Source organism: Oryza glaberrima, chromosome 3, assembly GCF_000147395.1.
Source record: "Oryza glaberrima chromosome 3, OglaRS2, whole genome shotgun sequence".
Classification (NCBI taxonomy): Eukaryota; Viridiplantae; Streptophyta; class Magnoliopsida; order Poales; family Poaceae; genus Oryza; species Oryza glaberrima.
The window spans coordinates 26,209,848-26,345,443 of NC_068328.1; the positions used below are offsets into that span (position 1 = coordinate 26,209,848).

Below are 135,596 nucleotides of genomic sequence, written 5' to 3' on the forward strand. Positions count from 1 at the left end.
AATAACATCGCATAGAAACATGACACGACTGGCGGGCACCCAAAAAATGGTAATAGCGGTGGGACGACGAAACCATTATTTTATTATATTTGGTTCAAATGAATAGAGAAACAATGTGGAAAAGACAAATGTACCGATGGGGCCAAATGCTTGTAAGACGACTGGGTTTGGTTTCAACAAGAATTAGGCCAATCTTCATCTCTGATCCCCTCTCCAAACCCTATTTTTTAATCAGACCCAGTTAGGTTAGAAGCATATGGCCCTAGAGGCAAAATTGTTTTTTTTCTAAATGTTTCTCTTTTTATTTGGACCAAAAAATAATGATAGCCTCGGTGTCCCATAGCTATTACTACTCCTTCCATTTCAGGTTGTAAGACGTTTTTACTTTGGTCAAAGTCAAACTGCTTTAAGTTTGACTAAGTCTGTAGAAAAAAACATTTTCAACCCAAGATAAATTTATTATGAAAATATATTTAATTATTTATGTAATGAAACTTATTTGGTATTATAAATATTAATATATTTGTCTATAAACTTAGTCAAATTTAAAGTAGTTTAGCTTTGACCAAAGTCAAAACGTCTTATAACCTGAAACGGAGAGAGTAATTTTTTAGGGATGCCTACCAATTGTTTCACGTTTTACGGTGTCTTTTAGCGAAGACTATAAACTTCAGATGTGCTGTAGTAAAATTTGTCTAATCAAAATGATCTCTTTCTATCGATCCTCCCTGTTTATCAACATAGTATAGTATTAAGTATGATTTCCCTATCACCACTCAAAGCAGTTAAACTCGATCCCTTCCATTGTTCCACTGAATGGATTCCACTTGGAGTTTGGAGAAAGAGTGACAAAGCGGCCACAAGGGAAGGGAAGGGGCCGGAGAACCGGACGAGTGTAGAGACCACATAATTGTACCGTGGACGTACAAGGCATAGTGCATGGGCGGACGGGCCCCACAGCCACAGGAGAGAGAGGACGAGGACGGACACTAGCGGCGGTTGGGTGGGGCATCACTTCAGTATCAGCCTTGTGCGACGCAACCGCGCAATCTGCCTCACCGCCGGGCCATTTATTGTGCCCACATGGCCCCCGCCACGCTGGCTGCCACCTGGGCCCCACTTCACACTCCACTCCGCTTCTCCTCACTCTGCTCAGCTACCTCCGCGACGCACACGCATTTTACTCTCGTAGGGCATCCACATTGTTACTTTTTAGCCGGTAATAAACAATACATGCTCTCTTCCTAGCCAGTAGGAAGCATTGTGAGAGTGGCAAAGAGTTAAAACCTGATCATACAGCTACTACCGATGAACAAGAGATAAACAATATTATTTGTACAGTGTTTCTGACATAACTCGCGGGAAGGAGTCACGCAGCAGTCACGGGAATTTTACTATCAGTGATTTTTTTGTTTAGCTGGGCCCACCTTATTTCTCTCCAACACGTATAAACAATATAAAAGGTGTGATGGTTTAATACCGTCTGACCCCTTGGCCCACAGTATTGCTGAAGTCGGCAACTAACATCGCGCTTGCCCGTATAGCTGCTGAGAGATTCATGGCACAAGACAGAGACTGGTGGTAGATGCAAACGTATTTTTCTTTTTTTTTTTCTGTTTGGTTCTCTGAATTTTTCGCAGGGCCGAGCAGCGCAGTGTGCATGTGCACGGCGATGGCGACGGCGACGGCGACGGCGATCGGAGTGGCTCTTGCATTGCCCCCTTCCCCTCTAACTGCCGATTTGTTTTGGCTATGATCGATCTCTCTCAGGTTTCTGTCCTACCAACCTCCTCCTGATCAACAAGAGACAAGCTCGATCGGCCGATTTCAGATTACTTCAGTGAAAGCAAAACCCTGATACCACTCAACTCTCTTAAGTATGTATTCTTCATATTGTACTCCTTACCTGGAGCAACCACGCACGATCTCTTCATCATATTTTAAGTCACGTTTTTTTCTTCCAGTGTGGCGTAATTGTGAGCACTAGTCCACACGTTGTGGCCTACTACTACTTTCTTTGGTCTAATCTTGTGAGAGAATTCTCTAGCTCCTCCCTAGTGGAAATGCGGAATCATTTCAGTTGCATCTTAAACCTTTAGTTAAGCAGCAGTACAAGGGTGCACCTAGTACCAGTCTCCTTAATCTAAGAGCTAATTAGCAGTATATTATGCCATGGGGAGATGCAAAGAAGGTACTGTCAGTGCCAGCAGCATTGGCTGCTTCTTTGACCCCCACTAATTAAGACATCAACTAGTAGCAGCAAAGGGTATCCTATACATGATGCCCTGTCCTTTAGCAGAGGACTTGGCTTTCCCTACAGACAGAGTCTCCATTGGAAGCCACACCTGTTTTCAATGCAGTGCTCAGATTCCAAATGTGCAGTTTAGGGCCCCTTTGAATCGCATGGTATAAAAAACGGAAGAATAGAAAAAACATAGGATTCTGACAGGAATTGAAGTGTAAAACAGAGGATTGCAAAACACAGGAAAAACACAGGAATGGTTGTTTGATTGGAGCGCAGGAAAAACACAGGAATCGGATGAGAGAGATAGACTCAAAGGAAATTTTCCAAGAGGTTGGAGCTCTTGCTAAATTTTCTCTAAAAATCCACATGCAATGTGCCATTCCATAGGAATTTCATAGGATTTGGAAAGCTTCAATCCTTTGAATTAAAGGACCAAATAAGAAAATTTCCTATAGTATTTGAATCCTATGAAATTTCTATATAAATACTTTGATTCAAAGGGGCCCTTAGGTTGTTAGTTTTGTGAAATGGACAAAAACTGATCACTTAATGAAAAAGGCTAAGCTTTGCTTTTATACTATATGTCCATATGTCTATATGTCCATGCAATGCAAAGCTTTGGTCCTGTGACTTTTGAGACCACAGATTTGTCTCCTTCTGGTTACCTGGAATAATGGCGTGTTTCCTGGTGAATTTACAATGAGAGTAAATGGACAGACAAGCCCCACTTTCTTTGTCAAGACAAGCACTCATCTGTAGTGTTCTTGTTCAGAGAGTTTTCAGGCATGTAAAAGTCTACACATCTCTTGATATATTTTTAGTGTCTGTTAGGCCTCTTAACTGCTGCTCTTTTAAGAAAGAATAAAAATCCGTCCTTTTTCAATCCATATACTAATATTTGCCATCATCTAAAGATATATATATAATATTTGCAGAATGAAAAACATGGAGCTCGGGACAACAATGGGACCAAGACTTTGGAGTTAGGGAAAAAAATGAATTCCACATGAACCCTCTCAAATTATACAGATCCTCCATTTTTTTTTAACCACACCCCCCTCTCCTCCTCCTCAGTCCACATACTACTATCTCTCTCTCTCTCTTTTCTGTGGTCAACAAGATGTTGTTGCAGCTGCCAATGTACAGTGTGAAGCAAGCATGTCACAGACGGTTTCTCTCCTGATCTCATCAAAGATTAGGGTCTCTATCCTCGTGCCGATCTCCATGGCTGCCTCGAGCTTGAGCTCGCCCCACTGTTGTATCGACTGGGAGAAGTCCATCTCCACCATTCTCGGGATGTTGGAGATGTCCTCTGCGATCCTCTCCCACGAGGAGATCTGCTGCTCGATGGACTTGCCGGCTCTGGCCATCTCCTCCTCCTCCTCGTCGCCTTCTTCTTCGTCTTCTTCTACCTCCATTGGGATGATCTTGCCATGGATGTTGTAGGTGAAGCATGGTGAGGTGGCGCCGATGAAGCCCTCGGATGGTGGCGAGCTCCCTGAGGTCGAGGGCTTTTCATCCTCCCCTGTGATAATAGAAATGGAGTGTTAAGATGGGAAAGATGAATCTTAAGATGGAGTACTGATAAACATCGGGTTAATGGCAATGGTGACACATTAAATGTGCAGTTAACATGTTAATAAGTAGCATTTGTAGTAAAGGTTAATTTTAACCATTGTTGCTGGAGAGAGAGAGGGGAAAATGTTGATTAAGGTGGTAAGAGTAATAAACATGGGGGGTAAATCGAAATGTTAAGACACATTGAATGCCTAATCAAAAGTACTGACGGGTTGGTAAAATGGTAAAGCGTAGTAGTGCAGAGTGCAGAGGGCACTGTAGAGGTCAGAGAACTTACAGCGGCAGTGCACAGGAGAGTCGCCGTCGTCGGAGTGCAGGTCGAGGACGGAGACCGGGCTGAGCTGCCGCGACGACTCGTCGACGTCCATGTCCATGCCAATGCCGGGCGCCTTCCACCTCCCCGGCGGCCGCTCGTCGTTGCTGTGGCCGCTGAAGTCCATGGCGCGGGGGTCGCACTCGCCGCTGTCGCCGGTGGACCGCCGCAGCCGGCGGAACTCGCGGTCGACGCCGCCGGGGAAGCAGCCAAGGCTGTCCCAGCGGAGCACCCTCCTCACGGCCTTGCCGCACAGCGCCTTGCTCAGCGCCGACCTCAGCCCACTGACGCCGCCCCCGCCGACACCGCCGCCGCCGCCGACGCCGCCGCAGCCTCGCCTCTTCTTGAACCCGTGGTTGCAGAGCCTGAGCAGCCTCCTGCACGCGGCCACGGGGCAGCACGCTCCACCTCCACCTCCACCGCGGCCGCCGCCGCGCCGCAGCCGCCTGATCTTGGCGGCCTCGATGAGGAACGGCTCCTGCTGCTCCTGCAGCAGCTCCGACAGCCTCCTCGCCGCCGCCATTGCCTCCCCTCCTCCTCTCCTTCGCTCGAACACTCTCTCACACGCACACAAGCACAAGGAGAACGCAGCGCAGGCAGCTGACTAATCAGCAATCAAGAAGACGGGAGTGGCGTCCATGGATGGAAGCAGGAGGGGTGGCGAATGGAGGAGGAGGAAGGGTTGTTGTTGTTGGCATGTGAGGAGGAGGGGATGCAAGAAGAAGCCAAGAAGAGGATCATAGTATTCTTCTCCTCATAACACCATGGGTGGGGAGAGGAGAGGGAGGAGGAGGGCGTCTGCTCTGCGGTCGGGGTCCCCAGGGACGGACGATGGCTGTTACTTGTTGGGTAGCGCAGCCATCCATCCGCCCGGAGCGGAGAGGAGTAGCGAGCGTCCGAGTGTGTCCTGTGTCGCGCTCGCCGCATGCGGTGCGGTGCGAGGCGAAGGAGTAAAACCAACGGAGAAGGCACGATGCGTCGCGGTCGCTGGCGTTTTATTGGCTACTGACGGCGCTGTAAACAGAACAAGTTACTCCTTCCGTTCTATAAAAAAACCAACTTAGTATCATCAGATGTTACACATCCTAGTAGGGACGGAGGGAGTAAGGGGCAAGAAGAAGTTACCACGCTGTAAACCATTCGGGGGATCAGGGTTTCTGTACAAATCTTGAAGCAGGTCAGCTGGCATTTGAGAGAAGGGGGATCTCATCGGTCGCCCATATATATTCTCTAGTAGAAAAAAACGGCTTATTGAAAAATAAAAAATAATTTATAGGTAAAATATTTATATGTGTTCTTAACAACTTAAAAATCAAAGCTAGAAAAGAAACCATGTTGAGAATTGAAAATTCAAATTTTAGTTTCAGTTTTGGTTTATTAGGGCAACCAATGGGGCTCGGGAGATTTTGGAAGCAACTGGTTGTTAGTCAACTTTTGAAAATATATAAAATCTGGGTTTCTTTAACTTCTAAATTTTGATTTATGTTTTAGATTGTACAACCATAGCTTCTCAAAATTTGAAAAAAAATTGAACTGTTTAGCAAGATTTTAAGGGGGTGTTTCACCAAAACACCCTCTAATTCTAGGAGAAACCGTAGCTGTGAAACTCTTCAAACATACCTTCAACTTTGGCTGTGTTTAGTTCAGTACAAAGTTTAAATTTTGGTTGAAAGTGAAGATGATGTGACTGGAAAGTTGTGTGTGTAATCTGGTTGATGTGATGGAAAAGGACTGAAATTTGGATCCAAACACAGCCTTTGTTTGATTGGATGGCACCTGAAGACGGATCAGGGGAATCAGCTATAGTGGCAGTGGCAGCGACCGTATAAAGCTGCAGCAAAACACACTCATGGTTAGGCTTAAGACACAGTACGGAACACTGATAGTAGTACTCCGAATGGATAACATTACATCGGAGTACAGCACACGCTGCAATGGTCTACTCGATGCATCAGATAATTTCAAGCTTTCGCGACAGTTCAGAGCAAGGGTGATTTGGTAGAAGCGCTGGTTCCCCTGTTTACTGAACTACTTGAGTAGATTACAAGGAACAGTATAAAAATGTTATCTTCACGGATACTACAGTATAGTACTCCGTAGTAGGCCTAGTAGAGAGTACTGGCAAATACTACTGTAGTATATATGTATCTATGCACGATGCACCTTGCAATATTTTGAGTTCAAAGCTTGACTATAGAGTAGTGGAGGCCCCCCAAAATCTCTCATCACTGCCCCTCTTCAGAGGAACAGCACAAGGGAGCACAGGTGCTATGCTACTGCTACTCCAATTTTCTATGCACAGCCAGCTTCTTGCACAGCACAGGACAAGGTCCTCCATGGCTTCTGCTCCTGCATTTTACATTTTTACTAACCCTGTTAAGGCTTTCGCACCAAACTTCTCTAAAACTCTCAACTTTCATCACATTACATCACATCCAAAACTTTCCTACTCACATAAACTCCCAACTTTTTTTTCCAAACTACCAACTTTCCCTAAACTTCTTCCTAATTTCAGAAACTAAACATAACCCCTTTGAATTGGAGGATAAATAGAGAAAAAGCAAAGGAATTGAAACCCTATACTATTCATGTCTTTGATTTGTAGGAAGAGAAAAGAAAAAACGTAGGAAACTTTCCTATTCCCACGATTCTAGAGGAAAAACGTAGGAAATTTAGCATCCACTCTAACCTCTTGGAAAACTTCCCTTCAATCTATCTCTTTTATCTGATTCTTGTGTTTTTCCTGCTGTCCAATCAAACGATCATTCCTGTATTTTCTTTGTGTTCTCTGTTTTACACTTGTATTCCTATCAGAATTCTATATTTTTTCTATTCCTCTGTTTTTTCAATCATATGATTCAAATAGGCTCTAAACCAATAAACCATAGCACAGCTAGTGGTTTCTGTGTGTTTTGAGAGACAGATACAGGGGGCCACGACCTAACTGTGCAATTAGTCTTTGTTTTCATTTATATTTAATGCTTTATGTATGTGTCCAAAGATTCGATGAGATGTTTTTGGGAAAAACTTTTTAGAAACTAAACTGGGCCCTAGTGCAAGTACCAGTACTGTATAGCTCATGGTCGTGATTCGTGAAGCCTGTGACTGTGAGTGTGAGAGTTGTGCCAGCCTCCAACCAAAACCAAGACGACAGTCCTCTCCTTGCCTCTCGTTGGGGAGGACGGGGCCTTTCCATTTCTTGTTGTGTAAATTTATTGCTAGCTGAAAGTTCCAATGAGAGCCATGGACACACAGCTCAATGGGAGCAGGATAGAACTCAGAGGAGCGGTGTTGTGTGTTTGTGCGTGTGTGTGTGTGTGTTTTGGTCCCTTTGAACGGTGTATCCCTGATTCCCTGACATTCCATTTCTATGAAAAAAAACACACTGATTTCTGAAGCGAATGATGCTGGCACCTGTGGTAACCAGCAAGCCTTTCTTTGACCATACAGGCACAGCATGGGGGGAGTAGTACTAGTACAGTAACAAACTAACAGCAGTAGTAATAGTAACTGAAGTAGTAGAGCTAAACTAATGGCCCATGCTTAGCACAAGGTAGAACAGTAGCATAGAACATGTCAGCAGCAGTGTTGTGGTTGTGCAAAAGCTGCGTCGGCGTGCGTACGCCGGCCCGGGCGAAAGGCGCAAAGGCGCTCATAGTTTTGGGGCGGTGATCTGATGGCTCACGGCGTACAGCAACGGGCACTGAGGTGGTGTTTGGACACAAGGATTAAATTTTAGTCCGTCTCACGTCGGATATTTAACACTAATTTGAAGTATTAAATATAGACTATTAATAAAACTAATTGCATAGATGAGAGCTAATTCGCGAGATGAATTTTTTAAACCCAATTAATTCATAATTAGTAAATGTTTACTGTAGCATCACATAGGCTAATCATGGATTAATTAGGCTCAATAGATTCGTCTCACGAATTAGTCCAAAGTTATAGAATGGGTTTTATAATTAGTCTATGTTTAATACTCCAAATTACTCCATCCACAAAATTTACACATATTACTTTTATCATTACGACCAAGGAGAAATTAAATCATCTTGGATATTACAAACTCAAGGAGTGAATGCAAGCATGCAATCAATAAGTATTTAGATGACTCCTTAGGTTCTAATCAAATATTTAATTTATCTCTCCATTTAAGTTTTGAATGCATAAGAACTATAAATCAACTTATTTAGAAAAAATCAAATGTAAAATTTTTATGGATAAAGAGAGTAGCATCTAAATATCCGATGTGATAGATAGTTATGATAGGTACTTTAAAAAGTCCAACCCCCCCCCCCCCCCCCCCCCCCTCCCCCCCCGGGGGGAATTTGGCCGGCCTCGTTCCTGCTGTCCTCGCCGCCTTCCGCCCGTACTCGTACACCACACCTATCCTTTCTACTCGTACCACCTGGCAATCTCTCCACTGAAACCAAGAAACCAACCTCCGCCTGCTTGTGACTGTCTGCAACTCTGCATCCACGTCAGCTTAACTGCTTACGCTTCCTAAAAAAAAAAAACTCGTACAGTTTAAATTTCATCTTAAAATAGACCGATTTCTATCCTTTTACACATTTTTCAGATTCAAATCCATAACTGTTTTTTAAATGGAGAGAGTACATACCTTTATAAATCGAGAAAATATATCCCTTCCATATACCCAGGTCAGGGGTAGACCTAGGGTAGCTTCATGCCTCTAAAATCTTGACTATATTTTATTAAATCACCATATAAATCTTACAGAAAACTAACTGTTAGGGACATGTCATGAATGTCTTCAACCAACTGTTGGAGGCATGTTGTGAGTACCTTTGACCAGACTACCGAAACACCTGTCAAGTCGCGAAGCCAGACGTTGAAGGGCGAAGCCCGCATAAGTAATGAAGGCAAGCGACTAGTGGCTTAGCGCCCATGGAATAACAGAGCAAAAGACCTTCGCCAAGCATGGAACAAAGGAACACCATATGACGAAGGAGGATGAGCTCTTCGTAGAGGCTTTCGCCCTACGAACCTAATAAACGGCCTAGTGAGGGGCCTTTAGGGCCCATGGGCCTGTAAACTGGGTCAAAAGACAATTATTACCCCTATAAACGTCCCTATCATAAGGGAAGCCAAGTCAATTCCCAAGTAACCAACAACCTTAGGATTATAAACCTAGACTATAAAACTATAAATAGACCCCAATGGATGTGTAATAGGGGATCCAATTATTAAGAAATCAATACATTTACCATTCATATTTTCCAAATATTTGAGTGAATATTGTCTTTCGGCAGACGCTATATATTGTCTAATCGACAACAGCTGGCACCGTCCGTGGGGAATGAACCCACGATCACATGGTACCGCTCTATCCAGCTCTAGTCTTCCATAAATCTTGGCACCACCACTGTCCATATCCCCCATCCACCAATTCTAAATTTCTACTAATAAGGAACGTTTCGATCTTTTCTACTCTTGTTGTTGTCTTGGGATGCTAGCTAGGAGTTTTTTTCTGGGACAACCGGAGTAGCAATCTAGTATTGTATTTTACGCAATCTAATACTATGAATCCAAATATATTATTATACATTTGGATATGGATTAATCTATTTTTAGTATTTTTTTCTTCGCTAGAACAAAATGGAAAGAAAAATCTTCGGGATAAGAGGAGGCGAAATGGATACCAAATGGGCTTGTTTTAATTGGGCCAAACCCATCGAGACAGCGGGTGACTAGGTGGGCCATGCATGTTAGCATCGCAAACCAATAAGGTCTAGGGAGAAAATATGTAGTGGAAATTATTGTAAGATGAAAAAAAATGAATGATAAGAATTGGCTCACGTTAATATGGGTAAAATTTTTACCACAGTAAAACTTATAGTAATGTAGATAAATCACATACGTCTATTATATCTTACGATAATTTTTACTACATACATGATTTTCACTATGCCCCCTGTTTAGTTCCTCTAAAATAGTAAAAGTTTTACTGTTTTGGAGCACCTTTTGTTAAAATGGATCTAAACACTAATAGCAAAAGTCAGCAAAACTCTACCATGTATTTACACACCAACTAGCAAAACTTCAATACCAAATCTTTTTCCACCAAAATTTTTGCCAAAATAATTTGCCACAGCAAATTAATCTAAACAGACCCTGTATATATTTTCTCGGCCAGAGGACATATTCTTTCTTTCGGATTATCTGAAAGGCGTCAATAGTACCGAGTCCTAAAACACGATTTGAGGCAGCAAAGCTTTCGACGTGGCGATAGCAACAGCCCACCCACAGAATAAGTTCCTAATCGCACCCGAAAACGATATTAACGCCCAAAGCAGGCACAGCTTTAAGACGCATTAAGCTCTGCTGGCAAAATTAATCTGGAAAGCATCCTGTCCTCGCTTTTAATCACAGGAATTAAACAACGACGTCCACTTCGATCAGATCATCATATATGCATGCACCAGATCGATCGGTTGACCAATCAAATCTAGCATGAACTAATGGCCAGTTGGCCACCACACGCGTACGAGAGAACGTTCAGTTGTCTGATCAAGATCCATCCACCGGCCGTTGTCCATCCAAAGTGTTTGCCCATTAATTATGGCGTAATAAGTTTTCTTACGGTCTTGGGGTTTTAGTATCACTGTATCAGTTGTACCATCAATTCATTTGCTCATGGTAAGATTTGAAACGTTTGTGACTATAGCATTGCTACATTTTTAACTATTTACTTGCGCCCTTGGGAACAAATGATCCAAATGACAAATGGAGGTTTTTTTTAGGATTTGGGTCCCTGTATAGGACATGGTTGTCCTGAATGGCACTTTGAGAAACGCATAGGGATTTTCCGGCTAGCTCCACAAGGTGGTGGGCTAGACGACCTGGGTTTAAAGCCTCACACATTCTAATTATTTGTTATTAGGTCATTCCCTAATATTTGTATCTAAATGACACTTTGAAACAAAGAATTGGATACCATTAAAATTCTAGCTATGAAATGCTCAACGAATGGAGATCTTTCCAGGATAGTTAGCATAAGGTTCAAACTCTCAAAAAATTTCATTTGGGTCCATCTTTGCCATCTAACCCCTATGTTTTTCCATGTGGTCTATCCAAATGATTGTTTATGTACTACTCCTACCTCCGTTTTTTAATATATCACGTTGTTGACTTTTTTATAAACATTTGACCATTCGTTTTATTCAATTTCTTTTGCAAATATAAAAAAAATAAGTCATGCTTAAAGAACATTTAATGATAAATCAAGTCTCAATAAAATAAATAATAATTATGTATTTTTTTATAAGATGAATGGTCAAATATATCTTTAAAAGTCAACATATCATATATTAAAGAACGGAGAGAGTATACATTTATCTTGAATTTTACGTTCCTCTATTCTAGATAAGCATGTATATAAAAATCCTATTTTTTCCTATTTATATGCTTTTAGCATTCCTACCTCCAAAGAGAACCTAAGTGGTAAAAACTAACAACTGATAGTGATGGGGTGTCCTGCCAGATTAAGGATTTAGAGTGGAAACTTCCATATATACCGAACTTGGGGCGATGGAAGGTTGACAGATAAGTGGTAAAGCAGCAGTGATGCCTCCAAAGCCGTGGTTGGGAGGGATATATAGAAGAAGGGCAGGAAGATAGTGATAGAAGCCAATTGGAAGCTGGATTGATATGTAGTGGTATAGATTCGGTAACAAAAACGATGTAATGAGAAAGATATGTTCTAGTGCTCCTCATCTAGCAAGGAAGAGGAAATATTATTCAGTTGTATGTATAATGTATTAACCATTTCATCGAAAAGAATAATCTAATGAGGAGATCTATATAGGTGGGCCAGCTTAATCTACCTTCTTTGACAAATGCGCCTAATTAACTTGTCGAGCAACTGGCTTAATGATCTTATTCTAATTGTGCACGGGACTTAATTTAAATTTTGTCAATTTGGTTTTGTTGGGGTGACATTGATTTTTTTTTTTAAAAAAAACAAGGTCACCATTTATTGTAGGTGTATGTGTTGGCTATGTTTGTAGCCGACGATGTAACTTTTAGAGGATGATTATATTGGAATCATATTGTTGGAATGGACTGTGTCGAGAGCTTCTATATTGATTTTGTACGTTACTCCCTACGATTAAAAAAGGTGACATTTGAACTGTTTTTTTGTCAGTGCAAATTTGGTCATAATTTTGTACAAAATAAATTTACAAACAAAGGGCATGTTTAGTTCAAGAAATAAAAATTTTTAGATGTCACATAGGACTTTTGACCGGATGTCGGAAGGGGTTTTCGGACACGAATGAAAAAACTAATTTCATAACTCGCCTGGAAACCACGAGATGAATCTTTTGAGCCTAATTAATCCGCCATTAGCATATGTGGGTTGCTGTAGCAATTATAGCTAATCATAGACTAATTAGGCTCAAAAGATTCGTATCGTGATTTCCTCCCTAACTGTCTAATTAGTTTTTCTTTTAATCTACATTTAATATTCCATGTATGTGTCTAAAGATTCGATGTGATGTTTTTGGGAAGAACTTTTTGGGAACTAAATGAGGCCAAATAGTAATCTTTATGAGATTATGAACGATCTTTGTCCAAAACGTCTTTCTGCAGGTGGAGTACTCTCTTCACACGTAGGCTCTCTTAAGACTATCAGATATCGTTTGGAAATTGGAATGCAAAAAACTTAAAAGAGACTTCCATGAAAATCAGTTCAATTCCCGACAAAATCATCAATTCCGAAGAAGGTCAAAAATGAAATCAGTTCTGATGTGTCTCGCCAGTTGACATCAGTGCTAATAATCTGAGAACCTAAGCATAGAAATATCCAACGATCTCAGGAAATACAGGTGGCCAGTAATTAAACATTCTGACCGATTTAGGCTCACAAATTAGTCATGCCATTAATTCTTTCTCATTCTTTTACTTGACGATTTGTATCCAGAGGCTATGCTTGGATTTCAGGATATATTTAAATCCATTTGCCTTTCCATTAATTAACCTGCAGCCAATCAAATCAAGAACGTGCATGCGTGCGTGCATGGCGGCGCGCTACGCGATTAGCGAGGCGATCGTCTGCTCGAACGTCCCGACGCCGCCGCCGGCGGCCGCGGCGGCGGCGCGGTACAGCTGGCCGAGCGCGATCGCGCGGCGCGCCGCCGCGAGCCGGCGGGTGAGGGCGGCGGCCTCGGCGCGGAGCCGCGCGTTGGCGAGGCGGACGAGGCCCGCGCGGCCGCGGGCGGCGTGGCCGCGCGCCGCGAGCTCGCGGTTGCAGCGCCGGAGCCGCTCGGCGCGCGCGCGGAGCTCGTCGAGGTGCCGCTGCTTGCGCGCGCGGGACCGGCGCGCGGACTCCCGGTTGGAGATCTTCCGGCGGAGGCGCCGCTCGTCGGCGTCGGCCTCCCTCTCCGGCGGCTGGTCGGCGGCTGGGTCGTCCTCACGCGGTGGCGCGGCGGCGCCGTCGAACGCGGGCGCGACGCGCGGCGGCGCGACGACGAAGGCTTGCGCTGGTGGGGCCAGGAGGTGCATGAGGGGCATAATGGTAATTAGGAACGTATTAGAGTGGGAGAGACGGGAGTGAGGGAAAAGGGAGGGAAGAAGTGAAGGGCTGGGGTATTTATAGATGGTTTAGGAGGGGTATTATTGGTATTTCTTACTTTTTGGGGTCCATATTCCATAATCCTCATGTTAAAATAAAATATCCCAAAATTCTTGTGAGTGAATTTGTGGTTAAGTTAGCTTTGCATTTGCTATTGATTCCTCGTCCTAGAATATAATGCACGGTCCATACTTGACGGAGTTCTCTAAAACTAATATTTGATTTTTAATTTCTCGTATTATTACAATATTTATTAGTAGCAAAAGATAACCATAAGGAAGCACATCCAAATATGAATACAATAATATAATTTTCATCAAATAAAATTTAATTTATACCAAATTAATTGTTAGCTAAATATTATTAGAGTTGAATCGTTTACGTTTTGTAATTTGGAATATAGGGAATATTGCCACGTGTCAATTGTTATGAATCGGATGTAATATTTCAATGCGCAAAATCTTAATAAAATGATTCGCAAGTATTATGAGTATTCCCAATTAAACAGTATGCCAATGCGCGTGTCTGGTTTGTTCTGTTCCATGTCTTCATTTGACAAGCCAAAGTATGGTTTTGTTTGCTTTTAGACCAAATTTAACAAACCCAAAAATGTTGGCAAGTCCATAATATAGGAACAAAAGTGGTAGGCAAAATTTGAGCCAATAAAACAGTTGTCCAGTTTAAGCTGCCAGTTAATTAACCAATAGGCCCAAAAGACTTTGACATTGCCCCCAGTTTCCGGCATACCGAATTACTGACAAGATACAGGGCCATCAGACAGAGTAACTTCATATCATCATGGGGTGGACTGCTGTGAGATAATTAAATATCTGGGCCGTACGTTTCCTTCGTGATTAAGGTTGAAGATTTTGCCCTTCGGGTCGTCTTCCATCAAAATCACCCCAAACTTGTGCATAGCTCACGCACACTACCATGCTCACTCTGTTTGCACTTCTTTTCTCCGGCCAATCTCTCCTGGACTGGCCAGTTTATTAAGAAAAGAGAGAAAAGGTTTCTTGACTTTCTTCTCTTTCAACTTTAAACAACATATATTCATTTTTGAACTTTAATTGCTCGTCTTTTTCTTTTTCAAAAAATATAAATACTAGAAATGATACAATGTTATTAGAGTGCTGTATGTCCATAGAACATTTGTTCACTTTGATATGCCAATTTTAAGAATAATTAATGGTTAAAGTTTAATTGGAAAAGTTAAAATTGTCAATTATCAACAAATGGAGGGGTACTTCTCAATAACTATAGCATGCACCAAATTTGATACTCTATTTTGAAAATCATTTGCACCTAAGATTTCTAATTCAATTGGCAATTTTCTTTTGACATGCACCTAATATGCCATCTCAGATAAATATACATTATTGTCATCCGGACACCACACTCAACGGGTTAGATTTTTTCCCTTCTCCTTTGTTCTTTGATTAACATGGTAGGAATAACCTGTACGCCTTGAAAACGAATTTGGAGGTCAATTTTCTACTTTTATTTTCGAGTACTATAATTGATAGAACCATACGATATTCTTCTATGTCTTTATCTATCAAAAGATATGTTAGATACAAATTAAAGATTGAACTTTGCGAAAAATAATACTTTTGTGAAGGTGATATGCTAAACCACTGGACAGTGGACAACATGTTCCATTAGTCGATCCCTTGCAGGAAACCCCATAAATATAACAACTTAATGCACACAGAATCTAGCTCTAGTTGCTGCAATGTCACCAATCATTAGGGTCAGGGCGCAAGGAAGAAATAGGCTGCTACTATGATAATCATGAGGGCTAATCCGTGAGACGAATTTTTTAAGCTTAATTAATATATAATTAGTAAATATTTACTATAGCATCACATAGGCTAATCATGGATTAATTAGGCTCAATAGATCCGTCTCGCGAATTAGTCAAAGGTTATGGAATGGGTTTTGTAATTAATCTATGTTTAATATTCTAAATTAACGTCCAAACATCCGATGTCCAACCAAACAGGGCTATATATATTTTGTAACATTAACTGCACTAGGGAAATTTTTATAACCAATCCAAATGGCAAGTGTCTCACTCTCTCTAAAGCTATCCACCTCCTTTCGCCCAAAGCATTCTCCTAAATGGACGCCCACTTCTCTCCAGCATTTGCACCAAGTGGGCTGCATGAGAGATCAATTGAGCCAAAAAAGATGCCCAAGATGCATGCAGGAGTACGCTACCTTAGAATGCATGATTTTTTCGCATAAAACAGTTCATTTCCGGTAGGAACCGAAAGAAATTGCTGTTTTGAATTAAAGGAACCTTAAATTAAAAACCTCCCTTCCGTTGCCGTTGCCCATGATCACCACACTACACACGGACTGCCTCTGTTCTATTTTATTTGTCGTTTTTTATATGGACGCGTTGTTCCCAATACATATATCTTATCACAAAATTACATATTGAGTAAATTACATTCACGGTACATCAGCTTGTATGGTGGGTATAAATAGATACAACAATTTACAACATGCCTAGTCCGTGTGAACCTGGGTCAATACAATCTCTGCAAGCAAAATATGATCTAATGTGGTGCATATTGATGAGTAACTATTATTGCACATCAAATTTTGTATGGACAAAATGTGTAACTATTATTCGCTTGATATTTTTAAGAATTAGATCGACAAAAAGCGAAACAATTAAAAATGCCCAACCATGAAAGTAAGCTTTTAAAAAAACATTTTTTTTGGTGAAATGAGTTTCTGAGCATGAAAATTAAAATGTAATTTTCAGCAGTTACTTGTACAAAGGCATGGCAGAAATTACCCTGGTCCTAAACATATAGGTTAACCTTATATGAGTTATATAGTGAATAAATTTTTTCCAAGACATGAAATAAATTCTGTTATGTACATGAAAAATGAACTTTCACATATTTCTATTTTTCTTTAGATTTCAAATAAGATCTCTAAAACATGGTCATACATGTAAGCTGTCGTGCCATCAGTTTGCAACGTTGCAACAATTTTGTTTGCGTGGATCATTTCATCCCTATTCTCATAGACTAATCATTTTGTAATTTTTTTACCTATTTGCACCTATCACGAAAGTTCATGTACTGTGAGCATAGTTTACTCTTATGTAGTATTTATTAAAAACCATTAAAAGTAAACAATATAAATGTGTTTTTCATGAAAAATCTACAAATGACATTTTCTCATATCAAATCCTAATATTTTTTTATTAACTAATCATACAAGGTTTCGAGGTTTGACTGCACCTATTGACACTTTTCTCGTATCAACTCCTAATATATTTTATAAATTAATTATTTAAGGTTTCGAGGTTTAACTGCACGTATTACATAACGACATCTATTCATCTGTGAGATGAATGTTGATATAAGTGTCACTAGCCACCTATTTAACTAACTAAAAAAAGCTTGTTCTTAGCTAGCAAAACTACAAAAGGAGATGTTTAAGCTGCAACGGACAGGCCATATATGCAAAAGAAAGACTGCAAACTTGCAAAAGGACAGATGGCATCATTCCAAGCCTATATGCCAGAGCTGCCTGTCTATATGCAGAGAGTTAGTTGCATGCATGATGATTGATGGGAGCGTACTGGTCTCCGTAACCTTTATACCTTCCTCCTAAAATAAGTGCAGCCATGAATTTTCGTGCTCAATTTTGATCGTCTGTCTTATTTAATTTTTTTTATAATTAGCATTTTTGTTGTTATGAGATGATAAAACATAAATAGTACTTTACTCGTGACTTATGTTTTTAATTTTTTTTAAAAAAAATTTAAATAAGACGAACGATCAAAGTTGGGTGTGGAAAAGCATGGCTGCACTTACTTTGGGACGGAGGAATTACTTAGTTTATTTTGAAGCAAAAGTTGCACGCAATGTAGCCAAACACATGGGATGCATCGAGATTGTGGGATAAAGGCTGTTGGCTAGCTGCTCCCTGATTGTGCTTTGGGAATTTGATAGTATTTTGAGCTTTCCAGAGGCCTGCATGTGAGAGGTTTTTGGTTGTGTTTGTCAGGCAGACATGGGGGATGCATATGCAGCTTTGATCTTGGGAGATTATTGGGACAGGTGTCCAAGTAAAAGAGCATGCCGATATAGTGTCTTGGGGCCTTTTGGGCACAGCAGCTTTGGTTAGATTGCCTTTCATACTTTTGCTTACTTTGTCTGTTATTAGTTATTTGGTTTCTTGCTCTTCCTTAATTTGTTTATTAGTAAGACTCAAATGATAAGCAAACAATGTGAATGTTATATACAGAGATGTGTGCTAAAGGGACGCACTCGCGTGTATGTGCATGTGTGATGCATTCATGCTTTGTTGAAATCTCTGTCAGTTGAGTTGCACAACTAAAATGGAGATGATGATGGGAATGATCAATGATGGTTGTTAAATGGGTAGTATAGCTGAGAAAGCAAAGCTGGGCTTCAAAATAAGGCAGTGGGTTTACATTGATGGGCCAAACCGAATGCTGGCGAACAGAACAACTTGGTACGTTGCGATAAAGTTATGGGCTTTGTTGGGATGTTAATTTTGCTCCAATTTAGCCTGAGTAACTCATGTCTTTCATGACTTAAATAAGTTTGCTAGAGGGAGTGTTAAGCTTGGCTGTTTGGTTGAGCAATGTGCTTCCGGCAATTGAGCATATTTTGTCCGACATTGTAATATATTTTTCCACCGATTGTAATCTGAGGCTCTGAGCCTATTATTAAAAACATGAAGTAGCACATGTTTTTCTTAAAGAAAATGGAACACTTTCTTCCTTCTCTTATATGCGATCAATGAGAACGAAACTCCTGATGATTAGAAAAAGAAAATCGGAGCACACACGACATTATGTTAGAACGTAGAGCCAGGAAGCATTTGGGTTGAACGCCTAGGTGGATTATAAGAAAATGGGTTACCCCATAAGAAAATGGTTTTTCAATCATGTTCAATTGAAAAAAAAATCCGTAGAGATGCTTTTTGTTGCAGTGAGAACCACCACTGCTTTAGTGTGCACATTAAAAAAAGAGAGGAATGAACTAACAAAATATAGGATGATTGCCCTAAAATTTTTTAACAATCTAACCATATAAAAACATATTATGCCATATAATTGATCTTTACATATAACTTAAAACTTTTCTTGAGAATAGAACAGTGTATCATTTGAGGATGGAAAATACATCTTGAGAACACAATGAAAAGGAAGGGAGAATCAGTGTTTCATTGCCATTGAACTTCAAAAAACCACCTTGAATACAATTTATCATCGATCCATACATCCAAGAAAATATGTATCTTTCACAAGATGAAAGCTAGACATATATATATAAACGTAAATAATCTTGCACAAACTTAACAAGCATCCATCGATCATCATCAAGATCTCGATCATACATAGCAAAAATTATATAGCTGCTAATTAATTATTCACCATAGCTGCCCGCCACAGCCGCCGCCACCTCGCTTGCTCTTCTCGCTCCTCCTGCCCCTCCTCCCGCCGGCGCCGGCGGCGGCGGAGGCAGCGTCTTCGCTGCCGTCGACGACGTCGAACATGATGAGCAGCGCCTCGGAGTCCCTCGTCTCGTCGTCGAGCTCGTCGTGCGTGCGGACGTTCACGCAGGAGCACCGCTCGAGGGAGGCGAAGAACGCGGCGGCGATGCCGCCGCCGACCCACCCGGCCACGCGGTCCAGCGGCCGCCCGCAGCCACCTCCCTGCTGCCGCCGCGCGCGTGGCGCCCCGCCCGCGCCGGCGCCGGAGCGGCCGCAGAAGGGAGCGCACCGCGGGGACGCGAGGCCCTGCATGGGCTAGCAATGGCTACCCGAGCTCAGATGTTGCGCGGCAATGGCGATGGCACGAAGAAGAGGGGGCGCAGCGCGGCGAGAAAGGCCTCCCGTTTCGCCACCTTTTAGCTCTTTGCTTTAGCTGCAATCTTAAAGAAAAAGGAGAAGCAAGCGCGCGCGCGCCGCGCTGCACGAAAGCTTCTTCAGGCTGTGTTTGCTGGGGGAGGTTGGGAACAAATCTTCTTCGCACGGAAAACGGAGCGGTCCATTAACACGTGATTAATTAGAAATTAGCTATTTTTTTAAAAAAATGAATCAATATGATTTTTTTAAGCAATTTTTGTATAGAAACTTTTTGTAAAAAACACACCGTTTAGCAGTTTGAAAAGCGTGCACGCGGAAAACGATGGAGAGGTGTTGGGAACCCTTGGGTCCGAACACACCCTTAATCGGCGCCACTAGTTAAGTTAAAGTTAGCTAGCCTACCAACCGGTAGTTTCCCAATTTGTACTTGATATAAAACTTTAGGGTCCCTTTGATTCAAAGGAAATTTATAGAAATTTTAGAGGATTTTATTTCTATAGGATTTTTTTCTATATAGCCATTTGAATCAAAGGAATGGATCCTATGGAATCCTATGAAATTCCTATGAATTATCCTTCCCCATGTAAGTTTCAGAGTAAATTTAACATGAGGTAGAACCTCATGGAAAGAATACTTTGAGTTTTTTATCTCTCCTCAAATTTCCGTGTTTTTCCTGCGGCCCAATCGAATAGTCATTCTTATGTTTTTTCTGTTTTTTCCAATCATCTGTTTTACAATTGTATTTCTATCAGAATTCTATGTTTTTCTGTTCCTCCGTTTTTTCATTTCTGTGATTCAAAGGGCCCTCAGTGAATTTCAATCTGGATATGAAACTAGTGTCGCATCGTCACTGAGGGTGAGATTAATCAAGACATTAGTGAAAAAAAAACTTTCAGTTTTCTCTCTGCGTCGTCCTCTTCTAGTCTAAAAGGGAAGCCGTTATATTCAATTTGATGGCCACTAATAAAAAGTTTAAGTTTGGTCATAAAACAAGGGAGTTGCTAGCAAAGCAAACTAGAGTTATTTGTTGTCTCTTTTTGTGGGTAGGGTGATGGCATGGGGGCCACATTAGGTACACATAAATTATGTCACGGATGTTAAACTTGGGCTGGACTGATATGATGGTGCCCAAAGGGAAAGGTGCGCTGTATCATGGCATTTTGTGCTTTTGTCGTCTGTGGGCTGCCAGCAGCTGAAAACTCCGGGTTTTGGTAGAGCTCTAGCTAATTTTCAGATTTTTGTTAGAGCTATATATTTTTTTAATATTCTTACATGATATGGAGTGTGTACTAAATTTGGTCTGGTTTGGTATGGTACAGCTCTAAATCCTAGATACACTAAATTTAAAGTTTGTATATTAAGTTATAGTACAGTTTGAAATTTTATAAAATACGAACAAAATGGTTCATCCATATATTATCAATGTAATCCTAAATCCAATCCATGGATTTGTGAAGCTAGGAACACCCAGCTCCAGAAAATGTCAGATCCTGAGCTGTGCCAAACATGACATTTGTAGACTAAAATAAAGTGATTTAAGACACTACCTTGTCTAAAATGTGAACATAATAGCTTTCTCACTTAATCTTACGTCAAGCGTAGAGGAAGACAAATTATTGTGAAAGAACAGCAACCAGTCGCATGAATCATTTCCCAAAACCTTTATCGTCGCCTTCTCCCGGTGCATGAAACCGAAGGCGAAGGTTTCGGAGACCTGCTCTCCCGATCGTTAGTGAATGCCGGCGAGCGGGATGTAGTAGACTACGAGCAATAATGTAGTATAGAGGAGGAGACAAACCCTAGGTTGTTTTGGCATATGTTGTGAGGAGGCGGTGGCTCGGTTTATATAGAGAGAGATATCAAGACGTGTGATCAGGACACCTACACGATCTTCACACCATAAACCCAACCGGATAAGTTGCGCGTAACTTATCCGGACTCGACGCCGCTCCACGCAATGGATTATTCAGCGTGTTTCCTACAATTATGTTTCCGATAACAAACACCAAATTTCACCGCATAACCGAACTGGATAAGTTGTGTGTAACTTATCCAAACTCAATGCCGTTCCACGCAGTTCGGTGTGTTTCCTAAAACTGGTTTCCAAAAATAAATACCGTTTTTGTGACCATTCATGCTCACGCCGCCTCGTCTAGGAGCACGTGCGTTTCTCTAGTCCTCTTCATCTCACATGGCTCAAGTAACTAGAAGAGCAATCTCCTTTTTTTAGGAGGCATCCCTCTCCTATAATAAGTGAGGTGGTACTAAATCTAAGATTTATATGTATACCTTATTATGAGATGGGCTTTTATGATTTTTCAAAGAATTAATCTCCATATAAGTTTTAGCCACGTATTAATTCCAACACATAAATCATTGTTGTCGAGCTCAAGAGCAGCTCTGACTTCCTATGAATAAACAACGGTATGTACAACCAATGACCAAGAAACATATGACAATGTCTTCTAGACAAAGAAGAAATTTACATCCACGACGCAAACAACGTCCATCCGATCATCGCAACAATTGAAGTTAGAGCTAGACAAGAACCATTAAAGGTGGAGCTGTACCAAAATTATTCTCTGAATTGTGTGTGAAATGTTTTACACCTCCAGAACTTAGTATGTGGCAATAGACTGTTATTAGGACTTAGGAGGATATATATTTCATCACAATTAATTAACATAACCGTAAATTAGGGTATTTTGCCAAGGGTATACGTAGAAAAGCTAGCTGGCAGACAGCCGTAGTTGTGTACATACAAACTGTTGATGAGCTCTAAATTAAGAGAATTTAAGGTGTATGCGTGGTACATATGTAAAAGTAAGCACGCCCACGTACATGAAGAAATTAATGCTTTTTTTTTTGTTGATTACTAGTACTTCTAATGTACTGTCCTCTCGCCCTTGAATATCAACCCAATGAAACGGCTGTCAATCAATGGATCAGCAAGTACTGTGTACTAACTCTATGAGCAATGTTGCCAAAAAAAAAATGTTAAGAGTCTTACAGGGTTGGTATGGTATCCCTTTTGAGTGGGCCGGTGTCAGTCTCGTAAGGCAAGATCGACGACAGCACGTATACACCGTACGGGCAGGGCAAGTACTCCCTCCGTCCCAAAAAAAACAAACAAACATTGGGTTTCCGTGTCTAACGTTTGACCGTCCGTCTTATTTGAAAAAAATATATAAAAAAAAAGATAAGTCACGCATAAAGTATTAATCATGTTTTATCATCTAACAATAATAAAAATACTACTCCCTCTATTCCATAATATAAAACACAGCCACTTTTTTGATGGTACATAATATAAGACATGCATGTATTCTCCATTCAATTACCATGACATATTCTCCATTAAATTACTATTCTTTGAGTGAATTTTAGAAAATCCCATTGTTTTGGAGCCAATGTAACACATAACCACAGGTTCTATTTATTTTCTCACATAACCCAATGCACTCTATCCAATTAACACAATACCACAGGTTTAAGTGTGGAAAAGTGCCACAATGGCAAGTGACATGGCAGACCTGCTCCACATCAGCTGGCCCCACCTGCCAGATCAATGCGTGGGCTATTTAGGGCGGGGAAGCACCCATCCTCTGTTCCCGCGCACGCGATGACGCACCCCTCGTCTTCCTCGTGCTCGCTGCGGCAGTTTTCCTCCTCCTACAAGTTCAGAGGGGCAGCTCGTCGTGCACATGCAAAGGCAAGCATCGCCTGTTCTGTTTTGCATCAACTGATCAAACTGTACATATACTTCCTATCTTCTATTACAAAGCTTGTGTGTGTATTTGATTAAACATGGCCAGGACGGCAGGACCTGACAATGTTTCTGCTCGAATTTTTTGTAAGTAGGTCGATCACCAAGGTGCCTGACACTGTGTTCCTATGAAAAAAAATGAAAGGAAAAAACTGACAATTTCTATGCATTAAGCAGAACAATGGAGCAAACGTTATAAAAACATCCCATGTCTGAATAAAAGCACCATAGCAACAGTTAATATGTGACCCATTGCAGATCCAGGGCATAGGAAATTTGCAAAACGAATCCATATCTGAAATATATACATTGTGAAGCAGAGAAAAATACAACCTATTTACCGAGAAAAAAAAAGAGGAAGCCATGTCTGCTCTTTTGTGAAGCAGAAAAAAATGTTACAGGCCTTTAAATGTTAATTGTGGTTAGTTTTATATCTGACTGCAATATAATAGTTGTAATGCAATAGTCTTATACACGGTCCAATCTACATGTTTTTTTTATTTAAAAAATTATGGTCCAATGATGAAAAGCAATTTTGCAATGACAAACAGAAGAACGATTGCATAGTTGTAATGCCCTAACAATAATGGGTTCCCCTAAATTACATTTTACTAGCCCTAATTTCTTGACAAGATAAACATGATCAAAATGGCTAGATTTAATTCCTCGTCAAAGAACCATAAAGCAGAGTGTCCTTGCAAATCACCAACCAGCATGCTTTGGAGTCAATTCATATGATCATCACAAGAAAAGGGATGAATGTTACCTGCTAGGAATGGTACCCAACGAGTTCTCTTCCTCCAGCTAGGTCAACATCACCATCATCACTGGAGGCCATCATGCAAGAGATGGTTGGGGAACGTCGCCACCGCCAGCGTGCGCAAGAAAGACGGGAGGTGCCGCGTCGTGTGCGTAGGAACAGGGAACACGCGCTTCTGTTCTCCCGCGTGATCCCACCCTAATAGGCCATGTATTGACCTAGCAGGTGGGGCCAGCTGATGTGGAGCAGGTTTGCCATGTCACTTGCCCTTGTGGCACTTTCTCTCACTTAAACCTGTGGTATTATGTTAATTGGATTGAATGCACGGGGTTATGTGAGAAAATAAACAAAACCTGTGGTTATGTGTTATATTAGCCTCAAAACATGGGGTTTTCTGAAATTCACTCCTATTCTTTTAAATCCTTCATTCTCACATTCTCTAACTCTATTGGATGCATGCATTACATTTATTAGGATGATTCAATTACAAGATGATAATAACTGTTTCTTGGTCTTTGGGTTAAGGGTGGTTGTGCCTTATATTTAGGAATAGAGGGAGTAATTATAAAAATAATTTATATAAGATGGATAGTCAAATATTAGACACAGAAACTCAGGGTTTGTCTTTTTTTTTTTTACCGAGGGAGTAGAAGAGAAGGGCTGTTGTTGATGCTGCCGGCGATGTGTGGAAAGCTGGGTTGTTGTAGTGTAGATGGAAAGCAATGGATTAAAAAAAGAGTGGAAAAAAGATATGCAAAAACAGGATTAACCATTAGGATATAATTAATTGAATTGTAAATGTTTTAAACTTAAGAATTAAATTAATATGATTTTTCTCAAAACAATAATTTATCTATAGAAAATATATTAAAAACATATTGTTTAGCAGAATAGGAAGGGTGCACACGAAAATCTGAGGGACTTTTCCTTTCTATGATCCTCTCCCAACGAACTACATGAGTACAGGACTACATACAGGTGATGGCGTAATGGGCCTGATACGTCCGAACGATCCACAGCTTCGGAAGTTAAAGCCAACATGGCCAGGCCGGCCCACCAAAGCCGCGATGTCCCGGCACGCACGATCAACGATCCCGGCGCCGCGGCCGCAGATACCCCCGACCCCCCGCCGCCGCAGTTTCGACCACCGCGCACGCACGCACCTCGCGCACACAGATCACACAACACAACAACACAAAGCAACAGTCATAACCCCCCCCCCCCCCCCCCCCCCCGGGGCCCCGCGATGCGCACCCGCGTCGACGTCGCAACCTGCAACCAAATTAAGGTGATCGATCAGTGCCGTCGTTGCCCGCGCGCGCGGTCGATCCATCCATCTATATCTGTATCGATCGCGTACGTTGATGGCTGTGGGATTTTTAGGTGGTTTGGCTCCTGCGACCATGTTTAGTTGCAAATTTTTTCAACAAACTTTTAACTTTTCCATTGCATCAAAACTTTCATACACACGTAAAATTTCAACTTTTATGTCACATCGTTCCGATTTCAACCAAACTTCCAATTTTGATGTGAACTAAACACACTCTGAGTCAGATCCTTTGTCTTTAAAAGCACCATACATTTATCATTGACGGGTGGATGTATGAGAATTTATCGAGCTCACGTGGTAGTGATAAAGACACGTATGTTTTAAGGTAGAGATGCGTACGTACAACGCGGCCACTAGGGCACTGCATGCTCAGCTTCGCTGATCTGTCTGTCGCGCGCGCGCGCGTTGGAACAAATTAGGCTGGTGGTGGGGGCTGTGCACCGGCGGAGTCGGGCCGGCGCCGCCATACACCGCGCGCAGCTGGAATTGTTATGTACGTTATCGTGTTACTGTGGCTAGCCGCTCTCGTTTGGGGCTTTTAACCTGGGAAAACCAGAGTTTGGTTTCCCCAGGTTGTAGGCAATGGGAATCAATTAAAGAACGACCTACTCATCTGTTGGATCGACTTGCCGTCGTCCTTGGTCACCCACTCGATCATCTGTGTCTTCTTCTCGATCGGGCCGGGGGTAATCATCGCGGGGAAAGCGACGTGATCCTCGTCTGCGCATGGACACAGATAGTGACCGGCCCCAGCTTAGAGCAAGTTTAATATTATATTATACCAACTACTAGCTCTAAAACATTTATAGCTAATTTAATACTCCTAATTCATATAATAATTGCTTACTGTATTATTAATACCTAGTTCCACCTATCATATATACATTACGTTTTAAAGTCTGTGCTGTAGCTGGCTACAGATAGACTGTTGCTCCTCTCTTCTCTTTTATTTCTATAAAATATATTTATAACTAGCTAGCTTATAATTTGAGTACCTGCTCTAAATAGGACTATTAAATTAAGCTACTACATCGTTAACTCTTCATGTACGTTTGACTATTTGTTTTATTTAAAAGTAGTATAATATTATTTATTTTGTTACGACTTGTTTTATTATCAAATAAAATATAATCTTAACTTATAATTTTATATATTTATACTAAATCTTTTAATAAGAAGAATATTAAACCTTATGAGAAAAATTAACAACGTTGTACACTTTAAAAATAAGGTGGTAATTAATAAGATTGCAAACTTAACGAAGGATTGCAAAACTTAAAATGAAAGTGATAAGTGAGTAAGTGATTAGTATCTTAGTGCTACTTAATGAAGGATTGCAAAACTTAAAATGAAAGAGGCACTTCAGTTTCGTTTCCGAAAGGTTTCTCTCTCTTCTTTTTGAGAACATTGTGAATGATCTTGATCGGATACTCACATGCACAAGACTATCTAGGTAACGATCGAGGACTGCAATTATATTGACACCGGAATCGCTAGAAAACCTTCGCTAGTTTTTTTCCTCCAAAACTTATAGATTTGTGGTCGTTCTCGATCATCTTGAGATTTCTGTATGAAGAGAAAAAATTGCTATAAAGAAAATTTTACATGTCATGCGTAAGATCCCGGCACTAGCCAATCAAACCATAGTTGAAAATACAAGCTTTACGTAAGTTATATCGTAGTTACAATATAGTTATAATATATTTATATTTGAAAGTGTTTCCTAAAGAAAATGCGACAGTTTTTTTTAGATACTTCCCATTGATGAAGCAACAAATGAGTAAGATTGGAAAGCAATTTATGGTTACAAATATGAAAATATCCAATAGTTAATTTATTTTGAAACAAATAGAGTAAATTAAAAAAATGAATCTAAGATGATTGATGCAACGCACGAATCCATTTGTGAACAAGTTCTAAATGCCTGGAATACTTATATTTATGGACAAGTGGAGTCCATATACACAGTTTTATCATTTGCTTATTGACTTATCAGCTGCAAAAAAAAAATAGTTTGGAACTTATTTTCAAGATAATTTTAAGATTTTTTATCGTAGTTTATTTTTCAATATTAATTTGTAAATAGCTAAGAGCATATATTAATTTTCTTTTTCTTCGTGGATGAACCGGTATAATAAACGACGAGAAGCATCGTCACTTGTCAATTGTCTGAATGCGCACGTCCATAACTAACGAATATACTCCTGTATGTTTTCTTTGTGGCAATTTTTTTTTCAGGAAACCTATCAACTGTACTCTTACTTGCCACCGCAGCAGCATAACTATACCCATACTTGTCTACAGTATATTCCTTTTCTCAAATCGGTTTGAAACAAAAATCCTTGTAAAAGAATTGATACGATTGACACCGTTTCTCCCCTGCTTTGAGTCCTATATAAAGCGTCTGAATGACACCATTGTGTATGCAGGTTCCATGACCTATTCGATACTAGTCCTACACAAACATAACACGCCATGTCACCGAAGGTCATAGCCATTTGCCTTGTAGCACTTCTCCTTCCCATCAGCATAAGCCATGGTGGTAGAATTGGGCCAATTGAACCCAGCAAAGCTTCCAGTAAGGTGAAGGAAAAAAACTGTTTTTCTTTCTTTTAAATTTAGTTTCAGTTGTACATTTGATATCATGTTGCATCACGACATGTTTTCCTTTGATAAATTTGCATGTACGAAGTAGTGTAATTTGATTAATTGAACGTATCTTTAACCGATTTTTTACCATCATGTTGTGGGTATCGTGGCACAGGTTGTGGAGAGGGGAAACTACGATGGTAGAGTGGAAGGTTGCGAAGAAGATGATTGCCTAGTGGAGCGTTTGCTCGTGGCTCATCTGGACTACATCTACACGCAGGGCAAACACAATTAGAAGCAGAGGAGTAGATGCACGTTTGCAATGAGCAATCCATGCAAGAATAAACCGCCGAGCAGAAAAAAGAAAGCGAGCAAGCTTGACGTTAGATGATAATGTGTGTACAACCTATATATCATGGGAAAATAGAGCCGCTGGATATCAGGAAGACAGGAAGGAGCCTGATATCAATAATTATGAAGAAATATGAGCACACTCCGGAAATGGAATCAAGTGCGAGAAGGCGTCCAGCTAAGCTAATAACTGAGCTAGGCGCAGTTCTCTGAGCTACACATTGTGTTTTTTTCTAGAGTGGAGAAAGTATATATAAAGTTTGTATGAAGTTTAAGTGTTTGTATGTGTGTATGAAGTTTGTAAAGGTAATTATGAACTTATGTTGTTCGAAACTTGCAACATTGCCGGTTTTACGCTCACATATCAATCTCTGAAGATGTATGTAGGCTGTAGTGTTCAAAGAACTTTAGGCTGCGTTCAAGCCTAAAGCTTCGGAACCCTTTTTCTCTCTGTCACTAAAACCGGATGGCTCATTAACATATAATTAAAGTATTAGCTAAAACCTTTCTTAAAATAATGATTTTTAAAGCAACTTTATTACATAAATTTTTATTTGCAAGAAACATACTATTAACCGTTTGGAAACGTGCACACAGAAAATGAGAGAGTATAAAATGATAAAAACGAGGGCCGAACACACCCTTTTGTTTATCTTACCACATTCTTGAAGACGATACATAGCTTAAGAATTCTCTTGAAGACGATACATAGCTTAAGAATTCTCTCCTAATGAGGACATCCATTTGAACCGCACGATTCTGTTTCATGTGCGTGAGCAAGAAAAAAGGGTTATTATACTACGATATCCCGTTTGAACGAGATAATACCAAAAAAGTACTAGATTATCGGTATCATACCTCATTATTTTATTACCGGTTGATACCTCATTAGTATCAACCGATATATACCCATCAGGTAACAACTAATACATCGTCGGTACCAGCTCAATGCCTGTCAATATTAGGCTAGTACCCATCAGGTATTGGATTTGAGTTGATGTATGAGAGAAGAAGGGATGGATTAATGAGATGAAATGGGTATTAGATATAAACGGAGAAGAGAGAGAAGAAGGGATGGGGGTCTGAGCTGAGAGAGGAAGAAGAAGGGATGGAGATGATTACTGGAGTGACGACAGTAGCGCTCATCACCCTACTTCGGCACAATGGTTGCGGCGACGATGACTGTGGTGCTTCCCATCCTCCATCGACCACTCCTCTAGACCAAAACCTCCCCATCCCCTCTCTTCGAGTCAAGAAGCTTCCATAGCTCAGCCTTCACCACCCACGCAAGGGTATGGCAACCCAGGGGAAACAGTCGGCTGCCACTGCCACCACCACTCACACGGTTTGTCACCAGGCCTATCCAAGCTACAACAGGAGTGCCAAGATGCCATCGGTGCCACAGTGGTGGATGATCAACGATGACCGGGCCACCATGATGACGCTAGCAACAGGTCAAGCTGGCTGTATGTCTAGAACAATCTTCGTGGCTTCGATGGACGGGCACTACCTTTCCCTTGGGTGTGAGGAGAATGGTCAACATGAAGTACCGCCTGCCCAGTAAGCTCTTATCCATGGATAGTAGTAGTAATTAAGATGAGGAGGCGAGATCAATGAAGAGTAGGATCTACAAACCTGGTCACCTATGTGCACGAAATTTGACATTTTGACCCTTTCCAAAAACTAATTCCGCAAATGAATCGCGGCCAAAACTTATTTCAAAAATGACTTTTTTTGTTCAACGTCAAATCGTATGGTGCTGAACTTAGATATATCAGCGCCAAATAGCACGGCGTTGAATGCACGTTGTCATGCCAACTCATCCTCCCATACGCGGTGCACAGCATTTAGCGGCAGTTGACGTGGCACTGAGGTGTCTAAATTCAGCGCCATACAATTTGGCGCTGAAAAAAAGTCAATTTTGAAATAAGTTTTAGCCACGGTTTATTTGCAAAATTAATTTTTAGAAAGGGTCAAATTGTCAAATTTTGTGTACATATGGGCACGCTAGCAAAGCGGATGAGAGGATCACACTCGAGAAACCAACTATAGCATACATTGTGCGCACATGGAGGGGATCCCATCCGAAATGGGAGGACGGGAGCCTGGAAAATATTATTTTCTAAAAAAACAAATATTTTCTTTTAGAATCAAACAATACAGAAACTTAGCTCCAGTGCTCCATAATACTATAAAAATCGTGAAAAATGCTTCGATGTAAATTTCAAACCGTCCGATATAGAATAACCCAGGGCCATCTTGATCGGACGGCGCAGGAGGCGATCGATACTTCTCTCCCCTTTCTTGGAGGGGTTCTCTCTTCTGTCTCAGCTTCGCCGTCTCTGACCGGAGAAATCGTGGGGAAAAAATAGCGAGGGCCAAGAAACAGAAGAACCCGCGGGGAGAAGGCGAGAGGGGGGATCAGGAATTCAGGATGCGGCTCTCCTTCCCCCTGGTGGCCGGCGCCGTCGTGTGAGTTTCTCCAACCCTCTCTCTCCGATCCTCTCGCCTCTCCGCACCATCGGTCTGATGCTCAGATCTACTGCCGCGGCGGCTGCGGCGGCGGCGGCGGCGGCGGCTGCTGTTTCCTAGTACCAGTCTTGATGCTAACCAGATTCACTCCGCGTTGATTCGGGGCTCCTGATGTTGTGCGTTCCGATCATGATGGGACCTCTAATATGAAGTTCCATCTGGTTCTTGCTATCTCATATTACTATTCTAGTAGGTGGCACGCTTGATTCTCGCCCAGGCGGCCAAGCCAACGATTGTGAAGTACTCCCTCCGTCCCTAAATATTTGACGCAATTGACGCAATAAAAAGTTTTTGAATAAGACGAACGGTCAAATATGTTTAAAAAAGTCAATGATGTCAAATATTTAGGGACGGAGGGAGTACTTGTTAGTGTTTCAAGGGAAAGAGTAATGGGTGTCTCGGTAGTAATTTGATATGGAGCAAAATTACGCTGGACAAATTATCTCCACCGATATCAAAGATGGGGTGAATTTGGAAGGCTTGTTCTCGAATCCTGCCGTTTCATGTCATAGTAAAAACAGTGTTTCTTGAAGCTCTGCTACTAGTAGTAGTATTTTGCAAGTAAAACCATGTATGATGGAATGCGATACCTTTTTTTTTTTTTGTGGGGGGAAAATACAATGGTGCCTTGTTCTTATGTGAATAAGCATCCTTGTGTTTCATTAGAAAAGATATTGGATGTATTCCTGTTTTCTTGGCAATTGCATTAGGGATTCTGCATATATGTGGAACAACTGCATATACATTTCTGTACTCTGATTAAAAATGTTAGGGCTGACTGGCTGAGATAATTCATGGTAATCGGCACTTGTAACCGTGACTTCAATCTTAAGCAAATAAAAAGTGACATATTTTATTGTTATGAACGTACCTTCATTGTATCTAAACTATTGTATGAAATTGACATCCTTGTTCAGCTTAAAGTCACTAACATGCTACAGTACGCTTTAATATGAGATATGATAGTTGCATGCCTGAAAAGATCTACACTAAAGTAGGCGCCAACTTGTACATCACATTATGTCCAACTATAGGCTTGTTTCCCACTTTCCCCTGTAATGCATTAAATTGTTTGTTTATGTCATTTTGACTGTTAATATCCTGGTATTTTTGAAAATGCTCATCTACATCTGTCTACACTGTAATAAAGATAATCATAGTCCTGAAATTTACCTGGCAGGAATGGGGCAAACTTTCCCTGTTCCAAACAGTGTGGCGAAAGAAATTACCTTAGCATCCTTTGATCACATCTTATTAGGACTGGCCATATCCTACAGATGATTGCCTGTAGCTATTGTGGCTCAGTGGCTATTTGGAATCCTCTCTGAATTTTTTAATTGATTTTGCTCTCAGCTAGTGCTGTTTCGTTGTAGCGCTTTGTTTGCTATCTTAACCATTGAATAACTGCTTCATTGCATTATAAGCAGATGTCTTGTTATTGTCAAGCTTATTTTGATATTCATGGTCATTCTGTCTTACAAACAATTACAGGATTGGAGTGATCTCTGGGAATGTTATATTTGGGCCACCTCTTCAGAAGTACTGGGCAGAGAAGCAGCAGCAGCAGCAGCAGCAGCAGCAAGAGGGAGCAAAAGAGGGGCAAACTGGAACGACATAATTAAACACAAGTGAAGCCAGTTTTGCTGATTCAACTTCTGCCAAGCTTACAAGAAGTCCCAATATCAGAACGCTGAAGCTACAACATTGTGAAAACTATTCCATTAGTATGCTCTAGCTCTAGCCTTTGTTAGAACAGTTTCAGGTAGCTGTATCTGTATGCCCTAGTTGTTGAAAGGAACATTGCAACATCCACAGATGAAAGGAACATTCCAAACCATCATTTTGGGCACACCATTGTGATATTGAGTTTTGTGTTTTGTAAATAGCTCCAAATTAGTTTCATACCCAACTACCCAAGAGTTCAGTAGTATTGATTAAGCCTAGTTTGAATCTGGAATTTGGTTTAGCACACGTATGATTAATTGAGTATTAATTATTACAATTTTTAAAAATGAGTTTATTTGATTTTTTTTAAAAAAAACTTTTATATAAAAGTTCTTTTTAATAAATGTAACATTTAACAATTTGATTTTGGGGTTTTTTTCCTCGATTTTTTTCACAAATTATTTTTTGTTTGCAAATAATTTGTTCATGGAATAAGCCAAATGATAGGGTCATGAGGAAAAAGTATACTTTGACTCCGTCAACTATCGTCCAAGTATAATTCATGTCCTCCAACCACAGAACCGAGTATATCGACTCCTCCAACTATCAAAACCGGTGAAAACAATGTCCCTTGTGGTTTTGGAGATGGTTTTGGCTGATGTGTCGCCTACGTAGCGGTCTTGACCAAGTCTTTATCCTACGTGACGTTTAGATGGCATTAGAATAAAAACAAAAATAAAAAAATATGTGGGACCCATATGTCATTCACATAACAAAAAAAGTATTGTGGGATTCCTGGTGCGCTTGGTCGCCGGTGGTGTCGATGGTGCTGTGGAACACAACGTAGTCCATGTCGGTGAGCGTGCAGACGACATCGAGGAGCAGCTTGGGGCGGTAGCGGCATTGCACGGTGACCACCGAGTAGCCACGCTCCACGCAGCTCTGAACGGACACGGCGGGTCTCGGGGATGTCGTCGCGCGCTCCTCCTGGTCACGGTCAGGCGACATGAGCTGGTGGAGGCGGCGCTCGGCGTGCGCGACGCTAGCGGCGGGGACAGTGGCCACGGCACTGCCGCCGACGCTGCTGGAGTCACCGCGGAGGAGGTGTCCAAGGTGGGCCTCGATGCGCGCCATCCTCTCGGTGTCGGCCTCCTCGTTGCGGAGGAAGACGTGGCAACCGAGGGGTGGCCCTAACTAGCGACTGGTCGCGCGGGAGCGTGGGCGCGCGACCAGTCTGCTCTTACTGCTGCTTCTAGTACTAGTCTACTACTCCTACTGCTACTACTACCGGTGCTACTACTGCTGGTGCTGCTACTACTATTGCTTCTGCTGGCGCACTACTACTACTAACTACTCCTACTACCAGTAGTAGTAGTACTACTACAACAGTACTAGTGTACTACTGTACTACTACGTGTATATATACTTATGTATATACTTGGTATACATATTTATAAACTTTGTATTTATCAATACAAAACACAAAGTTTATTTATGTGTATATAAAGTATATACATACTTATATATAATTTTTATATGTACCAAAAAGTTGACGTATAAAAAAATACATGTATACAAACTTTGCATGCGCGTATACAAATTTTACATACGCGTATACAAACTTTGCATGCGCGTATATAAACTTTGTATAGGTACGTTCATATTATAAAAAAATCAAAAAAGAGAAAAAAATTACGTATACAAAGTTTGTATACACATATACAAAGTATATACATGCGTATATAAAGTTTGTATACGTATATGAAAACCAGAAAAAACAAAGAAAGAAAAAAAAACAAGGAAAACCGAGACTCAAAAAACCGGGAAAAAACCCACGTGGGCCCCCCTGCACACGGCCGCCGCGCCCCCTCCCCCTACTACGTGCGCCACGCGTCCATCCGCGCGGGGGGAAGGGCGCGCGACCAGTCGCTGAATAGCGATTTCGGCAACCGAGGCGGCCGCGGTGCGTCCACGCGTGGGGCTCCTCGTCCTCGAGCACCGCCGGCCGCGCCGGCCTGTTCCACGTCCCCAGAGACTGCAAAGAAGCCATCTATGCCATCAAAAAACCTCAACTCCGTCGAACACTTGAGCCAGAATCAAGAAAGGAATAAGTCTAAATTGCCTCCCTCAACTCTTGCCCCTGATTGAATCACCTCCCTCAACCGCAATACCAGATATAACGCCTCCTCCATCTTTGAAAACCAGAGCAAATTTGGTCCTTCGGCTGTTTGGATAGCGGTTTCGTCCTACGTGGCACTTAGGGGACCCACAGGTCAGTGAGAAAAAAATAATAACCCCCACATGTCCTACGTTACACTTATTTGTTTTTCTTTTTCCTCACCTCTCTATTCCTCCTCTCTCTCTCTCTCCACCTCCGGTGTCCAGTGACGACTCGCTTGCTCGCTCGGTCGCTTCTTCCTCGACGGGCACCACAAGCTCAGTTGTTCGGTCATCGCTGCCTCGCCGCCTTCTGCCGCGGGAGTTGGGTGGACCGTGGACGCCACTCTTGTCCCCACTGCATTGCGTGTGCGTGCGGCGTCCATCTCCGCCGCTAGCCGGTCAGTCACCGGGATGGCCGGGTGTGACATCACGCCGTCCTGCTTGCATGTAGCCCCACACAATCTTGACTAGCCAACACCAAGCGACAAGAACCGGGACGCACCGGCGGGGACCTCGTCGCCGAAGAGGCCAATGGTGAATTTCCCTGCTGACTTGCTGGCGAGACAAGAGGTGAGTGATGAGAGCTAAATCGCATCTCAAGAATGGCGATTTGGCATATGCGTTGCCGCTTGACTGAATCGTGTCGCAAGGATGGCGTGAGCACTTCTTGCCACCTCTTGCCGGCGTTAGTGCCTTCTCGTAGACTTCTTGTCGCAAGCACTCCTCCACTCTCTTCTTGCTCGAAGCACTCCTAGCGGCGAGGGAGCACGGGACATGTGCCGCCGGGTGGCGGAGGGGCGCGACACTACCGGATTTGCCTCCCTCGGCCTTGTCACGCACAAATCCAGTGGGCATGGTGCCTTGGGCGGCGTCGGTGACCAAGACGGCAAGGTCAACAGGCTAGACGAGGCCGTCCGTGTGCTTGTCCCTCGCCCGGGGCACTGTCATGACCTTCGTAGGAGCCTGCTCCGGCATAGGGCTACAGGGGTGGCGGCGGGCGAACAACTGAACTGCTGGCTCCAGCCGAGGAAGGAGCGGACACACAGGCGGGTGGGTCATCGTCGCCTCGTCGGAGATCGAGAGAGAGGGGAGAGAGAGAGGTGAGGGAAAAGAAAAATAATTAAGATTAGAATGGTTGACATATAGGATTATTTTTTTATTTTTCTCACTGACATGTGGGTCCTATAAGTGCCACGTAGGACGAAACCACTGTCCAAACAGCCAAGGGAGCCAATATTGCGGGTGAGGGAGATGATTCAAACAATGGCAAGAGTTGAGGGAGGCAATATGGACTTATTCCATCAAGAAACCACCACGAAAACCCACCAACCTGCTCAAATGTAGGTAATGACGTTGTCGTTGGTGAGCTTGCAACCGAGGCGGTTGGTGACATGGAAGACATCCATGAACCACCTCCCATCCGACGAGATGGAGGACGGCATGCTCGGGGAGCAGCTCGTGCTTCGGCTGCTCCCGACCGCCGCCGCCTCGTCCCCACCGCCACCGCTGCCATTCCCGACCGCCGCCGCCACCGCCATTGCCGCTCCTGACTGCCGCCGCCGCCGCTCTCACTGCCACAGCCGCCGCAGCTCCCCGCCGTCATCGTCCCCACCGCCACCGCCGCTGCTTCCGACCGCCCCGTCCTCACCGCCGCCGCCGCCGCTCCCCACTGCCGTCCCCGCCGCCGCTCTGGCCAAGATGAAGAGAAAGGCGGGAGGTTGAGAGAGAGATAAGGGAGAGAGAGGGGAGGAAGAAGGGAATAAGAGGGAGGATGACATGTGGGTTCACAATGCTTTTTTTTTGTGTGTGTGAATGACATATGGGTCGCACATATTTTTTTTATTTTTGTTTTTATTCTAATACTACGTAAGCGCTACGTAGGATAAAGACTTGGTCAAGACCACCACGTAAGCGCCACGTAGGACAAAGACTTAGTCAAGACCACCACGTAGGCGCTACGTCAGCCAAAACCGCCTCCAAAACCACCGAGGGACATTGTTTGCACCGGTTTTGATAATTGGAGGAGTCGATATACCCGGTTTTGTGGTTGGAGGATATGAATCATACTCGGGCGATAGTTGAGGGAGTCAAAGTATACCACCGAGGGACATTGTTTGCACCGGTTTTGATAATTGGAGGAGTCGATATACCCGGTTTTGTGGTTGGAGAATATGAATCATACTCGGGCGATAGTTGAGGGAGTCAAAGTATACCACCGAGGGACATTGTTTGCACCGGTTTTGATAATTGGAGGAGTCTATATACCCGGTTTTGTGGTTGGAGGATATGAATCATACTCGGGCGATAGTTGAGGGAGTCAAAGTATACTTTTTCCTTGCCAGTTTGAAGTTGAAAAAGTCCGTCCTGTCTATCTATCTTGTTGGGCCTTCCCATAATGGGCCTATCTGGACAAAGCCCGCTTATAGATAGCCCGGCCCAGCTCATACCAAGGTGCATCTTTCTACTACGTTTTGGGAGCAGGAGAGGCAGCGGGAGTGGGAAGACGATGGTGAGATTGGGAATTCCCCGCGCAACCACAAGCCCTAGCCGCCCAATTTCCCGCCAAAACAACCCGCCTCGCCTCACCCCGGCGATCGCCGGAGCTCCGAATCCACGCGGGATGGCGAAGAAAGCAGCACCCAAGTCCGCCGCCGCCGCCGCCGGCAACTGCAAGTACTGGCTGCTCAAGACGGAGCCGGGGGAGTGGTCGTGGTCCGACCAGGCGCGCGCCCCCGGCGGCGGCGTCGCGCCGTGGGACGGCGTCCGCAACCGCCAGGCCGTCAACGGCCTCCGCGCCATGCGGGTGGGCGACCGCTGCCTCTTCTACCACTCCGGCGCCGGCGCCGCCTCCCGCCGCGTCGTCGGCGTCGTGGAGGTCGCCAGGGAGTGGTACGAGGGGGAGGGGGAGGCAGCGAGCGGCGGCGCGGTGGACGTCCGCGCGGTGGGGGAGTTCCGGCGGCCGGTGGCGCTCGGGGAGATCAAGAAGGCGGCGGGCGGCGGCCGCGGCGAGGTGGAGGGGATGAGGGAGTTCGCGCTGCTCCGGCAGCCTCGGCTGTCGGTGATGCCCGTGCCGGCGAAGGTCTGGGACTGGATTTGCGAGATGGGAGGGGGTTTTGTGCAAGATGGGGAGGATGAAGATGATTCCTGATGCTATCAAGGTAAACATGCTTTTTTTTTTCCTCCCCTTCTGCAAATTCGTAATGCAACTAAAGCCCTTCTTTGTGTGTGTGTTATACATTTATCTCAGTAAATATTCTGCTAGTTTTGTAGTTCTACAGATGATGCCATGCTGAGGAATTTAGCCAGGAGGGTGGGAATTTTGTGGTGTTTTTTGGCCTGCAGAAGATGGCAATTGGGAAGAACACAACAGAGGTTCTTTGATCCTGTTTCCATCTCCCCACAACAATAGTTATTAGTACTACTCAGTTAATTAGTTATGTTACCTGAGCCTTGACAAATTGTATCTAGTCTACTAGTTACTCTTCTATGTAAATTCAGTGGTGAAAAAAGGCACTTAGGCCGCCATTGTGGTTGCTTTTGGCTTTTGGTTAGCCTGTGACTTGCAATTTCCAACTCATGAGTTTATCTACTTGCCCCCTGCTTTCGGTGCGACGACATGATGTTATTGTTAGCGATTCCTGAGTGGTGTTCATTACGTGTATAGACTATAGAGGAGTAGTACAATAGTAGCTCATATTGGATAGGAATACTATAAAACAGAGTGGCTTAGCTTAGATCACAGATATATGAACAGAGGATGGAGATTGCCGATTTCCTATCCATCCATTATCTAAGAAAGTTAGATATGAGAGTTATACAGATATATTTGCAGAAAGCATGGTCGAGTGGGTCCTCCTTAGAATGACTCATCTAGCTGTTTTCTCCCAATGGAATGCAGCTTGCTGTTTGTGTGGCCTATCTGCAGGATGATGCAGAGGCATGGCAAATGAGTTAGGACAGTAATTTGGTTGGTCAGCCGAGCAGATACAGCAATTTATAGCAGAAAACATCCACCGCCGCTGGATGCAGGCAACTGGTTTGGTCTGCAGCAAGTGAGTTCCGAGAACGAGACTCTTGCAGTAAATTGTTTTGAGTTGGTTTGCACTTTCATACAAGGAACTTAAAAGCTTGATCTAGAGTAGGGCATCTACAATATAAGCCACTTCTAAAGTGCCCTCACTAACTGAGGGTACTCACCTCTACAATGCAGGCCACATCTGAGTAGTCCAATGAGTGTTCCAACCAAAAAAAACTCCTTTATCCTCTTCCTCTATTTCGTTCCAACCAAAAAAAACTCCTCTATCCTCTTCCTCTATTTCCAATTCTACCCCGCTCTTCCCCCCCCCTCTCTCTCTCTTTCTCCCTTTGTACGCGCGTTCCTCTCTCCCTCTGCCTGTCGTTCCTCTCGCCGTCTGCTTCCCTCTCTCTCGCCGCCGTCTGCCGCCTCCGCTCGCCTCCCTCTCCCTCTCTCTCTCTCCCGCCGCCTCCACCGTCTCCCGCCGCTGCCTCCGAATCAAGGGCACGGGGTGGAGGCGGCAGTCGTCGTCGTCGTCCGGTGGCCGGAGGCGGCAGATCCGGCCTCTCTCTCTCTCTCTCTCTCTCTCTCTCTCTCTCTCTCTCTCTCTCTCTCTCTCTCTCGTGGAAGGTGGCGGTGGCGACCCTGGAGGCGGCAGATCCGGCGCCGCCGTGGCCGGATCTGGCCCCCCGGCGGATGGAGCGGCGCCGGCCGCGCTGCTTCGAGGAGACGGTGGCCACATCGACGATGGCGCCGTCGCCTTCTTCACCGCGCTCGCCGCCGCCACCTCCCTCCTCGCCCTCCCTTCTTCTCTCCGACGGCGAGCGGCTACATCGAGGAGACGGTGGTGGTGCCGGCGGTGGCCGCATCGACGATGGCGCCGTTGCCTTCTTCACCGCGCTCGCCGGCGCCGCCTCCCTCCTCGCCCTCCCTTCTTCGCTCCGGCGGCGAGCGGCGCCTCAGCCTCGCCCTTAACGCACGGGCCGGGGACAAAAGGGAGAGGGGTGGAAGAGGAAATCGAAGCTCTGGGGTGCGTCGCCTCAAGAACCTACCCACGCAATGGGTTGCTTCACCCCGAGCGCCTGCGCGAGAACGAGCTGGGGGCGCGTCCCCCAGTGAGGCGTCGCGCAGTCCTGCGAGGGGACGCCTCGTTTGCTTTTCCGTTTGGAACAAGACGACGTCGGCTAGGGGCACGACCTGGGGATACCGATTGTAGATGGCCTTACGGGCCTGTTTGGGGGAGCTTGAGATTCTGAGAAACAGTTGGTTGGTAGCTAGCTTCTCAGAATATGGAAAAGCTGGGTTTCCCAGCTTCTGGCTTCTAGTTCATTTCCTGGATTCTACAACTACAGCTTCTCAGAATCTGGATCAAAAGCTGTACCGTTTAGGGAAGCTTCTAATTCTGGGAGAAGCTGCAACAGTTAGAAGCTCCCCCAAACAGGCCCTACAACTCCTACTCCAACCTTAGGCTGTGTTTAATTCCACGCTAAAATTAGAAGCTTGACTAAAATTGAAAGTTTGAAGAAAAAAGTTAAAAGTTTATGTGTGTAGAAAAGTTTTGATGTGATGAAAAAATTGAAAGTTTGAAGAAAAAGTTAGGAACTAAACTCGGCCTTACAATGTGGATGGTTCAGAAATGATCTGGAATTCGGGTGTTCCGTTCTCCAATCTGGAAACAGCCTCAGCACTGTCCAGGTTCAGATAAAAAGCCTCATAAATGTTCACCCCCAAATGACCTGAAAGTCTGAACGAATTGAAACACAGGAGCAGCGCCGGTGCCAGAAAGTGAGCTGTATGATGCCGCAGCATCAGCCGCCGTCTCCCTCGCCTTCAATTCCTCCCACGTTCACTGTCGGCGACTTGCTTGATCGCTCCACCGGATGCCTTTTACACCGTTGCACACCACACGTACTACGTGCCATGCATCCGATTCAAGTGTGACGAAACAGCGTGCACGACTGGGATGTTAATCCATTGAGGCCCTGGTTAGTTTCCAAAATTTTTTTCTCAAAAACATCATATCGAATCTTTGAACATATGCATGAAGTACTAAATATAGATAAATTAAAAAAAACTAATTGCGCAGTTAGGGGGAAAATCGCGAGACGAATCTTTTGAGCCTAATTAGTCCATGATTAGCCATAAATGCTATAGTAACCCACATGTGTTAATGATAGATTAATTAGGCTCAAAAGATTCGTCTCGCGGTTTTCAGGCGAGTTATGAAATTAGTTTTTTCATTCGTGTCCGAAAACCTCTTCCGATATCCGGTCAAACGTCTGATGTGACACCCAAAAATTTTCTTTTCGCGAACTAAACAGGCCCTGAGTTGCAGACTTGTATGTGGGAAGGACTTATTCTCAACGAAAAGAACTGCTCTCTATGAACATGAAAGTTGTTTTCCATCATATGGCTGTTCACGTAACTCCAGTCTCAGCTTGGATTATATCCATTTGGTCTGTTCCCGGCCATTCCACACGCTGCCTAGCAGAGACGTGGTTGTGAAGTGGATTCTCTATTTTATAGTAGATGTCGAACCTGCTGCTAAGTGGGTGGGCAATCGGATTAGCTACATACCTAAATCCATAGAGAAAGAGAAACATATGTTCCTTGTGAAAAATAGAGGGATTACCTATATATATAATTTGATAGAAAATTAGGTTCAAATCTGGCAATTTTTGGACCATACAATTGTAATCCAACGGTTGAGATCTTACCCCTTATTCCTATACATAGGAGTGGGAAAAAAAGACCGAACCGAAAAGACCGAGACAGAGACCAAGAAATTCGGTCATCAATTCGGTCCTAGGTAGTGAAAGACCGAATTTTGTTCGGTCAATTCGGTTAGTCTCCTCGGGTAACGGAATAGACCGAATTATCAAAAAAATGCATAAATACAACCTACAATCCACTATATTTAATAGGATTAAACTCTAATTTTCACATTCCTACTTCTTTTAGGCATGTAACATAATAAGAGTCTTTACTCATAAGTGCTTACGATTTTTTTTTGTGATTTTTGTGTTGAAAATTTCCATTATTTCTTTGCATATATGAAAATGTTGTTGAATTTCGGTCAGGACCGAGACCGAAACCGAATTTGTCGGTCCTGACATTTTTTCACTGAAATTTGGTCTTTACTTTTCAAAGACCGAAGACCGAGACCGAAATTTTCGGTTAGACCGAATGCCCACCCCTACCTATACACCCCCATCCTCCGCATCTCCACCATGGACGGCCGGACATTGACGCCTCCCTTCCACCACACATTCATGCTTTGGTGAGGTGCCCCTACCTAGCCTTCCTCATCCGTCTCTTATAGTTGATTTGCCCCACCCTTCTCCACCTTTGGTGAGCGGATCTATTAGCACCTCCCTTCGCCTCCTAACATCTCCATTCTACTTTGCTCCCGCTGCTGACCTCACAACTCGAGCGATACCGTCGTTGCGCCCCATCTCCATGGTCCAACTTTAGGCCATTGCATCTCCTAGTATCTCTCTAAGATGAGAAACTTCCCAACTCTTCCCCTCCCCCTTCCTTCCCTTCTCAATCAACTTACCAAGCATTGTTCCTTGCAAGAGTCTCCTTTCAATCAGCACCGATTTGAAAATCGCTCGCACCACCGCGTTGTTACCACTTCGTATGGTTGGTTGCTCTGAAGCGATGTTGGATGATGGACATATTGTGCATCAGGGGTTTGCCGCACCCTAGCCAATGTGTTCTTTGCGCTCAACATGATGCAAGCATCGATCGCATTCTGGTTACATGTCCTAAATCGAGACAGCTCTGGTGGCTGATGCTCAGGACAATCGATCACCCAAAATGCTCGCTAATGAATAAAGGATCCTTACATGGTTGGTTGTGCGACAACAGGAAAAAATTGCCAAATCCAAACACCAAGGATTCGACACTATCGCTGCTCCTACGTCTTGGTCAATTTGGAAAGAGCGAAATAATCATGTATTTAATCAATAACAGAAAAACTGGAGGAGGTTGGGAAGGCAATGGCAAAAGAGATGGTGATATGGCAGCTCCAACGCCGACAACGCGAGGACAGTTAGGTCGCAAAATGTTCCGTGAGAGTAGCCTTTAGTCCTTTTCTCATGTATTCTTTCTCCTCCTCATTCTTGGTTTTGCAACACCTGTAAATACTTTTACTCTTCTTAATAAAAAATATTCTTCTTTTATTATCCCAAAAAAAAAACAACAGGTGTAGCACAACGTTCGCGGGCGTGTCAAGTACGGACGTTCACGTGAGTCGCGTTATTGGCCGGCGACCAAACGAAAAATCGTAATGTATCCTTCATTGATGATGATGATGACATGGAAGATTTGGGAGTCAAAAGGTAGAGCACCGCCGGTGGCGAGCCGGACCAAAACTTCAAACTTCAAAGAGAGGCCATAACTCCACTCCACTGACATTGCACTGCTGGTGATGCGCTGCGCCTGTGGCCTCCCCAACCTCCTCCATATCTTGCCACCTTTATTGCCCACCTTGCCTTTTTTTATATCCAAAAAATTTTAGCCAAAAACATCACATCAAATATTTAAATATATACGTATGATATTAAATATAGGAAAAAATCAACTTCACAATTTACATATAAATTACGATTTACATATAAATTACGAGACGGATCTTTTAAGTCTAATTACACCATAATTTAACCATGTGATACTAATAATGTATTAATTAAACTTAATAAATTTATCTCGCAGTTTATAGGTAAAATAAATAATATGTTTTATTAGTTTACGTTTAATACTTCATACACTTGGTCCATATATTTCAAAAACTTAACACTACTTAACACACCCTCACTCTTCCTTCCCTACTTAACTCCACGAGATCGACGAGGGAGCTCACTCTAGCTCTAGCTAAAGCTTAGCCATGGCCAGCACCGCCCGCGTCGCCGCCGCGCTGTTCCTCCTCCTGCTCGGGCTCTCCGCCACCGCCCCCCTCGCCGCCCGCGACCTCATGTCCGCCGCGCCATCCGCCAAGAAGCAGCCGGCGGGGAGGAAGCCGTCCGTGCAGCCGGGTTACCCGGGCACCAATCCCGGCGGCGGCGGTGGCGGCGGCATCCCGACCATCCCGGGGTTCGGGAGCATCCCGGGGATGGGCGGCGGCATGGGCGGGTTCAACGTGCCCGGGATGGGCGGCGGGTGGGGCGGAGGGTACGGCACGCCGAGCGGCGGGTACTCGCGCGGCGGCGTGGTGGTGCCCACGGTGGTGTGCTCCGACAAGGGCCCGTGCTACAGGAAGAAGGTGACGTGCCCCAAGAAGTGCTTCTCGTCCTACAGCAGCTCCGGCAAGGGCTACGGCGGCGGGGGCGGCGGCGGCGGCTGCACCATCGACTGCAAGACCAAGTGCACCGCCTACTGCTGAATCTCCCAAACGCCGAGTTCGATATATCGGCGCCGGCACCACGGATTCACTGGGTTCTGTGAAGAGTACAAGTAGGGTGTGTGATGAAGAGGATATATATATATATGTGCGGTTAAAAGTTTGAGGTGATGCTTTCTGGTGTTTAATTAATTAGCTATAATCAGATCAGATGCATGCAGTGTGTTCTTGTTTAAGTTCCTTTCTCTGTTTTTTAGCTGGTTGTGGTACGTGTGTGTGGTATAGTACATCGCCATGAATCAATAAAGAGAACTAGCTATGTGTAAACATCTTTGCTAGTCAGGTGATTGGGAAAACAGCAGAGAATCTAGTTCCCATTGTGGAACCGGATTCTAATCACTGGAGTGATGTCCCTCGTGCATCTTTTTCTTTTCTTCTGAATTAAATACAAACAGTTATACAAAACAATTGATGATGTAGAGTACACCGACATCTATCACTCTACCAAAACAAGTTCAAATTCAACTACACATACAGAAAAAGACATATTCAATCTATGAATAATCCTTTTTTTTATCTTATTGTGTTAGTTGAGTTCAAAATTAAGATTTTATATTAATTTTTTAGAATAAATAGTTCAACAAACTAGAGGGGACATACCCAGGATCAAAACGACTTCCCTTCCTTGCGTGAGATTTGTGCGCTGGTCATCATCCTAAGCTTGCCTGTGCCCAGTGGTAGAGAACACCCAAAATTTAGGTGGGTCAGGAGAGAAGAAAAGCATTACTCCTCTGCTTCTAGCTCTTGGCTTGTTCTCTTACTGATGCTGCAATGCTGCTACACTACTTGTCAATGGGGTAATTTGTAGTTGCTAATGAGTAATGGTTTTCAAATTAAATAAGGTCATCAATTACCTCTTTGTGATCATTTCCTCTTTTTTCCTAATTGGAGCAGTGTTGTGAAAACGATGTTAACGGCCGTTAATACGTCCGATAATACGGATACGGAGATCAGTCCGTCACGTCACGCCGATGCGGTCATCATTAGTCGGTAACGAACGCATAAATCCAATTATTACTGATTAAATCGTCCGTCTCCATCTAATCAGCCGTATAATCGGCGTGGTGACAAAGGTCGATTCCACAATCCAACTCATTAGCTGTGCCCTTTACTACTATTGACTAGAAGTTTGCTCTTCCAAAATTCTCACAAGGCAGAAAGATGTAAAATGACAAGGAACTGACTTCCTCTAAAGTTTGAACCTGAGTTCCTTGATTTTGACGATGATCACGTTATTGGAGTTTGTATTTGATGGAGCCGATACATATGTTATTTGGAACCTTGATTACGGTCATTTATGCTATGTACTACATTCTCTTGATAATTCATTTCATGCATTATGAACAAAACCCATCACTACGTGAGAATTGAGATATACAGTAACAGCTATCCATTATGAACTTATTTAAATATCATATATGGTTATTCTATGTAAGGATATATAGAAGGGAAAACTATTATCAACTATGTACATATATTTTCAAAACGTTATATTTCCGCCAAATTCCGATTAATCGTCCGCATTCCGATTAATCGTTTAGCGGTACCCTCTCCGTCCGATATCCGTATACCGTCTTCCACAACACTGAATTGGAGTCGCTGCTGTCACTGCTGAACTGCTGTGCCGGCCATGGCCTCGGCGCCCTGCCAGGGATGCTGCACCGTCCACTTGTGGGGACGGCTGATACGCGATCAGCTGCGCGGGGAGGCGCGCGCGCGATCAGTCGCCCCCTTCCTCTAGTCTCTCTATCCAATCTACTATTTCTATACGTATGTATATACTATATATACACACGTATGTGTATATAGTAAGTACATACGTATATATATATAAATATATTTTTAATGTATAAAAAATATATACACATATACAAAGTTTTTATATATATATATATATATATATATATATATATATATATATATATATATATATATATATATATATGTGACGTATACAAAGTTTATATAGGACATATACAAACTTTGTATACGATAAATACAAACTTTATATACATACGTATTAAAAAATAAAAAAACTAAAAAAATACACAACATATACAAAATTTATATGCGCGTATACAAACTTTGCATACGCATATATAAACTTTGCATACGCGTATACAAACTTTGTATACATACAAATACAAACTTGGTATACATACGAATACAAACTTTGTATTCATAAAATTTAAAAAAACCGGGAAAAAACAGAAGAGAAACCGGAAAAAAAAAAAGACAAACCAACCGAATCGGAAAAAACAAATGAAAACTAACCGAACAGAAACGGAAAAAATGTAAAAAAAACAAAAAAAAGAGGGAAAACTCGCTCTTCCTCACCCGCGCGGCGCGTCGCCGCCCCCTCTCCACGCGCGACATGTGTCCAGTCACGCAGGGAGGGGGGCGTGCGGCTTATCGCCAACTAGCTTTCTCGTCCACTTGTGGCCTTGTCTCTACGGATCTCCCTCCTCCCTCAGGCCCAGCTCACGGCCCAGCAGTCACAGTAGACACTGTCACAGGCCTTGAAGGTTGACGCCTTGTGGGGGTGGTTTCTGCACATAATAAGTTCGCTTGCAACCCCTCATGTTTACATCAAGTTTAATCGGTATTTTTAAACCGTAATAGTAGAAATATTGAACTCCTAACTTATAAAACTGCGTTAAATTAAGTCCTCCGGTAGTATAGATAACTGGTTTTACTGATATGCCAAGTTAACACTGCTACAAAACATCACATAGAGACCGGTATTATAGATGCCGGTTTACCAAAAAAGGACACCCATGAAGCTTTTTATTTTTCACTTTTTTCAAGTATAAAATTAATTTCACCTTTTTCAAGTATAAAATTAATAAATCGGTACCTATAATCACTCGGTACAAGTTTGTAAAAAAAAACCGGCATATATAAGTGTGATGTCATAGGTATCGATTTTTATCATGAATCAGTATATATATGCATCACATATGTGCTGGTTCTTCCGGTTTATAATTAAAAAGACACCTATGATGACACCAACTCATATATGTGTATTTTTTATCTAACATTTTCATATAAAGTCGGATGAAGATAAATTTTATATCAAATTTGTAGAGCTTGATGAGACCTACAATTTTATAGTAGACGACTTTTTGATTGAAGGTCGTTTGGATATCCGAAACTGTGTTTTAATGTCTCGGATCTATTTACATAAATGAATATTTAAATTTTCTAAACAATCTCAGATGAAGATAAAACCTATATGAAAGTTGTAGATATAGACGAGATATACAATTTTGGAGTGGACAAATTTTTCATTTAAGCTCATCTATGATGTTAAATGTTAATTATAAGTTTGGATGACAATAGTCTCAAAACAATAGCATTTTTAATCTCATCTCATGCAAGCATGACTCGTATAAGTATGCCAAATCATTTTGATCACATTATTTCCACAAATATTTTAATATATATCCATCCATTATTTTATAATATTTAACACCAATTCATCTATATATGCATTTCGCAGTAAAGCTCGGATCTCACCTAGTATATAGAAAAATATAGTTTCTTTCAATTTCCTTGGTTGTTCATCAAACTTGTACCGAGACTTTAGGAATTCACCAATGGATCAGCATGAGAAAGTTACCGTGGCATTATTATTCAGGGGACATGGTTCCCTGAGATCTTTCGTAAGAATTCGAGTCTCACCGGCTGATTTATAACCTATTAACCAAGAAAAACAAACAAATAATTTTTAATTAAGGTAAACCTTTATATTTCTACTATTAGCAATCCAAAAATTATTTTTTAGGGGGAGGGATAAATCAACAGAAAAAGAAACTCTAGCTAGAGTTTCTTTTTTAGGGGGAGGGATAAATTAACCTATAGGTTAATTATAAAATTCAAATATAACTGAGTCTATGTGATCACTTCCTCGTGCCATCAACCGCAGCCCGTTCAAGCGATGAATTGAACGTGTCGGCGAATTTTCACTCTAATCTAGATAAGTACTTCATTCGTCCCATAATATAAGGGATTTTGGGTGGATATGTCACTCTAATCTAGATAAGTACTCCCTTCGTCCCATAATATAAGGGATTTTGGGTGGATATGGCATATTATAGTACAATGAATCTGGACACACATCCACCCACCCAAAATCCCTTATATTATAGGACGGAGGTAGTAGACAACGATAACCCTAACGATAAGATATTGTTGATGACAATTTATCCTTTATGTTGTCCATCGAAAGTAAAATCAGGTGAAATATATCCCTACTCAACTACTATCTCCTACCTCCGTCTTAAAATATACGACACTGTTTAACTTTTTTTTCACGACGTTTGACTATTCATATTGTTAAAAATATAAATATTATTTATTTATGCTGTGACGTTTAAATCATAAAAAATAATTTTAACTTATACTTTTATATATTTATGTTGATTTTTTAAATAAGATAAACGTTATATTATTTTTTGGAGCGGAGGATGGAGTACTCAACTTGGTCCGGTTAGTCAAGCATCCCCTGAACGCCCATAATGAAATGAAGCAACTGCATGCCATTACCTTTGTCTGTGAGCGTACATTACTTAATACAAGAAGATGCGAAATTTGATAAGCCGAATTCTCACATGCTAAATTTGAGCCATCTAGATAACAAAAGTTTCAACGTTGACAACGATAGCTTAATTAAGTTCTATTAACCACAGCCGCCTAGGCCTAGCTAACGATGAACCCAAGATAACCAGGGAATAATTTACACGTCAGCAATAGTCAAACCAAAGAGGGTAGTCACATCATTAAACACTGAAAATTGTGTTCCTTATGCCGCCGAGAACTAATTCATGTGTTTATTCATCGAATTCTTTGAATTTGTTGTTTTTGAAGAAACTAATACAAGCGTTCTACGACAGGAAGAAGAAGCGATCGAACTGCAAAATTTGGCTCGATCTTACAAGGACAGCGACTATACTAAAACTACAGTAAAGCACCATGTCCATGGTGGAGCTGGCCGTCGTAGCCGGCGGCCGGCATGGAGGCCGGGCTGAGCAGCGGCACGGAGAACCACGACGCGTAGTCGAACATGTCCGCCGCCGCCGCCGCGTCGCTCTGCCCGTGCGCCGGGACACCCGCGTAAGGCGGCGGGGGCGCAGGCACAGCCTGGCTCGCGCCCATGGCCACCGCCGGCGCCGCGGTGCCGGCTCCGGTGAGCCTCTGCACGAGCTCCCGGAAGTCCCTGGGCGCCACGCGGTACACCTTGGGCGGCGCCGCCCCCGCGGCACCCGCCGATCCCCCCGCGCCTCCTCCTCCTCCTCCGCCGCGCCACGGCTTCGCCGCCGGCCTCTGCACCGCCCTCAGCGCCGCCTCGTAGGCGCCGGCGCTCCTCCTCTCGTCGCCGCCATGATCCATCGGCTCTCGCGCGCGCGCTTGAATTGGAAGTTGGAATGCTCAGGTTGGGGGGGAAGGGAAACGATCGAGCTCGTGCTGAGACACGGCGGCGTACGTGCGGGGGAGCAGCGTATTTGTAGCGGGCGCGGGCGCGCGCGTGCGCCCGTGCGGGCGGGTTTCGCAGCAGTCAGCTGGTCAGAGTCCGCGAGAGTGGATGGATGTGTGGGGGCTCGGCGGCGGCTGGGGGCTCGCACGGACGCGGCGCCAAGCGATTTGTAGAAGAAACACGTGGAAAACAAAGGGGAACTGCGGGTCAACGACTCAACGCAACGGTGGGTGGAGACGGAACCGATCAGTAAGAGCAGACTCTAAGGAGATGAAAAGTAGATTTATAGCCATAAATATATTTTAAAGAGATAAAAAGAAAAGAGAAGAGTCGTGTGCTATAAATTTATAGCCAGCTGTAGCACGAACTTTATGACAGGTGGGATCAGAAATTAATAGTGTAGCATATATTTATTATATTTATAGATAACTATTGTATAAATTGATTATTAATTTGACTATAAATATCCTATTAAAAAAATTTGACTATAAATAATTTAAAGGTAATAGATGGCTATAAAATTAAACTTCTCTAACGGATCGAGCGGCAAGAGCAGGCGCGCGTGCGTGACGCGGACGTCGGACGGGACGGGCGGGCGGGGCGGTATCCTGGGTTTCTTTTTTGTCGCCGTCGGCGTCTTCCCTTGGATGGTTCGGAGTCGCGCGACCGTAAAACCGAGCCGTGCCGATCGATGGTTGTGCTGTTCGATGGTAGTACTCGCGTGGCGTGGGTACATAACGATCGACCGGCGAGACAGCGTCTTGCGTGGGCGAGGTGACGTCGCACGGACAGTGATTTTTTCCTGTCGCGCGTGCTTCTCAATGTTCTCGTGTCTGTGGAGAGATCGCCCGGGGGGGGGGGGGGGGGGGGGGGGGATGGATGATTAGTAGGACCGACCGACGATGTGTGGTCTTTCTTATTTGCAGATGGGAAAGATTAGGATGGGGCTTTTGCTTGCGACAAGGGGTTCTAGAAGGCGTCAGGATTTTATTTTAATCTGGAGGGCGGATTACCGGCTATCGCCAAACTTCAGTCGATCGGGTAGAAGCTTCGTCGTGCTGCCGGATTTGGCATCTGTGTGTTGTCAGCTGTGCGCTTTATCTTCTGCTCTGGACCTCTGGCTCTCTGGTCACTGATGAGCTCGTTGTTTTCCTCTCCCCTCTCCTTCGATGTATTCTTGTAAAGTTATCAACGGCCTTAAGCAACGTTGTTGTCAGTGGGCCCACATACCGCAGTGAAAGCTCAAGTGGCAATTCCAAAGGCCCAATTCATATGGGATCGATCTCTCTGGATTAAGTCCAATTTACCACCATCAACTATGGTTGAGTTTGATTCGTGCCCCTCAACAAAAAAAAAAAAAAAAACCAGTCAATCTACCTCCCGAGTGATTTTGACACTGGTTTGCTTTGACGTTGGCGCCACATAGCCTTGACTAGAACCACAAGTCAGTGAAAGCCATCCCTTTCTTCCACTCTCCCAAATTGCACGGATGATAGCACTGTGCAGGGCGGTGGTACTACAAGCAACGACAACATTGAGGAGAGGTTGCTGCCAACAGAGAAGATGCCTAGGTAGTGGTGGATGTGCGCCGGCCGACGTCTCCTCCATCCTCCTCCTTGGCTCCTCGTCATTGGCAACAGCAGCAGAGGTCGTTCCCCTCCTGCGGAAGAGTGGAGGAAAGGGAAGGGGTGATGGGGGTCAGAGATTGGCTCTGCCTCTACCTCGGCCCAACCATCACCTGATCGTAGCTCCAACCTTGACCTCTCCTCGTCCAATGACCACGACAGCACCGACGCTTGCACCGACCCTACCGCCACTCCTCCTGTTGGCGCGACGCACCTACCCCCGATCTCGTCGTTGCACACCGCGCCTACCCTCACCACCATCGCCACTCCTCTAGTTGGTGCACAACACACTCGACACCACGCCGCTCAAAATCTGCACCACCTTGGGGCCGTCCACAGGTACAATGTCCATGGCCGCCATGATGAGAAGAGGAAAGTACAGCCGTTGCCAGATGAAAAAAAAGCAACACCAGCCGCAGGTTTGGAGTTGGGGGTTACTTCGTGATGTTCTCATCCCCTTTGATGATGCCCTCACTGCTCGGCTCCGATGGTCTTCGTTAGCCACTAGCCTCGGAACGAGGCTCCGATGCCACCCATCTTTGCGTGACTGTGTCCAGCCAAGGGAGAGAGAACAAAGATATTTTTTAGAGAAGGATTTTTTTTACCCAACATCTACATCCAACCGAATGTATGAAACCTTCTTAATTTTGGAACTTAGCCCCTCAAACAACCAAATCTGAAATTCGCTGCTATAGAGATATGAACTCAGGAGCTTAGGGTGCTACTCAGATCATTACAACCACTAGGCTACATGCAAAGATAAAGATAATGGAGCACTTAATGGTAGGTGGGACCCATCGGCAAAACCACAATAAAAACCGTCCGATAGACAAATTGATCCGGTTTAATAGTTGAGGGGATTACATATCTGATTTTACTGCGTCCATAGTTAACGGAGCAAAATAGACTTTGTCCATCCTCCCTCAATCCCCGAAGGCCCAATTCACATAGGATCCTCGCCCAATCTAGAAAGTAATAAGTTCATCTGAGGTCTCTTAACTTGTGAACGAATCCGATTTTCGTCCTTCAACCAAAAAACCAGATACAACAGGTCCCTTAACTGTTAAAACCGTTGCAATATAGGTTCCATGGCTGTTTGGACGACGGTTTTCGCTAACGTGGCGCCCATGTGGCTATTTTGACTCGGTCTTCACATGACGTGGAAATGATGTGGCGCTTACGTGGCAATTTTATTTAGAAAATATTAAAAATTGTGGACCCACATGTCAGTTTAAAAAAAAAGATAAAAAATGATGGGACCCACATGGGTCCCACATGTCATTCTCACCCTCTTCTTGTTCCTCCTATCTACCCATCTCCCCTGTATTCACTCTCTCTCTCTCTCCCCTTTCCTCTGTCCTCTCCGCCGGGTGAGGAGGGGCGGCGGCCGGGCAAGTAGGGAGGCTGCGCGCGGCGGCCGGGCGAGGAGGGGCAGAGAGAATATTGTGCAGACGAATCAGAGGGCAGGCACATATCTCTTCGCCGCCTGCTTGCCTGCCATGGCAGCGCGGCGAGGACCCCACCGATGGCGCCAGTGATGGCAGCGGAGCGCGACCCGTTGGCGGCGCGGAAGAGCGCGCCAGTGCCGAGCCCCGCGGTGACGCTGTTGATCCAGTCGTCACGGTCGCGCACGGCGACCATGCCACTCTCGATCCCGGGCTCCCGGCATAGAGCAGGCCGATGTCCCTGAGCGTGTTCCCCATGCAGTGGCCGTTGCTGCCGCATGAGTTGAGGACGCGGTTCGCCTGGATCTTAGCGGTGTCCCGGGCTCGGCGTTGCGGGCGGCGTCGCGGAGGTCGACGGCGGCGCCCGAGAGTTAGCCTATGCTAGTGTAGTAGGTGAGGTTCTCACCCCATGAGCAGCGCTGGGCGAGCGACTCCTGGAAGAGGAACTCCAGGGAGGTGGGGAGGTCATAGAGCTGCTTGTAGGGGATATTGAGGTCCTGGTAGGGGTTGTTCAGCTGCCCGCCCCTCCTTGCCCGGCTGCCGCGCGCCGCCTCCCTCTTCGGCCGTCGGAGAGGACAGAGGAGAGGGGAGAGAGAGAGTGAATACAGGGGAGTTGGGTAGAGAGGAGGAAGAAGAGGAGGGTGAGAACCCACCATTTTTAATCTATTTTTTTTGTGTAAACTGACATGTGGGTTTGCAATTTTTAATATTTTTCAAATCAAATTGTCACGTAAGCGCCATGTCATTGCCACGTCATGTGAAGACTGAGTCAAAATAGTCACGTCGGCGTCACGTCAGCGAAAACCGCCGTCCAAACTGTCATGGGACCTATATTACACTGGTTTTAACAGTTGAGAGATACATTGTATCTGGTTTTTTTTTGAAGGATAAAAATTAGATTCGTTGACAAGTTAAGAGATCTTAGATGAACTTATTTCATCCAGAAAGCTCAAATCAGTTTACCGGGATTTGGGTTTCCTTTGGGTTTCGTCCAGGTTCTCTCGGTAAAGTTTACGGTGCGGTGCTATGGGCCTTGCTTGCTTTTTCGTTGGGCTCCATGCCAGAGCCTCCCATATTCCGATCCATTATAGCCTCGACCTGTCGTCCGTCCGCTCGCGCGGTGCGTGCGCGGCGATCAGTAGCGAATGGTCGCTGCGAATAAGTGATGGGCGTGCCATGCCCATGCCGCCGAGACTCGAGGGCGTTACTGGTTGGCGCGCGCCAGCTGCTCCTTGCTCAGAAAAGCCTATGAGCTCATTTTTTTTCTTTTTTTCGCGATTTGTTTTTTCACGGTTTTTTTTTTGCGATTTTTTTCTTTTCTTTTTATTTTTTTCTGATTATTTTTTTAAGTCTTTAGCACACTTATTTTTTTTAAAATATTTTTTACAAAGTTTTTAAATCTTAACTTGAAAATTTTTTAATCTGATTTGAAAGTATTCAAACCTCGAGTTAAAAGTTTTTAAATATGAGTTGAAAGTTTTCAAATCTCGAGTCAAAAGTTTTCGAATCGGAGTCGAAAGTTTTTAAATCTGGAGTTGAAAGTTTTTTAAATCTGAGTCGAAAGTTTTCATATTTTTTCAAATATTAACTTAAAAATTTTCAAATCTGTACTTGAAAGATTTTTAAATCTCGAGTTGAAAGTTTTCTAGATTTGTCTTATACATTTAAATTTCGAGCTGAAAATTTTCAAATTGAGTTTTGAAAGTTTTTAAAATTCGACTTCTAAAGTTTTCAAATCAAACTTGAAAATTTTCAATCGGTTAGTAGAAAAAATCTTCCGAAAAAAAATCATATCTTAATTACCATTATTATCTACTAGTAACTTACTTAGTTAGGCTAAACTATCTGGAAACGCTGGCCGCCAACCCGCACGCGCGCTAGCTTTTCCGGAGACCCGACCTCTTCGACAAACCGAGACCTGGCGCTGGCGCGGCGTCGCGGAGGGCTGCGAGACTGTTTTTAGCGATTTCGTGCGAGACTCGACAGCAAGCAGGCAAAGCAGCATGGCGCAAGTGCCATGACTTCTACGTGCGCACAGATCCATCAGGTCGAGGTATGCACGGTCCTACATGTCACACTGTTATACGTATTTCAAACTTAATTTTAAATACTCTATCTGTTCTAAAATATTTAATCCAAAAATACAATAACTTTTCTACCTATATTCTGTTTTCATCCAATCAAACACACCATTGTAATTCCTTACATATCTCCTTTTCTCAACCAATTATAAACAACTTGCTAAATCTCACCAACTTTTCTTAATAGATGCATACTTGCCTTGAACATGCAATCCACTATAAAATTTTAGGAACGTATTGCCCAAGTATTTGAACATTTGAGCTATTAAAATGATAAGCAAATCTTCTATCCATATGTTGATTCAGAACGATAACCTCTACAGGGACAAATCCAAGGATTAAAAGACATCTAAAACAGTACCCCTCATTCTTATTTTCATCACCAATCACCGCTACAAAACAATTGCCAAGACCATATCAAAACAACCATAAAAACTAGAAATATGCTGCTAAACACTATGGTGCTATTCTATTTATTTTTAATAACTTTTAAAATTTAATGTTAGCAAAAATAATATTTTTCTATTATATCTACAATTGAGCTCTAATTCAATTCATATTGTATATCAAATATATTTCACATAAAATACACACAAAGTACAGTAATATGATATTGTTTTGGCACAATAAATCTTGACCAGAATTAATTGTATATAATCACTTCAGTATACAATATATGAAGGCGGTATATGTTTAAAAAATATGTTAAAAATATAGAGCTATTTTATTAATTTGTTGTGGGTGTAAACAAGTAAAAAATAAAGCATTCTATACATATGTAGAATATACTCTGCATGAAAATAACTACCGTAACATTTAGCATTTATAATACAGTCAAGAAAATCTCGTGGGCCGCTAGAAATGTTGCTTTCACACTTATTTTGTTGGTATATTAGTAGATGTAGCAACAATGGTAGCCTTAGCTTGTCACCATCCTACACATACATTTATTTACAATATAATATAATATAATATTATATTATAAATGATCAATGCTAGTCGGGACTGACCTTAAAAGCTAGCAAAATATAGTGGTTCATTTCTCCAAGCACGCACGAAGAGATATAGAAGACAACCTGACAAGTTCCTAAGAATTTGAATTGTTACGCCGTGTTTAGTTCCAAAATAATTCTTCAAACTTCCAACTTTTCCAGCACATCAAAATTTTCCTACACACAAAAACTTTCAACTTTTCCGTTACATTGTTCCAATTTTAACCAAAATTTCAATTTTGATGTAAACTAAACCCTTGCATTAGCTAGACAAATAAATTTATTGGTTCGAACGAGTTTCTTGAAAAACACTTACGTGTCCAGAACCGGATTTGTGACTATTATTTGGTCCCATAAGTTGATATCCTCATTCTACCTAGATCTAGGGCATGCCATCAGCAATTTATTATCTTGTAGATTATATTTTTGAATTAATTTTAATCATGCGAACCTACCTTTGATTACCCATAAATATCATCTTTATATGCGATATTCTTAGTACTCTTTCCTGTGGGGTCTACTTATTTCTTTGGCTTGGCCATTAGTTATTATTGAGAGGGATTCGATTGCATAATTGTCTGTAAATTGCTTTAAAAATAAAAGGTGGACATACTTATTCCTACATATATATTACTCTATTATTAATACCTGTTTGGCTTATTTTCACAAGCTGCTACGTTAGGACGATCACTTGTAAAATTAATTTTTGTAAGCTGTTACTAACCTGCAGGGACCCCCAGTTGTATTTTCACTGGCGTTTTTTTATTTTTTTTTTTGCTTGAGAAAAAATAAGTAACACCAGGAAAAAATGTTTTTTTTTATAGGGAGGCCTTGTTTAGTTGGGAAATTTTTTTAGGTTTGGTTGTCACATCGGATATACGGACACACATTTGAAGTATTAAACATAGTCTAATAATAAAACAAATTACATATTCCGTCAGGAAACTGCGAGATGAATTTATTAAGCCTAATTAATCTGTCATTAGCAAATGTTTACTGTAGCACCACATTGTCAAATCATAGCATAATTAGGCTTGAAAGATTTGTCTCGCAATTTACACGTAATCTGTGTATTAGTTATTTTTTTTATATTTAATACTCCATACATGTGTCCAAACATTCGATATGACATGGTGAAAATTTTTTCCAGCAGGTCTAAACAGGGCCTAAGGGTAGCAATTAGCAAAGCTAGTGCAATGTCCATTGTTCCATCATCTGTACATTGCTGACCTAGCATTAATTTCAGCAGAAACCTAATGTTTTGTCATGCTTCGATTCCCACGTTATCAGATAAGGTTAGGGGATGTTTAGATTGAAGGGTGTAAAGTTTTGGCGTGTCACATCGGATATATGGACACACATTTGAAGTATTAAACATAAATTAATACTACCTCCGTCCCAAATTAGTAGTCGTTTTGATTTTTTTCTTGTAACGTTTAACCATTCGTCTTATTTGAAAAATTAGTGCAAATATAAAAACGGAGAAGTCATACTAAAATACTTTTGATAATAAAAGCAAATCACAGAAAAAAATAAATAATAATTCCATAGTTTTCTGAATAAGACGAAAGATCAAAAATTATGAACAAAAACTCAAAGCGACAAGTATTCTAGGACGGAGGTAGTAACAAAACAAATTACAGATTCCGCTTGTAAACCGCGAGACGAATTTATTAAGCCTAATTAATTCATCATTAGCAAATGGTTACTATAGCACCACATTGTCAAACTATGGACTAATTAGGCTTAAAAAATTTGTCTCGCAATTTATCTTTAAACTACGTAATTAGTTTGCGTATAAATACTCTATATATGTATCCAACGTTTGATATGACATGTTGTAAAAATTTTTGCCAGCGAACTAATGTTGTCCCACATTGTATGCATGTAAATATCATGCCTTGCCTATTCTTAAACGAGATCATGCAAATGACACTATACAACGGCAGCCCAACAACAATAATTGCTTGACTACTTAAAGGTAAACTGTTTTCCTTGTATGCCGGTGCATTCTCCCCACAAATTGAATCTTCTCTGTTCCTCAGTCCAACCTTGCATAGCCACAAGCTAGCACAATCCTCTCTCTTCTCAACGCTTCTCAACGAGCATCAATGGCACATATCAACATGATTGTTATGATTAAGGTGGTGGTTATCACGTGCCTTGTTTCTCCCGTGAGATCGTCATTGCAGCCAAATGAACTCTTTCAGAGGTATGCATAAAGGCATTTCTTGTGGTTGCATTTGATATTCTAATTTAGTTCTTGTGTCTCTTGTCTGTCCTATGAGCTCATATAATTCTCCTTTCTCGTTTTCAGTATTTGGTGGCCTCCCTTCGAAATTTTGCAGCATGACTTCTTTAGGGGCTCTTACTGCTCCATCCTTACAAACACTTCTTGCATCAACCATTCGCACCTCAAGTGGACTACATGTTGATTATACATATATTCTTGGCCGACAGAGGTTGTATCGTCCACCGGCATCGATGAAGATGACAAATCTAACTGGAAGAGGGGATGACATCACGATGCTGGCAATACGAGCTGATAACCTTAATGTTATCGCATTTGCAAACAGGAGTGGGAATTGGCATGCATTTGAAAAGTATGCTGATCTAATCCCTGAACCTGTGACACGTTTGACCATCGGTGATAATTATGCTTCCCTATTAGGTAACGGTGGCATTACTAATCTACCCAACCTAAATCTCGGGCGCCATGCTGCGTTAGACGCTATCCATGTTTTATCCAACTACAGCCCATCCGTAGATAATAGAGTTCTTGGGAGTTGCACTAGCAACTATGATTGTTACGCTACCGGAAGCGATACGACTTAGAAATATCCGTAACCGACAGCTCAAAGGATGGTTCACAGGAACCCGTCTTACCCTTGATGAGGCAAAGGAAGTACTTGAATGGCGAACAATGACATGTGGAGTCCTTATTTGCCACAAGAATGGGAGGTGGGGCAACAGTACACCAAGAGATGAGGCCGTGGAATTGTTCAATGCTTTACAGATTGTAAGCAATAATGGTGCGTTTGAATGCCTCGGTGTAATGGTTTGGCCTAGCTACCATAGATGCTCAGAGCCATGGATGACAAACAAATCCTCAAAATCAAGGAGGATATGAACAGGATGGCGCAAAGGAGGGGGTGATCCATATTTTAGTTTTCTATATTTACCATTTCAGAGTGGTATCTCTATATATGTAATAACTAGATTTGCTCTTCATAATTTAATAAAAGATTGTTCATTCTGTTCATTCTGTTGTACATCCGCACCTTCCCCTCACTAAATCGTCTTAATTTGTTCCTTTTGTGATGATGTTACAGTTTTTAATTTTTTTCCCTTTCCTTTGTACTATATACTTGTATGCAGTGCAATAACGCTTGTCCATGATTACTAGCCTTTTATATTTAATTAACTAGATGTCGTCATTAAACAAGAGAATAAGCCCTTGTTACAATTATTATTTTTTGAATAAATTAAGCGATTGGAATGAGGGGATGCTTGTTGTCTAAATATAGAGAAGGGTAGACACACCTACACCTTATACTACCTACATCCTTCAATATATGGTGCTAGTTAGTTCAAAATTAAACTAACCAACGGCATAATAAAATCAGAGGGAGTACATACTATAGAAACACATTGCACATGGCCCTGTACGTATATGTCTTTTTCTCCTATAAAAAGAGCATTGGTGGAAAGGAGAGCAACATCTCTTTCCAAGTCCACCGCAAAATGAATTGGAAAAATGTGTTTTGTGTTGGCTCTAGGAGTCCAAGCATAAAAAGGAGAGGATCAAGATAACACGGAATATGTTTTCTAGGTGACTGGTAGGAATAGGAGGCATGTTGAATCCTATCGGAAGGAAGAATGCAATATTCGTGTAGGAAACTCCAAGTCCTCGCCTAGCAATCTAGCATGAAGGAAGAATTTGCATTATTCTTGTCGACCATCGCAGATTAGCAGAGAGGGCTGCGTGTAGGGGCCCTAGTTTGCATTACTTTTGTTGAAGAAAAACAGATTGGATGCAGTAGGAATAAACGACAGATCGCATAGGCTACCCACTTAGGCCCCTAACTAATATAAGTGCCAATGAGCAAGCCATGAAGCACTAGGACAATTTATCGAGCATCAGTTGTTCATTCATTTTATCTACATAAGTTTTATATTGAAATTGCCAATTGATTAAAAATTATAGTAGTACTAATCCTGATTTTAGGAAATTTAGGAGCTCTGTTCAATCGCGGCCTCTGGCTGCACCCGTTAATCTACACTTAATTAAAAAAAATGTAAAGCTCCCGGTTAGAATTTTCGTCCGTCAACGAAAAATTCTTTCTTGTGTGTGCGATCGATCCCGCTTCAATCCGTCTCCGATGGCAAAAGAAAAAAAAAGAAAAAAATCTTCGCGGTGACAACCTTGCTTCTGGCCCTGCCCCTGTGCGCCTTGATTCGAGTCCGCGTAAAATTTGGACCTAAATCCTAGAGAAAACTACTAAAAAACACAATAACAGATTTCAACAACAACAATAACACAAGAATATCAATCACAAGGACACCAAGAAAACGCCGACGTTGGAAGAGGAGGGTGCCGCCGTCGCCGCCGAACAGCCACAGGGACGCCAGGTCGCCACCGGCTCCCCTCCCGCTGGATTCGGCGGAGGGGAGGGGTGCCACCATCGCTGGGACGTCAGGCTGCCACCTTCTCCCCTCCCCTCCTGTTGGATCCGAGATGTCGTACCGCCGCCGCCTCCCCTCCCGCTGGATCCGGCGAAGGAGAGGGCGTCGTCCCTGCCCGCCGCCTCCCCTCCGGCCAGACGGGAGGGCGCCGCTGCCTGCCGCCGCCCGCCACCGTCAAGCCGTCCCGCGGCCCCATGGCGAGAGAGAGGAGGCGAGGGGCGGAGAGGCGCAGCCGCCGTCGCCGCCTGCTGCCGTCACCGAGGAGTAGCTCGCGGGTAGAGGGAGAGGGAGAGAGGAGGCGGAGAGAATGGGAGAGGAGAGGAGAGGAGAGTAGAGGATAAGGGAGAGTAGCTCGTGGGCGGAGGGGCGCCAGTGGCAGCTCGTCTGGTGCTGCATCTCGGCGCCGACGACAGCGGCACCGGACGAGCGCGCAGGGGCGACGGTGGCAGCTCGTGGGTGGAGGGCCGCCGGCGACGGGCGGAGCGGCTGCCGCATCCCCAAGCCTAGCGGCAGCATCGGGTGAGCGCGGAGGAGCAACGATAGCAGCTCGCAGGTGGAGGGGCGACGACGACGAAGCGGGCGCGTATCGTGGAGCCCGTCAGCAACATTGGGCAGGAGCTTCCAGATCTGGTACATCCCTCTCTCTCAAACCTCTCCACCGCCGTTGAGGACTCACTTTCGCCGGCGGCCAGCGACGATGACGATGGGCGGAGGTCGTTCCGAAACTCCGGATGGGGGCGGGAGCTCGACCCAGAGTGGCGGTTGCGATTTGGCGTGAGGAGAGAGGAATGCCAAAATCCTGTTTTAGCGATCCACTACTTTTGGCGTAGCCGATGGAGTATCCGCTGGAGGCCGATTTTTCACTCCCATCCGCTATTTCTCAGATTTTAAATGCTGGGGATGCTCCTAGTCTCTTTTAGCCACCCTAGTTGGAGTAGTTTATTCGTTTTTATGTTCCCATTAATATGCCTGTTTTTTGTGCTCACAAGCTGGATTCTCCTTCAAAGAGGGAGTTGTAGTAGAAAACCGAAAACGTGGACTCAATGATGACTCATCGTGAAGGCATGTTTGATACACAAAATACATACTTCCTCCGTTTTATAATGTAAGACTTTTTAACATTGTTCACATTTATAAAGATGTGAATTAATGTAAAAATTCATATGTCTAAATTAATTAACTAGGAAGTTCTGCATTGTGAAACGGATGAAGTAGTATATACGTACCTGGTGTATCTATATGGCTCCCCTGGCGGCCTGGCCTCTGAGAGTGTATGGCCTTCGTGCAATCGTGCTACTCTTTGCGCCGGTCTTCTTGCACTGTTGGATCAAAAACCAACGGCCGACATAACTCCACGTGTCCATGGATCGCCGTACAATTAAATCATCTCTGCACCAAATTCTCGTCTTGGGCCCAAATTGGCATGGGTGGAAATTTCCAACGGATAGAAATCCATCAGTTTGCCTCGCCGGAGGCACGACGATAAGATCGCTTTCATTCGTACAGTGTGGACCTCATACCGTTCAATCAATTAACAAAAGAAGAAAATAGAAAAGAAATCAATGTAGTGCAAATCCTATATACCTATGCAAATCATCCCCACTACTAGAAATTCTCTGCTTCCTGGTGCTTCCACGTCACCCTATTTTATCCCCACCGTTCGATCTCAATCAAGCGATCGATCTTCCACCTGGCTTTCCCCCATCCCGCATCGCACATCTCCTCTCCCGCATCTCGTTGCTTCGCCAGCCCCACACGCATCGACCCCTCTCTCCCGCATCGCTCCTCTCCTCTCCCGCGTCTCGCTCCGCCGCTTCCCACCACATCTCTTTGCCGCACCACGTTGACCCGAGCCCCCACCACCACATCTCTCTTAGCACCGGGTTCCGCTTCGCCTCCTCCTCCTAGCACCACTCTGCGCGCCGGTTCCGCTTTGCCTCCCCCTTCTACCGCTATCGATTCCCTCCTGGCTCCTGCCACATCTCCGGTCGTCTTTGCCGAAAATTAATTTGTTTCCCACGGTTTCTTCCTCCCCTCGAACCGTCGGCCTCCTAGCCTCCTCCACTTCAAGAAATTAGAAGGGCATTCGCCTGCTTGATCGGCTCCAAATGGGAAATAGCACGCTAAAATCGACCCGTTCGTCTACGCCCACGTCCAAATCACCTCCTGCAGCCGCAGGTAATGTCCACGTCCAATTCTCCTCCCACAGCCGCAGGTATGGTTCTTCCTGGTCTAGAACCAGATAGGTCTTCATCTGCTCATTTTTTCTTCTTATTCAGAAAAGTATTAGTCACACAATTTTGTTTGCTACTTACACTCACAGTGACACAATATCAAGTGATAGATTTGGTTTCGGTATTCTCCAGCCTATTGCGAAAGGAATTTTGGTTCCCTCTATTTGGTCAGGTATTGAAATTTACTTAATTTGTTTACTTCCTTGAATTTTTTACGAGGACTCGAAGATCAAATGTATGTAAACCTAATTACTCTAAGACTAGGTGTATTACTCTAAGCTGCACTGAACCTATCATTTGTTTTGCTTTGCCTTCAGATTGCAAGTCATTACCCTCGGCAGATTATGTACCAACACTGTAGAATCTAAGGGCTTCGGACTATGTTCACAGGATTTGCAGAAATATAATATCTATGTCCATCATAAGATACAAGCTTCATAAGAGGTAAGGCAATTTCTTTCGTAGTTCAAGTTTCTTCTCACGTGAATTATGACAATTAAGCTCAAAGGTCACACTGTGATTAGTTCAGTTACAAACTTATAAGGTATATATTCTTCTCTATTTTCCATTGTACATTCAGTCTTATAAGCTACAGTTTAGTGATTGATGTTACTTCATTCTTCAGGTCGGTGTTCTTTTGGATTGGACTATGATGGATGCTCTTTGTGATTGCAGCATTCTTCTATATTCACTCAAATTTTAGATCTAAAGGTTAGTGCAGCTACTTATCTTCGGTTGTACAGATTTTTCATTCCAAAATACTTAAAGTGGTTTCATTTTTATTAATACACACTTTGCACCCCGGATGAATGATTAAATTTCTTATCAGCCGGACTTGGATTATCAATACAATGTAGTGAAAATTAAGATGGGTAGGTATGTTAATAGCATATAGATTTGGTGCTAGCGGCAAGCACATCATGTTTTTTTTTGTCAGAGCACAAAAGAAGACCATTTACAAATAAACAGGGAGTCAAGGACATTGTTTAGGTATTTCACATTGCCCATTTGCAAATCTATTTCCATAATATTTCTGCATATTTCAAGATATTCAACCTCATCATCTTTTGTCTTTTCAGGACATGTATGTAACTACTTTGTGTGCAGGACCTCTTCAAACAAGGGAAAAATGTTATTAGAGTTATACAGCCTCGAGGGTAATGGCAAAACACATTTCACCAAGATGAAATTGGATCTTTGCTTTTATTTACCCTACCTGTTATATATGCTGCCCTTTTTTCGTACTAGAAGCCTCAAGCTTCAAACTTTGAGTGATTTAGCTCATCACTGACACTTGGATGCTAAGGATAAAGAACAATGCTATTTTTTTTGTGTTTGTGGCTTAACATAGCCTTTTCAGATTAAGACATAATTACTAGGCTTCATCTAACATGGTCTAGCTAAGATACAAGGATCAAATTTGATAAGAACCACTATGCGTTTACTTCATTTTCAAAATGCCACAACTGCGTAGGGCATAGGGTGTTTGGTTCCATGAAGTTATCAAAAATCAATTGAAGTCAGAGCCTTACTTTTTAATTGAAGTAGAATGTACAGTTCAACTATTACTTTGTCATATAAGCAGATTATTCAAATTCGCGATTGTGCTTTGTGTTTTTTTTACCAATTCTCTGTTTTTTCCTACTTAAATCAGTCAACCAATTTAATTTTTTAAGTTTATTACTATAAATTCCTGCTGCAACGCGCGGGGTATCATCTAGTTACATATACAGTGAAAACCTCAAAACTACTTCCTCTGCTTCATATTATAAGAGTTTCTAGCATTACATCTATATGAATGTGGGCAATGCTACAAAGTCGTATAATCTGAAACAGAGGTAGTATCATTGTATCTTAAAATGAACATATATGATTTGGACACATCACCAAGAGTGAAATATTTACACCTAGTAAAATTATTACTCATGGTTGAATCTTGAAGAGAAACCCCCAAAGGTCTGGCTCGCTTCACAAGATGATGGGCTAAACGATTTATGTTCGAAGGCTCACCCCTTCTAATTATTTAATATTAAGTTCCTTAAAATTCGCGTCATGGTTGAATCTAGGAGTAAAATTTTACTCTTGATAACATGACCATATCTCAAGTATCCATTTTTTAATCCAACGATAGTTTGCAGGTTTCATCACACATGTGGTTTGCACTATATATATTTATCCCGTTTATCAACGGCCTTAAGCAAAAGATCAACGTTGTTGTCAGCGGTCACTGATCAGTTGTGCTGAGGAGACAGGGCCCACAACTCCACATACAAGGTCAGGACCTATTCCAAAGGCCCAATTCATAAGGGGATACTCTACCAGGATTGGGTTTCGTTCAGGTTCTCTCGGGCAAGTTTACGTACGGTGCGCTGCGCTGGGCCTTGCTTGCTTTCTGGTTGGGCTTCCGACCAAAACCTCCCATGCAATTCCGGTCCATGATAGCCCATGACATGTCGTCCGTCGTCCGCGCGGTGCGCGCGCAGCGTGCCGTCGCGATCGCGGATACGCGATGGCATGGCATGGCATGCCACCACGCGCACGGCCTCATCTCGGTTTCTTCACTCGGACGCGGTGTTGGCTTTAATCAGCGCGCGACAGTGGATAGCTTTGCCAGTCCAAGTCAGACGTGTACCGTGTCGAGAAGTCATCATGTGATCTTTTTTAATTATTAATCCCTCCGTTTCAAAATGTTTGACACCGTTGACTTTTTAGCACATGTTTGACCATTCGTCTTATTAAAAAAATTTTGTGAAATATGTAAAACTATATGTGTACATGAAAGTATATTTAACAATGAATCAAATGATATGAAAATAATAAATAATTACTTAAATTTTTTGAATAAAACGAATGGTTAAACATGTACTAAAAAGTCAATGGTGTCAAACATTTTGAAACGGGGGAGTATTTTCTTGTCCGCAGCACTATATTATCGGTTGTCAAGGATGCTTACGTCCGCCGGATAATCGATATCGGCCTGTCTCCGTTTCTCTACTACACGGGGGCTGCTATTCTTCTCTCGACGTCCACACTCGTTGTAGTTGGAGTAGTTTATTCGTTTTTAAATATCTTTTTCAAATAATTCTTCCGTCAAATTTTAAATGTAACTATGAGTTTCTGTGTTTTATTTTTGTTGTCCGTCTTATTTAATTTTTTTTTATAATTAGTATTTTTGTTGTGATGAGATGATAAAACATGAATAATACTTTATGCGTTACTTACGTTTTTATATTTTTTTTCAATAATATTTAAATAAGACGGATGATTAAAGTTGGACACGGAAATTCATAACTGCTCTTAAAATGGGACGGATTAGTTTTTTCATTCTTAGGAGGGATTCTTCTTGAAGGAGGGAGTAGAAGAAAAATTGGTCAGAATGATGGTTCTCACTTCACCATCGTGAAGGCATGTCTCATGCACAAAACGCAGATCAGTATACGTAGTGTATCTATATAGCACTGCTCCGTGAGTCTTATGACATTCCTGCGATCGTGCTACTCTTAACGCTGGTTTTCTTGCACTGTTGGATCAAAAACCAACGGCCCACATAACTCCACGTGTCCATGGATCGCCATAGAATTCAATCATCTACTCTTTCTCCCTTCTGCCCCAAATTCCCGTGCAGGCCCCAAGTTGGCATGGATGGAAATTTCCAACGAATAGAAATCCATCAGCTTGCCTCGCCGGGGACACGACGATAAGATCAATTATCAAAAAAGAAAATAGAAAAGAAATCAATCCGTTTGCCCATTCGCACAGTGTGGACCTCCTACCGTTCAATCAATTATCAAAAGGAGAAAATAGAAAATAAAACAATCCGTTTGCCCATTTCAAGTCAATTCGAAGAAGAAGTCTTCCAAACAAAATTAAACTACACAATGATTTGCAAGACTAACACAAGGGTTTAACCCAACTTTCTCTCACCTCACCAACCTCATCTCGGAATTTCACTATTTCCATTCTCCTCCATCTACTATTAAACTAGCTACCACTAGTCATCTAAACCAGAAGCAAAGCTTCGTCAAGGCTGCATCCCAGCATTCCGGCTTGCAGGGCCATCGCCCATGGCCACGGCCGGCGAGCGGCGGGGCGCGCGCAAGTCCCGCGTCGCGGGGGCGGCCGTGCTGCGCGCTCTGCGCCGCGCCCGCGACCTCTACGTCCGGGGCGCCAGGGGCTTCGGCAAGTTCGTCGTGGCGGCGAACCCCAGGGCGGGCGTCCTCGGCCGGCCGACGTCGAGGGTGTTCGGCGTCGGCGAGCTCAACTCCGAGCAGGAGCTGCGGGAGCTCGTGCGCGGCGCCGGCGCCATGCGGGCGAGGCGCGGCGCGGCCGCGGACGCGGGAGCTGGCGGCAAGAAGGCGGAGGCTGGGGCTGGCGCGCCGGCGGCGTGGCGCGGCCGCGGGACGGCGCCGCTCGGGAGGATCGAAGAGGACGGCGCCCTCCTCGTGCATGGCACCAAGTAGCTAGACAGATGGCATAGTTGTTCCGAACAAAAGAAAGAAACGAGAATGTTTCAAATCGGTTATCAGTGATTACTACTGTACCATACTACCATATCTTCAGTGATTTGAGGTTTATACAAGGAGTTTCTTTACGTTTCTCTGTACTCATGCAGCCTGAAAGATTTTCGATCCGGGACAAACTTCTCTGTTACTATCACTTATTATAAAAAGTTTTATCGTCACTTTATTCAACAATATTAAATTTAATGAAGTTTTTACCCGTGATCCCTAGCCGGGCTGTGGCTCCACCCTATAGATGGCCATAAAACCCGAGACCCCGATGACACGGTCCGAGTTTTATTGGGCCGTGCCTTGACCATAGATAGACACGGCCCGATCAGACGTGTAGGTCGGGCTATGCCGGCCTAACTGACCTTGTCCTAAACCCCGTTGTGCCTGGGCCATGCTAGGCCGGACGGCCTATAATCCACCCCTGGATCATACTACTGATCCAAAGAGTAAATTCTATACGCACTTGGAATTGATTAACTAGAGTGCAGCGGCAAGTGATCTTTTCTTTTCGGGGTAATCCTTATTATTTGACGAAGTAAAACTAACGGTGTACTATGTCCTAGTATAATAACCGAGGGAATAAAAAAGGCCTTTGCAAATACATGCGTCATTTTTAGCAGGCACTCTCCAGCCAAAAATTAACTTTGTTCAGTACCATACTATACATGCTTCACAAATACTAACCTATACATGCATGTACACACGAGTCATGTAAAATTAAACCAAGAAAATTATCTCTTAACATGTCATCTGAAGTAACATATTTTTTCGGTTCTCCACACAAACTTACAGCACCAAAACATGCTAATTGTAAGATGATCTCCTAATTACGAGCTTTCATAATGCTCCCCTGTATCCAACACGGTCTATACATAAAAGATGCATACATGTCTTGAATATACAAATGATCATAAGGTTTTGGGAACGTACTACCCAAATTTTGAACCTTCGAGCTATTAAAATGATAGGCAAGTCCTCTTTGCATCTCTTGGTTCAGAAAGATAACTTCTTTATAGGGATGGAATCCCAAGATTGAAAGATTTCTACGGCATCGTACTTCATTTGGATTTGCAGCGTCAAGAATATATATCATCGTTATCGGAGTCCCACTCAAATTTATTTACTCGTACTACCACATCTTTCTCGATATCTTCACAATGATTTTTGTACGAGGCATTGTCATATTCATAGCAATATCTCCGGGTGATGTATTCCCTGTAAGCTTCGTAGTACTCCTCAACGCCATTTTGACTGGAATGTCCAAAGTAGTTCTTGTAGTGCAAAGTCCACGGACCATCATTTTGTATACAGATTTCCTGACACCCTAGAAGGAAACTAAGATCCTTGTCGTGCTTAAGTTCCCATGTCATCTGACCACATGACTTGTTGAGGAACGAAACACGTAGTCGATGCTCATTATCTATTAATGCATAGTGCACACCCCTCATTGATTTCCCAAGAAAATGGTTTTTATATGGAGATACTTCATTATTCATGGGTAACTTAATTACTTGGTACTTATTATCAGGCAAGGATATTATGCATTAAAACAATATGAATCATGAAACCATTGAAAAAAAATATAAAGAAAGAAGAGAAAGCAATGGTAATTAAGCACACTTGTGTTTGGAACCCCATGTTCCCAACCCCTCCCCATCGTTTTTCGTGCGCACACTTTTCAAACTGCTATTCAAAAGTTGCTTAAAAAAATCAAATTAATCCATTTTTGAAAAAAAAATAGCTAGTACTTAATTAATCATGCGCTAATGGACTACTCCGTTTTCCTTGAGGAGGGAATAGCTTCCCTAGATGCGAACACAGATATCTGTCTGGCAAAGTACAAAAGAATGATGAACTCGTACCTCATGACAAAATCTGTCTGGCAAAGTACATAAAGTGCTCCCTGCCAGTAGACTCCATTGTAACGATCATATAGATATTCTGTTGCCATGTCGGCAATTGTACCGGCAGCATCACCTTCCCGTGCAACTTAACCATCTCTCTTCCCATTGCCCAGTCCTCGATGAGAACACCTGCAGTAGGCTTTGTGATGGTGGCCATGGCATGCTCTTAACCAGAGGATATAGCTCGTAGGATTTACTACGGATCCGTGGGATTTGGAAGATCTCGTAGTGTGGTGATACGGTGGGGTCGAACACGAGATAGTTGTCAAACCGGTACAAATCCATCCAGATGTGCTGAAGTTGAGGTAGATGCCGGCGAGCGAGAGAGGGAGGAGGTCGGCACGGAGCAGGCGGCGGGTGTCGACGACAGCACGCCATGCCTTGCAGACGCAGCAGGACGCGGCGATCGAGCCAGCGTGGCGCGAGGCGCGCGAGGACGTCCGCGAGCACGTCGTCGGATAGGAGCTGCGTCACGTCGTCGTGGTGCTCCTCCATCGAATCTCTCTCTCGGCTCAAACTGCTGCTCGGTTTTTGGATGTCGTCTCGTCGGGTAATACTTGCAGGTGGTCTGTTAATCTATGGACGAGATGGCATCTGATTCCGCGTTGGTTTTGCATTCCGAGAGAAGTGAAGCGCGCGCTCTGTTCCGATTCTAGAAAGAAACGGGTGGAGTGGGAGTTTTGCCTGATACACAGAGTTTTGTTACTCCCTCCGTTTCACAATGTAAGTCATTCTAACATTTCTCACATTCATATTGATGTTAATGAATCTAGACATATATATATATATATATCTATATAGATTCATTAACCTCAATATGAATTTGAAAAATGCTATAATGACTTACATTGTGAAACGGAAGGAGTACATGTTTTGATGTCATAGTTGTTAAAAGAAAAAGAAAAGAAAAGAAAATACATTTCAAATCGATTATCAATTATTACTACCTTTTATCTTCAGTGATTGGAGGTAATTCTACGATATTGAAAATATACGATTTTCTTAATTTAGTTGGGAAAGTCTAATTTGTTGCTAGTATTGGTATGAGAAAGAAAGGACAAAAGAACCCATCTAAACAAAAGACCCTATCCACATTTGAAATTTATGAACTAGAGTGAATCGGCAAGCAATTTTTTTTCCAAGGCAATCCTAATTATTTGACAAAGTAAGTAAATGATATATACTCCCTCCGTATCAAAATATAAGCATCTTTAGACTCTGACATGGTCTCCAACCAACAATATCTATAAAATAAGATGTTTTAAATAAAAAAGAGTTGCATATTAATATAATAGTTTGTTTAATGATAAATCTAATAACATCAGTTATACATGATTGATCTTTTTTACTTTTTTGCTATTAATAGTCAAAGTTAAAAATGTTTGACTTGTCACTATTCTAAAAATATTTATATTTTAAAACGGATGGAATACTATGTTCTGGAATTATAATAAAAAAAAGTCCTTTGCAAATACATGCGCCATTTTCTAGCAGGCACGCTCCAGTCAAACATCAACTTTGGTCGGTACCATATATGCTTCACAAATAAAACCTATACATGTATACATAATGTCATGTACAATTAATCGAGATAATTGTCTCTTAACATCTCATTTGAAGATAGCATATTTATTTAGGTCGCCACACAACTTACACCACCAACACATGCTAAATTGTAAGACAATCTCCTAATTACATGCTTTCATAGTTCTCCCCTAGATCCAACACGGTGTATATATAAAAGATGAATACATGCCTTGAATATACAAATCATCATAAGGTTTTGGGAACGTACTACCTAGATTTTGAACTTTCGAGCTATTAAAATGATAGGCAAGTCCTCTTTCCCTCTTTTGGTTCAGAAAAATAACTTCTTTATAAGGATGGAATCCCAAAATTGAAAGATATCCATGGCATTCTCCTTCGTTTGGATTTGCAGTGTCAAGAATGTCATCATTGTCGGAGTCCCACTCAAAATTATTTACTCGTACTACCACATCTTTCTTGATATCTTCGCAGTGATTTTTGTACCAGACACTCTCATATTCATGGTGATATTTTCTAACAATGTGTTTCTTGTGAGCTTCATAATAGTTGTCCATGTCATTTTGTCTGGGATATCCAAAGTAGTTGTGGTATTGCAAAGTCCACGGACCATCATTTTGTGTACAGATTTCCTGACACCTTAGAAGGAAACTAAGATCATTGTCATGCTTCAGTTCCCATGTCATCTGACCATATAACTCATTGAGGAACCAAACCCGTAGTCGGTGCTCATTATCGATTAATGCATAGTGCACACCCCTCATTGATCTTCCGAGAAAATGGTTTTTATATTGACATACTTCAGTATTCATTGATAACTTAATTACTTGGTACTTGTTATCAGACAAGGATATTCTGCATTAGAAAAAAAAACAATATATGGGTTATAAAACCATTGAAAAAAATAAAGAAAGAAGATAGAGCAATTTAAGCACACTAAAAGAATGATGACCTCGTACCTCATGACAAAATCTGCCTGGCAACGTACATAAAGTGCCCCATGCCAATAGACTCCATTATAATGATCAAATGGAAAAGCCAATGCCATGTCAGTAACTGTGCCGGTAGCCGCACCGTCTCGTACAAACAATCTCTCTCCCCATTGCCTAGTCCTTGATGAGAACACTTGCAACACGCACAGTGAGGGTGGCCATTGCAAGCTCTTAAGCATAGGATCTAGCACGCGAAATCCTGTACTAGGAACTCGTGGGACTTTGAAGATCTCATAGTGTGTTGATATGGTAGGGTCGAACATGAGATAGCTGTCGAACTGGTAGAAGTCCTTCATCTAGACGGGCTGAGGTGGGGTAGGAGGAGAAGGCACCCACTGTCGGGTAGCAGGGTTAGCCACGCCGGACTTTAGCAGAAGGAGTCCGTTGCAATGATCCTCGACTAGGTTGTCGTTGGGCGTGTAGTCGGTGAACATGCCAGAGATGGCGGGGCGTGTGGAGCTGGGACGGGATAGGAACACCGAACAGTGCATCTCGTGGAAGTTGATGTAGATGTCGGCGAGCGAGAGAGGGAGGAGGTCGGCTCGCAGCAGGCGGCGGGTGTCGATGACGGCGCGCCATGCCTTGCAGACGCAGCGGGACGCGGCGAGCCAGCACGGGGCAAGGCGGGCGAGGACGCCCGCGAGCACGTCGTCCGGGAGGAGCTGCGGCGTCACGTCGTGGTGCTCCTCCATGGAATCTCTCTCTGTTCAATTAATTCGTTGCTCGAAAGGTTTTTGGGTGCGTGTACGTACGCGTACCTCCTACCTGTGGGCGGTCTGTTAATCTATGGACGAGAGATGGCATCCGATTCCGTGTTGGTTTACCACGCACTCCGAGTAAAGCGCGCGCTGGGCGCTGGAGTGGGAGTTTTGCCTGATACATACGGAGTCGATCGAGGGATTCTTATCGGTTGGACTTGGGACGCGAATCCGTTCTGCTCCCAGACTCGGGCACAAGACCACTGCAATACTAACACCCAGCGTGAACAAGCCAACAAAAGATTGGACGCGCCGTCGATACCAATGGACGAGCCATGAGCAGGCGGCCACCGCGACAGGTTCGGTGTTGGCGCGCGAGCTCAATTCCGAGCAGGAGCTCGTACGTGCGCTTCATGGCGCGCCGGCTGCATGCTCGGGAGGATCGACGAGGACGTACGGCGCCCTCGTGCATCCCACCACCAAGCACGTACATAGTCCGCGGCGAGAGCGTGGTTTTGGAGTCGGAGCGCGCACAGGGCGGTTTGCACTGCGCCAATGGATCGAATGTCTGGATGGATGCATTGCATTTCTAGTTTTTTTTTTTTCCCTTTGGGTGGGGGGATTACTGATGGTATACTGTGGAGTAGTTGTTAAGAACAAAAAGACGAAAAACTCGTCACACTCCCACCACCCGGGCACCCGCCATCTGCGCCGTCGTACTATACGCCTTTCGCTGAGAGAGAGATGTGTGTCTCTGCGGCCACAAAGGCTGCCCCTCCTGTGCCGATCCTGCCTCCTATCATGCACAGCTGCTCGGCAACCCGTCCTGAAAACTAGCTGCTGCTTTTCACTTGTTCGTGAATCGTGACCAATGCAACAGCTAAGAGAATGAACTAGCTCGTTCTCGTCCCTACTCTACAATTATCTATGTGACTGTGTAGGAGGAAACGGGCGATGGAGAAACCGGATTCCTGGATGCCAACCAGACAATTAGACAAACATGCCGCTGCTGCACGAGATATGGATCGAGCTGCTAAACGCATGCCCCTGCCGAGTGACCAGCTAGGGTTTCTCCTGAGAGTCGTTCTGGCTTCGTTACACGGTACGTTAGAGGCAACTGTTTTGATCGTGCAGTTTTCTTGAGCCACTTAATGGCTTCCCCGAATTAAATGGTTTAACTATATATTTTCACCACATTCCGCAAAAGACACTGCCTGAAACACAAAAGTCCGTTGTATTGCAAACATTGCAGATAGAGACAGACAAAGATATGATCCAGCTGCAGGACCAATGAGATGGTAGCTAGAAGAACACAAAAGCACGCAAACATAGAGACAAATGGCATGCCATGCCACACCATAAGGGATGAAAAGAGTTTTCCCTACAGGGGAGAGAGATAGAGAGCGCAAAAGAAGACTTTTCCCAGCCTTCCCGTCCTCGCTGCTGCTGGTGTTGATTGCACCAAATGGGAAATGGAAGGCATGCCTAGACTTCGGATTTGACCGTGCCACGCTACGAGAACGAGTACCAGGGCACGAGACAAGCAGATGAAACGATCCAACGAGAAAACGAAGATACACCTAGACGAAAAAGATCACTCTAAGAGAATATCCCCCCCGCGCTGCCTGTCATCCTGCCGACCACTTCCCGGCGGCGGCTTGCGAGCCTGCTGCGCTCGCAACCCAGGTCGCTGCTCCGTGCGTAGCGGTCGGGATGCCAACGCCCACGTGCTGCCGGCCGTTGGTTTCCGTCGTCGACCTTGGCGGCGGTTTTCACTGCCTCTGCCGCGTGGCCGCCGAGCCGGAGGTCGTCCTCGTCGGGCTCAACGCCACTCACCTCGCCGCCCTCTACGTTTCCTGCGGCGGCCTCCACGCCGGCGATCTTCCCGCAGCTTGCAAAGGTGACCCAGTGTCTTCCTAGATCTTTCCATCCCTATCTATATACAACACTCTTAATAATTAATTACTCGTGCGTGTCGTGTCGGATGCTGCAGGTGCCATCGCCGTCGCCGCCCAGGAGCACCCCCTCGCCGTTGCATGCTCGGTGCTTCGGGCAGCTGCCTTACCGGGTACCGATTCATCAGCCCCTCATCTCTTTTTTCTTTCTCATCTTGTGTATCTTGGATTTCATCATATATACCTCCCTCTTACCCTTGTCGGATCGATGCAGGTGCCATCGCCGTCGCCCCCCAGGACCACTCCCTCGCCGTTGCACCACCGGAGCATCACGCAGCTGCGTTACCAGGTATCTCTCTGTTTTCTTTACTATTCTGTTTCTTGTGTATCTCTCTTTTCTTTCTTTCTTTCTTCTCTTAGCTTTCATACCCGTGTCGGATGCAGGTGCCACCCAGAACCACTCTCTCGCCCTCGCCGTCGCAGTCGCACGCCCGGAGCATCATGCACCTGTCTTTCCGGGTAACGATCCAGCTGTTTCCTTTCTTCTGTCGTCGCTGTTGAAAGATTTTTCTTTTTTTTTTTGAAACAATGTCCGATCCGTCCTCATTGTTTTCTTAGATTTGGAGTTTATACCATGATTCTTACCCTTTCTTTTCGGATCGATGCAGGTGCCATCGCTGCTCAGGATCAGCACTCCTTTGCTGTCGCACGCCCGGATCATCAGGCAGCTGTGTACCCGGGTACGTATTATGCGCTTATGCCCTCCCTCAACGTACTCACTCTGTCTTCTTTCTCTGTTAGGCATATACTACCAGGTGTTAGTTTTACTGTACTTCTTTTAAGTTAGGATGTGTTTAGTTCACGTTAAAATTGGAAGTTTGGTTGAAATTGGAACGATGTGACGGAAAAGTTAGAAGTTTGTATGTGTAGGAAAGTTTTGATGTGATGAAAAAGTTTACTCGTTGTATTGCATATTCTTATTTATCATCTTGGTCGATTCTTCATTGGACTAATCCCTTACTTATACACACAAATAAGTGCGTTAGTCCCTTAATATTTTTATTAATTCAGCAAAACTCACTGGGACATATAGATGCTCTTTCAATTAGCTTTTTTAGTAGTGCCCCTAACACAAAAAACGGAGCGATGAATTAGCGTTTGATTAATTAATCATTAGCTTAAGAAGCATTATACTAAAGTCTTCGAATTCCAAGTAAATATAACATGGCATTAGAATATTTGAAGTAGAAAATTATAAATTAAAAACGGTTGTATTTCTGAGTAATGTTATTTGTGTTCCAAAGTTTTTTTTTCTTTTTGAGTCATGCGGTTTCCTTACAATGTTCCAATGATAAAAAAGAAGAGGGCTTGAGCCAAACTTCTATTCCAAAGTGGCTGTTGGCCTCTGTGTGTGTCTGTGTGAGAGAGAGAGTAGAGGGAGGGGGGGGGGGGGGGGGGGGGTTGAACAAGCGTAGTATATTCATATGAATACCGATTTAAAGCTTTAACTCAACCTTTTCCTTTTTCTTTTGGAATATATCGTACCACCAGTCCGCCACTACTTTGATTTTTGTCAGTGGTTGATAGCTGTATTTTGCCATCTTGTGCCCAGGACTGGAGGTCTTGAGTTTGACTCGTGTCGTACTGCACCCAAATTTGGTTTTTGGGCTTTGTGTTTAAATATCTCCCGCCGTTAGGATTACTTTTTTGCTAGTAATTTCTGAATAAAAGACTTGTCCAATTAGAGTTCTGATTGAAAAGTTAGTTCTGGTCTTGGAGTTCTAGGTACAATGTGCTATGTGCCTATGTTCGTATGGAGATTGGAAATCCTACCTCCGGCACATAAAATAGAGTGGCAAATTAATGTGTGATTAGTATCATCTTAAAAACTTGAAAAGTGGATGAATAAAATTTTCTTTCTAAAAGCAACTTTAATATATAACTTTTTTTGCAAAAATAAACACAACTTTCAGCACTTCTTGAAGCGTTTGCGTGGAAAACGAGGAAGTAGAAATTAGGAAAGCATAGTATAGAATGCAACCTTAAGCAAGCACGAATCTCCATAAAAATATTATGGGTTAAAAGACCGACTACAATGGTTTTGCTAGGATTCTTAAAATATCGGAATAGCTAAAAAACTCAACTTCCCTTCTTTTTCCCTTCGCCGTCTTGGCCACTTAATTTGCTGCCGTGTCACAGTCGCCGTGACGCGGTGCCGCCTGAAGGGTGAATCGCCGCATCCGCTTCTCATGATGGCCGCCGCCTCGCCGGCCACCGCTTCTAGGTCTCTAGACCCCTCCCTCCGTGCCCGTTTGTCTTGTTGATCCTTTGCAAGATTGTGTCTTTGTTAGTTGAAAAGCATGCTTTTTGCTTCTTTTTTTTTTTTGCTGTTTAAACCACTTGTTTACTAAAATTAGATTGTGTTGCCTCGTCTTTCCCTCCCCCAGCACAGGGTGAGGATTACCCGGAGGATCAGACTTGTGAAGCAAACAAGCTGGCATCACAGTTAATTGATTCTTGCGGGAATGGGTCTTCTCCTGATGTTAGGTGCTGCGAGACAATTGTAGTGGTAGTTGGTCTACCCAATTGTCTTTGCCTGGTGTCTCTGCGCCCCAAGATTAAGGAGTCCCAGTTTTCTGCTTTTACTTTGATCACCTCTTACCGAGCATGTGGAGGTCTCCGTGCCGTCAAACAGAAGGATGCAGCCCTGTGCTACGGCTTCAATGGTTAGAATGTTTCTGTCGTTCTCTAATCAATAAAATTTCAAATGATGCGTTCTTTTGCATGCTAGCTAGTACTAAATTGGTACTGTTTTTCGTGTGCAGAAACAGAGGATGAGCAGCCAAATCTTCCGCCTCCGGCTGGGAATGGCGTTGGCACAGCCACAGTGAAGCAGCCTAAGGTGATACTTGATCCCGTGGACAACTTCAGCAACTGGGATCGGTACATTATGGCAATCTTGGAGGTGGCGACTGGAGTTCAGATCGTGTACGCGCTTTTTCGAGAGGTAGTAAATCGCTTGCCGACCATCCTTGCACGGAATAATAATCCTCGTCAAGTGTAAGGGGTCAATGGTCGATCCATGTATCTCTCAATTGTAGCTGTTGCCTGATGCATCTGAGTTAATCGTAGGTAGCAGCTACATATGTATCCCTGTTTATGTATCTTGGATCCCTGAACTTGAATCTGGTACTTATTCGTTGAATGACTGTATTAAGCAATACGCAGAGCGTGATATTGTTCCTTTTCTTCTCTGCCATTCGCTGTTCAGATGGCACCACCTTACATCTTTGCAGTACTCAGCTGTCCACACAAACGATTACTACTTGATTACTATGCGTCGAAGGTGGTGGCCTATGAAGCCAGCTAGAGTTGGAAGGTGTTGACTACTACAAGTCTCTACCACTGATTTCAAGGAAACATTAGTTATGGAAAAGTAACGTAATAATCGACTATGCTGTTGGAAAATAAACATTAAAAGGTGGACCGCTAAGTTAAAAATTGAACTTAAAAATGCCATTGGTTGAAGTAGAAGCGACTGATTTTATTGGGAAATAAATCCACTTTAGGTCTCTCAACTAGCATGCGCCAGCTCAATTGGGCCGAATAGAGGTATTCCCTGTTACATTTATATGAACAAGGAGTGAATGGCAAAAATATAAAAATCATTATCAACTCTAGCTACTGTGTTGCCAGTGCAACGAGGCAAATTACAAACAAAATACATGCTACTATACATGATCATTACTCATAAGCAATTATATCACCAAGCCATGTCCACAACGACTAGGGACTAGGGAGATGTGTGATATCCTTATTATCCGTACATAGTCATAGAATATATAGCTTTTAGTTGAGGGTCCCTTTGAATCACAGGAATTAAAAAACAGAGGAATAGGAAAAACATATGATTCTGACAAGAATGTAAGTGTAAAACAGGATTGCAAAACATAGGAAAAACGTAGAAATGACTGTTTGATTGGACCACAGGAAAAACACAGGAATTTGAGGAGAGATAAAGACTCAAATGATTTTTTCCATGAGGTTCTACCTCTTGCTAAAATTCCTCCAAAACTTGTATGGGAAGAGGCATTCCATAGGAATTTCATAGGATTCTATAAAGTCCATTCCTTTGATTCAAAGGGCTTTGTAGGAAAAATTCCTATAGAAATGAAATCCTCTAAAATTCCTATGAAATTCCTTTGAATCAAAGGGGGCCTCAATCTTATCTGTCCATGACAAACTATTCGAGCTCACCCCCTGTAAGATGAGGACACAAATGATGGGGACCGATGCCAAGTAATGGCACGATTATTTTCGATGAATTTTCTGCACTAAGTAAGAAATGTCAAAGTCAGTATTACACATCAAGAAGTGATAATACCATATGCTAATAATGCATTGCAAATAAAAATGATATCAATGAATAGCTATAACAGAACTGAAAGAACAAATTCATGATACAAATCATCAAGCATACGCCTTTAGCCTTTTGCAGCCCGAAAAGAATCCCTTTGGCTATCAACTATTATCAAGCACACCATATAACAGCATCAAAAGGGATAAAAAATTGGACCAACGAAATGGCTGCAAAGTGGAAAAGGGGATAACAAATTAAAATATGCTTTTTTTTAATCTCCAAAGGCACAGGCGGTCCTAAACGAAGAACAACACCATCTAAATTTCATGATACCCTAAGTATAAAAAGGTATCTAAGTTATAACCTTACAATTTTCACGAACAGCAAAAGTGATTTGGCCTTCCATTCCTGGAAGTACAATGTGTGCAACATTGATCGAGCAACTGGCAATAAGGAAGAGAGAGAAATCAAGGCAAGAAAAATATTTGTTACTACCTTACTGGTAAGGAATATTTTCTGCTGGCAGTCGTGCAGAATTGTAGTGCTGATTTTATGTACCGATGAGATTCTCTTTTTTTCTAAGTTGCTAAATAAACATGTTTTCATCTAGACCAGCATGGTTCGTGCTAGCATATTATAAGGGATATGTTTCTCAAGTTGCAGTTGTTATGTACCATGCAAAATTAATTTCACTCAATCAAACAACCCTAAGGGACACTGATTTGATTAAGGTAATGAACAACCAAAAATGTGCGTGGATTGGAGAAGAGGATGGTCGATTTTAATTACCTTGGGGCTGGAAGAATCTGAGAGCGAACTTGTTGTGCTCCAAGATCGGCTTCTGGTCATCGATGAGCGGCCAGTCCACCATGAGTGTGTCAGTGGCATGCAAGCGCAGTCAAATGAGATAAAGTACATAAACTTCTTTTTTCAGAACCAGATTCGCATTCTTGAATGCAAGAAGGCGCTGCTAGAAGAACAGGAATCGTTCATCGTACAGGTTGTCATGACAAACCATCAGAACATATATCAAGGAAGTTTACCAATTGAAAATTATATTCAGAAGCCTAGCAGGGAAGAAGACATTGTATTCACGGACATTATTCATCGTGATAACAAAATCTGATCAGCTAAAATATTCAAAATTGACAAAAAAAACTATTTTCTTGTCTTCCCTAACCTGATCATTAGTTTTTGGCAAATGAAATTGACAACATAAATATTCCTACTCAAAGGAGCCTTTATATTTCTATGCATGTGTGTTTTATTGTTGTGGAGTGTGGATGAATATAAAGAGCTGTTAAGTTTCTTAGAACTGGCATTTGGAAAAAAAAAACATATCCTAGCTATATGTTTAGTATGACACCAAGAAAATGGAAAACAAAAACAAAGCACTATGGTAATGATCTATGGTAGCAGCTAAGAACCCTGGATATCATGTTATCTGACCTTAATATGCTCTATGGTTTGCCAGGTGATGGTAAAAAGTATATCTTTTAAAACTAATGACAATACAATGCATGTCATTGATATACTCATGTCTCGTGTTAAGTGATAGTATCTTGAACGGATGGGTTAAATAAATTGATAGGCTAATTGGCAACTTGGCATGAAATGAAGTAATGAACTGGAGAGAAATGTAAGCAACATAAAGAAGAGGTAAGTTTATATATAATAGCCACCGGTGCTACAGTACAAAATCATCCGTTGTGGCATGTTATTTTTAGATATCCTAACAATGCCATGATATTCGGCAAGAGGGATAGCTATTTTTGTTCAGAGCTTGGCTTCAGGATTCATCACGACAATTGATTTTTGCTCTACCTAACCCGAATATGCAATCTGTAACCAAGTTATTTTTTGAATGGTAGAGACAAGTTAAATTCTAATTGTGCTCAAAAAAAAAATTGCAGTGCGGCACATCTAAAGAGGGGGAAATGATAGAACTGAAAAGCATTTCAAAATATTCAGGGCATTCGCCATCATCGGGTAAAATCCATCAAACAAAAACAACAACACAATGTTTAGCCCGCACATCTCAAGTCTCAACCATCTAATTGGAAGCAAAACAAACGCAATGTACGATTCAAGGTGACCTCAGGCGTGCAGATCGTTCGGTCTGGGCCTCCATGGAAACCAGCTCCTGTTGCTCTGTTGCTGTTGCCTGTTGGCGCTCTTTCTGGTGCGGCCGGGTCTGCAGGGTGAAGTTGGGCTTCGCGTTGAGCCTGATGCCGAGAATGACGACGGTGAGGAAGGAGGTGAGGTAGCAGGGAAGCTCCCAGTCTACCCACTTGCGGAACTCCCCTGCCGACGACGACGGCCGCTTGAAGAGAGCCAGGGGGTCAACCACCCGACCCATGCCCTTTGTCGTGCCTGCTGCAGATGCGCGCCGCGCCACACAACCGAGCTCGCAATATCCATGCTCCTTCGCCGGCGCAGGCGCGTTCGCAGATGAAGTGAAGAGGGAGGTTCTGTGGGCTAGGGTTTTTAGGGATGGGAATTGGCGAGGTGCGGCGGTGGCCAACGTCGGAGGCGATTCGCGAATCGACGGAGAAGGGGCGAGAGGAGGAGAGAATTTCCCTAGAATGAATGCTAACTTTTTCACTAAACACCCTTGGAAGATCAAATTTTGCAGTTACGTCCTTTGAACCATCTCTACCGTTGATTCATAATCCAACAGATGCGGGTGCGAACCAAGCCTTGGAATAGCACGCGGCCACATGGCGTGTTTCAAAGATATGTAAACTTTGCTCACTACAAAAAAAATCGATTTTTCATGGTGTTTACCTATTTTTTTCTCTGGCGGCTATAAGCAAAAACCGCTAGCGAAAATTTGACGAGGGATGAGGTGTTAAGAACCGCCAGCAAAAAACCATTTTCACTGGCGGCCGGGTTAAGAGGACCGCTTGCAAAAATAGAGGTCTTTTTACAAGTGGTCCTCTTAAGTGATCGCCAGCGAAAGTTTTTCGCTATACTAAAACACCAAGTGCGCACGGACTCTTCTTATCCACTCACTCCATCTTATCCTATTCTCCTCACCCCACCTCCATCTTATCCACTCATGCCCGCGCCTTCCCTGCTCTCGGCTGCCATGGAGAAGAAGACAGCGGACAAGGCAACTGCAGCGACGGCGGACAAGGCGACTGCGGAGACGGCGATGACCGGCCTTCTCCTCTCCTTGGCGGCGTTCGCCACGCGGAAAGCTCGGGGCCGGAACCACCGCCGCCAACGACCGGGGAGGCCGGATCTGCCGCCGCCGACGACGGGGGAGGCTGGATCCGCCGCCGCCACCGCCGACGGGAGTGGTCGGATCCGCCGCCGACGCCGACGGGGGTGGCCGGATCTGCCACCATGAGGCCTTGGCAGCTAGGGCTGGACAAAAAGCTCGTGGCTCGTTAGCTCGCTCGGCTTGTGACTAGCTTGGCTTGACTCGACTCGGCTCGTTACATTTTCTTAATGAGCCGAGCTGGCATCTCAGCTCGTTACACATAACGAGCCAGCTCGAGCTAGCTCATGAGCTCAAACGAGCTGAGGGCAAGTAACAGGCCAGTGGCCCAACCAGCCGGTGCAGTCCATTTTCCACCAAGCCGTCTCAAAATATTAACCCTAGATGACACCCAGTCCTCCTCTCACCCTCCTAGCCACACAAGCGGCGGCAGCGGAGACGAATCTCGTGCGCCCATCCCCTTTTTTTCCTTCCTTGCTCTCTACCGCCGTAGCAAACCGGCAGCAAATCCACTCTGCATTTTGTGGTATCTATTCTATGGTGCGTCGTGGCTGCACGACTATGCTGGCACTCGTGAAATCCGTTTGGAGAATGCGCCATGGCATCATTCGCGGAGTCCGCGACGGACAGGAAGGCAAAGCCCAGGCATCAGAGCATCAAAGCAGCACCTGGATGGATGGTTCACAAGTAAAAATCGTCTTCCTAATCACCGAGAGATTGGTTCTTAGTGAGTTAGTGTTCTTCATGTGTTTGCTTTGTTTTGTGGCTGCTCTAAATTCCGCCAGCGAAAACCTAAAATGGCCGCGTCACGAAAAATGGTTTACGTAGTAGTGGCTTCGAGGTTTAGCCATGTGGCCCAATGAGATGGTAGTGTTTGCACCCTGAAATCGGTATTCTAGATGTTGGATTTTGAATCGCGTCCCTAAACCGCAATACCAAATATTACACGTTTCTCAAATTACAATACCGGCGTACCAATGTACATGAGGTCCTAGGCACTACTGTCCGGTTTTAGCTAGCATGATGGTTGAGTCAACGTGAAACCCACCTGAGCCCCACGAGTAAGCTCCCTCCCCCTCCCCTCTCTCCCTCCCAATGTTCCTCGTCCTCATTCCCCTCTACCTCTCTTCCCAGCCTCCAAGGCAGTGGGCTGGCAGTCAATAGGGAGAGGGGTAGCTGAGCTCCATCATCTCATCGCGAGCCACAATAGAGCACCCAGTCGTTGGTGACAAAGAAGACAGGGTTCCCAGCGAGACAAGGCGGCACGACAGGAAGAACCGGTCAAAGAGTGGGACGAGCATGGCGAAGTACGCGAGAAGGAGCACCCTGTTGGGGTCAGTCGGACTCGGCCCCAGGACCACGACCATGGCCACACCGGATGCCCTGAGGTGCAACAACACATGATTTAATTTGCAGCGACGACATTGATGGGCAGGCTGAACCCAAACGGAGACTGACGCATGTCTGCTAGTCATGGAACCCAGGCATGGACGGGAGCCCCATGGAGAACACCGCCCGTAGATCATAGATCGGGCGGGAACGTGAATCCCATCTTGGTCTCGGTGCACAGTTGCTCTGTGTCAGACAGCCCCGGGAGCACAGCCATGCGACAGCACTACGCTCGCCAGCGCGTGGAACGAGTGGAGCCCATGGTGCGGTGAGGCCGACATCGACAAGGGCCTCGCCACGACATGCATGGACAACCGCCGAAGCTCTGCCAGGGACAAACCGGCCATTTGACAGTCCGCGTCCACCATTGCCACTGTCTCCATATGTCGATCGTCCCTAGAAAGTGGACTAGTAAGCTTCGACAATGGCTATGGTGGCGAGGGGGCGTGGTGAGTGGAGAAGAAAGGCATCGCCCTTGAGACTAGGAAGAGAGGGAGAAGGGGAAAGAGGAAGAGGAACGCTGGGAAGGGAGAGATGGGAGGAGAAGGAAGCTGACATGTGTGGGGCTCACGAAAGTCCCACGCTAACTCAGGCGCCACGTCAACCAAAACTGAGGACTATACTTTCTAGGACCTTGGGTACACCAGTATTATGAGTTGAGGGACGTTAAAGACGAGGAATGTAAAGTGAACTTATTCGGATGCAATTTAATTTTTTTTTGTAAGGGTTGGTTCATTCATATTCCAAACATCCCTTTTTGAGCTCAACAAGATTAATCCTTTCGGCCTGTATATTCCACCGGTTTTGGGAAAAAGCCAGCCATTCATAGCGGGGCCGCCGATGCTTATGCCTATGATCCAGGTCAGCGCAAAGGTTTTGGTGGCATAGGTTGAAACTAAAAGGAATAAGTCTATTATGCTTCCTTCAACTCTTGCACCTAGTTGAATGACATCCCTCAACTGCAAAACCGGGTATAGATAGCCAAAAGGTCCACCGGCACGGCCCGGCCCAGGCACGGCAAGGCACGGCCCACCAGCCATCGGGCCAGCATGGCCTGATTGGCACTTCGTGCTGGGCTGTGCCGGCCCATCGGCTGCACCTCTGGCCCAGGCACGGCTAGGGATGGCAACGGGGCTACCCCCGTCGGGTTTAGCCACCCCGTCCCCACCCCCGATGTGAGAAAAATCTCCCGTCACCATTCCCATTCCCGCACACGGGGGAGGTTTTTACCCCGTCCCCGTCCCCATGCGGGTACGGCGCACCCGCCAGGTCCCCACACCCGACAATCGAAAGAAATTCATCCAGCAGACCAACAGTGCAGCGGTAAACCATGAGGCACTAATCCACAAGCAATTCACCAAATCACCATAATCTAGCAGCAACAATAAATTGATAATGGTTGCATCATTGAACAATCTGATAATTCATCATTAGTCATTACTCATTACATAACGTAAGGTAGCAACTAGCTTGTTCATCACAGATGCGTTAGCGGCGGCCGCGTGGAATGGGCGACGGAGGCGATGCTGCTGTGTGCGCGTGGTGGCGACGGCAACTACGGCGTGGAGTGGGCTGTGGCGAGAAGATGGGAAGAAGGCGGCGAGATGCGCCGCCGCTCACCGAGCTCGGCGCGGCGGCTCCCTGGCGGCATCGACTCCCCCCCCGCCTCCCCGCCGCCGATTGGATCTAAGAGTGAGATAAGGGAGCAGAGGAGTGGGAGAGAGACACGGTGAGATGAGAAGACCTAGGGTTTTCTTGGGTTTATATACCAACACCTCCGAATTGGGCAGGGCTTTTACTTTCATGTGGGCTAAGGCCTACATATCTGCCTACGTTGGGGTCCCATAGGGATACAGGGCCGGGGAGCTAGCGCCCGCTCCCATACCCGGCCCACCCGACGGGTGAGGAAAAAGGCCGATAACAGCCCCACAGAGAGTATTTCTCTCCCAACTAGAGACCCTAATAGAGTTTTTCCCCACCGGGATCAGGTTACGGGGCTCCATTGCCATCCCTAGGCACGCCCCACCAGTAGTCGGGCCGTGCCGGGCTAGCCCGAAGGCATGGGTGGCCCATCGTGCCTTTTTTTAAATAAGTCTATTTTCCCTCCCTCCTCTTTGGGAGGATATATATATCTACTTCTACTTCTACTATTTTCTATTTAAAAAGTTTAAAAAATTTCCGTCGTCCGTATATACATAAAAAAAAGCGAAAAGAAAAGATACGGCAAAAAAAAAAGTCCGATTGTGCAACGCTAAAAAGGAAAGTTCCGTCCATAATAAAAAGCCCGTAAAAAGGGCGAAAAAAAAAACAAAAAGGCGCGGCCAAAAGAAACGTGAAAAGGGTGAAAATAACAAAGAAAAGAAAAAAAAAGATTTTCGATTCTAAACGTCGCCAGTAAAAAAAGCGGAAAAAGAAAAAAAACCGCCATCCCTTATAAAATGGCGAAAAAAAAGGTAAAAAAAAAAAAGCAAAACGCCGTAAGAAAGATTTGACCGCATATATATCTAATCGATCGAAAGATTCAAAGATTTGACCGCATATATATCTAATCGATCCCTCAATAATTTTAGAGCTCAAGAAAGATTCGACCGCATTTGACGGAGAGGATCGACTCTGTTATCATGCGGGCATGGTACTATGCGAGCTCGACCGAATTACCGGATTTGATGGGAGGATCAGCTCCGTCATGGTACGGAACGAGTTTGTTCGAGCTGGGTCTACAGCTTCACTTGTGGGCTGAGCCGGTAGACCGGGCACGGGTCTGTTCGAGTTGGACCTACAGTTCCACGTGTATGCTGAGCCGAAGAGAGATAGACTGAGCAGATAGAGGTAGCAGACTGGCTAAGACTAGAACTGAAAAGGGAGGAATGAATGTGAATGAACGTTCGCTTCAAAACCAAGCAAGCATTAAAATATATATATAGCTAAATAAGTCTATTTTACATCTCTATTCTTTCGACTTTGGCATAAAATAGGTCTATTTTTACTCCTTATTGTTTGTGTGTCGGGCCTGACCTGCGGCCTATCGTGCCATGCCGGGCCGGCCCATCGTGCCAGTGGAGGGGCCCAGGCACGGCCCGGTGGTCAGGCTAGGCCGGCACGAGCCCAACCCACATCGGGCCGTGCCGTGCTTGGGCCGGGCCAAAATGCCGTGCTGTGGGACGGGCCGTCGGGCCACGGGCCTTTTGGCCATCTATAAAACCGAGTATAACACATCCTTATTTGTAAAAACCGGTATAAATCGCCTCCTTAATTGATTTGAAAGGTGGTTTTATCCAATGTGGCAGCTTTGACCTTATTGACTAGCTGACTGAGCTTGTGGACCCCACCCATCAGGGACCGCTTCATCTTCTTCCTCGCCTCTCCCGTCACTCGTTCCTCTTCCTCCTCCATCACCTCTCACAGCAGAACGCGGGGCAGAGCTCGTCAGCCGACCACGACGCGCGCGTGGGAAGGAGCTTGCCGGCCGTGTCGTGCGCGGGCTGCGGGGGAAGTGTTTCCGGCCGGGAGGAGCTCGTCAGAAGCGGCGCACACGGGTGGAGGGGTCGCCGGCGCGGTGCGCGCGCAGGAAGGAACTCGCCAGAAGCGGCGCGCGCGTGGGGAGCGGTCGCCGGCCAGTCGCGCGCTCAGGAGGAGCTCGCCGGCCGCGGCGCGCCCGCGGGGAGGAGCTCGCTGGCCTCGACGCCAGCCGATCGCGCGCGCGGGAGGGCTCACCGGCTGGTCGCACACGCGGGGAGGGCTCGCCGGCCGGTCGCACACGTGGGTAGGGCTTGCCAGCCGGTCGCACACGCGGGAGGGGTCGCCGGCCGCGGTGCACCCACTAGGAGGGCAAGCTGGCCAGTCACGCACGCGGGGAGGAGCTCGCTGGTCTCGATGCCGGCCGGTTGCACGCGCGGGAGGGCTCGCCGGCCGCGCCGCGCACGCGGGAAGGAGCTCGCTGACCTTCGACGCCGGCAGGTCGCGCGCGCTGGAGGTCTCGCTAGCCGGTCGCGAGGGCGGGGAGGGCTCGCCGGCCACGGCGCGCGTGGGAGGAGCGGTCGCTGGCCGGCCGCGACGCGTGCGCGGGGAGGAGCTCGGTTTGTCCTCCACCACCTCGCGAGAACTCCGCGGTGCCACCGCCGTGTCCGCGAACTCTCAGTATTCCTTCCTCACCTTCCGCACCGAGGCCTAGTCGCCACCACGCATCGCCTCTTCGCGCGTGTCAGCTCGCCGGTACGACGCCGCATCTGGCGCTGCGTGAACGGCACGCGTGTAGGGCGGAGAGATGCGCGAACTCAGCCGCCAATGCCGGATTGCTGAGAGGTGGTCGGCCCTACATCCTTTTTTCCATGCTCCCTGACATTTGGGACCACTGTATATGGTTTTCCACATCTCATTGACATGTGGGCCCTACATGCAAAAACCACTTTTGAAACCACCAAGGAGTCTATATTTACCGGTTTTGGAAGACAGAGGATGCGCTATACTCGATCTCGTAAATGAGGGATGTGATTCAATCAATAACACGATACGAGGGAGGCAAAATAGTCTTATTCCAAACTAAAAACATGGGTCTTAACATAAAACAAATTAGTTACAAACCTTAAATCCATCTAGAATCAGTATTTATATGATTTTTGATAGATATAATATCTTAAATTTTCTTCCTATATTTCTGGATGAAAAGTTATTGACCATGGTATCAATACCAATATCATCCAACAATTTCTTCTTCATTGCCCCATTTTTATTCTCTCAATTTATTCACTTGTCCTTTTTTTTTTTTGCTTTTCTCTCAACAAAAATGATGTCAAGGATATGCAAAAAATTGAAAAAGAATATTTAACATCTGAACTCATATTTTTACCTATTATAAAAATTGAAGATGATTCCGTACTCACCATAATTGTATAAAATTTTCGTCCGTCCTAGTTATCATGCGTTGTTGAGATACTTTTATTTGACTGTTTGACTAGCAACTGAACCAGTCAAACCGCTCAACCTGTGAATTGAATTTGTTGTATAACTATAATAATGGATTTTTTTACTGTACCCTCGGGTAAATATGGATCATCCATCCGTTGCATCCAACGGATCATATCCGCCACTACTACACTGAGTATTATGGATAGTATTATTTCCCCAAGGGTAGATTTAGAAAATTTTGCATGGTAAAGAAGTAATTTCGCATGTGTTAATTACCGGTTAAGTTTTTTTTTCTAATCTACTCTATTTTTTACGCCATCTCTTGGTTTTCTCAGACTGTAGGTGGGCCTGTCCTAGTGATGAACGTGCAAGTGTTCATGCGGGTTTTTTGTTTTTTTCTGTTGATTTTGTTGCTTCTAATCCGGAGAGAAGGACGGTTCGCCGATCCCTAATTGCATGAATGCAAACATGGTTGGAATGCATCGCTGCTCTTTCTTCAAATTAGTATATGCATATACACATGTGCCGTCTAAATTGATGGAGGATTCCTAAAAATAAATTGATCGAGCATTACTCCTGTTCAAGACACCAGTGAGAAGGTTAAGACGCCACACCGGTGAGAAGTTATATGAACCGGTGATGAAGCAGCCGGCGGCGCGGTGACCTTGCCATGATCCGTCGATTAGGATAATTGCAACGCCAAGATTACGAGCAATACCCTTCTATAGTTGAAATTAGAGTTGAAAGTCAAAAATACCCTAATAAGCATTTTTAAAAGCCCTAAAATACCCAAACAAATGAAGGGTCGGATTTAGTTTCTACTACACTACTACACCCAGTAGTAAAATGCACTGTAAAAGGCCCCATAATAATTGAATTTGGTGTATAACTTGTAATTTTTTTCTAGGAAAAAAAATCCAAGCAAATTCTTAGAGTGAGTTTCACCATAACTAAACAATATAATAATAATAAGATTAAAATAGCTTTCACCAATTGCAACGCACGGATATTTTTTCTAGCATAAATATAAAGTACAAACATAACTAGAAAAGCACCAGATTTATTCAAACAAATCTAAATCTCACTGATTTGTTGTCGCGGGTGTGCAAGGCAACACGCACGACGGCTGCTTCGTCCAAGCTGAGAACCTCCCACAAGGAATATAAATAAACTTGATTAAGCCAAATGTGTATGTCACTCACAACATATGTCAATGGTCATTTGGCAACGAGCTGTTGCTGCTGCTGGTTACCTCCTAGATATTTCACAGGCCGATGAGCAGATCAGCGAGTAGTCAACGTGTCTTGCAGTTGCGGAGCCGCGGCGGCTGTTCTGACGAAGCGGCCTGCCGGCCGGGGAACAGTGGTCGGTGCTAGCGACGACGGTTGATTATAGACGCAAATCGCTAGTCGCCTACTCGTCTCGGCGGAGGAAGGGTTGCGTCGTCGTCAATGTGCTCTCTGCTCTCCTTTCTGTCTGAGAACCATAGAAAGAGGCGCTTAAGTCTTAACTCCGTGTCGCCTACTACTCGGACTCTCCGGTATATGATTCGTGTTTTTTTTTTTTTTTTTTTTTTTTTTTTGAAGTTGGTTGCCTCTTCCGCTTCGCGGCAACGCAAGAGAACAGCCGCACTCTCCTACTCGGGGTCGGAGTTGAGAACACAGACGGAATCGGATGCCATATCCTCTATAAAATTAATCACGGAACACACCGAACACCACCAAAGAACAGATCAGGAACGGCCAGAGCAGAGAGAGATGGAAAAGCAGGACGACGCAACGCAGCTCCTACCAGACGACCTGCTCGCCGAAATCCTCGGCCGCCTCACGCCGCGTTGGCTCGCCGCGTCCCGTTGTGTCTGCAAGGCATGGCAAGCCATCATCGACAGCCGTCGCCTTCTCCACGAGGATCTCCTCCCGCTCTCGCTCGGCGGCATCTACTTCAACTTTCATGATGAACGGCATTCGGTGTTCTTCTCCCGCCCCTCGACGCGCCCCATCATCTCTGGCATGTTCACCGACTACACGCCCAATGCGAACCGCGTGGAGGATCACTGCAACGGCCTTCTTCTACTCTGGGGTGGCGTAGCTAACCCCGCTACCCGACAATGGGCGCCTTTCCCTGAGCCCCCACCTCCATGCACCGAGATTAAGGGCGTCTGCCAGCTTAGTAACTATCTCATGTATGACCCTACCATATCATCGCACTACGAAATTTTCCAAATCCCATGTGCACTTGATAGATATCACGACGAGCTTGATCCTATGGATGACACCTCGCAATGGCCACCGTCACCAAGCGTGTTGAATGTGTTTTCGTCAAGGACCAGAGAATGGGAAAAGAGATCGTATGTACGGGAGGGTGAGGCTGCCGGTACAGTTGCCGACATGGCATTGTCTTTTCCATACGATCATTTCAATGGAGTCTATTGGCAGGGAGCACTTTATGTACATTGTGAAGCAGATTTTGTCATGAGGTAAGTGGCTATCCACTCTTAGCATTATAATTGCTTTCTTTCTCCATTTAAAGATTGCTTGGTGATCTGATGGTGTCCACAGCGTCGCTTACTTTTGCAGAATATCCTTATCTGACAAGACATATCAGGTCATTATGCTGCCTATAACTACGGAAGTATCTGAATATAAATCACATTTTTTCGGGAGATCGAAGAATGGGGTGCACTATGCATTAATGGATAGGGACCAACGACTACGAATTTGGTTTCTCAACGAGTCATGTGGTCAGAAAATGTGGGAATTGAAGCATGACAAGAACATTAGCTTTCTACTGAAAAGGCATGACAAATATGGACAAAATGATGGACCCTGGACACTGCACTATTTTGACTATTGTGAAAATTATGACCAGAATGACATTGATGCCCATTATAAAGGTTACATAAATGAAGATTATAACGAAGAGTGCAAGCATTTTGAAGCTGCCTCCTATGAAGATCGTAATGGAAATAGCATCAGAAACGTGATAGTACCAATAAATAAATTTGAGTGGGACTCTGACAATGATAGCATTCTTGACATTGAAAATATGAATGACGAACATCGCGATACATTTTTTTCAATCCTTGGATTTCATCCCTACAAAGAGGTTATATTTCTGAACCGACAAATGGAGAGAGGATTGGCTTATCATTTCAATAGCTCAAAGATTCAATACTTGGGAAAAACGTTCCCAGAATGTTATCATTCGGAAGTTCATGAGATGTATGCGTCTTTTGTGTACACTCCCTGCTGGATAGGGGAGCTTTCTGAAAGCACATAATTTATGATGTCATCTTACAGCTCTCCAAAGAACCGAATAAATTGATGTTACAGCTTGGATGCATATCCTCTTCTTCTGTTACAACAAAGAGACACTGTTACAGCAGTGTCTTGACTCAACTGCAGTAGCTTGCTGTGGTTTACTGTACAAACAATAACCTTGCGTGTACGGTAGGTTAGACAGGGTACTATATCACATTTTACTATAGAAACCGATCCTGGCGGCGCACGACAATGTTTGTTTGGATTTAATAGGTGCAAGGTAACGCATGCATAGGAACGATAATAATTGGTTACTCATGTACTCCCTTCGTTTCTAAATATTTGACACCGTTGACTTTTTAGCACATGTTTGACCGTTCGCTTTATTAAAAAACGTTTGTGAAATATGTAAAATTATATGTATACATATAAGTATATTTAACAATGAATCAAACGATAGAAAAAGAATTAATAATAATAACTTAAAATTTTTAAATAAGACGAACGGTCAAACATATTTAAAAAAATCAACGGCGTCAAATATTTAGAAACGGAGGGAGTATATATTACTAGATGAATACCGTCACGTTGCTGCGGAAAATTAAGTTGCATAATATGTACGAATAAGATGCAATTTGAATAACAAAACTAAAACAATTTAATACAATTTTAAGTCTAAAAATAATTGAGATTGCATGTTTTTAAGAGAGAAGAAAGAGGAGACAATTTGGACCATAGATTTATCATCTAAAGGCTAGAAATAATTGAGGTGATGTGACTTAATAAGAGAAGAGAGAAATATATAACATTAACTACATTTAGTGGGGATGAACTATATGTATATAGGATTAGGAGCTTGAAATCACATAAGTGAAAAATGAATATCAAAAGAACCGATTTCTTCCATAAATAGAAACAATACATTTTTAAATCTACAACATAATCTTACAGTTACAACATAAATAGAAGCTGTTATATCATCCGACCACAAAAGAAGAAACAAATATAGCTTGTTCAGTCATACAAAAGAAGAAATAAATGTATCGGCATTAATCCTTGTAGCTTGTCAGCAGCATCACATGGATCAAGGTATCTTCTCCTCAACAAAATGTAGGAAAAAAATTAGTGATATCATTTAGGGCTGAACAATCGAGTATATGAAATAACAAATAGTAGGACACACCAGAATTCAAACTGGCTAAATGTTGGGCAAACAATTTCTTTCTGCACAGTGTATAAATATCCAAAGTTTAGTAGCTGCCTAGCTGGTTATATGAAATATGTGAAATAAGCTACTGAACAGTAAAGACAGATTTTCCTTTCCCCTAATTGTCATTTCATATAATGCACTATGAAAAATAAAACAAAAAACAAATGACGATGTAGTGAGCATAGTTATTAGAACCGGACCGGACCGGCGGTCTGACCGTGTCATGGTTATGGATACCACATACCTAATAGTAGTTGATTAAGCTCGGTAGACCTACCACATACCATGTCTTATATGGAATCATATCTCGTGTATAGAAGGGGTTCCGGATGAGTAATGATAAGTAGAGTTCTATGCCCTGGCGGCCTCCTGGCTCACGCACTCTCTTTGACCTCCATTCTATGCCCCGACGCTGACGCCTGCGGCCACGGCATCGTCTTCTTCATCGCCAGCCAGTACATCGGCCTCTTCAACGACATCAGCAACGGCGACGCCACGAACCACCTCGTCGGCGTTGAGCTCGACATCGACTAGAACAACAAGTTCCGCGACATCGATGGCAACCATGTCGGCGTCGACATCACCAGCGCCGTCTACTACGACGACAGCGGCAACTCCGGTGACCATGGCTTCCATAACCTGACGCTGGCGAGCCACGGCAAGGCTATGCAAGTGTGGGTCGATTACAACGGCACGGCCAAGCAGATCACTGTCGCCATGGCTCCCCTCAAGATGGCCAAGCCTTCCATGCCATTGCTGTCTTCTACCTACGACCTCTCCCGGGAGGGAGAAGCGGGACATGCCGTCGATACGGCGTCGTCATCCTCGATCTCCCCTTCCTCTGCCGCCTCTCCCGGACCGCCTCGACGGCAACCATCGGTGACGCCACCGCCGCCGCATCGGCCCTCGGCCCTCGGCGTGTTGCTGTTCATGACGCAGTGGGGGAGTGTTGGTATTTCTTAACGACATTATTAGAAATATAATTCCCAGCAAGGGTGCAGAAATACTCCTGGTATATTATGGTTACAAAGTTAATCCACAAGCGCACGGATATACCATTGTAGCATTTCACCCGAGAGTATTCCAAGGGTATCGTATTTATTTAATCCCGTGGGAAGATCATAGTAGAGAGAACCGGACTAATAATTTATATGTTACTTGTAATAATCATAGTCTAAGCAGGGATTAAGATAAATCAAAGGGTAGAGTGACACACAAGCAGGGAGCTCCTCATTCTCATACTAAAATATCTAAGCTAAGTGGAAAGAAAATAGAAAGAGAATCTATTCCTATACTTCTAGTATACATAATATACATACATTCTAGTTATCTGATTAACTAGCTAATACCCTCTATCCGATGCCCTCTGGTACTTCGAGAAGCCACCCCTGACTGCCGAGTTCCTTACGACAGGCCGTCATGACCATACAACCGAGGCTAAATACGGAGGAGTACCCTACTCAGGAAATTCACTTAGGGCTATATACACGCGCGGAGGAATACCCATACTGAGCTATCACCATCAGTGGCCCACCTCTCATCCGTAGCATATAACCCTAAATAACGATATCCCGTAATCTAGACACCACGCCTAAACCTCTAATATCATCGTCATGACATATAGTAATTGCATAAGCAAACATTATACCCGTACCGATGCATCTACTAGATAAGCTAGCAGTATAATCAATATAACATGAACATAATGTAAAGTTGGCATTCATATACTCGGAAAGTATTTCAATACCATAAATGTATAAAGAAGAGTATTCTAATAAAAGTACAAAGCTTACAAAAAAAGGAGAGGAGAGCTACTAGAGCCATACCCGAACTCTTCCGAAGGCTTCCGGACTCCGATTTCTACTCTATTCCTACTCCACTAGCTTAAGAACACTAAACTAAACTTGAGAGGATATAAGAGAGCTTTGCTTGAGGTGTGTGTTGAAATGGAGAGAGTGAGGGGTTTATGTAGCCTCCCAATGACGGTTGTGACGGTTGGAATGGTCGGAAATACCCTCCAACTGTCATTGGGAGCTAATCCACACCGTCCAGCCGCAACCCTGCATCCAACGGCGCTAGGATGGGTTCGGCCGTATCCCCTGGTTCAGCCAAACCATGGGTTGGGCCATCCCGACCCATCTTCGGCTGGCGGCCTCCTGGACTTCTCTTCTCCGCAGACTTGTAAATTTTGGCCCAATTGGTTGTGTCATTTCTGAGTTCTTGGCCCATTCATATATAAGTCTAATTCTCGACATCGTCCAATTGATTTATCGTCTGGTTTGATATATGTCGATTCTCCTCCACTTTATGGTCATTCACTGCAAAAGGTTAGTAAACCTAATACTAGTAGAATATTATTATTCTAACATAAATATGCATTGCAAGCATAACTAATTCTCCTCTATTTTGGTAATATTGACGGTCGAAACTGATCGCTAACGACCGTCAACAGGGAGAACGCGCACGGGCGGGCAACGCCGGCGTTGGCGCCGGCGTGGGGCCGTGACGCGATCCTGGGCCCGCCGTCCGCCGCCGTCGACCCGCTCCCCACCCCGACAAAGCTCTGCCTCCAGTACCTCACCATGGACATCTCGCCGCCGCCTTGCTCCCCTGCTCCCGCGTCGTCTCCGCCGCCACCGCCGCCACGTTGCCGACCGCCGGACCTCGTCTCCCACCTCGCACCGTCGGTCTCCTCCCCACCCGTCGGCCGGCGGCGCCGACCTGCCTAGAGCCCTAGAGAGAAGAATGAGAGAGAGAAAGAGAAGGGAGAGAAGAGGGGAAAGAAAGAGAGGCTGACTGGACAGGCTGACATGTGGGGCCCACGTGGGTCCCACGCTGACTCAGCAGACACGACAGATAAAACCGGGATCAAAACCACCGAGGGATCTATTGTGACCGATTTTATATAGTTAAGGGACCCCGTATATTTGCTTTTGTGGTTCGAGGATGTTTTGTATCCCGATGACAAGTTGAGGGACCTTCGGTGTACTTTTTCCTTTCGTGGACTGCCGCCATGGGCTTGGCAGTGCCTGTTTGTGCAACACTTTACGGAACTGCCTATTCATTTGTCAGGTGATTTCTAAAAAAAAAAATCATCTACAGTTTTTCTACCGTTCGATTTACATCCAACGGACTAAAAAAAATAACAAATACATATTTACTTACGATATTTTTATCAAAATTACAGTGCACTTACATGTCATATCAATTGAATTTACAAATGTAATTTTAGTTATATATGGCTGTAATTTTATATTTTAATTAAAATAACAAATACATATTTACTTACAAAATATTTTTACTAAAATTACAGTGCACTTATATGTCATATCAACTGAATTTAATAATATAATTTTAGTATATAGTACTATAATTTCGTGCACTAATCTTGGTGCATGCCTCTACGGCCAAAAAAACATCAAATATCAGAGAAAAAAAATCACGCTTAGCAAAATCGACACCTTACACCTAACCAAACCGAGCTGCACAACACGCTTGGATGACATCCTGTCACATACGACTCGCCACGTGCACCGACCTGTCTGCATTTCCGCTCACACGCGTCGTCTCACTCGACAGCGACTTCTGTATCAGTGTCACTAGTCCGCTGCATAGGGTGGCGCTGTTGTTCCACAGCGCCATGCCCCCGGCCCCCGCTGCCTTGCCAAGTTCTGACTGCCACGTGCCCTCGCTGCAACGGGGTGGCGGACGCAGTTTAAAATATATAGGTGATATGAAGGGGAGCGATCCTATGCACACAGGCCCTTGCGTGTACACATCATGTACATCAATTAAAAATTATTACAAAAAATTCTAGGAAAATTCATACATGTACTTTCAATAGTATTACATCTACGTGCAAAGTCGCATCTTCAAATTCATTCTACATAGAGAATAACAAAAAAGATAAAATTCTGACAAAATTGCAACCTTAAAACTGTCAGATTTTTTGTTTTTTTGTTACGGCTAAAATATAATGAATTTGACGTTAAGATTTTAACCCTAGGTGTAATACAATTGAAAGTATGTGTATGATTTTTTCTAGATTTTTTGATGACATTTTTTAGTTGGTGTGCACGTGTGTACACGTGAGGGCCTGTGTATATATGATATGTTGCCGATATGAAGAACGAAGATATTCGCTCAACTAGAGCAATCAAAATACAACCTACGTTGTATTTATAATTTAATCGTATAACTACCTTGATTATAGTTTGTGTTATGCGTGCGTTTTAAAGAGACGTACTAATTTGTTAGGTCATCCACACCTTGATTTATCTAATTTTGTTGACCCATGACTACTATAATGGGTAAGAGATCTTGGAGGTGGGACGACACGGGTCGTAACGGGGTCGGTTGACCCACCCTGCCTCCGGTACCGTAAATCAATATTGTATATAAATATGCTTTACGTCGTAAATATAGTAAACTATTGATACGAAAAATACAATAAGCATATATAAAATATTACATACCCGCCGAATATATGTACGAAATTATAGTAGATTAATTCAAATAAACTAATATACTAACTATCTTAATCAGTTGTGCTAGCAGGCTCGGATTGTGCTCCAGATATATCTGATCAGCGTGCATATTATTGGATGCGAATAAGATTGATTGAGCGAGAGAGAATTGCACACAAGAATGTAGGGAATGAATGAGCGGATTCTTTATTGATCAATGCGGTACAATATGTAGATGGGGAAGGGGTGGCAACAGGAGACGCGATGGTTTGGGAACCATCGCGTCCGTTGCTAGAATCGCCGTGAGGCGAGAAGAGGTGTGGGGCACGACCAACCGTCGTGTCCCAGAATTAATTGCTACTCTATCCATATAGATGGATGAGATCACCCAAATATTTCATAACACTCCCCCTTGATCGAATCCAGCTTTGATCATTGCACTTTCACTGTTCTAGATATCTGTAAAGATAATCTTAAAAATAATTATAGTTAAATACATCACGTAAAACACCTCGAAAACCCAGTGGGAAAAATAAGGAGAGAACCGTGATATATATTATTGACTATTTTAGATCTATAAGTAAAGCTCATAGTATGATCTAAAATAGTATAATGTCTACAATTATCATTTAGTAAAAAACCCAGTGGGGAAAAGCCAAATGATAAGACATATAACTTATGTTGATATTAACTCGTTAAAATCTTTGGATGGGAAAACCTAAAGGGTAGAACTCATACAAAGGGAAAAGAGTATAATATGACGAAAATAGGTTATTTTCCAGAGGAAGATACTCCCCCTGAATCCTGCTAATTTTTAAGGCCTCTCATACCGATTCCTTCGACACATTTAAAAAATGTGGAGTATGGTAGAGATTTTGTGAATAAATCAGCAAGATTATCACATGACTTAGTTTGCAAGATGTTTATCTCTCCATGTTGCTGAAGCTCATGAGGATAAAATAATTTAGGAGCAATATGCTTAGTGATGTTGCTCTTAATATAACCAGTTTCCATCTGAAGAATACAAGCGACATTATCTTTATAGATAATGGTAGGTGATTCCAATGAACCAATACCACAAGATGTTAATATGTGGTTAACCATTCTGCGAAGCCATACACATTCACGTGATGCCTCATATAATGCAATTATTTCAGAATGATTTGTGGAAGTAGCTACCAGAGTCTGTTTAGAAGACTTCCATGAAATAGCAGTTCCACCTTGTAAAAATACGAATCCTGTTTGTGATCTGGCGTTGTGGGGATCAGATAGATAGCCAGCATCAGTATACCCAATTAAAGTCGAATCCTGGTTCTTTTTAAAGAAAAGTCCAATATCTCTTGTACCATTAAGATATCGAAAGACATTCTTAACTCCAGTCCAATGGAGTTTGCTAGGAGCAGCGCTGTATCTTGCTAATAGATTTACCGAGAAAGCAATATCCGGCCTCGTACTATTTGCACGGTACATAAGTGCGCCAATAGCACTAAGATATGGAAAGTCAGGTCCAAGCACATCCTCACCATCTTCCTTTGGTCGAAATGGATCTTTCTCCACGTCTAGAGATCGAACCACCATAGGGGTTTTGGAAGGATATGACTTGTCCATATTAAATTTCTCCAAAATTTTCTGAGTATATGCACTTTGGTGCACAAGGATTCCAGAAGGTAAATGCTCAAGTTGTAGACCTAAGCAAAATTTGGTTTGACCCAAATCCTTCATCTCAAATTCCGTCTTTAAATGATGATGTGCTTCATTAATATCTTGTGTATTGCCAATGATGTTGAGATCATCGACATATACCGAGATAATATAAAATCCTGTGGGGGACTTTTTGATAAAGACGCACGGGCAATCATCATTTTTAGTGTATCCCTTTAGTGAAAGGAATTCACTTAATCGGTTGTACCACATCCTGCCCGATTGTTTTAAGCCATAAAGTGACTTCTGCAACTTAACACAATACATGTTACGATTTACCTTCTGATTCGGGATGTCGATTCCGTCAGGAACCTTCATGTAAATATCAGAATCAAGTGACCCATAAAGATATGCTGTCACTACGTCCATCAACTGTATAAATAGAAGATTTTGTACTGCCAATGATATTAAATATCGGAAAGTTATACCACTCATAACTGGAGAGTAAGTTTCGTTGAAATCAACGCCAGGTTTTTGCGTAAAACCTTGTGCTACAAGCCTTGCTTTATATCTCACCACCTCGTTGTTTTCGTTCCGTTTCCGGACGAAAACCCATTTGTATCCCATGGGAAAGATACCACGAGGAGTAGGCATTACAGCCGAGAATACATCTCTTTTGTAAAGCGAGGCTAACTCTGCGTCAAGTGCATCCTTCCATTTGTTCCAGTCAGAGCGCTTTTGGCACTCTTTTATAGACCTAGGTTCTGGATCAACTTGGAGGCAATCAGCAATTTGTTCAGAAAAATTAGTGTCGACAATTGTAGCTCTTCTATCAAAAGATTCTCCAGTTTCAGAGTAGTTGATGGCAATTTCATCAACCCGTATAGACTCATCGTGATTTCCCAAAACAATGTGTCTATGGTCTTCTGAATTCCTAGTCTCAACATTGTGCACCACCGAGCTAGGTTGCAGACTATCACGATCTGCTTGATATATAGTATCAATTTGGTGTGTGCCAACTAAAGGTTGGTTTGCATTTACCGTCTTTCTTTGCTTATTAGCAATTGTTTCTCGCTGAGTGGCCATACTTCTTCCTCTCTTTTTAGTGAGCGGAAGTTGAGTGCTTTTATTTAGTACCTCCACTCTTTCTGGCACATTCTGAGCGGGAATGAAAGATTTAGTCACACCTTTATAATTGGTAAATGCATCTGGCAGGTTATTTGCAAGTCTTTGCAAATGTATAATTTTCTGAACTTGAAGTTCAGTTTCAGTAGTACGTGGGTCTGAGGCGGGAATACCTTGGGCATCCCAATCAATTTCCTGGCATTCTTTCTGGTACTTGAAGTCTCCCCCTAATGCTGGGAAATGTTCCTCATCAAAAATAGAGTCAGCGAACTAGGCAGTAAATAGATCACCTGTTAAGGGTTCTAAATACTTTATGATCGACGGAGATTTGAATCCCACATAGATCCCCACTTTCCTGTGTGGGCCCATAGCGGTACGCTGTGGTGGTGAGATCGGTATGTATACAGCACAACCGAACTTACGCAAATGGGAAATACTTAGAGGATTTCCACGTACTAACTGCATTGGGGAAGTTTCATGATATGCAATTGGTCGTAGTTGCACAAGGTCAGCAGCGTGCAGAACTGTATGACCCCAACACGACGAAGGTAATTTGCAATTCATCAATAATGGTCAAGCAATAAGCTTAATTCTTTTGATCAATGATTCAGCCAAACCATTTTGTGTGTGAACATATGGAACAGAGTGCTGAACCTGAATTCCCAATGCCATACAATAATCATTGAAAGCATGAGATGTAAATTCGGCATCATTGTCCATACGGATTGATTGAATCCTATGTTTAGGGTAATTTGCCTTCAGCCTTATAATTTGAGACATTAGTTTGGCAAAGGCATGGTTTCGTGTCGATAGAAGACACACATGAGACCATCTAGTAGATGCGTCAATCAAAACCATAAAGTACCTGAACGGTCCAGATCTTGGCACAATAGGGCCACAGATATCTCCTTGAATGCATTCAAGGAATTGAAGTGGTTCGGCTCTAATTTTGAGATAAGATGGTCTCAAAATCAGTTTCCCAGTAGCACATGCAGTGCATACGAAATCAGAGGATTTGGGAAATTTGTCAGTGATCAAATGATGACCAATAGAGTTGCCAATAATTTTTCTCATCATCCCGATACCGGGGTGCCCAAGTCGATCATGCCAAGTGTGGAATGCATCAACATTTTGAAAAATTACTTTGTACGCAACATGTGCAATGGGCTTAATGTATGTATAGTACAATTCCGATGTGAGAGATGGAATTTTCTCGCAAATGCGTTTGCCATATCCGTTTTGTTTGGTTAAGAGAAGTAATTCTTCTCGATTATCCATATGGGTTTCAATATGGAACCCATTTTGACGGATATCTCTATAACTTAATAGGGTACAGGTTGAATCAGGATACAATAAAGCATCCTCGATTGTAATTTGTGTACCCATTGGGAGTGTAATAATTGCTCGTCCTGAGCCAACTATCACAGTATCACGCCCAGCGATAGTCAAAACTTTGCCTTCTCTCTTTTTGAAAGTTTGAAAGTATTTGATCTCCCTAAGTATAGAGTTTGTGGTACCACTGTCCACAAGACATAATTCCTCTCCAATCGGAGCGATATCCATAGACATCTATAATGAAAGAAGAATTACTTGATTAAGAATTCTTTATCCAATATATATACATACATACAATAATTAAAACATCAAATACATAGTATGACGTTTACATATGTTAATAGTACATACTCTAATGACTAGCAAGCCATACAACCTTACAATATAAGGGAGTTCGTACTTATCTACTTATTACAACCAATATTGTTTGGCAAACTTATAGGATATCAATATACTATTTCAAGCACACTGAGATAAGAGCAGCTTCATCTCCAAGTGGGACGCACCGAGATCATTGCAAATCTCCAAGTGGGTCCGTTGAGCAATATTCGATGAACATATCGTCCATCGCAGAGAGTGGAGCGACATTTTCTGGGAGAACATTGAGGTTGCTCTCTGGTTCAACAGGAGCCTGGTGAGAACTTGCAACCTCAGGTCGCTCTTCATGTGTAAGATTGAAGTGGGCTTCAAATCTTGGGTTCTCAGAAGACTTTTTGTCCTTGAGGGATTTTTGGTACAAGAGAACAAGATGTTTCGGGATGAGGCAGTCTTTAGCGACATGAGTGTCAGATCCACACCTGTTGCAATGCTTGTTGCCATTGCTACGAGGTTGTGGTGCCTTACCCTTCCCTTTTCCTTTCTTTCGACCCTTGAATTTGCGCCTGTTGTTGTTGCATTTGCACTTTCCAGTCAGATTCTTAGGATTATTCGAAGAATTTTCCTTTAATCCTTTCTTATTCTCAGCATTATTCTGTACATTGAAGTGTACCTCAGGCAGTGGAGCAGAGCCCGGTGGGCGCTGTTGGGCATTCTTTAAAGAAAGCTCATGGTGTCTTTCTGCCTGAGTCAATGTATGTATAAGCAGAGAATGTTTCTGGAAATTGTTAGTGCGATACTGTTGAGTCAGTATCCTGTCCTCTGGAAGCATAGTTGATAGAGTTTTCTCTATCTTCTCTGCCTCCGTTGGCTCTTGTCCGCAAAACTTCAACCTGGAACAAATGTTATGAACAACATGGCTGTATTCTGCCACAGTTTTAAAGTCCTTAGGCGTAAATGAACCCACTCATAATTAGCCTCAGGCCAAATGAGTTCCTTTTGCTGATCATAACGCTCTTTTAGAGCTTTCCAAAGGTTGAGAGGGCTCGTCTCTAACATGTATTCATGTTTGAGATCCTTGTGAATGTAGAGTCTCAAAAGAAAAAGTGCTGTATTGAGCTTCCTGGGCTCAATTTCCGGGTCCCCATCATTGGGTTCCTCAATTGTATTTAAAATCCCCCGAGAGGCAAAATTGATTTTGATATCAGAAGCCCAGATGGGATAGTTAGTCCCATCGAGGGCGAGTTCGTCGAACTCTTTTGTTGCCATGTCCCTTCTCTGTTGAATCTTCTGTTCGCTTTCTGTTAGATCAAAAGCGATGTTTCTTCCTTCTTTCACTTCGCGATCTCCTTCGTGAGAGTGAAAGTGTTGATAACGTATTGGATGTGAATAAGATTGATTGAGCGAAAGGGATTGAGCGAGAGAGAATTGCACACAAGAATGTAGGGAATGAATGAGCGGATTCTTTATTGATCAATACGGTACAATATATAGATGGGGAAGGGGTGGCAACCGGAGACGCGATGGTTTGGAAACCATCACGTCCGTTGCTAGAATCGCCGTGAGGCGAGAAGAGGTGTGGGGCACGACCAACCGTCGTGTCCCAGAATTGATTGCTACTCTATCCATATAGATGGATGAGATCACCCAAATATTTCATAACACATATATAGCCCATAGATATGTGTGTGCATACGTACTTATAGATAACTTAACTATGTGTACGTGTACTCTATCGTGTATAGGTTTCGGTGCATACAGATGCATATGATGTACGTTTAGATACAATAGATTAATTTTAAAAAAATTAATCCATTAGATTGTGGTTGGGCCGACAACATATAAAAATGGTGATCTTCAAATATCTTTTCGTACAGGCGGGTGACCTAATCGCATGCGAATATCGGTTTTAAGCTTTTGGCAACCTGCAAAAACCATTTATTAGTAGAATAGTATACATTAGCTCATAGGTTTGATGAAGAGTTCTTTTTTTAAAAAAAAATAGAGGGCAAAAGTTTTGTCTAGTATGTATTGATATAGTAGGGGGTTTGATGAAGAACTTTTACCACCGATAATTATAGCAATATGTTACCAACTAATTACCAAAATCCTCTATATTCATATGTTTCTTACATTCAACCTACTCATTACCAACTAATTTTTCAACCTACACATTACCAACTAATTACCAAAATCCTCTATATTAATTTGTTTTTTTTACATTCAAATACTCAATACCAACTAAATATTCAAACTACTCACTACCAACTAATTAACAATATCTAATTATTACCAACTAATTAGCTAAATCACCAGGTAAAGACTATATAAGATGAGCTAGTTATTAGTGTTAACACAAACCATGTCTACCTCTACTGTCATTACAGCGGTGTTTCTGTTATACCTTGTTTTCCCCGTGCAATCAGTAGAGTTCTTCAAGAGGTACGTCGGAATGTATAAGAATTATGTTGTTTGCATTCTACTCCCTCCATCCACAAAAGTTACACCTATTTCACATTTGAGATTTTCCAAATAAATTGTTCCTATTTATAATCTTTATGCATTCAAGACTTAAATGAGGAGATAAATTAAATGTTTTATTAGAACTCAAGGAGTCATCTAAATCCTCATTGGTTACATGCTTACATTCACTCCTTGATTTTGTAACATCCAAGATGGTTTAATTTCTCCTTATCTTGGTGACAAAAGCAATAGGTGTAACTTTTGTGAATGGAGGGAGAGAGCATCACCAACAGTCTACCTCTCTGATTCCCAAAACTGATTTTGAGGGATTTTAGTCCAAAAATCAACTGTAACAGATCCCCTACTCTCCTACCCGAGTTTTGGAGTTCCCTTCCCCCATTTTCTCGCTTCGTTTATACGCGGGAGCGAAAGTCGCTCCCAATCACGCAATCCGCCTCTCTCTTCGTTCCCGCACGTGGGAGATAGCGATCTTTCTGCGTGTGAAAGAAAAAAAAAGGAATTTTCTCTTGGTAGTTTAACAGAAAGGCCCACTTTTAAGTTTTGGGGATTGAATTTAGGCTATCTGTTAGAGGGAGGAGTTTTTTTACTTCCTATTTTCAATTTAGAAAACCCAAAAATAAAATTTTAGGAGAAAATTATAGATAATCTATTGGTGATGCTCTAATATAATTCTTATGTCTTAGCTCCATTTGTTTTTTTTTTCTGATTTCTTTTCTCCTTTTCAGTGTTGGGTGGGCTCCATATCATGTTTTGGATTACGACTTCTTCAGAAACAGTTACTATGTCAATTTTTACATGTTTCGAAACGATGTAATTGCTACCTCAAGTCAGCTACAGATTGATAATAGGTATATCCTTGGCGAACAAACTCCCAATCGTGCGCCAGTAGCTTGGAAGATGGGACATCCGATTGGGAGAGGGGATGACAATGCAATGTTGTCAATCCGAGCAGATAACTTGTATGTAACCGGATTTGCCAACAGAACCGGTCATTGGCATGTATATCCAAAGTTTGCAGATCAAATTCCCGAACCCAAAACACTCCTGACTTTTGGAGACGACTACCATTCTCTTCTAGGTGATGGTTCCAGCCAAAATCTACCCAAAATAAATCTCGGACTGCATGCCACATTAAATGCCATCGAGACTTTGTCCAACTACCAGCCATCCTCAGATGACACGGCCATCAAAATAGCATTAACCACGCTAATTGTTACCCTGCCAGAAGCCGTACGTTTCCGGCCTATCCGATACCGGTTATTGGATGGATGGTTTACAGGGACTCGTCTTACTAGTCATTTGGCAAAGGAAGTGGTTAGCTGGCGAGACATGTCCTGTGCTGTCCTTATTTGTGACTAGTATGGAAGGTGGTGGGCAAGTGCAGAGGCCGGAATATTGCAGGGGAAGTTCCAGATTCGAAGCAAATTTGATACCCTCCAATACCTTGATGTGGTGCTTTGGCCTAGACCTAAGAAATGCTCCCTGCCAATCTTAGATGACCAACATATTCAGCAAATTAGGGCACGGATGGATAGGAGGGGGCAAGGAAGAGGTTAATTTGTAGCCCCTGATTAACTGCTATCTATATGTAATAGCTTGTTGAGAAATTTCCTTTTCACAATCTAATATACAATAATGTTGATGAATGAATCTTCTCATATCAGTTGTATTTTCTGTGTTTGTGCATGTATATTTTTCATTCATTTTCAAAGACTCTGCATTCTACAATGATATACTACCCTCTTTAAACAAAACAAAAAAAAAACACTAACCTTTGGATTCGCTAAATCACGCATTCAACGCCCCCCAACCCCTTCTCCCGACCTCACCGCCGGCAAGGCCGCCCCCAGCTGCTACTGCGCCACCTCAATCCCCAGCGACATGGGACGGATGGTACTGCACGAGTCGCTCGACGGCGGGGGGGGGGGGGGGGGGGGGGGCGACCCCGGGAGGGAACGAAGCAGCAGCATGTCGGGCGGGCGGCTCGACACCAGCGTCGCCAACAACCCAACCGGTGACCGGACCTCGCATGCGCCGCGCTCTGCGTCGCCGCAGCCGCAGGCCGCAGCGGACGACTGGCTCGCTCGTCTCCCGATCCTGCGTTCGCTTCCTTGATTGAATTTGGAAGAATTGCAGCAAGCACAAATATTCTTTGTATTGTTTCACTTCAGACTCTGTTAGTTTAAATTCTCAAGAATTTCTTCTTGTCCTAGTTTGCTTGGTGGCTAGGTTTTAACATGCGATCTGCTTTAATGCTTCTGTTGATATTTTCAGTTACACTGAAGATGAAGATGATATGATTGGCTTTACTGGTTTTTACAATGTGGATATTTTCTTTTCACATGATCCCAACAGCCTTCCTAGGGGTTATGAGAAACACAAAGACAAGTTGGGCAAAGAACCACATATTATGACATCAAAGTCACTTCAGGTAGAGGTTTTTTTGATCATCAGTATCCATGTTCTATATTTAACTGTCAATGTGTTTTTATCTGCTCAATAGCTGTTTATATCTCAGGAAAGGTAGTTACCACAAATTAGGCTGTGTTTAGTTGGATCCAAAGTTTGAATTTTGGTTGAAATTGGAGATGATGTGACTGAAAAGTTGTGTGTGTATGACAGGTTGATGTGATGGAAAAGGACTGAAGTTTGGATCCAAATTTTAGATCTAAACACAGCCTTACTCAATTCGTAGCATTAAGCCAGCCATCCTTTGGGCCCCTTCCCCTACAGAGAACTTTATACCAATTTCTCCTCTTTTTTTTCCCCTACAGTGTCTGATGTCAAATTTTAAGATTTGTCAGCGCACAGTGATTATGCTTATACTTTTTCATATACTTTGAAGAATAAACATTCATTTAAGCCATTTTGACATCTTCATATGATCCAGAATAAACATAAATAATTTTAGTTAAACCTTTAGGTATCATATACTGTTAATACTGTGGTTTACAATATTCTATTTATTATTTTCCAAGTGCACAGTCAGCTTTTGGGTCGTGGACTCATGGATTTTTTTTCATTGATTGTTTCAGAGCTCTGTATATCAGTATGTCCTTATCTCAGATTAAATCTGCTGCCACTATTTTGAAAAGTAAGCTATGGTACCAGCATATCTATATTGCTAGCGAAGCCTTTTTGTTTACATGATTGAATTTTTGTTCTTATTAGTCATCTAACTGAATATTTTAGTTCCTCTTTGGCCAGAGTGAGTCCTAGATGAAACCCAGGGAAAATATCTTTAATATATTATATATTTAACATAAATGTTGGTTTATCCCTGTCTCTCTGTTCATAGGTAGAATTTTACTTAAAGAAAGGGTCAAAATCCAGTTACTGCCCTGTTGCCATGCCTTATATGTTGCTGTAGTGTACCTTTTAAATCACTTCCGTTTAGAGGTTAGCCATATACTCATGCACTTGAAAGTAACAATTTTCTTCACAGGCATATAATACTTGAATAACAGGTGCTATAGTGGGAGAGAGGAAAACAAATCAGCAAGAATAGCTAGTTTCCTTTTTTGTTTTCCTGTTTTCAGCAAAATTATGCTCAATCAAGTTATCTCAGCTTAATTTCTTACTAAAATTATGCTGCCCGCAGAAAAGCTGCTTGAGAGAATGATTTGGAAATGAAGCTCGCACACGGGGACAGTACCTCTCCGAGGTATTGTTTCACTTTCACTCTGAATTGACATAAATTCTAAAAATTATCGATGCAGCTATTAATTTGACTTACCTCTGTAAATAATGCATGATGCAAGATTCAAGTGCACGTGCATGATGTCTAGACGTTGGTGGATGAATCTTGTGGAGATAAAAACTCAAATGGATATAGCTAAACTTTGTTTTGGATGCTAAATAGCATTGCGGAGATCATTTTATCAGTATAGTTCAATGACATGTTGGCCTAAATAGGGAGCATTTTATTTCATACCTTAGCTTGCAAAGTACAACTTATTTTTGTTTCATAGCTCTGCATATAGCTATACATGGTTTTCTAGAAAAGATGATCAGCCAAAGTGTGAGATGATCCTTTTCTGATCTACAGTACCATTCTTCCCTTTCCTGTTTACATCAGTTGACATAATCTTTTTTGTCAGGAAATGAAGATAGCATGGCCTCAATCCCGCCCACCAACCAACTGATCAAGTCAAAAACACCTGAATTTGGTGGCAGCAAACCCGCATGCAAAAATCAATTTTTTTTTCGAGCGGGCCTCTTAATTAACAGGCCCTGTCTGCCACTCTCATCAGCTTTCAAGTAGATAAAGAAGTTAAGGCTAGTGACATCAGCTATCGGCTATTGGCCTTTGTGAAAGCTTCTCTTCAATATGTTTTATCCTTTTCCAAGCCTTCTTCGTCTAAGATGCCTGCCAATCCCCTCTCTCTTAAATATTCTAAGTCCTCGTCGTCTCCTCTCCTCCCCCAACTCCACCTCCCTCCACTTCATGGTTCGGGCAGTGGTGCTTCGGGCGGAGGCAGCGGTCAGCGCTTTGGGTGGTGGAGGAGGAGGCGAAGGTGGTGGCGGCGTCAAGCGCTCCGGGAGGTGGCGAAGGCCGTAGCAGTGTTGAGTGCTCCGGGAGGTGGTGAAAGCGGCAGTGACGGCAGCCACTAGAAGGATAGATCCACCGCCATGGCCTCGGAAGAGGTACATCCAACTGTGGGGAGGGCGACAATGACGGGGAGTTTGGGAGGAGCACACGGGGATGGCAGCGGCTGTGGGAGTTCGGTAGGGATGACAGTGGACCCAACGGCTCGAGAGCGGTCAATGCTAGTGTCGGGAGAGGCCTATCCACCGCTCTCGGCCTCGGGAAGACAGCTCCGCCACTGGAGATCTTTGGAGCGACAATGACACCGGTGGCTTCGGGCGCGATGATGGTGGCAGTGGCGGCCTCGAGCGATGACAACGGCGGATCTAGACGCGACGCGTGGGAGACGGCTTTGGGACCTAGAGTTTCTGATTATTTATTTTGTTTAAAAATCTTTTTTAGTCGAGCCACATAATATGCCCGCCTTTGAAAATCCCATTTTCGTGATCAGTTATAATGCTCGTATGGAAAAATCCTTATCCCTATAGACATCTGGGTGTAGGCGGCATTTTAGCCGTTTGGAAAGATTGTTTATGTAGTAGTGTGCTTCCTCTAGACCAGCATGGCCTTTAAAGAGTTTGAACTGATTTCATTAGATAAGCCCTTTAAAAAAAAAGAGAGAAGATTACAATACTCCCTCCGTTTCACAATGTAAGTCATTCTAGCATTTCACACACTCATATTGATGGTAATGAATCTAGATGTCTAGATTCATTAACATCAATATGAATGTGGAAAATATTAGAATGTTTTACATTGTGAAACGGAGAAAGTAGATAACTGAGGTTAAGCTCTAAATCACGCCAAATGACAAAGCGGCAAAGTTTGGACGCTAAACAGGAATTACTGAAGACTTCCAGCACCTCCTTCTGATCACCCACAGTTGGTCCACCAATTACATCTCCACTGTAGGACCGCCTGCAAGTGAAACTGCTGAAAATATACGGCCCTTGCTGACTCCACTGTTTACTCCGCTGAATTTCAATGAAAAGATTCACTAAATCCTCTCTCTCTCTCTCTCTCTCTCTAAAAAAATGAAGATTCAGTAATCAGCCCATCAATCGTCGGGCTCTGGAACTGAGGTCTGGCTGGCCACCCGGACTCCAGCAACGGCCGGGAATAATTCTGTTGCCGGGCGCCACCCACCAAATGTCAGATCCAGGATTGCCGGACGCCTCCGCCTGGGGAGCCGATCGATCCACGTCAGGGACGACGCTGCGACGGCGGCATTGGATGGCCGGGGGCGGGGTGAGCTGCGGCGAGGAGGAGGGACGCGCGACGGCACGGCTCCCTTCATGCCGCCGCCGCTCGACGTCCATTCTCTCCACTCCCTCGACGCCGGTGGCCGGCGGGAGGCCGCGGCAACGCTCGCCGTCGTGCTGCCCAACCGCTGCATCCTCCTCCTTCGCTCCTCACAATCTTGGCACGGTGAGTATTATGTTGCCAACGTGACGCCTACCTGTGCATGCCTACGTGGCACTTTAATCAGTGTAAAACTGGCGCTAAGTTTTTTTTATCAACCTTAAATGACTACTTTCTCGTTTTCCCTTAATATGTTTTCAAACTGCTAAATGATATATTTTATACAATAATTTTAATATATGAAAGTTTTTTTAAAAAAAATCAAATAATATCATTTTTAATTTTATAATAATTACTTACTCGATTAAAAGTTTATCTTAATTATGCGTTGCTGCAAAATGCTGTGAAAGTTGTCGAATGCACCAATATTTGTTACGATAAGTCATCTTTGGTTTCGAATCACACACAGACACAAGTTCCTATGCAAAAACTGACGTACGTATTGCATTTTTTGTGTACCACATCTGTCATTGGAGAAAGCTCCTCTTCCTACTCTCCCAAACACCCTCTAATTTATCAGGTATCTAAAATAATAAAATAATATCCTTTTATGTATCCCACAAAACAAATAATTTTTTTGTGAAGTATCTTTTTTTCCCCTCGCATTAATATCCCTTTCTTTTTTACATATCATTTAAAATAGTTATTAAAAAATTAAAAACAAATTAATATGATAGATTAATACTCCCTTTATTTAAAAAGTACGACGACATTGACTTTTGATCATTCATCGTATTAAAAAAAATAAATATTATTTATTTTTGTTGTAACTTGTTTTATCATCAAATACAAATATAATTTTAACTTATACTTTTACGTATTTATACTAAATTTTTAAATAAGATGAATGGTCAAATGTTACGCGAAAAACATTTTGAAAAGGAGGTAGTATGTGATATGTCACGTTACAAGCATGTAAATATCCAAATTTAACTTTTATAACTTGTAACAAAAATAACAAATATAGCTATGAACTTTAATTTGTTCTTTTTTCTACAACTTCTAGAAGTTAAATATTGATTTCTTGTGAATTAAGATATCTCGCATTAAGTTAATCTTATGATTTTTCTAATTTTTTTATGACTAGAGTATTTAAGACATGAAAAACAAGGTAGTACCTTTTATGCCAGCAACCCCAAGGACTGCCACCTTCTATCAGAGTGAAACTATCTCCATCGTCATCATTGTACGCTCCATGATGGTCTTCTCTTTACACGACGAGCACTTGATCAATGATAGCTTCTTCCAGCGACTGTATTGGAGAAGACATGGGGATGCTGAGCATGCAAAACCACACTGCGCCGCCTACTGCCTTTAACCGGGCTGCACTGTGCCACCGCTAACCTCATCTCACTGCGCTGCCTCTCGCCGCTAACCTCACAGCTCTTGGCTGCCACAGCCGCTACCTCGCTGCCTGCCCAGCTCCCATTGCTAACATCGCTATCGAAACCCTAGTTGATTGGGATATTTTGGAGGATTCAGGTTACTGGTCAGGTTAAGTTATGCGAGAAAGTATATGCAGAGCGGGCCAAGCACAAAGGTGTTACTTGCATGTGGTGCCATGGTGACGGTAAGCCACGGTCAAAAGACAATTGGATTAATTGGAGATGGTACACTAAACCAAATTCACGGATCTAAATATATGATTTTTAGATTTACGGATATAAATGACACCACTTCATAGGTTTTGGAACAGATCATGCATTTAGGACGGGGAGAGAAACAATTATCCACAAATGGACAGACATACGGACACATCATCGGTCACTGGACGCTGGTGTAGCGTACAGTGGTGCCTGGCCCGTTCGTCGCGTTCACAATCACACACAATGATAAACACCAACTAACTATCCAAAGCTTCACGAGATTCCCCCAGTTCTTCGTGACACCGCCACCCGAATCGCTACGCGCCTTGCCTTTTTACCACCTCTTCACATGCACGCAGCTAATTAAACCGAACAACCACCTCAGCTCTCGCCTGATGGTGAATGATGATTAGCAGCTAACGACGATCACGAGCCGCCGCTCCCGTACGTGCAAACGCTTTCGTTACACACGTTCGCGCCGTATATTAATTAATCATCGTCTCTCTCGTACGTGACACCGCCACTATGCGAGACCGACCGATGCTACAACTGTTGTCCTTGCTCCGGCCGCCGCCGCCGCCGTCAGCCATGGCGGGTGACCACTACCATCAGCAGGCGAGGTACCCGCTCGACGCCGGGTCGTACCGGCTGCTGTGCAAGATCGGGAGCGGCGTGAGCGCGGTGGTGTACAAGGCGGCGTGCGTGCCGCTGGGGTCGGCGGTGGTGGCCATCAAAGCGATCGACCTGGAGCGGTCGCGCGCCAACCTGGACGAGGTGTGGCGCGAGGCGAAGGCCATGGCGCTGCTGTCGCACCGCAACGTGCTCCGCGCGCACTGCTCCTTCACCGTCGGCAGCCACCTCTGGGTGGTCATGCCGTTCATGGCCGCCGGCTCGCTCCACTCCATCCTCTCCCACGGCTTCCCCGACGGCCTGCCGGAGCAGTGCATCGCCGTCGTGCTCAGGGACACGCTCCGCGCGCTGTGCTACCTGCACGAGCAGGGCCGCATCCACCGCGACATCAAGGCCGGCAACATCCTCGTCGACTCCGACGGGTCGGTCAAGCTCGCCGACTTCGGCGTGTCCGCGTCCATCTACGAGACCGCGCCATCGACGTCGTCCGCGTTCTCCGGCCCGATAAACCACGCGCCGCCGCCGTCGGGGGCGGCGCTGAGCTCGTCGTGCTTCAATGACATGGCCGGGACGCCGTACTGGATGGCGCCGGAGGTGATCCACTCCCACGTCGGGTACGGCATCAAGGCCGACATCTGGTCGTTCGGCATCACGGCGCTGGAGCTCGCGCACGGCCGGCCGCCGCTCTCCCACCTGCCGCCGTCCAAGTCGATGCTGATGCGGATCACCAGCCGCGTCCGCCTCGAGGTCGACGCCTCCTCCTCCTCCTCCGAGGGCTCGTCGTCGGCGGCGAGGAAGAAGAAGAAGTTCTCCAAGGCGTTCAAGGACATGGTGTCGTCGTGCCTGTGCCAGGAGCCGGCGAAGCGGCCGTCGGCGGAGAAGCTCCTCCGCCACCCGTTCTTCAAGGGCTGCCGCTCCAGGGACTACGACTACCTCGTCCGCAACGTGCTCGACGCCGTCCCCACCGTCGAGGAGAGGTGCAGGGACTCCACCCAGCTCTGCGGCTGCGCCCGCGGCGCGCGCTGCGTCTCGCCGTGCCGCCACGCCAGCGGCGGCAACGTCGTCGCCGCCAAGAACCGCCGCATCAGCGGCTGGAACTTCAACGAGGAGAGCTTCGAGCTCGACCCCACCGACAAACCACCGGAGCAGCAGCAGCAGCCATGCTTCCCCTTCCACCACGACAACGACGACGACGACGACGACGACGACATGGTCGAGCACGAGCAAGAACGGCAGGATGGCAAGGATGGCTTGAGCGACGTGGCGGTTCCCCACCTGGTGACCATCTTGGGGAGCTTGGAGATGCAGAGAGACATGGTGATGCAGGTGCTAGAAGGCGATGGCGGCGGCGGCGGCGAGACGGCGGGGAGGGAGGAGATGCTGGTTGGGTACGTGAGGGAGCTGGAGAAGAGGGTGCAGGAGCTGAGCACGGAGGTGGAGGAGGAGATGGCGAGGAACGCGCATCTGCAGGAGCTTCTCCACGAGGGGGCTTGTGAGAATCACACGGATTCATCTCACACATCAGGGAGTCGTTGAGATCGCCGTGAGTCCTTTTTTTTTTTTTGCGAGGGAGATCGCCGTGCGTCCTTGCAGTGTGTGATTGGTTGGACACAGGATTGATCAACGTATATGCATGCTTCCCCGCAAAAAAAAAAACGTATATGCATGCTTGCTCGTGAAAATTCTTAGGCTGCTAATATAGTTTGTACAATTTGTACACTTGCACGGAGTGATCGAAATGCTGGTGGTGTACTTTCTCAAGAAGTATGCGTTAAATGTACAGTAATTTACACAGTTGTACCTGGGCTACAAGTTTTACTTTTTACTAGTGAAGAAAGTAGGAAAATTGTTGTTTCGCTGCACATTTTTTGGTTAAAAAAGGTTCCATCTCCACATTAAACAACGGAGCGACTCACTGTTTCACAAGTCGCACCGCAATGGTGATGGTCTTATATTAGACGGAGGCTAGTACACCAAGGGCGGCCGTGCTAAAGGCGCAAATTTTGCCCTTGAAGTAGTTGAGATGAGAGGTAGTAGTTATGAGGAACGCGGCACACCATCTCATTCAGGCATTCAGCCCATCATGAGTTTGCCACATAGAAGTCGGAGCTGTTGCCATTTTTGGGGCCCGTTTGGCAGGCTTCAGATCAACTCTTAAATCTAAATCCAAAAGTAGAATTTGATGTGGAGCTATGAAACGATTCGAATATCGCTCGACTCCTCTAGTTTATTTTTTAAAGATCACTCTGGCCCTCTCCGCTTTTTTTTTCATTTGATTTAGTTTATTTCTAGCTCCACGAGAGATAGAACGTAGAGCCTTGCTAAATGGGCCTAACTCCCGTTCAGCTTCGGTGGAGATACTTCCCCGCTTCAATACTGTAGTGCGACAAGCTTTGCACATATAGGAGAGCTGCCCGACGTTGATTCCTCCTCTCCATTAAACACTAGTGCCCTTTCTACTACTGTTGACTTGTTTTTTCTTCTTCCGAATACAAACTACTGAAAACAATTCACCATGTCCACTTCAAAATAAATAAGACGACAAGAAGGTGAGTGTGCGGCAAAATGTCTTGTGTAAAATATTTAGTACTTTAACCTCTGTTTGGCCTGTATATTTAGAAATTACTAGAGCCAATCCAACCCTTTCTATATATGCATTAGTCCTATCCTAATAATTTGCTAGGGTAGTAGACGAACATACTCCTCGATAGTAAGACATCTGCAGTGACTTTATCAATATCAAAATATAACACTCTAGTCTTCATATGAACTCATAAGGGTAGGATGTACGTGCGTGTGAGCGAACATATGTTTATATGAGCATCTTCGTCTGTACGTAGTTTTGAAAAAAAAAAGTCTAATATTCAGCTTACTAGGTTGATACACACATGAAGGCAGAAACAAGGACAAAAGTACAACTATCTAGGCTGTACTATTTCAACTTGTGGGTTAATTATGTTGTAGCTACTACTACCATGTAAGAACCCATAGCCTTATCTAAACATCGGCAAGAGCATATGCATATCTTTGTTTCTCAGTATATGAACTTTTGATATATAGGAGATCAAGGAACCAGAGGGTGCAGGTCCTTTTTACAATAAATGAAGAAAATGGGAACTGTATTGGCTCAAGGAGTGGAAGATAGGAAGTCAACACCAAACAACACATTGTTAGCATAAAGCCGAAGTGAAGCACACCCATATTTGTTACTTGCTCTATTGCAATGTATTTTTTAAATATTACCCAGCCTCTGTTGGTTATTATTTTCCTTTCGTGAGAATGAGAGGCTTTGGGAATGATCTCAGTGCTGTCGAGTTGAATATGGGTGTAAGCTTTGCAACATTGCTGGGTGGATTGCTACAGCCACGGACCAGGTGAAATGTTCAGGCCAGCATCAAAACGCTCGTAAGTGACCTCTGCTTCTTCCTGGAACGAGCCTTTAGCGCCGATTGTACTGTATGTGATGCACTGAGGGATCGGTTAGAAACAAAGGTAGGAACAGAGGATGTCTTCTCCAGTGATTTCATGGCCGTTCGTTGATTGTGGAACAGAACTTCATGAGATTTTCACTGAATTTTAGTTCAATTCATTTGAAATTAGCAAACATGTATTTTAATGTTCAACGCTCGATATATTTGACCAATAATTAGTCTAATATAAATTAATTTTTATTCAACGAACATAATATGATTGGATTTGCACTTGGATTTTCTTTCAAATCTTTATGATTTCGTTGCTACAAATATTATCATATATGAGATGTTAAAAGTCTCATATTAGTTTAAAAAACAATGTCAAATTTGACCGTATGGGAACAATTGAAGTGCAAAAGAAATTTATTTTTACAATTTCACTACACATCTTTCGGGGCAGAATTTTCATCTCCACATTAAACAAGGGAACAACTCATTTGCTAGTTCACTAGTGAATGGTGATCTTCGCCATAGGACAGGATACCGCTGCAGCTGTGCTAATTGCCCAGAAATGAAGCCTCGATGATTTTTTTGCGGGTAATGCCCATGTACCAGTTGCTTGCGAGTATTAGATCTACATGGCAGCCAAATTATGGGTCACATTGTGTTTTTTTAAATATTTTTTCAATGGTAACGCTACGTAGCCATCACATCTAATAAAACCATTGTCAAAACCACTTGAGGAGGTCAAATAAACTGGTAATGGCAACTTCTGGTTTAGGAAATTTATGGTTTAGGAAGAAAACACGAACTCAAGCTATAATGAAGCAAGATAATACATTTGTTTTCCATTTTAGGAGTTACGCCTGTTTGATAGGCCATAATGGGGCTGTGAGGAACTTATGGCCTACTCCCTCCGTCCCTAAATATTTGATGCCATTGACTTTTTTAAACATGTTTGACCGTTTGTCTTATTCAAAAAATTTAAGTAATTATTAATTATTTTCCTATCATTTGATTAGGAAGGTGGCCCGCGCGCATGCGCGGGCACTTATATTATTGAAAGGTAAGATTTTTATTGTTTGTTTAAAAATTTTGTCTCATAGATTAAGGTCAAACTAAAGTTTGGATACTGATATTTTGTAATAATTTAAGGGTTCTATTTTTCTCAAGGTATCTTAAAAATCCATTCACAAACTTTTGAGTAGAAGATGGATTAAGTACTTACGACTTTTGAATCATGTTGTTTTCTTGAGTAAATAATAAACTATTGCTTGTAGTATGGCTACAAATAAAAATATGAGAGCAAGATGCTCAAAATTCTTGTGATTAAATCGTCTCATTTAGAAGCATGATATAGTAAGAAAGGGGGAAGCGTATACATGGAGAAAAAGAAGAAAGAGAAAAATGAAAAAAAAGGAGGGAAAGCATAGGTACCCACGTACATAGATGCGTACCGAAGGTGGAGAGGTGGGACCTCGTAGTATTTAGTTTCTTCTAAGATCAATTTAATCTAATGGCTTATAATATTGGACCCACCGATATAAGTGAAAATCAAGTAATATATACTTTGCTTTTTTTTTCTTAAAATTTCTAATATTTTTTCTAATTTATTAGAGCACCACGTGGTAGCTTGAGGGCATTTTAAGAAATTTTAATGGACTTACACATGTAATGTATTTAGAATATTAACCAGGTAATATATATGTTAATATTCATTCTAGCTTTGTCCATGTTTATATACATGTAGAGAGAAATTAAATACATTGCTAGCAAGCCATTAGATGTCTAATTAATAGTAATTAATTTTGACACCTATTTACAATTGTTCATAGTAGCTCTTACAGATTCATGTTACGACTTTGATGATTTATGTGATAGCTATTTGAGATTATAAACGAATGAATTAACTTCTAAAAAGTTAAAAAGTTGTTTAAGAAAAGCACCATTTAGGAACTTGGAAAGCGTGGAGTGTGCAAACGAAAATCCAAAAGAATAGGGCCTTAAACTCCCTTGTAACACTCTTATTAATATGCGTTAATATTGTGCTCAAATTTGTAACATAAATATTTCTTTCAATTGTACAAACAAATAATACAAAATCCAAATACAACATAACACAATACATTATAACTATTATGTAATCGACTCTCGATTTCAGCTTAAACAGAGCTAAGTGTTCCTACAGTGCTTAATTCTTCTCCCACTGCAACACACCTTTAATTTTATTATCATGTTATTAACAAAAGCGGCAGCGTTGCAGCGGTCACCTAAGATGCCTCAGACACAACGCTTTGTCACACGTGCGAAAGGCAAATGTGCAGATGTGCATTGTGCAGCAAACCAAAAGGAGAACTTTGGACACTTTAGTTATTAACAATAGATCTGTTGATTTAAATAATGGGTCCACCGGTTCTAGTGTAAATGTAAATTAGTTAATATATATATTTTAAATTGTTAATTTAATGGGTACACAATATGATGGTGTAGACTTTATTTTAAAACAGTACATTATTTGAGAATAATAGTCCAAAGTAATAAAAAGTAAATTTGATGATTTAAATAATGGGTCCATCTGTTTAAGTGCATGTATAAATTAGTTAATATAGATCTTAAATTGTTTATTTAATATGTACACAATATAATTGTTTAAACTTTATTTTAAAATAGTGTATTATTTGAAAATAATAGTACAAAGTAATACACCGGTTTAAGTGGAAAATATATTGATTTAATGGGTAAACATATAATGGTGTAAATTTTATTTTCAAAGATTGTAGAACTAATTTAGTTACATGTGTTTATAAAGAATTATATGGTGGTATATTTTTTGTTTGTAAAATTATGTTTTTTTAAAAAATATATATCAATTGTATAAATGGAAAAAAGAAGAAAAAAAAGGAAAAAAATTGGAGGGAGGCGTACGTACTACATACCCATGTACGTACGTGACCTAGGTGGGACCCATAATATTTGGTTTGGTTTTAGATCAATTTCATCTAACGGTGTATAATATTGGACCCACCAATTTAAGTGAAAATGAAAGGATAGATGTTTTGTTTTTTTCTTAGAATTTATATGATTTTTTTAATTTATTAGAGTGCCACGTGGCAGCTTGAGAGCGTTTGTAGAAAGTTTAATGGACTTTTAGGATATAATAGATTGTTAAATATATTACTACTAATCAAGTTTTTGAATAATATTTACAAAAGTTTTTTAATAAGACAAATTGTCAAATATGTTTAAAAAAGTCAACAGCGTCAAATATTTAGAGATGGAGGGAGTATTATATTTGGGATCTCGACGTGGTTGTAGGGAATATGTTGCCAGTGTAGCTGGAGTTTGGGCTGGAGCAGGGGAACATGTGGCCAGTGTAGCTGTAGTTTGGGCTGGAGCAGGATAAAGGATCATGGGGCCTGTTTTGGCTAGGGCTCTGGCCATGACATCTTTGTTATCTACTCCAATCTTTGATATATCCTTGTTGGCTCGTTTATATTTGTTTAGGTATGTTTTATATTTTTCATATTTTTTTAAGATAATGGGTAAAACCCCACCTCTACATTCAATGCGGATGTATACAACCAAAAAAATACATATGCACTAAGACCCAGCCAACTTTACAGAGCAAATACAACCAACAAAGCAAAACAAAACTCAGCCAAAAGAAGGAAAACTAAGTCTAAGATTTTAATATCCTTATACCGTTCCAACCATGCATAGAAAAGAAATCCAACACAATAGCTTCCAAATTTTTGAACCCGTCTTTCATCGAGCTACTGTCTTCCTCCTTAAAAATGAGGACCAAGCGCGCCCAATGAGTTCCAATGAAACCACCTAAAAAGGAGATAGTTTTGGTGCCATATGGCCCAACATATAGCTGCAATGCCCACGAAAAAAATATGTTTTAGCCTAGGTTGAATTTAGCCTATTAGCAAGAATATTAGCAAAACACTAGCTGGCTGTTGAATTCCAAAAATAATATACGGCATTCCACATATTTCTCACAATTTGGCACTAAAAAAGAGATGTATTGATTTATTAGAACTACAAAAGCAATACTTAGTGCTACCCTTCCATTTCCTTTTCACCAAATATTCCTTGGTCAAAATGACCCCTCTTCTTAAATACTAGAGGAAAATTTTGATCTTCAAAGGAAGTCTAAGCTTCCAAAAAAAAAGAGACTTCATTGGTATAATATCATGATGCATAAGAGTTTTATACATGAAATTTACCGTTAAACTTTTTTTTTGAATTTTCCAAATGAAAACATAATTTTGTTCCGAGAGTTTAATGGTCCATACTTCTGAAACCAGCTTGTACCAATGTTGAAGATTACCCCTATCAAGAATCTTCTAAAGTACACATTCAGAGAGCCTCTATTTAGCACCTTAGCCACCGGTGCATTTTTATTTCTCGCCAAAGAATAAAAGAAGGAAAAAGCATGCAAAAAGCCAAAGCACTACACCAACAATCCTCCCAAAATCTTATTTGAGAGCAGAACCTCAAACGAATCACAGGCTAAAAAATATTCTTTAGCCTCCTTTAGTACTGACAAAAATGAGAACCCCGGGTTGTTTTTCTACATGAGTAATAGTTTTCTTTGCCAAATACTTTTTGTTGAATAATAAAGGGATAGAGGAATTCCGCGAATATTGACACGTTGCATTGAGACTCAGGGCCAGTATATATAGGAGATACATGGGGTAGAGATAAGGAAGAATTACATATATGGAATGAGTCCACACAAATCAGTCATATCCTAATATGACTCTAACTACCATATACTCTAGCACTTTCCTAAGAAGGCTCTGCCACATCCCTTTCTCATTTATTAGCTTAAAAGACCATTTTCTTAGCAAACATTTATTTTGAACCTCTAAATTTTGGATACCAGAACTCCACACTCTTTATTTACATTTTTCACAAGGTATGGCTTGCTAGGATTAAGAATGTCGTTCCAGCATAATCCATATTGCAGTAGATGCCAACATTTGGTAGGGAAATTTTGTGTGATTATTTTGTTTGGGGATGTCATATCACAAGAAATGGGTAGTGCAAGAAACAAAGCAATGTAGAGTGAAATATGGACAAATTAAGGTGGATATACTTGTTTGTGAAAGCTTTTTGTGCAATATTTTCATAATAGGGTAGAAGGAAATGCCTATGAATTTTATTGTGCACAGTTGGTGCATATTCTCCCTTTTCATAGCGGTACGTTTATTTATCGTTTCCATGACTCCACCCATCACTGGCTACAACTACAAGATATGCACAATGACTTACATTTATATCATCTCGTGTATAGTTGTACTCATTGCTTAGGTAGTGGAAGATAACACAGAGTACTATTTCTCAACGTGGCCAATGGAAATAGGAGGCATGTGGAATCTCAACAGAATTACAAGCATTAAACATGGAAGAAAATTTGGTAATATTGGATTCTCCAATTGTGATGCCTATTGGATACTAATCAATCTTAATGGCAAGCTCCTTGATCTCTTCCTCGATCTTGTTCAGTGTGACCGCAGCTACGAGCTAGCAAACATGGAGGTCAGTGCGGCAGCCATTTCTCACTTCTGTTCAGCTTCGGTGGAGATTTCCCTCTCATTCAACGGCACGAGGGGCACCAATTTGTCCCTACCGCTCCTTAGTGTCGGACGAGTTCCTGTGCCATTGAACTTTCTTCCCCAAGTACACTTTACAACCGTTGTCCAATTCAAAATTAAAAGGCAATCAGGATCAATGTGTATTCAAATATTTCGAGCAAACTATTCAGAATATGTGTTAGCATGTATACTACTAGGAATTAATACACCGTGCTAGACAATCCTACCGTACTATATATGTATTATCCTTGTCCTAATAATCTGCTAGTGAAAGACACACATACGATGGCGCGTAACACTTGCAATGTGCGGCTTCATTATGCTTTAGTTACTACCAAGAACCAATGGGCCTAGCTACCTGCACAACCACAGAGTTTATGCATGCCTTTATTTTTTTTTCTATGGTTAGGAGTATATGCCTTTTAATAAAGAGGAAATAATGGTGAGCAACAAAAGGGTGCAGCTATTGTTTTACAATAAATGAAGAAAAAGGGGATTGTCTTGGCTCCATGGAGTGAAAAATATGAAGGCAACACCACCAACACAACATTAGCAAAAAGAATAAGTGAAAGTACAGTACCTAGGATGTCATCTCCCGTACATGTTGCTCACTCCATACATCCTGTCAAATATTACCTAGCCCTTTTGGTTGTTATGATCTTATCCTTCTCTTCCCACTAATTTTGAAATTCTAGTTCTCTGACGAACATGAGAATGGAAGGCTTTGGGAATGGTTTCAGTGCTGGTTGGATAGTTGTATATATAGGCTTTGCATCATTGTTTAGTGAATAGCCATAGCATTGATAAGACTGGAACCAAGAAGCTACTTGGCGCCCTCTTCTCCTTCCTGAAACTGGTTCGTTGACTGAGGAATTGATTGGAACCACTAACTGCATTGTTGATTGGAGCCACAATCAAAGGTTGGAACATGGCATGCCATCTTCCGTGACATAGGGTCACTGGTTGATTGTGCTCCATTCAAAACATAAGAATTCTTAGAGGTCCTTACTTGGAATATAAGAACTTTATAGAATTTTCTTACTTGATTTAGCTCTATTAATTTGTTTGAAACTAGCTTGTTAGCTAAATAGTAAATTGGTACACTTGCTCGGAGTGAATGTTCTTGTAGTACTTCCCAAGAAGCAAGCGTTAAATGCATGGTACATAGCGCTAAACCACATGTATCGTGTGCTATTATGCTGTAGTATATCATGTCTTAGTCAAACTGTACATGTGGATATATTCAGTTTTACAAACACACAGGGAGTAAAATTTTACTCAAGCATCATACAGGGATGTTTGGTATGTAGCACTTTTTTTTTCTGAAAATATATTATTTTCTCACGTGTTTTGCAAGAATATACCCTTTTTAAAAACAAAAACACGGAAATATAGTTGTCTCGCTAGAAGGAGTGGCAAGAACTGGCCATGCGAATGGTACCACCTCGAGGACTGGCAAGAACCAAATGATGCAGTTACTTTTGTACAATAAAAGAAGTAAATGGGGATAGTCTTGGCTCTACAGAGTGGAAGATATAAGGCAACACCAACAACACATCTTTAATTAGCACATTACATAAGTGAGAAAGTGTAGTAGGATATATATAGACATACTATACTATAGATGAGTTGCGTTGTATTATATATATGGTTCTCACTCCAGACATCCTGTGAAATATTACCTAGCCCTTTTGGTTGTTCTTCTCCTTCTCTTCCCACTAGTATGAAAGTCAAATTCTTCGACGAGCATGAGAATGGAAGGCTTCGGGAATAATTCCAATGCAGAACGGGTAGTTGTAGGTGTAGGATTTGCAACATTGTGTGGTAAATTGCTACAGCCATGGACCAGGAGTATCGATTGCACTGCCATCAAGAACGAAGCCCTCACCTTCTACTTCTTACGTTGAAAGGGGCTTGCATATTCTACCACCCGCCTGAGCAGTGTCGCATCAGCCTAGGATTTGCTGGGCCTTGCTCCACCGCTGGTTGTATGACTTCATAGTCAAGTTGTAACGAAGGCAAGACCTACCAGCTGCCGGAAAACTAGCAAGGCAAAGCTAGGCTTGCACTATCACACGTCTATCCAAAGCAACACAACTCCGTAGCACCTATCTTCCTTTATTTATTTTTAAGATAACAAATACTGGGCCTATTCGGCTGCCTGTCTGTGGCAGCTGCGGCTGCACCATGTATGTGTGGCACTGTTGGTGCCGGCTGCACCGCAGCCGCAGCACAGGCAGCCGAACAGGCCCACTAGCCTCATAGTCTAGCCTAACGACATTACATAACTTGGTTACTGTTAACTATGCTTACTACAAAGTTAAGTGCTAACCATCAAAATCATGTCATGTGTGTTCCTGATTTGGGAATGCTCTTTATGTTTCTTGTTGGTATGTCATTTATAGTCTATGGCTATCACTAACTACATGATGCATGGTGAGTTATATATATCAATATCATATATACCGGCAAGCTGCTCAGTTCCTTGCTATTTTCCTTCACTCCATATTTGGCAATGAAAATAAGAAGAGGAAGAGAGGACCCATACTATTACTCAATTGGCTGTAGAAATGGGAAGCATGTGGAATCTCAACCAGGGTACCAGCACCAAAAAAAGTTCCAGTGTTCTTGATATTTCAGTGCCGTTTCCTGCTCCATTCAATGAAATTGATGCTCTTCAATTTATTAAAAAAAAATCATTCAGTGCCGTTGAAAATAATTGTTGCCATGATCACTGCAAAACTAGAAGGCAACAAGGGTTCAAAAATACCAAAATGTTGTGAACAAAATATTTAGAGCTCGTTACTCTTAAATTTTACAAAAGTACATTTTATATACGCGTGACTTTGTTTCTCCATATATAAATGTAGTAGGACCTTTAGTAAAAGGACATCATCACATCATGGCAGGAAAATATCGTTTATATTGTCCAATTTGCATACAAGGTTAAGAAAATGCAAATCATCTATTCATCATGTCTTTCTTTTTTTTTCGAGGGAATAGACAGGAGCTCTGCCATTTCATATATTCGAGGAGAGAAATAACAAGCCCTCAACATTTTCTTTAACATAAGAAAGGAGTTCTGTCAAATCATTAAAAAGAAAAACATCATAAGCAAAGTATATACAAGAAATTTGCGCCAGCCTGATAGGCTTAGAAAACAAACCGTCGAGAAAGACTCGACAAAGACACAGATGACAACAAAACATTAAGGGAATCCCCTCAATAGAAAAATTGCAATGATAACCATTTCTCCTACAAATTCAGCAAAACATTTCATATCACTCATACGATTCTATTTTTGGAGGCTTTCCAATCACAAACATGATGTAGTCTTTCGGACAGTGGCACCCTCACTACGACGTATCTTAGAACAATGTATGGAAGACTCAACCTAGGTAACTGAGCTCCTAAAGCCTAGAGAATTTACCTTTTCTACAAAGCTGAATGAAAGCTATTCAGGTGGGGAAACTCGTGCAAAATATAAAGGCATTCACCACATAACATTACCATCAAGCTAGACGTGTTGCTCGCTGCCTCGCTCCAAACATATATATCACCCACTAAGTCAATGCTAACACGTATATGTGAGAATGAAAAGCTTTGAGAATGATCATCTGCAGGAAGGACATGATGGTGGCCATGACCACAAGGTGTGGCAAACTGTTTGCCGAAGTCATAAACAAAACTTTTTTGCTGAATTGCAACACCTTCCAATCGTTCTTGCGTCTGGCGTGGCCTGCAACCTTTGCACGGAGTGCTGGCTCGCGAGGTCCGAGCAGGATTTGTTTCTCCTCCGTGCTGACTCTGTTCAGCCTGGACATGTATGGGATAGACTATAGATAATTTAACACTATAGAGAGCTCGCTACTGTTGAACATGCACTTCGGGTTGCAAATTTTTCAAAATTAAAAGGAAATATGCATCAGTAGTGTATTTTCTTTAGATAAGATGGATCAGTAGTGTATGTATATATGTATGAAAATGTTTCATGCGAAATATTCAAAACTTCAACATATGTTAATCTGTATATTTAGGAATTAATTAATACCACAACCAATCCTACCCTCCTATATATGCATGAGTCTCATCTAAAAATCTGCTAGTGTCAATAATCAATCAAGTGTATGCTCAAAGTACAACTATCTATTTAGTTACTCCATATATATCTCCATAAATAGAAGTATAGGACCTTTGATTAGAGGAGATTAAGCAACTAGAGGATGTCCTGGCTCCAAAAGAGTAGAAGATATGAAGCAACACCAAACAACACATCCTAAGCATAAAAGCAGAAGTGAAGCACTGTAAGATATATCATCACCAACATCGATCTGTTGCTCGGTCTTTGGCATTATATTCTGTTAAACATTACCCGGGCTTTTGATCAATATTTTTCTGTTTTGAGATTGGGAGACTTTGGGAATGATCTGAGCGCAGTCCGATCGACTGTAGAGTTAGGTTTTGCAACGTTCTTTTGTGAATTGCCATAGCATTGATTGGAGTAGCATCAAGAGGCTACTTGGGGCCGTCTGCATCTTCCTTGACCAGCCCAATATTGACTGAGGGATCGATTGGAGCCACTACATTTGTTTGGATTGGAGCCTGGATCAAAGGTTGGAATAGGTCATAGCTTGGCTAAAAACTTGTATATGTGTATCAAGTAACAAGTTTTGTGTGCTTTCCTCCTTTCTAACATGTTGGGTTTGTTTTAAGTTAAATTCTTTAAGTTCGATCAAATTTATAGGAGTTAGCAATATTTCTAAAATAAAAACAAATATACTATAAAATACATATTTAATGATGCATTTAATAAAACTACTTTAATATTGTAAATGTTGATATTTCTCTATAAACATGGTCAAACTTGACTTGGGACAAACTAAAAAAGGAGTGCTAAAGGCCGGTTTGTATCAACCATATTGATATGGTTTAGTATTGGTTGTAATACAAATATATACTCTGTTTTTTAATAGGGAAATTTTGCTACAGGACATTGCTTATGTGTGGTTTTAGTCCTAGGACATTGTACAAACTCACTTTTGGGGAAAAACACTCCATAAACGTGGTAATTTGCTAGTGGACACCGTGCCGATTAAAATAATAATTTCCGGTTGAAGAGGAGAGAGAAATCGCATGAAATGTCAAAAATGTCCTTGGGCCCACATGTCAGCTCTCTTCTCTCTCTGTCCACTGGCAAATTACCACTATTATGGAGTGTTTTCCCCCAAAAGTGAGTTTGGACAGTGTTTTAGGGCTAAAACCACACATAAGCAGTATCCTGTAGCAAAATTTGCCTTTTTAATATGTATGGTACTGTTAACTTTTGATGTGACGTTTGACCATTCATCTTATTAAAAATATAGAAATATTATTTTTTTTGAATTGTTTTATCATAAAAGAAACTATAATCTTAACATGTATTTTTACATATTATAATAAATTTTTAAATAAAATGAATGATTAAATGTTATATGAAAAGCCAACACGGCTATAGTAGCTAGTAAGTATTGTTGAAGCAACTAGAAAAAATGGCAGGACAAGCTTGGTATTAAACAAAATGGCCCTAAAGGAAAGAAAAATGCAGATTGACTGCACATCTTTTGGGCAAAATTTTCCGCCTCCACATCAAACAAGGGCACGATTCGCTTGCTGGCTTAGGCCATCACCAATGTGTGTCTTCAACTTGGCTCCCCAGCGACGGCCGTTCGCTTTTCCGTCAGCATCGTCCCCCTAGGAGAGAGCGCGTCCCTCGCTCGCTTTTGGCTGAGGGACGACGCGGAGCGACGCATTGGGGGTGACGGGCTCCTGTGGACACCTGAGCTCCAGAAGCAAATTCCCCTTTCACCCCTCTCCCCCCTCTCTCTCTCTCTCTCCTGTTCCCCTCGAGGTCGAGCCGGAGGAGGAGCAGGAGGCGGCGGCGGCTGGCGCGGTGGAGGCGCGGCGGTGACGCCGGAGGCAGGGAGGACGGGTAGAGAGGTTGGAGGTGGGGCGAAGAGGGAGAGAGAGGCGGCGCACCAAATCCGGCGACGGAGATGACTCGGTGACGACCGGCGACAGCGACGGGTGGAGGGAGAGCGGTGGCGGCGCGGCACGCTAGATCCGGCCTCCGTGCGCCGCTCGCCGTCATCTACCCCTCGCCGTCGGCCACCCCGCTCGCCGCTCGCCGTCCGCCACTGCACCCGGCGCCGAGAGAGAGAGAGAGGGGGGGGCGTGGGAGGGTGGATGAGGCGAACGGTGACGAGCAGCGGTGGGGCGGCGTCATCGCCTCGTCGGGAGCGGCCGTGGTGGTCGGCACGAGGGCATGAAGGCAGAGAAGAAAAAGAAAAGGAGGAGAAGAGAGAAAGAGAGAGGGGGGAGAAGAGAGGGGGTAGTATAGTAAAATAACTATGTGGTATTTTTGGGTTAGGGATATTTCTTGGGCTATCAGGGGTATCCTCCATTGTAAGGGTAGTTTCCTAGAGAGTGCCCTTAGTTAGTAAGGGTATCTATGGAGTATCTGTGATTGGTGATGCCCTTATAACTCAACAATGGTAATGTTCGACGGAGGACAGCACAACGCAGTCATGCTAAATGGTGGAATATGAGACTGCAACAAACTTTTTGCACGTGAAGCCAATTGAGCTTGGGACGTGGGGTTTCGTCGTTGCGATTATTGCCAGGAAACTTGCGGCCAAGTACTGGGAAATTTGCGCTAGCTGGAACAATAAAGGCAATAACCTTTTCTAGCTAGGTTTCCATCCCGGCCAATTTGGTCGTCACCAGTTGTGTTAGGGCCTGTTTAGATCCCACCTTAAAATTTTCACCCGGTCACATCGAACGTTTGAACACCTGCATGAAGTACTAAATATAGGTTAAAAAATAACTAATTGCACATATTTCGACTAATTTGCGAGACGAATCTTTTAATCCAATACCATACATATATTTCTGATGATGGTCTTGATTCGGAGAGAAGCCAATACCAAAAACCATACCAGCGACTAAGAGGGTGTTTAGATATAGGGATGTAAAATTTTGTCGTGTCACATCAGATATTATAAAGGATGTTGCATGTGGTGATTGGGCACTAATAAACAAACTAATTACAGAATCCGTCAGTAAACCACGAGACGAATTTATTAAGTCTAATTAATCGGTCATTAGCTACTAATGTTTAATGTAGCACCATATTATCAACTCAACCAACTCATAAAGCTACTATGAGTAATAGGACCGGTGGCCCCTTACCTATACAGATGTAAGTCTTTATTTCTCCATAATAAGTATGAGTAATGGAATCTTTATTGAACAGAACACATCATAAGGAGCAACTAGAGGGTGCCATTCCTTTTCTACATAAATTAAATGAAGCAAAAGGGCTGCAAGGAGTGAGGAGTGGAAATTAAATACAGAGACATTGACGACACAACATTGGCATAAAAGCACAAGTGTGCAGATGTCTACATCTCATCAGCTCCATGTGTTGGTGCTCGCTCCAAACGTTCTTTCGAATTTCACCAAATGTTGACGCTTTGGTTATTCTCTTACTTTTCTACCAAATGTTAACGCCGCGGCTATGTATGTGAGAATGAGAAGCACTGGGAATGATGATGGTGGGAACGAACTGGTCTCCCTGACAAGTAGTTTCTTCTCAAAAAATCGAGATTTGGAGGAAGAGATATCACTCCAAATATTTTTTAAAAAAAAATTGTGAACATGTTGGGGATTGAACATGGAACCTCGGGGTTAAAATCACACACCCCTTACCACTGCACTATCAAGTGTATTTCGACAAGTAGTTTTTCTCACCTGTGTGGCGAACTGATAGCGCCCCCGCGCCGATTATTCTTGCCATGGACGAGTACAGCATTCTCGACCAAGTACCAGCTCCAGTTGGATCGAGCCGGAGGCCGGAGTCTCTGCCACTCCCACGCACGGGACGGTTGCCGGAGTTCCACATGCTGCGCCGACTTTGTCTCCCATGGGAATTAGTCCATGGAGCTCGCCATTGATGGACACATATACTTGTGAATTTGTCAAGATCGCTAATTTAATTTACAGACGTTTCAGTGGTTGAGTTCTAAGTGGAGCAAACTTCGTCTTGTTTACAAATTTAAGGAAAGATGAATTGTAGCTAGGATAGCATGAGGAAAAAAAAATCAAAGCACAATGATGTGGACTCTTTTATCGTTCAGTCGTTTTTTGAACTAAAGTTTTAGTCTGTAAGTTTTTCACATGTACTGACCATGGAGCAATGTATTCATGACTTTTAATTAGGCCAGCACCCGGTTCTTTGGCATGGATTCATGGAATGTTTGATTCGGGAGCATTAAGTGACCAAGCCTCTAAGCACGCGTTCATTGCTCATACACCATCGATTGTGAATTATTAAACCAGGCTAAATTTAAACATGTATATATGAGTCACAAATTTCAATAGTACTACTGAGCAAACTGATGAAAATATGTTGAAGCGGATCGGATGAATTTTCAATAGTACTGGGTCCCATTCTTATGCTACCCGGCAATTTAACTTTACAATTTGCATCCTGATCATTGAAGTCAGAATATACCTTTTTCATTGTTCAGTCGCCAGGTGGTTAGGTGCCCTATGACATATAAGCTAGGAATGCAAAACACTTTCATTATTAAAAAAAATCAGTAGGTAAACGGTTGTATTATGCAACAAGAAAAAGGGAGAGAAAATTGCTGAGTAAAGCCCAGATTATAGAATAGCTCCAGATCCTAAATCCACGTAGGATTTGAAGTTTGTACGTAAACTACAGTGGTTTATTCAAATGTATAGATTTATAAAGCTGGGAATACTGATCAGCTCTAAGAAATCTGATATCCAGAATTATACTACCAAACGTGGCCTATATATAATCAATCATATATTGGGTGCAAGAGCCCAAGGCCCCATGTACTCAGATGTAGGAGCAGTTTCACGCATTACTCTGTTTCAAGATGATGCAACTCCTTCACTATAAAATGAATGTAACACACAAGCTAGCTAGCTGTGTTGTTTCCAGGAGTGTCCAGGCAGTGCAGGCCTGGAAGGTTAGAACAAAATGGCAGAAGAAACACACACTCGATCGTTTGCTCCTCATCTGACGCATGCATTCATTCTGGAGCTAAGCCATCGATCGCCTCAACACACACTGTCCGATCGACTGACTGCTTAGGTAGCACGGCCGGCAACTGATGCTCGTGCCTCAGATCGATGGGAATGGGACGCTGCCTTTGGAAATCATCCGATACCGTCGTGTCGCTCTCCTGGACGCCTGCTGCTCGAGGAGGAACGGCGAATCCCGTCGAGCAGCGATACATGCGTCGTAAAATGGTTGCGGCGATCATCTCAGGATCGGCGCCGACAAGCAGCAGCCAGGCAGCACCCCACCGGATGGTGGAGAGCTGGCACGCACGAGTCCCAGCAATGATGGTTGATCAAACTCACAGCATACTGCAGCAGATAAAAATATAGAGACCTTCCGTGCTTGGAATTAATTAGGATCGTTGATCTCTAATGATCTAATGCTCCAAGAAAGAAGGTACTAGGAGAAAGATATTAAAAGGGTGGGCCAGGTATGGAAGGTGGAAGGTTAAAATGGTAATTGAGTTTTATAATTGATTTGTACGGCTAAGGACAAAATCGTCTTATTTTTAGATCGGTATCCTACTCCTATCCGTTTCAAGACAAGCTGCATTCATGCAGCACAGGAGGAAGAACGCTGTGCTTCTTTTCGTAATTAAACGTTTATGTCATACATTTACCGATATGTACATATACATCTGCACACCTGCTCACCGCCGTACTCGCCCGCCACTCACCGAGGCCACACGCGCCCACCGGTCTCAGCCGCTGCACACACGCTGAGGTCGCTGCTGCTGTATGCGCCGACCTGTCCCAGCAAACTAATGCGGCAGTCGGTCGTCGTCTCCGCCACCGCACGCGCCTGTCTCGGCCGCCCGTCGCAGCCGACGTTTGCGGTAGCCGGTCGTCATCACCGCCGCCGCACGCTGGTCATAGCCATTGCTTGCGCCAGCCGGTCGCTGCCTTGCACGTGCTTGCTGGTCGCCGCCGTCACGCGCGCAGCCCCTGCTCCTTGCATCCGAGCTCGTTCAATTGGGATTGGAGTTGATTAGGGTTAAGCACTGAAATCGTGGAAAGGGAATCGTGAACACTAGGCAACGGATGGAGAAGGTGATTGGTCAATTACTAATCTATCCTTTTTAGTAATAATTTTTGTTCCTAAATTACCCTTTGTGAATTAACGGTGGATATTAATTGGTTAAGGAGGTACTCTGGTACCTCCCAAGCACCGTAAAAGACCTCAAAAATATATCGCGATGAATTTAACGAATTAATTAGCACCGTCATGCATGTTTGCTATGTGGCGCTAGCTAGTGTGGGTTTAGGTTACTAGCAGAGATCGACTGCTAAGCAATAACATTGGGAAAAGGACAGAAAAAGTCTCCTATGGTTAAGCCTACCATCTATTATAAGTTTAAGTCCAACGGTAATAGATTCTATTAGGGCTAATATATTCGACAACTATTCTAACACAACTTTAGATATTATCACTGTGAAATAGACCACCAGACATTTCCTCTTCATCTATAGTCATTGAGTACATCAAACTACTTGACCGAGCTCTCAAAAAAACAACAAACAAACTATTTAACTGCCATAAATAGAGGTTGGCCTTGCAAACATATGGAGCGAGCTCTCATCCAAAAAATAAAAATATCATATGGAGCGAGCAACCGGGCAATGGTGGTTCCCGTGCTAGCTACTCCTAGAAACAAAATATCGTGAGATTGAGTGCAATATGGTGGCCCTATGACTTTGAAAAGACTAGTGTTCTCCATTCACATTGTGAGATGTGACTATGTGAGTCCAGCTTCTGGTCTGCCATGCTGCCTTCAGTTAAGAGTTAACCCCTAACAAACAGGTGTGTGACTATGGGAACAGGAGTAGTCTGGAACTTGTTTTGTGCAACCTTCACAAGAGGGACTAAGCTTCTCTGACATAAAGTCAAGGAACATGGGTCCCTGACAGGTGGGACCCACATTCAAAGGCTCACACGTCAGTGGCTATGTACCTCTGATTTTACTATCAGAGGAGTCTCGTCCTCTAAAATTTCTTAGGCTTCTCTAATGACCAACCTGTTGCACCACGTCCCAAGTGGTCCCTCGTGCTTTCCTAATGCCAGAACAGATGGCCAAGGTAATACAGGATTTGGAGAATAGGAAAACAAATGGATTGGAGAAAAAAAATAAAATATAACATTTGGATTACTTAAAATGAAACAATCGGAAAAGAAAAGAAAACGAGCCATAATAATATATAACAATTAAAACCTTGTTTGTAATAAGATAATGGGTTCATAGAATACTTTCATAAATTAAAGTCTAAATTAAATGAGTGACAACTGAAAAGATTATTTGCTGAAATGATTGCTGAAGGTTGATGAATGAATAAATGCACACGTTTACCGAGTTTCTAATCAATACGATTAGTGTAAAATATTTTTATATATGAATTTTTTATGATATTGTTTAAAAGTTATGCTTCTATACTTCTCAGAGAAAAAAAAATGCACGGAAATTAAAGCTCACGAGTGGTCAGAAGTAAAAGTTAATTTGGCCGATAGTAACTCAAATGTTCTTTTGGAGCCATATTTTCGCTTTATGTTTATACTTATCTGTCAAAACTTGAATTTTCAATCTTAAATTTTAGGATTTTCTTCATCGAAGTTTATTTTCAGCATTACTTTTAGTACGTATATAAAAAAGTTTTCAAAAATTATTTTTTATTTATGAATATGCCGGTTTGTTTTATTCCGGAAAAGATGGGGCCGCGATCGATCAATGTGGGAGGTCGAGGTCGCGACGCGAAGCAGCGCCGCCAGCCCCCGCGCCCACGCGCGTCTCCAACTGCCGAACACTGGGCAGAATTTAATCTTTTTGCAGAAAGCAGACATTAATTGAGACCGAGTTTAGCTCTAAATTTTTTTCAAACATCTAACTTTTCCATCACATCAAAACTTTTCTACACACACAAACTTTCAATTTTTCCGTCACATCATTTTAATTTCAATCAAACTTAAAATTTTAACGTTAACTAAACACACCATGAAGCTAATTGTTTTCCAAGGGCCAAGGTTGAGAATGCCATCATTGCTTCACATCCTTGGCGCGGCGGAGGAAGCCGATGACGCTGCTATCGCGATTTGGTGCACCGAGCCGGCGAATGGATAAGCTTCCATCGAGAGACGGAGTAACTGGATAACTTTCTTAAGGACAAAATTGCCCCTTCCTAACGGTAATTAATTTGCTAAGTATTATCTCCATTTCAGTCGATTTGATTATTTTATAAATCAAACTTCTCTAAATTTGATAAAGTATATAAAAAATGTAGCAATAGTTACAGCATCAAATTAATTTCATTAAATATAATGTTGAATATATTTTGATATTATGTTTATTTTGTATAAAAAAGTTTCTATGTTTTTTTATAATCTTAGTTTTAAGCTAGACTTAAGAAAAAGTCAAAAATAACTTATAGTATAAAACATAACTTTTAATCTGGACCACTCATGAGGTTTAATATCCATGCAGTTTTTTCATTGCGAAAGCATAGAAGCGCATCCTTCACTATAAAATGAAGGGAAATCTTCAGGCTGTATGTTTTGGCTCTAGGGAGTGCAAACCTAGAAGGTGGGCGCTTAAAAACCAAACACATTGTTAGCCTTCAGCACAATAATCAAATCAACACTGTCCAACGCTTCAGTTTGCAGCCCACAAAAAGATCAAATAGACCAGTATCGTGGCAGCCGGTGCTCTCTGCTCGCAATCTGCGTTAACTTATACCATAAGTTAGATTTTTTTATGGGATAGACTTGCATCTCACAAAGAAAAAACAAAAACTCTTATAGAATGAGATTCGTATTGCTAGGATGTGTTACGTCTCATACATTTTATTATTTTAAGACGGAAGAAGTACATCGGAACGGGAGGCTTTGGAAACGATTCCGGTGGCTCACAAGTCACATCTGCGCCTGCTGGCCAAGGAGAAAAGGCTCATTGTTGCGGACGGACTCTCTCGTGAATTACCTCTGCCACGCCGAGCGGTCTCCCACGGCTGCAGGTCGTCTGCAGTAGGGGATCTCAATTGGTCTCCCACACGAGTGGGTGCCCTTTGGAAGATCCAGTCACACTGTCTCTAGATGGGCACCGTGCTTACAGTGCCACTTGTGCTTGTGCAAGCATTGAGCTTTTGATCAAAAAATATTACTAGCTATGACTCGATGGTTCTGATCAAATCGTTGGCTGAATAGGGGACCTGTTCTTGTTAGACAATGCAGCTTGTCAGGGATAGTTAATTGTTTATAGGGACAAACTAATATATTATAAAGTTAACAGATAGTTTGGAAAACAGTTATCTAGGAAATAGTGATGAATAATGTGTTTTTAAAAGAAATCTTCGTTGCACAAATAGTAGTCGCGATAATTTGCCCCTATTAGCTCATTCAAATGTGGCTGCATGGAGAGTATATTGTGGGAACTAAATTTTTTGGTTGATTAACTTAATTTTTTGTTCCATGTGTTATTTCTTTGCTATTCATACCTTCTGTTTCGAAAAGCCTCGGTTTGTGTTCACCATGAAAGATACAATGGGAGCAATCTAGAGCTGATTGTTTGCTATGTGGTTAAGTTCCCAGCCAGAGTTCCTCCCACCCTCCTCACGACCTTCCACTACAACCTGGATGCATAAGCTCGGATGTGGCAGCGGCGGTGGCAAAGTTTTGGGACGGTTGATCCGATTCCAGCGACGGCGACGGATGGAGACGGCCCGGATGCAGCGGAGCCATCGGAGTTTCTACTGACACACGACATAGCAGGGGCGGATGTGATGCACGAGACAGTGTGCCTGTGCGGCTTCATTGCTGTGGGAAGCGGCCTTGCATGCTGTTGTATGCAACTGAAGCAGCCTTGTATGCGCGGATGGATATAACTTGCTTAGATGCAATGCTGCTGCGGCGGAGGGAGAGGATCGGCGATTGAAGTAGAGCCACTTTGAATTTCCTTGTTGTCTTTTTTTAGTGTTAATTAATGGGTATACTTTGTACTTTGGTGAGGACATTTTAATCTTTCGCTATCTGTTCTAAATTTACCTTGGGCTTCTAGGATTCGTATTTTTTTTTTATGGGAGGGAGTACACACATTTGGGGGGTGGGGATTTGGGCTGGTGGCTAGCTGGCCAGCTGGCCCACCCTGTCGTATGGGGTCCTCCGTCTCTGTTAACGTTCAATCCAAGACAAATTCAATTTCTAATGTTTAATATGGGATAAGTTTTATGATGGTGTTTACCAGCCGTACAAGTTTATATGATGTGAGCTCTATACTCTTCAAAAATAATCTACACGGATTTTAAAGAAGATGGGAGACCC

The 135,596-nt window shown here is 43.1% G+C and overlaps 8 protein-coding genes, 2 long non-coding RNA genes and 5 pseudogenes across 11 annotated transcripts; 9 read left to right on the forward strand and 6 right to left on the reverse strand.

Annotated features, from left to right (window-relative positions):
- Positions 1–3,122: 3,122 nt before the first annotated feature.
- On the reverse strand, positions 3,123–5,085 carry LOC127765855 (uncharacterized). The gene is made up of 2 exons (XM_052290815.1): positions 4,101–5,085; positions 3,123–3,770 (listed from the first exon to the last, which is right to left on the reverse strand). The coding sequence occupies exons 1-2, from the start codon at positions 4,657–4,659 to the stop codon at positions 3,358–3,360; spliced, it is 972 nt and encodes a 323-aa protein (XP_052146775.1). The 5' UTR covers positions 4,660–5,085; the 3' UTR covers positions 3,123–3,357.
- Positions 5,086–30,459: 25,374 nt separating this feature from the next.
- On the forward strand, positions 30,460–32,773 carry LOC127765902 (uncharacterized). Its single transcript, XR_008016174.1, has 2 exons — positions 30,460–30,873; positions 32,425–32,773. It is a non-coding gene; the product is annotated as an uncharacterized LOC127765902 (long non-coding RNA).
- A 4,476-nt stretch (positions 32,774–37,249) lies between these two features.
- Positions 37,250–38,309, forward strand: LOC127768125 (uncharacterized). 2 transcript variants are annotated; one of them, XM_052293657.1, is made up of 2 exons: positions 37,250–37,916; positions 38,021–38,309. In XM_052293657.1, exon 1 carries the CDS (start codon positions 37,265–37,267, stop codon positions 37,904–37,906), a length of 642 nt encoding a protein of 213 aa, XP_052149617.1. In that variant the 5' UTR covers positions 37,250–37,264; the 3' UTR covers positions 37,907–37,916; positions 38,021–38,309. The 2 variants fall into 2 exon arrangements, with proteins under 2 accessions (XP_052149617.1, XP_052149616.1); XM_052293656.1 differs by having other exon boundaries at positions 38,029–38,309.
- A 5,262-nt stretch (positions 38,310–43,571) lies between these two features.
- LOC127765939 (uncharacterized) lies at positions 43,572–44,561 on the forward strand. The gene has a single exon (XM_052290918.1). The coding sequence runs from the start codon at positions 43,665–43,667 to the stop codon at positions 44,157–44,159; it is 495 nt and encodes a 164-aa protein (XP_052146878.1). The 5' UTR covers positions 43,572–43,664; the 3' UTR covers positions 44,160–44,561.
- A 4,278-nt stretch (positions 44,562–48,839) lies between these two features.
- LOC127768353 (uncharacterized) lies at positions 48,840–49,775 on the reverse strand. Its single transcript, XM_052293909.1, has one exon. The coding sequence runs from the start codon at positions 49,566–49,568 to the stop codon at positions 49,137–49,139; it is 432 nt and encodes a 143-aa protein (XP_052149869.1). The 5' UTR covers positions 49,569–49,775; the 3' UTR covers positions 48,840–49,136.
- Positions 49,776–52,461: 2,686 nt separating this feature from the next.
- LOC127768414 (mitochondrial import inner membrane translocase subunit TIM23-2-like) lies at positions 52,462–53,334 on the reverse strand (annotated as a pseudogene).
- Positions 53,335–57,836: 4,502 nt separating this feature from the next.
- Positions 57,837–59,020, forward strand: LOC127768877 (uncharacterized; annotated as a pseudogene).
- A 9,034-nt stretch (positions 59,021–68,054) lies between these two features.
- On the reverse strand, positions 68,055–69,626 carry LOC127766366 (uncharacterized; annotated as a pseudogene).
- Positions 69,627–70,846: 1,220 nt separating this feature from the next.
- Positions 70,847–72,360, reverse strand: LOC127765087 (uncharacterized; annotated as a pseudogene).
- A 1,440-nt stretch (positions 72,361–73,800) lies between these two features.
- On the forward strand, positions 73,801–77,484 carry LOC127768302 (uncharacterized). The gene is made up of 7 exons (XM_052293850.1): positions 73,801–74,266; positions 74,360–74,434; positions 74,536–74,610; positions 74,706–74,780; positions 74,930–75,001; positions 76,709–76,987; positions 77,087–77,484. Exons 1-7 carry the CDS (start codon positions 74,080–74,082, stop codon positions 77,323–77,325), a joined length of 1,002 nt encoding a protein of 333 aa, XP_052149810.1. The 5' UTR covers positions 73,801–74,079; the 3' UTR covers positions 77,326–77,484.
- Positions 77,485–89,813: 12,329 nt separating this feature from the next.
- On the forward strand, positions 89,814–90,621 carry LOC127768889 (putative F-box protein At5g52610). The gene has a single exon (XM_052294556.1). The coding sequence runs from the start codon at positions 89,899–89,901 to the stop codon at positions 90,619–90,621; it is 723 nt and encodes a 240-aa protein (XP_052150516.1). The 5' UTR covers positions 89,814–89,898.
- Positions 90,622–101,689: 11,068 nt separating this feature from the next.
- LOC127766367 (uncharacterized) lies at positions 101,690–102,762 on the reverse strand. The gene is made up of 2 exons (XM_052291428.1): positions 102,461–102,762; positions 101,690–102,386 (listed from the first exon to the last, which is right to left on the reverse strand). The coding sequence occupies exons 1-2, from the start codon at positions 102,760–102,762 to the stop codon at positions 101,690–101,692; spliced, it is 999 nt and encodes a 332-aa protein (XP_052147388.1).
- A 1,093-nt stretch (positions 102,763–103,855) lies between these two features.
- LOC127768616 (uncharacterized) lies at positions 103,856–105,756 on the forward strand (annotated as a pseudogene).
- Positions 105,757–105,939: 183 nt separating this feature from the next.
- On the forward strand, positions 105,940–108,897 carry LOC127768402 (uncharacterized). Its single transcript, XR_008016580.1, has 4 exons — positions 105,940–106,408; positions 107,013–107,071; positions 107,579–107,641; positions 108,078–108,897. It is a non-coding gene; the product is annotated as an uncharacterized LOC127768402 (long non-coding RNA).
- A 3,026-nt stretch (positions 108,898–111,923) lies between these two features.
- Positions 111,924–114,028, forward strand: LOC127768005 (serine/threonine-protein kinase BLUS1). The gene has a single exon (XM_052293506.1). It carries the CDS (start codon positions 112,039–112,041, stop codon positions 113,677–113,679), a length of 1,641 nt encoding a protein of 546 aa, XP_052149466.1. The 5' UTR covers positions 111,924–112,038; the 3' UTR covers positions 113,680–114,028.
- The last annotated feature ends 21,568 nt before the right edge of the window (positions 114,029–135,596 follow it).

What these genes read in the sequence shown, in the direction of transcription:
- LOC127765855 (XM_052290815.1), bottom strand. Translation starts at nt 4,659, where the DNA reads ATGGCGGCGGCGAGGAGGCTGTCGGAGCTGCTGCAGGAGCAGCAGGAG. An exon ending in CTCTCCTGTGCACTGCCGCT is followed by an intron (nt 3,771 to 4,100) that starts GTAAGTTCTCTG and finishes CTATTATCACAG; the next exon opens with GGGAGGATGAAAAGCCCTCG.
- LOC127768125 (XM_052293657.1), top strand. Translation starts at nt 37,265, where the DNA reads ATGGTGAGATTGGGAATTCCCCGCGCAACCACAAGCCCTAGCCGCCCA.
- LOC127765939 (XM_052290918.1), top strand. Translation starts at nt 43,665, where the DNA reads ATGGCCAGCACCGCCCGCGTCGCCGCCGCGCTGTTCCTCCTCCTGCTC.
- LOC127768353 (XM_052293909.1), bottom strand. Translation starts at nt 49,568, where the DNA reads ATGGATCATGGCGGCGACGAGAGGAGGAGCGCCGGCGCCTACGAGGCG.
- LOC127768302 (XM_052293850.1), top strand. Translation starts at nt 74,080, where the DNA reads ATGCCAACGCCCACGTGCTGCCGGCCGTTGGTTTCCGTCGTCGACCTT. An exon ending in TCGGGCAGCTGCCTTACCGG is followed by an intron (nt 74,435 to 74,535) that starts GTACCGATTCAT and finishes GGATCGATGCAG; the next exon opens with GTGCCATCGCCGTCGCCCCC. An exon ending in TCACGCAGCTGCGTTACCAG is followed by an intron (nt 74,611 to 74,705) that starts GTATCTCTCTGT and finishes TGTCGGATGCAG; the next exon opens with GTGCCACCCAGAACCACTCT.
- LOC127768889 (XM_052294556.1), top strand. Translation starts at nt 89,899, where the DNA reads ATGGAAAAGCAGGACGACGCAACGCAGCTCCTACCAGACGACCTGCTC.
- LOC127766367 (XM_052291428.1), bottom strand. Translation starts at nt 102,762, where the DNA reads ATGGCAACAAAAGAGTTCGACGAACTCGCCCTCGATGGGACTAACTAT. An exon ending in TGGCCTGAGGCTAATTATGA is followed by an intron (nt 102,387 to 102,460) that starts GTGGGTTCATTT and finishes CATTTGTTCCAG; the next exon opens with GTTGAAGTTTTGCGGACAAG.
- LOC127768005 (XM_052293506.1), top strand. Translation starts at nt 112,039, where the DNA reads ATGCGAGACCGACCGATGCTACAACTGTTGTCCTTGCTCCGGCCGCCG.